The sequence below is a fragment of the Vidua chalybeata genome, chromosome Z (genome assembly GCF_026979565.1).
Source record: "Vidua chalybeata isolate OUT-0048 chromosome Z, bVidCha1 merged haplotype, whole genome shotgun sequence".
NCBI lineage: Eukaryota > Metazoa > Chordata > Aves > Passeriformes > Viduidae > Vidua > Vidua chalybeata.
This window is the reverse complement of record NC_071570.1, coordinates 40,101,062-40,245,240: the sequence shown is the minus strand read 5'-3', so window position 1 is coordinate 40,245,240 and position 144,179 is coordinate 40,101,062. Positions and strand designations below refer to the sequence as shown.

The following is a 144,179-nucleotide window of genomic DNA, read 5'->3' as shown; positions in this document are numbered from 1 at the left end:
TTCCGTATAATCATTGTGTCCAACTGCAATTCCAAGAAGTCCCCTGTGTAATGATGTGAAGGTTTTATTTTCCTTGTGAAAGCTGTGAATGAGGTACAGATTTTGTTATGTCAGATACAATACTCATATCTTGTTTATAACTGTTCAAAAGAACATATTGTGAAGCTTCATTCACAGAATTGACATTTTAAATTTATCAGAACAGGATTTATACTCTAATGTTGGTACAGCTACAAAAGTTATCTCTGATGGATGGAGAAACAAGTTTGTTTTGGGTGGAGTGAATCCATCCAAGTCTCCATAGGGAGCAAAGAAAGGACAAGAAAACCTGGGATAGCCTTTGCAATCATACTGATAACAAACAGTCACCCTGAAAACACTAGGGAAAAATAAATTAAACACTACACATTTTCCTGGTATACATTCTTATCCTTTGCTTACTTGCACTCAGAGATTAATATTATATCAAACAAATGTGCAATCAATATATATATATGTACATATATATATACACTATATATATGTACATATACACTATATATATATAGTGTATATATACATATATATGTACATATATATGTACACTATGTATATATACACTATATATATATATATATAAACATTTTTAAGAGAGTGCAGTTTTCAAATTCCATATATTTTGGTTTTGCATGAAGGAAAGCATGAAAAAAAGAAAATTGCCTGATATGTCAACACTCACTAATCAATATCTAACAGAATTGTACTTGCACCTGTAAATTACTGCTTCCTCTTTAGCAGATGAGCTTCTCTCAAGATTTGGATTACAATTCTCTCTCTCTTTTGCAGTTCTGCTATGAAGGAGTACCTGGTTCTAAGAATTGCCTAAATTGCTCTAATTACTTTTCAACTCTCCTTATTTACATGGTGATACTATATTAATGTACAAGCAGTACCCAAAAATACATTACTAGTTCTTCCAGCCAACCAGACATTGGATGAATTAGCTGGTTCAAATGCAAATCCTGGCTCAGAAAGCCATTTACAGAATGCCAGCAGACAAAGTGTACTATAGAAGAATCTTGTTAACACTTCACATCCTTCAATACTCTTCCCCTTTGTTTCTTGTTACTTGTTACTGTCAGAGATTAACTACTGGATAGTGGGTGCTTTGATCTGAATCACTCCACTGGTACTCATGTCAAACTTTTATGCTTTGGAATGCTACTCTGTTAACATTATCAACCTCCATTTGCACTCCTGGGTTGACAAACCTGGATTTGGCAACAGTATACAAACTCAAATCATCCACTTACAACAATGTCCAAAATTAATAGTTGTGCCATCCTCAAGCATGTCATGGTTGTATAAAGCTCAGAAGTAGTCGTGGCTGTATAAAGCTTAGAAGACACTGTAGCTACTACTCCAAAGAAATTAAACCCAAGGAGTTGAATCCTTCTCCTTTTGGTCATGATAAGTAGAATTTCTTCTCCACTCTAACTGAGGATTTGGGTGCCACTTCACTTGAGTAATCACAGGACCACAGAATCACAGACTCAGGTTTATACAGTGCTGCTGGTAGTGACATGCAGTACCATTTTCTCTAAAATAGTCTTTCAGAGGCCAGGGTGCATCTCTTCCATTATTAGCATAAGCTAACCCCTTTTGTTGGCCCAAATTCATGACCATCATGGTTTTTCAAGCCTTGTTAGAGGTTGTTATTTTTTCACATTCATGGTTACTGTAAATGTGCTGTTTGAGCAGTGTTGAGCAGAGTTAGTGTTAGGCATGTCTAATTAATGTCCTTGAAGAGGTTGTTCTTTCTCTCTGGATGAAAAGATTAAAAGAATTTGAAGGGAAGAAAGCAAATAACAGTGATATTTGAGTAATATTTGAGTAATATTTGAGTAATATTTGAGTAATATTTGAGTAATGGGTAAAAAATTCAAAATTACAATCTCAGCCACCTGAATGAAATATATCACAATAATTGATTAATAGCATCTCTTCATGCAAGGAAGTACTGTGAAAAAAAAAAAAACAAAACCACAAAAAAGGCTCTGAATGTTTCTGGCACAGTTCTGGCAATGTTCAGTCCCTTGTCTAGTATTCAAGAGAATTCACAAAGTACTGTTTGTCTCACTCTTGCCAGCTGTGACTATCAAATGGGCCCCCAATGCCATCAACCAGATGATGAGGTTTTCAAAACTCAGTTTGAATTCTCCCCAGCAGATTATTTCCTGCTGTTGTGTTTGGGCAAGATGGCTTCCAGGGAATTGATTCCTTAAGCTTCAGACAACTTTCATGTCTTTGTTTCCCCCTGTTTATTCCCTCTAGATAAAGAATCAGTTGTGACATTTAAAACTCTTGGGTTTAAGATCCCACCATTTCACATGACAGATGGATCATATGTATAAAACTTGCATGACTTTTCTTACTGTGTATATCTTGAACATTTCTTCTTTCAGTGATGCCAGCATCTTTCTATCCTTAGTGCTACAACAGAAAGAAAGCGGCTTTACCTGCATCCTCTTCTGACATGCAAGTGTTAAGGCAGCTCCATTATCCTCTGTGCTGTTTGGTAGTACACAGGGTGTGTTGGTGGGCCAGCACTAAAAGGCAGTGCTCCCCTGATGCCTATCCTTTTCAAACATGCTGTGTCTTTCCCTTATGAGAATGGGAATTTGGACATGTCTTTGTAAGGAAATTTTCAACAGTGAGTGAAAACAAACATCTATCCTCCTTTCTGAACATCTGACAGATCCTCATTTCCTAGGGGTTGGTCCTCATTTCCATGGGGGCTCTGGTGACAGTGAGCTGACTGAAGGCTCTTCCAGTCTCGCCTCTTCTAGGCCCTCTTAAATTAACACCTCATGTGAAACAGAAAATGCCTAGCTCATCCTGGATTTAATTTCAGGAGCATGCATGTGTGCCCTGCTGGGTCTAGGTTTTCTCCAGACTTGGTGAAGGTCCTGTAGCAGGGGTGTGGACTATACTGACAGGTTTTTGTCATGGCAGATTTACTGGTCCTGGGAAACACTGTAGTGGAAGCTGTTAAAATTTGCTTGTGTGGCTCTGGTTGCATCTCTGGTTGGGTCTTTGCTGGCTTATTTTTCTGTTTTCAGTTGATATGGCATTCCAAACTGAGGCATTCAGACATCAGGTTGAATTTTCCCCAGCAGATAGTTTTACTTTGCAGTCAGCTCAATACACCAGCAAAACTTTGAAGTTTAGATGATACATTAAGTTTACAGTACATTTGTTTTCTTTTAATGTATATCAGAAATATAATACCATCAGTTATTCTTTAAAAACTCTTCCTTTTTTTTATTCATCCACAAGGTCAAATACAATGCAACTTTCACTCAAACTGAAGAAGCCATCAGGAACCTTACTTCTTTGATTTTGTTGTTTTAAAAATCATCCCTTAAAGACTAAACAGCTTTCCATATGCTTGTAGTAGCTAGTAGTAACATTCTATGGAAAATTTTGTAGTATACCAGATAACTTGATGTTGATGGATATGTCATTGACTCACTTTTGGTTAATAAAACAACCTATTTAGCAATTAAATAATTTGACAAAAGTTTTAAGGCAAATCGAGGTCCATACAAAGTCATGACTTCAGGGGAAAAGGTCCTGACTTCACTGAGAATGAGGTCAACCTCTTAGCTCAATAAGCTTTCAGAAAAAAAATATTCTTGCAAATGTTTTATTTTAAAAAGTATTTTATCAATAGTATTTTACAGCATCAACAAATACATAAATCTTAGTATTACCTTTGCATTGTATTGTTTGATCTAGAATCTTATTTTTTGTGTTTGCAAAACTTGACATAAAGGAATCATGACTGAATTTGTGTTGTTAGGCCTTGGTGACAAGGCATGAAGTATTTCTTAAGTCCTGTAGAGTAAGAAAAGAGACAGAGAGAGTATCTAGTATGGCTTTTATTTCAGAGTAGCAGCTCCTGGTATAGTTCTAAAGATCATGGAAAGTACTTCTTTATTAATTTTTAATAGATTGATCAATCTTTTCCACCCATTGCTGCCTCTTAGCCATCAAGTTGTAAGCATGAGCAGGCCTACGACTGATGCTCCTCTTGGTCAGCAGGCTTTCACAGACGAAAGGGAAAAGATTTCCCATCTCTGTTCATCTTTCCTTCACAAAGGGGGTTCAATATGAATATATCAACTTAAATATGGTAGATACACATGACATGGAAAGACTAGGGCAGATTTGTTTTTTAATATGTGAGTGTCCTGTTTGCATTTTGAGGTATAGTTATCTTCCATAAGAGCTGTTTCTGTCTTTTCCTGAACAGGATTAAGCACAAGTATCTGCCTTCTCCTTTTCCAAAGTGGACTATATGCAAATGCCAATGGTTAGCCAGTGTAAATTTCCCACTTTAAATTACAAAAATTACCAACTGTCTTAGAGATTTTCTTCTGCTGTGTGGATGCTAACATGTGCTCTATTCTACTCCCTGATTTCAGTGGCACCGTGTGAGGAAGGACAGATTCTGCATTACAAATGTGGCCAGCCCAGTATTCTGTGACTGAGTTCAGCTGTTGGGGGTGCAACTCAAAGTATCACGGTCAAATTCAGCTCTGGAGCTGATAAAAAAATTTAATCTGCTTTTCCAAGGCATCGTAAACCTGTAAAACAGCCATAAATCTTGTAAGAAAGCTTTTTTTAATCTCCAAGATGTCCAAAAATTGTTCCTAGATGGTTATATTTGTGCATAAAGAACTGCCATATGCTTTCAATTAACATTTTTTAAATTTTAGATTAAAACAACAAAATAAAGAATAAAGTTTCCATGAAAAACCACAATATCTGTATTTCTTTATCTTTAATGAACTCTGCAAGAAAATGGGTGTCTCAGCCTTTTCCTTGTTTAAATTAGAAAAATAGTAGAAAAATCCAAAAACTTAAATATTTGTTTTGACTTTGCAATTTAAATTAGAAGAAATTTCAGGCTACAGATATCCACCTTCCTGAACTCATTCATTCCATCTCACTCAAACTCTATAAGCTCTATAAATCTTAAAAACGGGAAAGAAATTAGTTTTCTGGAAGTTGTGACAGCCATTTCTTTCAACTATTTAAAGATAAAGGAGTCATGTTAGATATGTAAATAGAAATGTTTATACCTTTTTCAGAATGCTAGCAAGAATTTATATCCTTAATTCTGCCTAAATGGGAATGATTACAATTACAATGTTTACCCTTTTTGTCTTTGCCAGGTGTGGATGTCATAGGAAGAAAATTACATGAGACTGGTGTTATTTTATGCCCTGAGTATGCCACTTTACATGACAGATTTTAGAGCTCTCTTTACAGAAAGCAAAACTTTTCTTGTCAGAGAGAAAAAACTGCTACAGGACCCAATGAAAGGATTAAATAGCTTTCTTAAAACATACCAGGCACTTCACAAAGTGCACTAAAACATGATTTTCAGAAGGACATGAAGAGTTGTTACTTGAAATGCCAAATAAACCAACAAAAGCTTCTCATCCTGTTATAACATTCTTTCAAATTGAAGTTCATGATACACTTGGGTATAATCTTCATTATTTTTGAACAGCAAGGTGTAATTAACAGCCACAGTGGTATCCATTTAGGTGGGAAGCTGCTTTGTTTGAATAAATAGGAACTACAAAATAAATACATGTTTTCTTCAAGGGTCTCTATACAATTTTATATCTATTGTGGATACTGCTCTGCTGCCCTACCTTGCATTTTATAAAGAATTGCAGTACTCTCACCTACATAACAAAACAATAGCTTTGAATTTTAACAGCTGATTTTGACAATGCAAATAACATAAAGCCTTTATTAATCAGAACATTTTGCAATATCCCAGAATAATTATCTGATCTAGGAAGAAGATCTGCTTGGATTTTTTTATCTTTCTTTATCCACTATGCTGTGGTGGGTGACAGACCTAAGCCACACTTTTAGATGAAGACAGTATATTTTTTAAGAGTAAATTCTATGAGCAGAAGAAGCATTCAATGCTTTGGGCATGCAGTTCAGATTTGACTGACTACAAGAGTTGTTATGTCCATTAAGGATTTGATCCAAAGTCCAATGAAGTTGAAGGACACTGTTTTAAGCCAAATTAATGATTGAAAACTGGATCAAGCTTGATGTGATCTAAATTAAACTTAGCATTTTGGAAAAAAATATTGTATTTGCTTGCTATATTCCTAGCGGGAGACCACCTGAATTTGTCTTCATAATCTGTTTTACCATCTCAGATTATTTAATAATTTTCCATTTATCACTGGGCTTTTAAACTTCCAGAAAACACAGTAATTTTAGCCAGTAACAGTGTAAGTTACTTGGTTTTTTTAGTTATTTTCGTATGACTCTCCTAACTCTAAGCTCTTTTATAGTTTAAAAGCTACAGTTTATAGCTAAAGTTACAAAGCTTCTTTTATCCACTTACTCAATTACCCTGATATTGGCGTGCCTATTAAAAGCAATAAAACTAGTACTGCAGACCTTGGGACTCCATCTTCACTATGCTCTTGTCTGTATTTTTACTAGTTATGAGCCCATACTTCTCCCAAAAACCCTTTAAAAATTATAGTTTATCATATTCAGTTGCACACACTAAACTTGATAGGACTGAGTCCTCACTGAAATAAGCAGAAGGAGTTTGCACTGTAACTTTTTAAACACACCTAAAAGCTTCTAAACTACCTCAAACCTAATGACTGATCCATGTGCTTAAGAATAGCTGTAGTATAAGATTACATTAATGGATAAACCAGAATGGATTTTTTTCATGTTTGTTGTGAAGGTCTTCTTGTCCATATATGATTCTGCATTATGCAAGTGAAGCTCTGTCTATTTATTTTTTTCTGTGTCTGTGAAAAAAAGGAATAAATTGAGAGCTTATTCCTACACATATACAAAAGGAAGATCATGCCACTTAAGTCATGGCAGACAAGCGACCGACAAGGCATTTTTGAGGTGTTGGTTCATTTCTTCTTTCTTCTACTTTGTGAGTTTGAGAAAGCTATCATATCCCTCTGTACTTCAAGTCTCCTTCCAAAAACTAGGAACTTAGGGAATAGGCATATTTATAGTAATAAGAGCTTAGATACCCATCTTGCACATAAATGCCTGTGTTTAGACATCCAACTACCAACAGATTATTGCAAAGAATTCTTTCTATATTCAAATCCAATCCTATGTAGAAGAAGCAATTTCAGTGGCTGTATTCCATGCAGAAAAAGCAGTGGGGTTGCTGTTATGGAAGATGCAAACACTCTGCAAGTGATCATAAGAGACTGAGCTAACAAAGTTTCTTTAAAGTTTAAGACAGTATGGGTAAGGTAGGTAGGAATGTAGAGGGTTAGTTTGTATTGTTATAAAGGCAGCATCAGAATGTGATTTAAAACAAGTTTTCTACTGAGAATTAAGTGGCCTCCAACTTCCCCAGATAAATAATGGAGCCTAAAAAAAATGCATTTTCTGGCATGGCAAGCAATAACTATAGTACTGGTAGTCATGCTGTGCTGTTTATTCGCCCATGAAGGTGGCAAAATGCTGGCCTGCTTTCTGCTCTGTGTCTGCTGCTTGACATAATTCAGGCTTGCATATTTAAGTCTTACTGGCATCCTTTGAAAATAAAATGACACCTTTTACAACATGAGCTTCTGAATAATTCTGCTGTCATAACTTAGACTGAACATAGCTAGAGCTAAAGAGAAAACAATAATAAGACATTTTCTGATGTCAGAAAATGTGCATCAAAAGTACAAAGAGCTTTGAAAAATATGGCAAAAACTGACTTGGGTGTGATATATTTTGTCAGGAAGGCCTTTGGATTTACATTTTGTATCTTCAAGGTGCTCAGTCACATTGAACAAAGGTATGCTTAATACAGAGTTACTCTCTTTTCAATTGTATATTAATTAATGCATTAGGTTTCTTAGTTCTTCAATAGATTTGAATCACAAATGAACTGATTAAGAATAAAAAGATTAAAAATTTTTTTAAAAAAGGAAAGGAAAGGAAAGAATTAAGCTATATTATCCCTAGGCCAGCTAGGAAATCAGTATATTTTGTTTTCTATAAACAAAAGTATAGAGTTGATCTATCTGTTTATTAGGGTAAATACTGTGAGCAAACAATAATTACAAGCATGAGCAGGGGTGGTGGCAGGGGCAAGATTCTTCTGATTTAGACGAATCTAATCTCTCTGAGTACTGCTGAGCTCATTCCATAGGGACAATTATGTGCTCATTAGCAAGTTAGAATTGTCACTTAGCACAGATTTACTGACTCTCGACAGTTTTAAAACATGAGGAATGCTGGTTTTGATTTTTAGGACACATTATCAGTTCAGCACAGACTTCCTGAAGGATTGCTATATGTAACAGTATAGCCTGATTTTTTCAGTTTTTCTTCCAGGTTGCTGAGAATTTGAAGGAGTGTCAAGATGGAGAATTTCACCTCATGAGACTGAGACACTTCCAGAGCCATGAAGTTGGAGTTGGAGTCAAGCCTGTTCAGCACAAGCATTTTAAAAATTACATTTGATGATGGGCAGTGGACATTATGAGAGCTGGCAGAAAGGCAGAGGCAGATTTAGGAACAGCAGTATCTGAGCACAACTTTTGGCAATGAGCCCATACCCAGAGCCAGGCACTGGAGGATGCTCCAGAAGGGATGATTACATGGAAGAGCTGAGAAGCCATGCAAAGGAAAGTGTGGCATGGATATCCATTAAAAAGACTGGAGCATCCTGTCCTGATATCTCAGGTAGGATATCTGTCCAAACATAAAAACTCTGAGCATTCTACTGAGCAAGGTACACATCAGGCAGTAATCCAGGTTTCCTTGGGAGATGGTGGAGAGAAAAGGGCAGTTTACTGGTGTCCAAGTAAGCTGGACAACCAGCTCTCCTGAGTGCCAGTTTCTGTGTGTTGGATAAGAAGGGAACACAGCCAGCCAGCTCAGATCACAGAGCTTTCACTGGAGACTCCTAAAACTGGACGTGGTGAAATTTTACTTCGCATCTGATAAAGCTGGGCTGGTGTTTCAAAAGGACTGCAAATGATGTCCAGGGTATGTTGTGGTCATAGCGTGGGAGGCAGTGGCAGTGCCCCAGTGTCTGTCCCTGTATGCGAGGGAACAAATGCAGAACAGTCCAGACTGAGGAAATGAGAGAAATTAAATGGCTTTTCTGAAGGAATAATTATATTTAATTCTTCTCAAATGTCTAGTAATGTCTTAAATTTTCTAGAAAGAGAAAATAAAAGACACTGTCACTAAAAAATTTATGAGCACTTCATGTTTCTGTCTTCTCTGACATGCTGGGCTGTCTATGACCTGGTAGTGCAACCCCCCTGAGTTTAGGGAGCTGCACACTTTTGCTCTATACCATTCACCTTTTCTATTAGTTGCTGAAGGATGAAAGGGATGAACTTCTATTACATGTAGTCACTGTTCCTATGGTAATTATCCTAAGCACTCATGTGCATAGCATTTTAGGATATTTTCTTCTCTTTTAGCCTTCTAATTCAGGAGACAGTGCCTGTTGTTGCTAGTGGGATGCTATACAAATGCAGCATGAATGGCTGCAAACTTCTTTAACATTCAATAAAACAGCCTTCTGCTCTGCCTCACAGCTTACTATTTTCTGAAACACATTGGCAGCCTGGGTTTTTTAGTCTATGACTACACTGCAGCTAAGGAGTTTGCATCCTTCTACCTGGATGTTTGTACTCTATCTAGATACACAGTGATCCCACAGAATATATACAGTGTTTTATTTTATCTGTGCTCTCTCTGCCATTAGAAATATTAATATCTTTTTTAAAGACTAAACTCAGGCTACTAAACATTTCACATTGTCCTCATTGCCCTTCCAGTGAGAAGATATGTCACACTGCAGTTACAGATAACAGTAACTGTCAGGTTGAACTAGAAAAAGTAACAAATATATTAATTTGTTTGTTTCGGCCACGTCACTGCTGAAATCTTTCTCTAATCCTCACAGAGTTTTCCCTGACCACAGAAACTCATTGCTTCTGATACACTGAACAATATACATCAACTCCCACTGTTTAGTGCAGAGTTGCATTTGGAAACTATTATTGTTTCAACAGTTTTACTGTCAGATGTACATATACTAGAAATTTTCTATAGGGAGCATTGATAAATAGGCTGGAAATATTGGTTATAAAATTATTTAGACTACACATTCATAAGGCATTTGGGTTAACATTTCTCTTTCTTTTGATCACAAGTCACTCCCAAATAAATCAAAATCTCTACAAATGTATTAGATATTCATAGAATGTCCACAAAAGGGAGGATGAAGAGCTTTTCTGTTCTTGTATCACGGTATAGATTGTAATTCACAAATTAATGATAAATTATAGATAACAAAATGCAGGTTTAATATTAGAGTGTCTTCTAAAAAGGCCTACAATACCAGAATAGCTTTCTTGAAAAACTTGAGAAAAAAATTGTATTTTTAAATATAGAAGACCACTTATTTCACTGATGTGTGATATCACAGCTATACTTCTATAGACTACAGAGATTCCCAAATTGCATTAAAATTAAGCAATCCAGACTGCACAGTCTATATTTCACAATGTAAAATTCCCCAGACTTGGCTCTTCAGAGCTGACAGTTCTCATGAGACGATTAAAAGCATCCTCACAAGGATTATTTTTTCTAACACTGTCACACTGCCGCAATTTGATCCCACTGAACACATACTGACTGCTGGAGAAAGGTTTTACGAACCTTAATCCTTCTTCTTGGGCTCCTGCTGCAGTGTTGGTACCTCCCCAGCTGCACTCAGTATCACAGCTTCCCATACATCTTTTTGTATGGGATGGCAAATATTTTGTCAATTTCTTTAATTCAAAAAATGAAATGGGCAAGTGTCCTTTAATATATGGGCAAAAACTTGTTTACAAAATCTTAATGGATATTTATCCAAATACTGTTATCTGTACATGTCTATGAAGAAAAACCCTGTCTTGGACAAAATTGGACAAAGGAAAAGAGATGATTTACAAATTAATGTAGTATCTCTCATTAGAGTACTTGAGGTAGATAGAAAAAAGTAGCCAAGCTCATGGGCACAGCAGTCATTCTTAAGGTTTTGGGGAGAAAGATAACAGCCTGTACCTGTAATTATTTTAACACTTATTTCTATGACTCAGGATTTTACCTTCCATTTACTTTGTATCTAGTCTGCAAATCCTGTGTTTATGAAGACATAAGCACCATGAAACACTTTGACACTCTCAGTTTCCTTCATCTGAAGCAGCAGCATTATCTAAAATAAACAGGCTGCCTGGCCAAGGAGGGGGACAAAACGAATGCTTTTGCCTGCATTTCTGCCAGGGACTCCAAGGTGAGGGCAAGAAGGGAGGTGAGGCAGGGCCTGCTGTGGATGCTGCTGGAACAGCCAGCGTCCAGCGAGATACAGCTCCATAAATTTGACAAACATAAAGGAGAGACAAAGAGGTGAGGGCAAAACTGTGTTTGTGCCAGCAGAGATTAAAAAATAACTGCTTGGATCAACTTGTGTTGAGGCTGCGGGTTATAGCTTGTATGCCAAAGAAGCATGCGTATTCTCACATGCTTTTTGTACTCTTTTGGGATACAGAGTGACTGCATTTAGAAATAAGTACACAGTGTACCCTGAGCGTTGTCCTTTCCACAATACAAATGTTTCCCCTCTGAGCACCCAGTTTCAGTCCATAGTCACAGATTCCTCCATAACATTAAAGTCTTGATTAATATGTTTACTAGGAGATTTTAATTAAATCTGAATTTGGAAATTCAGTCATCCTTCATTCTTACCAAATTTCTCTTTTTAGAGTCTCCAAATAGTGCATTACTGTGACCACTTATCTACCACTACTCTTGGGAGAAAGAACAGCAATAATGACCCACTACAAAAAAAAAAAGAAACTGAGGCACAGAGCATTGGTTGGACTTGTGTCTTTTCACTTCATCCCCATGCAGCTTTTCCCTTCCTGTAATTAAGATCCCCTACTCCCTAGTAAAGGCAAAACTCTTGCTGTCTTTCTATTACAGAGTCCTACTTAAAGCTTGCTCTGTCTTCCAGTTGGTTTGCCCCATATGAGCTGCAGAAACAGGTTCTGGAGCTCTTACACTACAGTCAGCCTGGAAAACTGAAATGGACAGGTTCTCTATCCTTACTCTCACAGAACCACACAGTTCTTATCTTTTCCTTTTGTTTTCTTCCATTAACACTACTCATTCCCACACACGCACAAGTTAGTATCTTTTTGGCTTTTCTTTGGTAACTTTATTAATGCCCTTCTCAATAAAAATAATTTTTTACTGATTTGCTTCACACAAAGTAAGTTCAGGAACCTCATTTACAGCCCTGACATGTAAAGCCAGCCTTAACAATAGAAAGCACATTATATACATGATTTTCCTGGATTTCTTGCAGAAACATCAGTTCAGGTCAGCGCTTTTTAGCAGTTGCTACTGCAGCAAAAACAACAACAGCCAGAAAGCAAATTAAAAGTAGTCTTACCTCAGTGTGGCACATTGGGAACCTGTTTCCTTGCTCTTCTAGCTGCTGGCCCCATCATTCTCCTCAGGCAGCACTGACTCACTGGACCAGTAAATATCTTCTGGCTTTTCTAGAGCTAAAACATAAATTAAAAAATATTTGTCAGACCTGCGTACAGTGATTCCAATTTTTTCTGCTGTATTCTAAAAATGAATGTCAAGTGATCCAAGTGAAACAGATATCTGATTTGCTTCTCCTCCTGCGCTTCTGTCTATGTGTAAAGCTGGGGCTAAGACACAGAGACACATATTTAGGTCCTTGCATGCACATTGTTATCTTGTAAGAGAGAATCCTCTTTGGTGCTGAATGTTTAGTTTTCCTCACTTGCTTTTAACTTCTTTTAGCAGACTGATTTTCAAGTGTACAAAGAGCAGACTTTTGGGCCAAGCAATATGTAAGCAGTAAATATTTTAATAATCATCTGTGCCCTTTTGAGTATTTGGGCTCCATCAGCTAATATATTTGACTTCTTCAGCTGAGCTGTTTGAACTCACTGATTATAATATTATGGGTTTAATAAAAGAAAATTTCAAAGTAAAAGCACTGAGATTAGCCATCATCCATCAAACAGGTAGCTAAATATTTGCTGAATATGAATATTTGAAATGCAAAACTAAAATTAATACAGCATTGGGGTGCAGTGTAATAACCATACAAGAATATTAAAGCTAGAATTTATGAAAAAGAAAAATTACAAACTATACAACAACACAGGAAAATAAAAAAGGCAAGCACAGTAAATAGTGTAGCAAGTAAGAAACTACAGCTCCCCTTTATCTTCTTTAGGTGTTTCTTTCCTGTTCTACTCCACTAGTGAATCTGTGCTTGGCTTTCTTCCACACAGTGCTTTCAAGTCTGCATTGATTCAGGATAGTCCCTTACAAACTACCACAGAAAATGTATAAGAGTATTACATTCATTCTTAAATCCTCCTCCTCCCTTCCCTGTAGCATTAGGAACTGCAGAAATCAACAGAATGCTGATAACTAAGTAAACACTGATAAAACAAACCATGACTGCTTCAAGTGGATGTTAGGAGAATCAGAAATATCTCGCTGAGCAGCTCATCACTGGCTGGATGTGTGGGTTTGACTGCCGTTCCTCTCCACTCCTATTATTTATTACAGCCCTTTCACATCCTATTTTAATAAACTCTGTAAGTTCTCTTATGGGGCAGGAACATACCTTCTCCTGTACTGGTAATGGTATGTTGTTTCTGTGCCCTGTTTCATCCCTCCCTTTCTAATGGGAACTGAAGGCGTGAAAATATTTCCTGTACCCAGCTCTATGCCAGTGCTAGCTTGACTTTGAATCAGTCATAGTTAGTTATTGGCAAACAAATATCAAAACTAAAGGCTAACCTCAAGCAAGTGAAGCATCTGCATTCCACTGGCACATGTGCACACCTTGGTTCTGCAATACTGCAAATCAGTTCTGCCTCAGGTTACTGGAGGACGAGGTACAGTGATCTCTAGATAAATTAGCTCTGCTGAGCTGTGCTCCCTGCAGCTACAGTGCTGCTGTTATCTCTGCCCTTATTTCTACTGCAAACAAGTAGAAACTTACCCAGAAGCCAGAAAGGGTTATCCAGTCAGATCTCCCAGAAAGCAGAAACCATAGAATAGAGTAATTTCAGCTCTAAGGCTGGAAGAAACCTCAGGAGGTCATCTTGTGCAACCTCCTGTTCAAAGTAGGACCAGTTTAGATTAAGTTGCACAGGTCCTCAAGAATAAATTTCCATGTCAGTGGAAATTAATTGACTTTAACAAATTCTGGGAATTGAGAATCCACTATGAATCTACAAATCTTTCTGTATCCAGCTGCCACCAAAGATGTTTTTGTTGTTGGTTTTAGTTTGGTTTGTTTTTTTTTCCCAAAGACTCATTTTTAGCCTTTATTTATCTAGCTTTATCACCCTCTCTTTTAACTCTGATTTCTTGTTTTGATACTGCCTGGCAGAGGCTGTCATCACATAACCCTTTGAATCAGACTGAGCTTCATGAATTTGTTAGTGTATTATGTTTTTCATGTTCTAATTGCTTGTGCAACCTTGCTCTGAGCTTTCTCTAATTTATCAACACATGGATTACAAAAAGAACTGTCCAGATAACAAGATCAACTGTCCAGTCTTGGGCAAGAGAGCTGGACAGAATTTTCACAGTTGCAGCACCAAATGCAGAGCTAATGTATGCCTTTTCTATCTAGGGTAAATGTTCCCCTTTGTATTTATCCAAGGGTTTCAATAGCAGTTTTGGAAATGGCATCATAATGGTTATTCATATCCAAGTTACCTGCCTGCCATGAACCCAAATTTACTCTTCCCTAGGCAGGCCATCCACATGCTACAAGAACATTTCTAGGCATAAGACTGCCCATTTAGAAATATTGATCCAGTGATTCCATGGATTTGTTTGTGACTTCCTTGTGAAATTATTCAATTATACTAAGCAGTTCATTCATTACATTATTTAAGTATTTTTTGTGGCATCTGCAAAACTGGTCAGCAGAGATTTCATGTTTTTCTCAGACCATCTATAAAATTTGATAATTATCTCAGCATCAGAAAAGGGCTTTTGGAGTATCACTAAACAGCAGACTATTGATGAGTCTCAAATTGCATCTATATTTCAAGAACTAATATTTGCTGTTATTTTATTTAGTATGTGCAATATTGGTATTTTAATTTTTATCTTACCTTAATCAAAATGCCAGCAGGTACTAGATGAAATATTTTAAAAACTCTGAACTGTATTGCACTCATATTAATTTGGTGGCCACATGTAAATGTCAGAGTTGGAGCTATACATGTGACAGAACTGTCTCTCCACAAACTACCAGTGTGAACTTTCCTTTGAAAACCTGATTAGAAGAGAGTTTTGTCCCTGAGAATTTTTCAGTTGCTCAGGATAGAAACCTTTAAAATGACATGTACAATTATTCTCCAGTTATGACTTTCCACATGGACTGCTTTCTTGCACAAATATTAAAAGCTGTACACATTTGAAATACACTGAGGTATTTTAGTGCTTCTAAAGAAGCAAAGAAGTTTTTGTTGTTGTTTTTTTTTTTTTTTTTTTTTTTTTGGTGTTTGCTTGATGTTTTCCTTGAAAGTTTATCTTAAATGAAGGAAGGGAAATATTTACAATTGCAATGGAACAATGGCCTGGAACTAAGGAAGGGAAAGTTTAGACTCCAAAAGAAGTTTTTTGAGACAGCATCATGGAAGATTTCCATTAACTGTGCAGGTGAGACACTCTGTAGAAATACTTTATAAAGAACACAATCTGGTGAAAGTTGAATACTAGACAATCATCACCTTTTAATATAATCTTTCTTTCTTTATGATTCCTTATCTATAATTTTATTAGCAACACAAAGGAGATTTAAATTTGAAGCAAATTTTAAAACCTGACATACTTAAGAGGCATAGCCACTGCAGCACAGATCCTATTGAAAATGACAGCTCAGTGAAAAAATTCCAGATTCAGTTTTTTATTCGTTATGTTTACAATTGAAGAGGAACATTCAGGTGCTGGATTATTGAAAATCTCACCCATGCAGTACAGCCCCTCCAGAGTGCCCTAAGGATACATTGGCCTTTAAAACTGCCAGCACACCAAAGATTAAACAAAAGTATAGAGGGAGATTAAAGTGACACTTTCTGTGATTTTTTGAAAAAGACAAGAGGCAGTACGGGACAAGCCAGGAATTCTCACTTGACTCTTTCTAATTCTCTGCAAAAAACATCTAAGTGAGAAGAAGTTTAATTCACTTTGGTACTTAATTCAATTACCTATTCAATGAAGTAAGGGAAATTTATTTAACAAAATAATCAAGTTTCCTTTTAAACCAGAATTTAAATATGCTCTGTTGCATGAAACTCAATTTTCCTAGTTGTACCATATACAATAAGTTGGGGGCTGGATACCACTTGTTCCGAAGCAAGTCCATTTTATGTGCTGAAAATGCTGCAGATTTATGCTAACAGAAAAGTGTTCATTCTGTTCTGCTTAATAATATCTGAAATTATCAATTGCAGTATTATGAGCATTCATTTCTTCTTTCCTAAATATGAATTAAATTAATATTTAATTTGTTACATTTAAACAATTTCTCTGGCAGTTCTCTGTGAGAGAAACACCTGTCTGAGCTGAAGGGAAAAAATTATACATCAGATAACTTTGAGGTATTAAATTAGTTTCTGATTTTAGAAGACAAAGACTAATGATATTTGGCCTGCTACATACAAGATCCACTACACACAGTGCCAAAAGTACTTATTCCTTGAAGCTGCTTTGTCTTTGACTGTGACACATGTCCAGGATTGAATAAAGAGTAAAACTTGTCCCCCTAGTGTACTGTTGTTGTAAAATATTTAGCTCTCTAACCTGCTGGAGTTTGTCTAAGGGTTGGTTCATTGTGACTTCTTCTGTATCTTCAGTGTGTTTTTACTGACTGAGCACAACTCCTGGTGAAGGACATGTCTCTCAAACAATTTTCTTATGACTCTAGGCTTCTGGGATGGAACAGATTCCACCTGGGAATACAGTTCCTATAGAATGTAAGATAAGAACTGGATAATATTTTGCTTCTGTTTATAAAAGGTTATAAGAACTATCTTGGCATTTATTCATGCTATTAACACCTGCATTTTTGTTACAAAATTTCATTTTAAATGTGTGTATATATAACAATTTTAATTTTGTATTTCTTAATAGCATTTCCATTGCTTTGGAATACTCAGTTTAAAAAAAAAAAGGTCAGATGAGATAGGCAATAATTATTGAACTGATTTATTAATCAATATTTTCTTCTGGGAGGTGGCTCTAAAATAACTTATAGTCAGTATTAATCTGGTATTATTATCATATTGGAGATATATTGTTTAGATTATATTTCCAGTAAATTATTATGTTGTTCCCAAAGTATCAAAGGCAATTTAGCTGTTTTATGCAAATGCATTGAACATAATGCTGAAAAATATTCTTGGCTATTCACTGAAGAGCCTCACTAAACCTTGAAGGGAGGCTGTGAGGAACATGTAAATGAGTGACTACCAAATCAGATGCAAATTTGGAAATTTACAATAGGATATTTAGCAAAAGAAATTTGACTAGAATGGCTACATGCAGCATTAGTATTGCAGAAAATATTTAGCATTTATTTGGAACATGGTCTGTGAGTCTGTGTCTGGGAGTTGTTTGTGTAGGGGACCTTGGAAGAATCTACACTGAGAAACCGATCCTTATGAATCTAAAAGGAGGGTAGAAGGATTTGTTGCCTTTCTGGCTGAGGTGGCTTGGCCTAGGAAGGGAGTGATAAGTGGAAATTGGAGTATGTATGCACAGTGTAATGCAGCATCATGGTGTGACAGCCAGCTCCTCACCCCTTCCTGGCAGCCACCTCAGACCACCCTGCTGCACCCACAGCTGCTACTCTGCACCTCAGCCATAGGAGTCTTCTCCTGCAAAGTATGAAGAAAAAAAGTTTTAGCCTAGGCCATCAGATTAAGGGCTGCCAACAGGTCTCTCATACCCCCAAGCAGTCCATTCACTAAGCTTAGGTATAACTGGGTTGGGAAAACATCACCTTCATGTATATTTAGAAAACATTTAGCTTTTTAGGATAGATTTTGGATGAGGCCAGTCTTGACAGGCTCACCCTCAGAACACCCTCAGACTGGATCTCCAGCAAGGAGATTGAAGAACACCTTGCTGGTAAATCTCAGCAGGTTGAAGTTGTAAGTGAAACAAGAACTTTTCACAACTGCCATGCACAAGAGGACAAAGGTACTTCTAGAAATTTCTTCTGAAAGTCTGAACTTCCTACAGACTTCACAATCTTCCACATGTTGTAGTAAATTGGAATTTTGTGGTTTGACATTTAGGCATCTAATCCTGTCACTTAAAGTCCTGATTAAACCAACTAAATCTTACTATAAATTTAACACAATACTTAAGTAAGTACCCCATGCATGCTGTTGCAGTGAAGAATCTCCACTGCTTTTCACACACTGAGTTACAATCAGTGTATATCCTTCTTTGTATCAGGATCAGGTGATGGAATTTAAGAAGAATAGTATAAAATAAAGAATATGATGGACCAGAGATGTGTGTCTTGCCTAGAAAGAACATCTGCAGGAACAACTTTGAAAACAGGTAAATTGCAGCCCTTCACTTATTATCTGTTAATTGTAGTTTCATAGTAGTGTTTATTCAAGCATATCTTATGACAAATATTAAAATTATCTAAACAAACTGGCCACTTTCAGGATGTTCTCTGTGTATTCAGATCATTAGAATGGGCAAAAATCTATACATGTAGCACTTGATATTATGGCATATAAAGGCTATTTTCTCTGGGTCACAGTTATAGAAAGCTTATTAAATAAACAGCTAGAAAAATCCTAATGTTATTTATGTTTTTTATCTCAATATTAATTTGTTCAGATTAAAGGGGAGTTTATTCCCAGTAATTCACTTGTAGATATAGGATATTAGCTCAGTTTTTTAGAGCATGGTACTAATAATACCAAGGTTGCAGGTTTAATCTGCACATGGGCCATTCACTTAAGAGTTAGGATTCAATGATCCTTTTGGGTCCCTTCCACCTCAGAATATCCTGTCAAATCCTGTGAAAATCCTGTGAAAATGCCATGTTCTCCCTGGAAGATGTAGAAGATTTGGATTTAGATCTCTCAGCAACTCATTCTACCTGCTTGTCTCTGTTAGATTATAAATGGGAATTCCAACCACCTCAAATTGTTCTTAGAAGAATATTTTGCCTCAAAACCCTTTCAAATATGCTTGTACCATGTACCATTTCTACAAGCAGCATTTTTCTTTAAACCACCTGAAATTCCTGTCTTCACACACAGGAAAATGGCACATGAAGGATTTGGCACAGTCACCTTCAGGACAAAGGTGCCTGCCCATTTTGCCCTCTAAGCTCACCCTAGCACAGTTTAGCTCACTGTATGTGTGTACAGAGCTCCATCTTGGATGTGTTTCAGATGAAATTCCATGGAATCCCAAACAATCTTTCTGGCAGATGACTTTTCAGTGAAGAATCAAATCCATCATATGAGGGGAGGACATTTTCAAAGCTGAGGGTGCATTTCAACAAACAAGGCTGTCAGCCTTGCCCTCAAGGTTGAGCCTTAATTTTTCAGCCTGGTGATAGGGATTGTTAGATTTAGAAGAAACTCTGCATGCTAACTCCTTAGAGAAGAATAACAGAAATTTCCTTTCTTCATATGTTACCTAACAATCCTTTGCATGAAATGGTGCTACACTGTCTGATACTGCATCAAATCCTTGGCTATTATAAATCATTCTTGTAAAATTCATCTATTTTTGCCATTTGAGGTTCTGACTTTTCTGACTTATGTTCTCCTCCCATTTAAGGTTAAGAAAATATCTCTCCAAGCTATACAGCCCAAATTTATGTCTTTTGAAAACAAAGGTGATAAACTCCCCCTGTTAGACCAACAAAGCAAAGAACATGGCTGTTCCAACATGGCTGGAAAAGAAATACAAGCATTTTTAATGAATTATTAAACACATCCCAGGGTAGCTGGTTTACAGGTTTTCTCTTAACCAGTTCCACGAGTATCTGAGTAAAAACTTGTTTACACTTCTTAGAGGCAAGGTGGACATATCTAAAGAAACATTCAACCTGAGCATGGTATAGATCATATCAGGAGAGAATGAGCAACAAATTCCTTAGAGAATTATCCTTCTCAGCTGGTGTTTGTGGCTAAACTGAAATTAATGCAATGCAGAAGTGTAATACAAAGAGTAACTGCGTGAAAATAGAGAAGCATGTGTGACAGATTGCACATAACCCTGTAAAAAAACACAGATTGAATTTGCTTTTTAATCATTTCCCTGTGAACCTGCTGAACCCACTAGGGTTGCCTGGGGATAAGTGAAATACAAACCTGATCCATTTGGTTTGCTACAGCCTCTGGCAGCCTAAATGTAATTTCAACTGAATCAGAACAGCAGCAATTCATCCTTAGCCGGCACAGATGCAAGAGATGACTCAAGAAGAAATGAACCAGTCACACATTTTGGAGCAAGAGGATATCTCTGTCTATTTTTGAATTCCAAAACAAAAAGGAATGTAATTTGCTCCCCATTTTGTAGCAGCTGAGGACTGTTTTCCATGTGAAAACAGTAGCTGTAAAAGGGACATCTTGCTACATTATGCATTTCCTTTCTTTGCTACAGCAGTCATTCATCTGACTCTTAATATTGGAAATTCAAGTTCCAGTTTTGCGGCGGTGCGTTGTTTCTCCCTGCTCCGGGCAGCTCCAGCGCCTTTCGGCACTGCCTCCCTCCAGAGCTCAGGCTTGCCGCTTCTCTCCCGTGTGCCGCTGCCATGCCGGGGCTTGCCGGGTTCTGTCACCTGTGCGAGGGCCCAAGGTGAAGAGGGAAGGAAAGTCAAATCACCCATGAGGGAGGCAGGAAGGTTTTAATGGTCATGGAGAGCTGCGGCGGGGGGCTGTGACCTGCGCTTCCAGCGCCCACATGGGGGAAATGGCAGCCGGGACCGGGGGGGAGCGGGATGATATAGGGGGTGTGACAGGGAGGGCAGATGCCCTCCCGCCCAATTGGTGCAGCTGCCGCGGCGATGACGTGGAGACAGCGACCAACCGGAACACGGCAGGGGTGGACACGGGGCTTCGGGGCGAGTGGGATTGCAGGATCGGGGTGACAGACACAGAACTCCTGGGACTGGACAGGGGAGTGGTTACAGGAGTGGCAGGGGGATGCTACAATAGCAGGCAGCCTGGAGCAAGCCACCGCGGGGAGGGAAACACAGGGGGTACACGGGGGTACACAGGACTTGGCTAGCTAACATAGATGAGAACCCCTAATCTAAACCCAAACCTGGGATGCAACACAGTTTCTTGAGATATTCTACTCTTCTGCTGGAGCCAAAGAGCAGCCTTGATACCTATTCACTGGTCATGGAATTCCTTTAACTGGGAAATAGGTTCTGCTCTGAAAGAGCAACTGGGATAAACACTGGACTGCACCCTTGCACACGCTGGACCTCTCCTCTCTGTGGTCCCAAGGCAGAAACACAAAGGAAGAAGCAAAAAGGGCCTGGAGAGGGCCTGAGGAATTCTTTCAGCTAGATCTACCAGCTCCCACACTTCATGTGCTTCTAATCAGCAAATACACTTCCACAAGCTGATGATAGCACATTAGAAATTAAGCAATCTGGAATCAATGGTGGCTTTAAACCAAAATGGTTGCTGTGGATATATCAAGAAAAACTGCTGAACTACTGCCAGCTCATGTGCTCTATGCTGAATTTACCTGGCTGGCAGACAAGTGCAGGGAAAGAAACTTGTTATTGCTTATCAAGGAGGTGAGAGCACTGCCACTGCAGGCATGAAGGCGAGAGGATAGAAACATGACAAGATTTGAAATGCAGCTCTTGAGCTTTAAGAACAGAAATGGTTGCCTGAAAGTAGCTCAATGGACAAGCTGATCTATTGTTTAAAGTGACAGAAAGTACTGTTCAGACAGGATTCAGAAATATTTCTTCCTGTTTTTAGGCAAAGCACAATAATTGCTTTAGTTCTCAGTTTGGAAGAAATGGCTCATTCTTTGGAAGAAGCATATGATGTATGTCATATCTGATTTTTAGTTCAATCCAGTGGAAATAAATAAATTCCAAAATATTGGTATTGGATCTCCTTCCACATATTTTATTAAAATAGAGATTCCTTGAAAGATTTTATTTTTTGAGAAAAACAATTTAATGTTAATGGAAATACCTGTGTTTCACCAGAACTTGAAATACCTTTTAAAAAGAGTGTAAAAATATACTTATGACATTTTTCAGAATTTTTCTCTCGCTTGGCTCTTTCCCAGACCTTTTTTTAATTAGCAGGTATTTGACTAGAAATCAAAGTAGAAGGACAGTGCCTAATATGACTCCCACTTGTTTCATCACAGACTATAATGTAAACTTGCGTATTACAGAGATGAACAAAGGGTTGAGGCTTAAAAAGAGAAGCTGAAAGATTTTTAGAAAGTGGAAATCAACTGAATTTGTGCTTTCTATTGCTTTTGAATCTAGGAAACAGAAAAGCAAATTTCTTCTCCAGGTTTGTAATGACACCCATGCAAGTTGGGTTAATTCCTCTGATTTTGGAGTATCAATAAGGTGCCTAAGCTACCAGCTCATTTGCTCCAGATTCTGTCTACATTTAATAGACAGGTAGATGACTGGGAATTTTCAAAGGTGATTTTGACTTAAAGGTGGCTGACTAATTTACAGTGCCTTTCCCTCCATTGATCAGAAAACAAACAGAGGGAAAAAGGTGTCTTTAGTAATGGGCCACTCATTCAAGCACTTACAGTTAAATGGAATCAATCCAGGCCTACAGGGTTTTGTTTTACCACTGAATCTATCTCCCCCACACTTCTTTTCTGTATACAGCTTCTGTTTTAAACTAAACTTAGTAAAGATACACGTCTTAGGACTGCCAACCTTAAATTTCACTGACAATTTATTCAAGCATAGCTTTTGGTTTTCTCAATGTTCCTTCAGGCAGTGACACTTAAACTGAAAATGCACATTTTCAGCGGGATGCTCAAAATTTGTACACATATTTTATAAACAAAACTTATACATGCAAATCATATTTCCTCATGTAACCAAATTTCCTCATGTAACAATCTATTGAAACTTAGATCTGTCCAAGGTACATATGTAAATCTGAGGTCCCCTTATAAGCCATGTTACTTGTTTAAAAAAATATTTGTTACCAAAAAAAAAGCTGTAAAAGAAATTTTTAAGCAGATTATCTTGTCCACTTGATAGCCCTAGAACTATTTTTTTATGAATGCATGCCTAATTAATGTAACAGGTTCAATAATTCTTCCTGTTTGTCCAGGATGATAAAGCATGTGTTAATGGGTGGAACATAAAATGTAAATCATGATACTCCATCCTGCTCTCTAGTGTCTCATAAAATTTCTATCATCTGAAGCAAATTACTTCAAAATGTGTTAGATTTATAAAGGTGAATTCCATAAATTAAGCTTTTACAATTTTCATAAAAAGGGGCCAAGAAAGAGATGTCATTGCACATTGGTCATTGGAGATCTTGAGCTATAATTCTTCAAACAAACCACCCCATTCTGATGTTCTGAGGACCTAAGCTGCTCTCTCCCCACGAATTTCCACAATTTTAGCTTAATATTTCAGCTGATTTTAAGGTAAAATTTGTCCTTTTCTTCTTCTTGGGCTATGCCTTTTGCACTGAGCACCAGCTACTCATGGTTCTGTAAATCTAATCTGCAGCTCTGGGTGCCTTTGAACAGGACAGTCACCAAGCAGCTCTCTAAACAAAAGGGGATTCTTCTCTACACAGAAAGCTGAAATATGATACTAAGCAAAGTTCTACTTTACCCTAGAACTCTTCTAATGCTTGGAGTGAAGTAGAGCCTGCCTAGTTTAGAAGAGTTTTGTAGGGCAGCCTGACCCATGCCTGGTCATTTGGCTCCCCACATCTTCTGAATCTGAGGTGGGGAGGAAGACAAAGGCAGAAATACACCTTTAAGTGCTTACCAGGTTTGAATGAAGGCAAATTTTTATGCAACCCCAGTCTTTCACCTTGGCTTAATAGATGGAAACCAAACTCTTTTCACCCTTTGGTTCTCCCCTACATAAATATTCAAAAGATTTAATTTTCCAGGAGTCATTTAATCCAAATTTACAGATCTTGACTTTCCTTAATTGAAAAGAGGGGGACATCTGGATGCAAAATCATAAAAAGTTAGTAGTTTTAGTATCATTTCCACTCTTAAATATTAGCTGATATTTGGAGCTCTCCTCCTTGTCTGCACCAGTCCCACACACCTGAGAAACTGACACATTCCACAATGCCAGGAAAATACAGCAACTTGCTGTATTTTGTTATGATATCCATCATAACCCCAGATTCCTGTTTATCATTACTCTACACTAGATCCGTAACAAATAAAAAGGAAAACATCCTGTCTCAAGGAGTTTTGCAACATAAAAACATCAGGAAGAGTCCAAGAGCAGATGGCAGAGGATGTGGAGCACAAAGAAGAAGTCAGAATTCTAGTGCATGCTACAGATGGTAACATTCAGGGTCAGACTGGACAGGGTTTTCAGTAATCTGATCCAGCTAAAGATGCCGCTGCTTGTTGCAGGGGTGCTGGACTAGATGACCCTGTAGGTCCCTTCCAACCCAATCTGTTCTGTGATTCTGTGCCCTTGTGAACCTGCTTGTACCAGCACAGACTGCGACACTAGGAAAGAGAAGCAGAGGAAAAAGGTGAAAGCAAACAGCCTTGCCCTGAGCTCAGCTGAGTAAAGCACATTCCCGGGGCTCACACAGCAGGACTTGCGAAAGGCTCTCTAAAGTTCCATGCATTTTTCAGCTGGGTTTTTTCCTCGTGATGTGACGCACTTTGAAAAGCACCTGTCGTCAATAGGAGCAATTTTTTTTCTTATTGCAAGTATAGGAAACAGAAGATTTCTTTATTACAGAGGGGCTCTGTTGAGAAGAGAAAACAAATCAGAGTCAAGGGATGCAGTCCAAACCAAAGGTTCCCATCTCTTTGCTCACTATCTGTGTAGTCAAAGATAGCAAAGGCTTCCTTGCTGTTGAATAATGCAAACTTGGGGACTTCCTTGATGTAATTGTGAAGGGTGGGTGGTCTGTGGCAGCATGCCAGTGATCAAACACATTAGAAGATCTTCAGTGGTAAAGCATAAAAGTTAGTTAATGAAGAAATTGTGCCAGTCTTTAGGCAAACATGTATAGTCCTTACTTTTTAAAAGAATATTTGACTCAGATTTACTACTATTCTAATAAATGAACTCCCACATGCCTGTAAAGCTGTGCAGAAAATGTTTTAAACACCAAGCAGACATCCAGAGAACAAGATGTAGAACATCATATAGAGAGGTATAAAAAAGATCTGTTTCTGAATTTCTTTGAGCTATCAAAGCTGCTAAAACAATGATGGAAATGCTGGAAGAATTGCAGCTGTCTTCCTGTTCCAATTCTAGGCACAAATTCTGTGAGGAAGAATGATATTTTATAAATAATTTCCTGCCCCTTTGTAGAAACAATGCAAATACTTGGAAGTTCAATATTTCCTAAAGCCTGAAGTGACCTCTGAGAATGAGTTTAGAAAAAATACTACTTTTTTTTTCTAAGCTAGTGAGCACCAAGATGACATTGAATGCAAAATCAACAGTTACTAATTGAGACTCTTTTCAGGGTTATCAAGGTTTTATCTGGCATCTGATTCAGCATTTCTAGAAGTCAGGGTAATGGTTTTCCATAATGTGGGAGTTAAAAGAGATTCTTCCATTATATTCACCCACTGACAGCATCCTCTTTTTTGCTTTGGAGCTGGATAGTCCTAAATCAATCCTCACTCACACCAACAGTTTCAAGAGATATATTTATCCTTTCTTTTCCTTCAATTGCTTTTAGATTTCACCTGGTGAAAGCAAGATTAGGCAAAAATGGACACAGAGGAAAAGCAGAAATGGTAGGGAGGAAAAGAAAATGAGATTCCTGTGGTCTAGCCCTTTCCTTCACAAAAGGAACCCACCAGTTAATGAAATATTGCTTGCAGGGATCCATCATCTTTGGTGTTAACTTGACCAAGGAATCACCCTAAATCTACAGCCTTTTACCAGGGAGGAAGATCAAGACTGTAGGCCAGGTTATTCTTGCAGGTGAAAGCTGGCAAGTCTGCCCTTCACAGCTTGATGATGTGCTCAGAAGTACCACTAGGCACCAGCTGTTCCTTGAAGAAGTTTGTGAAATGGCTCAGAGGCTTTATTGGTAATGACTAAAGAATTCATTAATAAAGGAGAATCAATTTTTACCTCAGCATAGAAAATGCAGATGTCTATTTACAGAGTTTATAAACATACATATATAAGTATGTCCTAAATGTAACAAATTAGGCAGAATGCCTACAAATAAGGTTACCATGTGGTGATTCTGAGTATCTCAAGTGCACGCTAAAGATGATTTCCAAAACCAGAGCAAGTTACTTCCAGTATCAGCCCTGATAACCTCTATGCATTTGCAGCTCTCTTTAGTGTCAGCTTGTAACCTCATCCCTGAACACTTGTAAGCAGTGATATCCTTGTCATCCTTTTTCACTGCTCACCTAAAGATGATCTAAACGTGAATGTCATGGCAAATACAGGACACTTCTGCTGCCTTCACAACCATTTGCAAATCGGCCTTCAGATTGGGGTAGATCAAAGCAGACTTAAGCCATCCACAAGCACTTTGCTGTCATTTGTGACTGCACACAGCCTGTTCCTCAATGCCCTCAAGGCCCAGATTTGAGATGCAGTACAATCATCTTCATCTTCGCTGCTCTTCAGATGATTTGCATCTTTAAGGTCAAGTCTTGAGCAGAAGACATTATTGTCTTACACTGAGTTTTCTGAAATTATAGCAACTCTGGCTAAAATTGTGCAATGAAAAATGTCAGGCATAAGTGGATTTCAGAAGAAAGAAGATGTTAAGATGCATGAAGAAACAGAAAGGAGTCAAATAATATTCCTTAAATACTAATGAATAACTCAGATATCAGCATCTTTACAGGAATGTGACATATTACAATCCAAGTATCATTCTAAATAGTTTGTGGTGTACAGAAATATGTTTAAAACACATCTTAGAAAAATACAGTTCAAAGATGCAGAATGATATGTAAATCCCTTGGCATTTTTTTTATTCGTACCAACCTTACAGCCTCCTGTTTTAGAACTAAAAATCTTACTCTTCATCTTTCAGTGACAATAAGTGTCAACAAAAAAGTCATAATTCACCATGCCCTAGGATTTGTCCTCTGCTTTTGCCAGCCTTAATGGAAAAAAAATTGAGAAAAAGGCATTTACACTCTATCAGACCACAACCTACTTTCCAAGAACTGCTGTGAGACATGCATCTCCCTTGACATCACTCTATATTTATCCTAACAATAAAACAAAATAGCAATGAAGTAATATTTCATACCTCTGTGGTGCCATTTAGATGTTGAGACCAAATGTTTCACAGTTAGACAGTACTTGCAATAGCAGTAGCTTAAAATAATGAAAACCATGGATTTAATATTGGCAGTGCAAAGAGGTCATGTGTTGGGTGCAAATAGTGATTTATTTGCACTTTGAAACATCTGGAATGGCAGAACGTTTATTTTCACTAGAAGTTATCAGATCTTAAAGTGACTCACTGGATAGAACAGCAGAAGATGGTCCTGGAAAAGCTAGCAACCATGTAAAGACGGATTTTACTGTGGAGTCTGTGGAGTAAAAAAAAACCCGAACTTCAAGACCTCAAGCAGTGTTTGGAAAGTCACTTCATTTAGTGTGGGGGGTATGAAATTACACATGCATGTAGTACAAGTGACAGAAAAAAAGAGTATTGTATAAATAACCATCAACAAAAAGAAGATGGGAGAAGGAAAATTACATTATCTCTACTTCACATTTAGAAGATTAGGGAGATTAAGGATCTTACACAACAAACTAAACCCTGGATTCCAGCCAACAGAATTGAATGAACAACATTCTATTCCCTTGTCTTTGTTAATGTTCTTGTCTTTGAAGTGCCACAAGAAACTCAGAAATTGGTGGGGTTTTTCCACATGGAAATTAATAGGTGTGGTATTGCATCTTCTGAGCTCCATGACTGAAGGGTAGAGGATAAAATGTTTTCCTAGATCACATAGAGACCAGTGAATCTGTGGCAATTACTAATGTCCTGCACTAACTATGAGCCCTTAGGACATCACACCTGGCTGCTACATCATGTCATGTCCAGAGCTGCTGCTGGGTCAGGATAGTGAACAGCACAGGTAACTCAGATGGTTACAGAGTGAAATTCATCATCTCATAAAAGAATACACAATATTAAAGGCAAATACTAAAACAAACAGATAAAAAAAATTAGTCTAAAAAAATTAGAGTGAAAACCAACAAATATTACGTATGTAAAAAAAAAAAAAAAAACAGACAAACCTTTCAATTTCTTACTGTAAATGTTTTCTGAAATTCTTAGATAACCAAATCCTGTCAAAAGGATCTGTTTTGCACATGAAAGTGAACACCATTTTGAATGTCAGTATTCCTTTAAATTTTGAGACTTTCTAGTAACCCTCACAACTGCTTTCTGCCTGTTCTTTGTTGTCCTTCACATGGAAGTGAAGTGGCCATGTATTGAGCTAAACCTTGTAAAGATAATGACTGCAGTGCACAGGCCTCCTTCACCAAATCTGTCAGGATGAACTGTGCTTTTCTGTTGAATGAATACTATAACAGTAAAAGACACCAAGAGAACACACAAACACAGCAAAAAAACCAGCAACTCAGTGGAATTGACTACGAACCAAATAAAAAAAAATCCCTCAAGAGAACAATGCCAAATGTAACAAGAAGCTTACAATCAGGTTTGGGGACTTAGACGTGGCTGGCATGGGGCTCACTACAGTAAGAAAATACCATCTCATCTCTCATTCAGGAAAACACTGTTTGCAAATAAAAACACTTGAATCTGTTGTCCAGTTTTCCTTGTAGGTGGAAGAGCTTACAGGACTCTGCTAAATGTTTGAGGCAGAAAGCAGAAAACAAAGCAGAAAGATAAAATTATTTTTGTGCAAATGGGCTGAGGCAGGAGGGGAGGAAAATGAGCCCATGGTTTTAATGTTAATTGTGATGAAGAACTGCAGAGCAGGCACTTTTTTACTCGTGACCTGCCCAGCAGCTCCTCTTCCATGGCTGCTAAGCCTGGTGTTGCACAGACTTGCCCATAGGGCCTAGCCTAGGTAAAATAGTAAAGCATTAACATAACGACTTTAGAAATTCTTCTAGACATTCCTCTAGAAAAGCCACAACAAAAATGGGAATAAGTGCATTTAGATTTCTTGTGAGCTGCCTTTTTTAAAACCAGTTTGCACAGTACAGCTAAATATAGCAGAATCCTCAATGGTTTAGTGCACATTAAGCACGTTTATAATTTTAAATACAATTACATATGCTTGTATTAATTCTTATAGATGGCATAGGTTTTGGCAAGCCCATTAAAATTATGTCATGTATCAAAAGTTATACAATATTAAGGCACACTCAAGAGACATGGAGTCCAGAAGGAAAATGCAAATTCACAGCAAAATTATAAAGACTGACTCAAACTTTGATTTTTTCACTCTGCTAAATCTGAACCTTCTGATTACTCACAAGTCTAATATGTCCCAAATCAAGCTCAGCTTTATACTTGTGTTTTTGGTGGGGTTTTGTTTTTGTTTTTGTTTTTGTTTTTGTTTTTTTTTGTGTTTTTTTTTTTTTTTGTGTGTGTGTGTGTTTAGTTTTGTTGTTGTTGGTGTTGTTGTTGTTGTTGTTTTGGTTTTTGTGGGTTTTTGTTTCTTTTTTTTTGTAATTGAGGAATATTTATCACACAGAACTAAATATTAGAAGCTCTCTAATATGTAAACATTGTTCCACATTTTTGGGAAGAGCTTAAGTCTCCAAATAATTTCTGATTTCTTGGTAATACATGGTCCATGGTTACTCTATCTATTTCTGTCATGAAAAAATGAAGGGGAAGAGAGAAAAAGCAAAAATCAAGCTAATTTTTTTTAAGATTAAACAACCACTTACTTTTTTCTATTGTTATTTTCCTGTGCCTTTCTCAGAAAGGAAGAGTGCCAGATCATGGAACGAATGTCACTAATTTCAGCAAAGTTAATCCTGCATATACCAAGACTGATGTCATAAATCACATGTTCACTAAAGAAAGGGAATGCATTAACAAAAACAGTAGTTTCCATTCCCTGTAAGTGAGGCAGGCAGAGTCTGAGTGTCACTATCCTTTCCCTGAGAAATGACCAGACCTTCTGAATAAGAACAGATCCCTGTGCAAAAGGCCCAACATCGCTAACCATATGTGTGCTACAGAATGCATGCACACAGGCAAACTTCCTGAGGGGGCTGAAAAAATCAGATTATTACACCTGAGGCATGGGGTTTAGGCCAGAAGATTCTCTCTAATGGGTTGCATTCAGTATGGGGGGTATTGGCTCAGCATCCATTCATAGATTATACACTGCATTAGGGAATAATTACCTTTGGGGACAGGATGATTTATGAAGTTCCTGAAATAAAAAATATGTGGTGTACTTGTAAAATGTTTGCCATACTGCTTCTCTCCCCTGTCCACTGTTAAGATGACAGGAGGTTTGGGTAGACCTTGGGCAAGTTGGCTATTCCATACTCTTGGACAGCTGAAAATGAAAGACTGAAAGACCACTCTGAGTTAAGCTACAGTACATCAGCTCTAAACAAATATTAACTGTATGGGTATCTTTGAACAAAATTTCAATATGCTAGCCTTATAAAATTTGGGTTATTTTGTAAACTTAAATGTAAGTACTGCAATTGGAGAAAAATAAAATGTTTGGGTGTATGCAAAGCCCTGATCTCGACCAATTATTCTTGAGGCAAACCCAGCATCTTACAAGAAGAAGTCCTAGCCACTTCTCTGTGAATTCTTCCTTGACAAAGGTTGGGCTGAGAGCTCAGTTCCATTGAAAAATGGCCAAGGTTTGGCCATTCATTTTCTTGAGCCAGGGTGGATCTGGCTTCCACCCTGGTTCTTAATTGGTAATCTTTAAGAGTTGGCATTTAAAAAATCCCACAATGAAGTGTGGCTGTAGCTGAAAAGATGCGGATGTAGCTGAAAAGATATATTTAAATAGAAAAACTGTTCTAAATGCTCATCTTTTACAATATATGTTCTTGAGTAGATGTCATGAGGAAACATGAACACCTACACTTTTCAGAATAAACAAGTAAGAGTGCTTAGTTAACCAGCCTGAGCTGGTTAAACTTGGGTAGCACTCCTTCACAAATGCAGCACTAATTGGCTGATCTTTCATGGCATTTTTGTATCATACAGCAATATTTTTATTGGGAATATGATCACCATTTTTGAAAGAGGTTAGATTTCTCTTTTGCATGCTTAAATTAACTTGTCCAATATGAGGTTCAGCCAGTCATACTCAGGGATGTTATAGTAGAAGCCTAAAGCACTTGAGTATTAAATACAAAGTTCTTTAGTAGATGAAGCTTTAAAACTCCAGTTTGGCTCTTTTTAAAGGATTAACTCTGTTCAGCATGTCTGAAACCCTATGCACGCTATACAGAAAGCTTAACTGAGATACAGGTAAAAGATATGAACTTCTGAAACAATTAGTAGTTGTTTATGTCCTGCTGTGGGCAGAATGGCAGAGACAGCACTCACATTTCTCAAGCCAACTGATAACACAACCTTCCCATGGCAGTTCTAAGGCTGAAGATACGTCAGCATGGAATCGCTGAGGTCACTTCTCTCCTTTGTTATTCCCCTTTTAGGCTCTCTCCTAAATTCAAAATTGTTTTAAAGCTAACAGGATTTACAGTCATGTAAATAAAGGACATTATATTAGCTTGCATATCAGATACGCTTGTTTATTCTGTCCAAGGAAGAGCAAGCAATAGCATTTTCATGACATCAGAGGCGAAGCAAAGGAAGCCATTTCAACTAATTAATCTCAGTATTGTTTATAAAGAAATATAGGCAACTGGTCTGTGTAATTGTTCTAAGGAGTCACAGTTTGCACACTATGTTTAAACAACATATGACCATTAAGGGCAACTTTGAGGATGCACTTTTAATTCATCAGTACAAGGTACTTTTCAGAGTTTATCAGAAGTGTGAGGTCCACAATGGTGGAGATACAGAAAATTTTCAGACTTGTCTGTAATTAAAGCCCAGGTGAGTTTGTGGAAGGAATGACAAACCTTGTCTAACACCAATAATTCGTGAACTACATAGCAGGCACCAGGATGAAAATTATTAAGAAAGTAGATTTCCATTAATATTACAAAATTTTGCGTAGAGACAGTAGAACCTAAATAATAATTCTGAAATATGGTTGTCATTTTCTTCTACCTGATTTTCACCTGAAAATTTACAGCTTCTAAAGGGATTTGTTGAAACTGCAATACACTGTATGTATAGAAACACTGAAAGCATCCCTATGGTTAAAATGTGAGTTAAATATGGGAATTAAATGAGGTAACACTGCTTTATGAACATCAAGTGTTCAAAATCCACTTTTTTTCTCTGTGGGATTGAGTTTTATGGTGATTTGGGAGCAGAGTATTTAAGTTAAAATTAACTAGCCTTATAAGAAATTGCATGTCAAAGTTTTGTTTTTTTATTTAACAAATATGTTTAGTAATCCTTCATACTTCACTTTAAACTTCATTGAGAAGTTTAGGGGAAATTGAGCTATAAATAGAGCAAACTGATACCAGCTAATACCATTACCATTGCAATATTTTCCCCCTCCTGTATTTCATCAAATAATCACTGCATCTTTTCTTTAGCTTGCTTTCTGTCAATACATGCAGATCAGTGATTTTTACATGTGCACTGGGTAATTAGTAGTATCTAGGTCAATTTGAGTTTAACTGTAGTGTTCATGATGCTACTGAATACAGAACTAAAGTCTGTATAGGATGGAGAACTATGGTGTGGGAAGGATATCTGGTTGTTCTCTACTGCCTTGCATGCTGTTTTACAAGCAGAAATCTTTTCCATCTAATAATTAAAAACCAGATGTGTCTTTCACCCTCTGTCCTGTATAAACTTCTCCCTCCATGCCCCACTGCACCCCCTCAGCCTAAGCTACCTGGGAGTGATCCCTTTCCCCCTCATTGCCTACAGATCAGGAGCTGAGCTCACCTCTCCTTAATGCTTCTTTGGGTTTGGTGGGAACACTACTATCATTTGCAGCTTCCCACTTCAGTTGTCTTCAAATCACATTCCACCTCCTTTTACCTGACTTCCCTGCAGCAGCTCCCTGGGTCCTCAGCCTTCTAAATTCCTTCACCAAAACAATTGTCACTGCCCTGTGGGAACAGAGGAAATACGTCTGAGACAGATGATTTCTTCCACCAGAAACTAGGAAAGAACATACCTCTTTTCAATTCCAAAGACGTAATTGAATTTTTTTTCATAATGTTTGAAATACACCAAAAGTAATTCATAAGAGTCACACTTCAGTAGTCAGCAGCTTCCAGCATTTAAAATGGCACCGCTCATTGACCTTAGCCAGACCCCTAACAAACAGAAGCACGCATCAAAAAAATCACTGTTGATATACTAAATTAATTTACTTTTAGGGCTGTTCAGTTGAACTGAAGGGGGATGGTACTTCCAAAGTGCCCACTGGCTCCTAAGGTTAAAATTTAGCCTTGAACACCCACACAGCTCCTGAAGGGGCAGCTTTCCCTCACACACTGCCAGCCCAGCCTCAGCACCCCACTCCCATCCCTAACATCTTTCAGCTCTCACTCTGCTGTCTTCTCCCTTGTTCTCCTGTGCTGCACTCCACTTGCTCTTCTCACATGCTATGGGGGGACAGGGCAGTCATTTTGTTGTCTCCCAAACCACTAGCAGTAAGGGGAGGTGACAGACATTTTGTGCGTAAGATGATTCAGGTGTTGAAAGCTTTCCTCTAGGTCGCCATGAAAATCTAAAAAAATCACAGAGATCTGCAGAGGAACAGTAAATTTTGCTAAGACTGGCTGTGTTGTGACTTTTAAGAGAATTTCTTTCAGCTGCCAGCTGAGCTAGGTCAGAAACCCGCACTCAGTGACCTGTGGCCAAGACAGGGCCGTTGGACCTGTCACCCAGCCAGTCTGTCCTTGCTGAGGATAAGGAGCGGGGATGACAGTGGAATTCCTGTGTTTACATAGGATCTATTTAATAAATAAAGTTTTGCTGTCATACCTTCCTGTTTTCAGAAGTTATCTTCCTAAGCTGTGAGCTTCCTAATCAAAAGAGACGTGGCAGCATGCCATGGAACAGCCTCCCTTCCAGCATGCAGCCCAGAGTATTTCCAAACCCCAGACTATGCCTAGAAACACATGCCTTGAGTAAAAATTTTACTTTTATGCTATGTGCATCAGAATATACATTCATTTAAAAGAAAACAGAGAAATAGCAGGCACTAAGATCCACAGGCCACTTTGTGGAGTGGATCCACAATGTGGAGTGAAGCCAACAAAAAAATCCAAGGGTGCACTTGTTTTTCAACAGATAGGTATCTCCATGAGGGATATATTTCACCAAATTGCACAGTTGAATCTTTATGTATTTAAATTAATATCTAATTTTGCTTTCAGCACACTATAAATTCAAAGGCTTTATACATATAGCATTATAAATCTTTACTTTACTATGTGCAGTAAAAATGAGCTAACAGGTCCTCTGGTCCTTTGGTTGGTGGCACGAGTGATCCCATGCTTCACCTGAGGGCAACAGGAAACAAAATTCCAAGTCCACTGGAAATCTGACTGCCTCGCATTACTTCCAAAATGAATTTTTGTTCCTATAGATTTTAGTTTGGGATTACTAATAAATAATAATACAAGGTCCAGGGTTCCTGTCAGCAATCTAAAGACATACTTTATTAATTTCAAAGATCCTAGAGTAATATTCCTGACTTGGGGTTAAATGCAGGTTTCATAGCAGCATAGCGTTGCTTTTGTCTGCAGAGTGTGGGAGTGACACATTCCTGACTTGGATCAAGCTGCTCACATTGTGGAAGAACAAGGAAGACACAAGGTTTGAGGCTCTTGACATGAAGACGAGAGGGTACAGAGTAGCTGTCGTTGCTTAGAGGTGCAGTGGTTCCCCCAGCCAGAGCTGCTGTCCCATGAGCTATGGTACTCACCTCTGGCAGCAGGGATGCTTAAAGGTTCCTACAGCATGGAAACAAAACCTGTGGGGTTATGGTCATTTGTTCACACCAGCAATCCACTGTCTTGATTAACTGCAGATGACACTAGGGCTGTCCTGGTCCAAATTCAGCAAATGATACTTGAAAATCAAGCTCTCTTCATCAATGAGCATATTTTCTATGAAAATTTTGCTATAAAAAGCAATAAACTTTTTATTGTAGTTGCTAAAATTATATCAGCTCACTGAACTCAGTGGTACTTTTGCTTTAATGTTCCTATAAATCAGATGATCGCAACCTCACTATCCTATGTTATCCAAGTGTAAAAGATGAGGCTCAAAGGAATCATTTCCTTGACACCTATGAATCTACAATTCAGTTCATAATTTGTTATATTTAAATGCAATGCAAGTGTGGATTTGACTTAATCTCAGGTAAAATTTCTAGATACAACAGAGTTTTGATGTGTATGAGAGCTCCATGCCCAGACATACCTAGAAACTGCAGCTGAGCTGAGTCATGTGCACAGCGCTGGGACTGGAAAGTCCTTAATCCCTTCTGTCTTGCATTCAGCATGAGAATTGGATTCCCATGGTGCACCTTCCAAAAGTCTGCTCAGCATGATTCTTAAAGAAATTTCAGGCTGTAAAATTAACACGCATGTCAACTACCTACAAGCCTCAATTCAAAACTCTTCTGTGAAACCCTTCTGCTTTATTTTGTATAATGGAAGAAATGGTCATGTGAAATCTTTTCCCAAATTACCAGGATTTATCTACTCTGAAGTCAAGCATGATCCTTCCCTCAAAAGCCAGCATGACCTTGATATTGAGATCATATCTGGAAATTGTTGCCACCTTATGCATGAAAATGTTTTCCTCATAGCTAAAGAGGAACAGTGCACACTTTTTCACTTTGTTTCCTGATGCACATCTGGACATTTACATTTGCCAGCCTGGGCAGTGCTGTTTTAATAAAAATATAAGTGTGATTTTTGGGGTTTTGTCATACTTTCATTATGTTGTAACAAATCTCCATAATAGAGGTTGTGGGTTATTATTGCAAGAGGCATCAGTAATGTGGAATCTGTGTATGAGCTCATTTATCATTTTATCTCTGTAGTTGTTTTTGCTTATGAAGAAAATGATGTGGACATATTAACCTAAACATGAATGAACTGTTTCTTGAACAATTTTCTTCAAAAATGGACCTCACCTGGACATACCAAAGCTAAGACTACCTACATTTGCTGTCTTTTACATCTTTCCACAGATAACTCACATTGAACATCAACAACACAACAGTTTTCAAAAATTAAAAGCATATTTGTAAATCTAAAAATAGAGAGAAACAGAATCTTAGATGACTAACTAAACCTTAGTTCCTACTCCAGCTGTATCAAGATATAGTCTGTATTATTTATAGGAATCTTTGAAATACAAAGACTAAGAAATATTTCTTCTTTCCATGTTAACGAGGAGTCTGTATCTCCTCTGGGCGCTCAAGTGAAATCAAAGAGAAAGCCTGGCCTAGCCAACTGAAAAATCAATTACTTACACAGGGCTATATGTAAATATCTAGAATTGAATTTTTCACACCTGATTGGTGAGCATAATTGCATGAATTTTCAAAAGCCTATGAACCTGAGCTCCAGTTTGTGCAGTGTTTACACACATAAATTGGACAAGTAACTTCATATTAAATGCTAAGAGAAATTTTTGCTTGGTTCACAGTTTGGCAGTGGGAAATTTCCATCAGTATCCATGGGCATGCCTGCATCAGACAATTTGCCACGTTTACTCTTCCTGCAGTTTTTCTTTGAGAATTTACTTGCCAGTAGGTGTGACTTTTTCTGATCACACTGAGAAAGGTTCCAGTTCCTTGTGTTTTGCTGACTATTATTTGCTGACTAACCTTTGCATGTGTGTATCTGTCTTCCAGAGCTTTTCCATTCTCTGCTGTCTTCCTGGTTGGTACTCTGTGCATCCCAATGATTCTTCTACACTTCTCTGCGTGCTGTTCCATCATCCAGGATTGTGGAGGACAATGATAAAGAGACTAATGAGGTATGGCCTAGTTATTAACGATAAGCAGCTCCTCTTGAAAGCTAGGACATCATCTTGACACAGTGACTCCCCCAAATGTTTAGGACATCTGTGTAGAAATCTGAGAAGGATGAGTATATCTTCAGCCTTCTGAAGGACCAGAGGGATGCTGTCTTTCAGTGCACAAGACAGACAGCATGGCAGAACTGTACAGAAAACATAAAAAACTGTACATAAACAGGCATTTCCCTTTCAGCACAATTTTGGAGGAGTTTACACAGTTCATCCTTCTTGCACATTTCTTCAATCTTCCTTGTATTGTGAAGAGTCTCTTGTACTAACATTAAATCCAAATATTAATACCCAAAATTGTAAGAGCTGGCTGCAGACATGCAGATGTAATTACAGACCTGTTCCCACCCAATACATTCTCCCCTTGCCTCACACTCAAGAATACCTCATGGATTGAAAGTTAAATGTGTCCCACTTCACACTGTAAAGCCAGATGCTGTTACCCATTGGTCCAGACCATTACTTCACACAGCCAGTAACAATATGTGGTTCATGGTAGGAAGATTCATAATTTGGTTGGAGAAAATTCAGCCTAAGCAAGGAAATGTGAACACCCAGAGACAGGGCCTTTCCTTCTTCTAACCATTTTCTACAACCAGTACAAACAAAATGCCAAGACACCCAAGGTGAGCTTAGTAATTATCTGCTACCTACTGGCCTAGTGAGATGGAAAAAAGAACATAGGCCAGAAATCTATCAAAATCACAGCAGAAAGTGAAAACAGAAAATATCTTATTCAGGAGGAAAGAATGAAAGTTAAGAATCTATGTCACGGCTTTGGGCAGCAGAACTCTTACATGAGAAAGCATTTAGCTGCACTACATTAGTGCCCACAGGGCAGAAGCAACCAGAGGAAGCTCTTGAAGGTGATGAAAAGGCAAATGATTTTGCACAAGTGCACTTATTACTGCTGGTTTCTGAGAGACCACGGCAATCTCAGGCAATGAAACTATCCAGCCAGAAACATGAGCTGTTGAGAATGCTGCCTGCTCAGAGGGGACGTTTTCTATGCAGTGCCTTCCTCTGAGTATCTCCAGTTCCCTTAATGGCAGACGGCTTCTAGAGATGGTACATGAGCTGCCTGAAAGTTAAGTTTTCAGTATGCTGCTGAACTCATCAAGAAACTGGTAGAAAGTTGGACCCTCCCCAGATCTTTATTCTTTTTCAGTGGTTATGCCCACTGATGCAATATTTGATTGGTAAGAACGTTGTTAACTTCTGATTTGATTCTTGCAAGGCAGAGCACATGAGGCTGAATGCACAGTCAGTGGCTGATAAAACCATTGATCCTCATACACATCAGTAAAGTATTGTGAATTACAGTGGTCTCCACTGCCAAAGCAATACATTTAACCTTTGTTGTTCTGTGAAAAGTCATTCTGTTTTCCATAAAAGCATAATTCCCATGCATATGATCCATCTGATGAATAAAGTCACTTTATTTTGATGTTCCATGTAGGAACCCAAATGCTCTCTGAATTTGTTGTCATTGCCAGTTGCCATCTGGGAACACCTCTTGTTCTTTGACTCCATGAGATAGATTCTCCTTTTTTCTCATCAATCTGGAGCAAGCAAGTAGGCATTTATGAGGGAGGTAGTGTTCACAATCAGTCACTTAAGCACTCTCTTTTCCTCCTCCAACTCTTAAATACACTGTCTCCACTGTCAATCTATAGTTTCCCAGGAAAAACTAATACATCTTTCTGTGCAGAACCCCTGCTTAAGGGCAAGGGGAATGGTAGGTCTTTTTTTCCAAAACAGTAGCAACAATTTAAACACTGTGAGTATCCCCAGTGAATTTTGGAGCAATGTCTCTTTTCTGTTCATGGGTTTGTGAGAGTGGTGTTGGAGAAGACACCGTACTGACCAAGCAGTCCATCAAAACCTATAGAGAAATTTCTGTTTAACCACATTTCTTTAGAGTGTTTCATATTGGTGCAGCAGGCAAAGTACGGGCACACAGGTGCTATTAAGACATTAAAATCACATGTCACAAGTAGTAATACCACCAGGAATCTCCCATGCCTTTTATGTTTTATGGTCCATGCTGCTGTTCTGTTGCCATTTCTGTAATATTGGTATGGCAGAGATCCGAAGAACAGAAATGATCACAGTTCTTGTAGTGTTATTGTCTCCACTAAGCATTACAGATCTGCAGTACAGTGTAGTGCATGTTCAATCTTTTACCTGTGCTCACAAAATGAATTTATTTCAGAAACTGTTTATTTCTGCTTAGTATTACCATCTTCCGCCTGGTGTCATCACCTCATATGAGCTGCTAAATGACCTGTCAGAATCCTATTGTTTTCCACACACAAATCCATTCAGACTGGAGATCTCAGCTCTTTTGTTTGAGAGGCTCCTAGGGCCATGGCAGAATGAAGAGTTCCCTCATGGCTTTGGTTCACCAAAATAAGATGAATCAGTGCAAATGTGTAGTTTGACCACAAGTCCTGCAGTTCTGGCTGATTCCAGCTGGCTCTGCAGTGCAGTCACAACACGTTGCAAGAGAGGATCCAGAACACAAACAGCTAACTCACCATCTGGAAAACACAGCACAGGATTCCTGCCCAGAATAGGCCCCTGCTGTCTTTATGCCATTGTTATAGAAAGTAAGTAGGAAACAACTGGCCATGTGGACACAGTTATTGGAGAATATCACTTCTGCAATAGGGTAGCAAGAAAGGTTACTGAAAATGTCCATGTGAAATGAGATTTTCATATGCACATGACTTGGTCAGCTTGCCACATCTATTTTAGGGGTGGGGCTTGACTTCTTTTGCTGCTGTCCTTTGCCTTCCTACTAGGTTAAACCTCAGCAGTAATGCCAAGAAAGAATGTTGCACTCATTACAGGGGTAAGAATAGAAGATAATGATAATATGTTAAAGTTTTTGATGATAGTGCATCCAAATACCATTGCAGAGAACTGTTGCTGAGGACAAAGTGCTTCATGTCTGAGAGCCTCAAGACAGAGAAATTAAACAAAGTTAGTTATCTTGTCACAGTAAAGTAAGTAATTTAAAAACCCTCTTTTTCACTAGTGGACATTTCAGAAAAATTTAGGGAAGACCTTGTTTCAACTCTGTGCTTTGAAGGAAAAGTCAAAGTACAGTAGGAAGAAGAACATGCTGAACTCCTTAGAAGAGTAACTTCACCCAAAGGAATGCTTAAGCATGAGGAAACAGAAACAGGCAAATGTATACAGACAGCTTATAGTGTGTCTGGGTTTGGAGATCACTTCTGCTATCAGAAGTAAAGATTAATAGATTTGGATCTTTTTCAAAGCCTGTGTCTGTCTGCTTCCACCATTGTGCATCCGTGAATACATGAAGACTAAGTCAGATTGCCCATGAAATAGAACTCAGTGAAAGGTTATGCTCAGGCACAGGGGAGCCCATGGCTGCTGTACTAATCACAGTGTCTAAAGTCAGGGACCATGGCCTTCCAGCTCTCAGAAATGGGTTATTAAGTACCAAAATAAGAGGGAAGAACAGAATAAGCATTTTACTAGTCTCAGCAACCTCAGGAATGTGCAAAAGTGGTGGCTTGATGATTTTCTTGAGCACAGACACTTTGCAGAAGTCCCCTTTTGATACAGCATAAACCCCTTCAATTTTTCTCTTCAGATCTTTTAATGAAAAAGGGTGCTTGCAAATATGCAAATGTGTTGTCAGGTTTCCATTACCTAAGACATGGAGTTATTGGTTCACAATAGAGTAATAGCTTTTGATCAGTACTCTGTAAATCCCTGCATGAGAAAGAGGTAGGATTTTTTTTTTTAATAATTTGGTTTAGAGTTCATTTAGATCAGTATGCCAATAGACAGACAGGTCTGCTTAATTGCTATAGATTGCACTTTAAGAATTCGTGGATGAATACACAGCAAGTCTGATAAACAGCTATACATTGAAGTCTGTGAACCATAACTGGTGCCTGTATGATTTGTGTATAGTTCCACTAAATATGAAAGCAACTCATATGAACTCTATGCATATGACATATACTTGGGTATTTATCTGTGGAGTTAAACTAGCATTAAACTCAGCATGAGCAGGAATTAAAGAAGATGAGAAAGAGAGGAAATACTGAGGAAAACAAATGAGGTGAGATTAGAATGAATGACAAAATGCTTCAAGGTAAATATGAGACAGCAAAGAGTGATTTTGTGAAAGGGTCAGGGAGTCAGGGTTATTAAAAGGGTAGTATAGCATAATGCACAGGGCAACCAGCATGTGTTAGTTTTTCCATTTATGCAGCTTTTTTTTTTTTTTTTTAAGCTAAAAGCCACACAGACATGTTTGGATTAACTTCTGATTTTCTGCTGATAGCAAATATTCTGTGTTGCATTTATACAAATCTAGCCTTCTAGACAACATAAGGTTTTTCAATTACATCAATATACCAGCTCTCTATTAGTGCTGTGGGAATACATCCAGCAGACAGGAAATAATTTCCATGAGAAATGATTTGCACTTCAGCTTGATTAAGGGCAGCACCATCAGGTCAGCTTCCTGTTGCATGGCTTGCTGTCCTGACTATCGTTTTCCTTCTACTTGCATGAAATTGAGAAATCTTTTAAAACTGTAAAATTATGTGAGAAACAATCACCTCCAAAAGTCCTCCTGGAATGGCTAGACAGGTTTGTTTTTTTTATGACACAAGGCACTGGGAAAAATCAACATGCATTTCCTCATGTCCATGTACTCTTGTGAAAGCTCCAAATCTTGCTGAAGAGCTGCCCTGGGAGCTACTGTTGTGGCTTCTTGCTGTGGTTGTTGCAGTGTTCAAGTGCCTCTCTCAGGAAAGCTGTAAAAGGTTTGCACAGTCTGCAACTTTTTTTTAGTTACTCTTCATGTTAGGTGTGCACTGTACCATGCAACTTTCACCTAGACGCACTGTGATGTTTTAGCACAGAAAAAAATTTCCAGAGAGCCCATAATGGGGTTTAATTTTCTTTTTAAAGATACCCAAGGCACAGGAATATCTGACAGAAATATTCTGGAAACCCATCATAGAAAATGCCGTCTTTTCACAGACAGATAACTGCATGAATTCAAATAGGAATTGTAGCTTATGTTTATGTATGAACCCTTCGCTTCAGGACAAAAAATAATCACTAACTTATACATACTGGGAGAAATTCCTCCTCTGGGAAGGCTTTGCGTGATGAGATGTTCCTCAGCTTTCTTTAAACCATCTAACCATGGCAAAACATAGGGTAAATGCAATGAAATTAAAGTTCCCTTAGAAAAGCTGAGTTCTTTCTCATTATTATTATTCTCCTGAGTAATTAATATATTTCTCACTATCAAAAAAGTCATAATGTCCCTCATCAGGAAGAATCAGCCTCCCTGGTTTCTTTTTCCAGTTACAGCAATAGAACTTATTTTATATTAACCCAATATCCACATCCAGGCACAAAAATGAAATCTTGTTGTTACAAGTCAATTGGGACCTTAATTATTCTACAGTATTTTAAAAGGGAATAAGTGAAACCCCAAACAAATTCATATTCCTTAGTTTTGTGTTTAATGCTGACTATGAGTGGTCAGAAGTTTTTCTGGCATGTTCTCTTTACCTTTAAAAATGCTAAATATCACCCTCTTTAAAAGTTTTCCTCCTGCCTCCATCTCAAGATTTCTTCAAACTGCTAGAATGAATTCTCTTATCATTGCAAAGAAGAAAACAACCAAACCAGGGTCTTTCTGTCCAATGGTCAGTAATTATTCAACAGAGAAATCCCATAAGAGACCAGATTCAGTAACTGTCCAGGACAGCTGCAGAAAACTGAGGAAGCAACTGAATTTTGCAGGCCAGGTTACATTCTCCACATCAGCAATATAAATCCTAAAAGCTGTTTCCACTGGTAATACTTAGAGGTTTCAAAAGCTCTATCCCTTCTAGAAGTACTGAGTTCTTTTAGCATGCACTCTTAGGACAGGAAAGCCCATGGAGCACTTGTTTCTCCTGTGACTGCAGTAGTACTATTTCTAATACTAAAGATTTGTTATCAAAATCTCTCAAATCTGCAAGTTCCTAGATGTGCCTTGGTAAGTAAATCAAATTAAAGTGATGATTCCTCTCACATGCCATGTTACTCCCACTTAGCTCCGTCAATTTCATGGAGAGAATGTGGATAAAAATAACATCCAGCACTGTGCAAAAATCAGTTCATAATATGTGTAAGGGTTTCCCACCTAATTGAAGAAGTTAATTTAGTTAACAATATCCCAAACATTTTGCACCATTAAATTACTTATTTCAATTCAATTTCAAAAATCTCTATTAGAAACATCAGCTAGTATTTCTCAAGAAGAGAAGGCTCTAACATAACAACTTGGCTAGGTGTTACTAACTTCCCTTGTGCATATGTACTCCAGAGTGTAGTCCTATGAGAAAATTCCCTGTTGGGTACTTTTCAAATCTTCTCTTGCATCACTGTATCAGCCCAACTACAATGCAAATGAAGGATTTTATTTGTGAGTTCCATAGAGGTGCTTCTCTCCTTCTCCTTTACTTTAACATAGGTTTTGAAACTTTTCAGACCAGAAAAGAAGATCAAAAAATAACTCTTGTAAACAAGAAGTGGTGAAGTATTTTGCCTGGAGACAGAGTTCCTACGTCTTTGGGAACAATGTTCCTTGAAACATTTGTTATCATTTCCTCTTTTAAACACTTAAATAAAGAGATCTTAAACCAAGGGTTCACAGCGATACTAGCAAAATGTTAAGATAATATTTATAGATTTTTTTTTTCATCGATGATTTCAAAGGGGAAAAGCAGCATAATTTAATTTTAATTGCCACCCCCATTTCCACAGAATGGTGCGTATTGATAAAACAGATGTAATCACACTGTCTCTGGACATTCTTACTCACCGTGGATGTGGACATAGTAAATTAACCAGAACTGAATAGGAGGAAGTATGGGTTACATGAAAACATTTTAAACTAGTATGTAAATACTTTATCAGAAATGTGCTTTGTACAATGCTGTTTGAATCATTTGGCAGCCAGTCCTCCAAAGGCAGATTCCACAGTTGCTTGTGGTCCCAGTGAGAGAGCTCCAGGTGTGCTGGAGTTCTGCAGGGCAGCAGAAGGATCAGCTGCATCAGTAAATCACCATCTCCTCTCATCTTGGGCAGGGACAGAGGTGCACTGCAGGGATTTGCCTTCTCATTGCAATAGCCCAAGGGGTTGTTAGAGTACAGAAAACCTGTACACTAACCATGTCTCTAAACTTTTCCAAAGGGTCTTCTTTCTGCCATGAAATACATGTTACACTGAATGCAAGCCCCATCTCTGTGCTGAAGGAACCTGCTGGAATGGTGGGGGAAATAATTTGCAATTTACTCTTGGTGTTCAGGAATCAATCGAGACTTGATGAGTCTTTCAGAAAAACAATTTGTATCTGTGGCTTTAGTAGTGCAAAGAAAAGGTAACACAGGATGGAGAGAAGAAAACATGAAAGAGTAAGAGAGGAAGATTGGAAGCCACTGATGTGAAGAACAGATACAAGATCCAGCAAAGCAACCCAAGCTTATAAAGAAGCTATAATCCTGGGGAAAAGTGTAAAGTAATTTACTGAGCTAAGTTTTCATACTACTGGGGCTCCATGAACAATCTCTAGTCAAAAAAGAAGCAGATTCTTTTTCCTCTGAAAAATTCAGAATATGTTAACATTTAATGAAAGAGCAGGATTAAATGATCTCGTAATATACAGCCCAGTTAATGTATTTTCTTCATTAGTGATTAATTAAGTGACCTGAAAATATCTGAAGACAGAGAGACAGATTCAGACCAAAATTAAATGAAACCAGGTTGTTTTCCCAGCTGAGAGCAAATAAAACCACCAGAATATTTCAGGTTACCTGAAGTCTGCTGCTAAACATAAAATAAAGTTTTTTTCTGATGATTACTTGGTTCAGTTCTTTTGTCCTTTACAGCTAGAAGTGTTTTGTCCAGCTGCACAGCTGATACAGGCATTTGACCTAGAGGGCAAGAAGTGCACTTAGAAATAAATCCAAGTAAAAAGCCAAGAACAAATGCTGCAATATTTTTTGTCCTGTCTGTTTTTCTGCATCTCAGATAACAACCCCAAACTTTAAGGAATTCCACCTTGATATCCAGATCTGGTTCAGAAATCTAATCTGACATCTTTTTCCATGTTTCAAACTGCAAGAATGACAAAGAAAAACAATTATTTGAAAATCCCTATTAAAAATCTTATAATAAAACTAGTCTCATAAGTTAATGAATTAGGTTTAGAACTGGCCTGAAAAATTCCTTATGGGTTTACAAGTTGCAGCAATTCTCCAGGGAGCTAGATTCTGAGCTATAAACCTGCCAAAGTACACAGATATATGCAATGTAGACAATGTTTGGGAGCTGACAACTTTCCATGTCTCCTGTGTTAAATCACACTTTGCACAGACTTAAACATAAGGTAAAAATGATAAAGCTAGGAAGAAGGAAAATTCCAGATAACAGCAGAAAAACAAAAATAAGAGTAGTTGTTCCCAATCTAACAAACTTAGGAGGGTTTCTTCCTTGTTTCCTTTGATTTGCAAACTCCTGTAGTAATGATTTCATGTTCATTAGTGTTTTAGATGTGTTTTGCAAAAATGTTTATCCTTCCCCTTCCTTGTCTTTTTCCTCTGTTTATTTCAATGCCAAATGAAAAATAATTAGTCCAACTTACACTACCATTCAAAACTGTTATTGTGAAATGAGCCTGGGATGGCTGCTTGACCACCAGCTCAGTGCTTGGATTTGGCTTGGCTAGCAGCAGCACAAGAGAGATAATAAATGCTGAACAAAGCTTTGATTCCCTCCATTAATAGAGGCCTTTAGCTGTTTCTTTCTGCCTCTCACTCTTATCACCTCCCTGTACTTAGCATTTACATGAAATCTCTGAACCCAAAGGACCTTTAAGACGCATCCACCCCTCCATCAAACACAGTTGAAAGTAAAGAACTGTTTCAAAATTTCCCACTGATGGACAAACTACTGGAGGGCATAAACCCATTCCTTCAGTAAACCAGGTAGGCACAGGGGAAAGCATAATGATGCCCTTAAATAACAGAAAAGCTTTGCTATAAAACTCTTGCTTCAATCTCTGATTCTTTTTTAGCAAATAATGTTGAAGGTAACATTTACCTTACCTTTTAACTCCTATATGTTCCATGCTTGAAAACAGCTGTTTAAAGGAAAAAGTAAAAGGACTCTTTCTCTTGCAGAAAATACTGATTTTTTTTTTTCAATGGGCTAGCAGAATTTTATTTTTTTTTAGTTCAAGAAGTAAAAGCCTTTCCAAGATTTTGAAGGAAAGAGCATTAAGAACAGGGCTCAGTAGTGTTTCCTTTTTTCACTGAGTGTATTCACATTTTTCATGCAAGCTCACATATAAAGCTTTTTAGATGTGATCACCAAATCATTAGTAAGAATGGCAATAAATAGAAAATAAAACAAGAAGTCTCATAAGTTGAAATAGGCATTGAAAACCTTTTTATTGTATTTCACTTTGATAGAATTACATACAAGTATTTGTGAGAGATCCTGCACACATGTTTTAAGGGTGGGACAGTGGAAATAATTCTATCAGAATTTATGTTTTTTGGTAGATCATGCCTTGAACAATTTCTAAAGCTTGTCTTTTATTTTTAAAAGCTGTGTTTTCCTTTTCTGAACACTTTGAACTCTGAAGAGACTTGTGCAAAGAAGGATGTTTCAGGAAGAGAAAAAAGCCCTCATTTCCATATAAAAACTGTTGTTTCTCAACTATTAGTTTTCTCCCCAACTATTGGAGAAAAATCTATGTATATATGGAGGAGGAAGGATTTTTCTGGCACATGAAGCATTTAGGCTTGATATTTTGAAAAAACCACATAGCTACACAACCTGGCTCTGTTTCCACTATGTACTTAATGTGTGCTTGTAGTGTTTCCAATATTTATGTGGCACAGTCAGACAGAAGACAATGTGTTGTGCATGAGAATGCATCAATATAATTTGCCTACATTTAATAAGTTGCAGTTAAAAACATTAGGTTTTAACTAACAGTGTAGTATAACATGGCCACCTTGATTTTTAAACTGGAACTACAATAGGAAACAATTTTTTTGCAACGCTGCCCAGCTTCCTTCCTCCTACCTAGGATACTAACATTCTTGAAAATCATGAAGTAATCCAGTTACCCTTGCAGCCACAAGGGAGCCTAAGCAACACACGAAACACAGAGCACTGGAGCAGTGTAAATGTAATGTAAATATGTGGGCATTTAAAGCAAACAGCTGCAGACCTGAAAGGTGATGGTTTTGATCAAAAACCCTGCTTCAGATTGCATTTCTAATGCAGGTGTTAGTCAAGGAATGACTCAGGGTTTGTTACATCCACATGACTGGTAGTTCCTCTTTATTTTCCAATGTTTTGAATTTTCCTACACACTTTTCTTGCTATTTCAGTGTTTTCTCCAATATGTGCATTTGTGAAACTACTATGGAGAAGAAGCATGTCACCAAAAAAGGCCATAATAATTTTTTTATGTAGTAACTAAGGATTTGGGGGTTTAAGAAGATGTGAGAACTGATTTTTTTTTTTTTTAATACTTTCCAAGTGATTAGGTGATTTTGAATACATTGTTTATACATGGGCCTGCTTGAGTCATCTAAAGTAGATGTGATTTTCTCAGGCTTTGAGAAAGTCAAGTTACATCAAAGTATCTCAAAGTAAGCATGCTCTGCACTGAGAGATTTAAAACCACCAGCTCTTTTTCAAAGCCTTGGCTGCTACATTTGGAAGCATTTTAACCCAACCACCCTATTCTGATGCAAGTAAATTGTGGCATTTGCCCCATAGTTAGTTTCAATATTTAGCCAAATCAACAACAGAAATGCAAGGGCTGCATCAGATGCCTGATCTGTCACGGAGCGGATTAACTTATGCAGAGTTTCAGCTGAATAACTTATTCCACAAGGAAAACCACTTCTGGCATTCAGCCAGAAGTTTAAAACATTCTTTGGGAGGCAGCATTGCTGATTGTCAAGGCCATGTGGTGTGTGCTGGTTGGTTTCCATAGGATTTTCCTAACCTTGTAAAGCCTTGTGTAAGAAATGTTGCTACCTGGGTCTGAGGAGCTTCTCCTGCAGTGCAGTTATCCTTGCTGCCCAAACACAGGGCTGCAGATCTACAGATAACAAACTCAGCTTCAAATTTTACAGGCCTTGAGGGATAGGAAGGATTGTGCTGGCACCATGGGCTGTGTAGGGGTGTGTCTTTGCCTCCTCCCTCTGTGATGGCACTATCCTGTTAACATTAGTCTGCCAAGTTAGGTACATCATGTTCTAGCAGGGCACAGCCTCCTAATGATGTTTGTTTGACAAACAACAAACTTTATTTCCAACAGGTGGTCTGTATGGGATTGAAGGCTGCTATATTGCAATTGGATTTTGGTCATTCTTATAGCCTGAGAAATCAGAGCAAAGCCACTTATTTCTAGTTAAAAGGAGTTAAAAATCAAAATATTCTACAGAAAGTTGTGTTGTTTTTTATAGGAGAAAGAAAAAACTCATGACACTATCTGGTATCCATGAATGGATCCTGAAGGAATGGAGTTCTTTGTAGTTAGTTTTACTTCTGCTGTGGGCCAGAAATAAAATCAAAGTCCCATAGAAGTAGAGTCCCTCAGTATCAGCCCCTGCTGCAGTTACGGGGGTGGAGCAACACTCAGAGCAAGCCAGTGAGAAAGGAGCAGGATGTAGCACCCCTCAGCACAGCTTGGGGGACACAGTGGAAAGACCCCTGTGACTGAGATTTGTTGTGTCAGGCTTCCAGCTTGGCTAGTACTTTTCTTCCAGGAGTATACAATCCAGGGGGGCTCTTTAAAGTAAGTTGACAAAACTTTTTAAAATGGCATTAAAGGAAGAGAAAGAAAGCACTTAGGAAAACTGGCAGGCAGAAGGAAGGACATAGGTTAGGTGTGGAGTAGAGGGATTGCAGAGGATGATGGAGGAAACAAAGGGAAAAAATAACAAAGTGAAAACAAGTAATGAAAGGAGTGACTATAGAAACAACTGACAATGTAAAGGAGCGAAATAAAATACAATCTCTTATGCAGACATTCACGATTAGGAAAAGTTATTTCTCTTTCATTTTTATTTTCTTGGCAGAGAAGAGGGAGCTGTAGGGAGGAGGAAATTAAGTGTTTGGTACTGGTGCCGATGGAAAATTTTGTTTCAGCTTCAGCTGAGACAGAGAAAGAATTTTTCCTGGTCAGACCCAGGTGAGGGGTTACAGAGCAGTGGTATCTGTGTCCAAAGCAGAAATCGTTAATATCTGTATTAATTTGTCAGGCCTTGACTAAGGAAAGCAATATCAATGAGACTTTAACATACTTACCACTGGCATGTGACATGTGTCTATAAATATTTAAGGAATGATGGGATCACTTAACAATTCTTTCTTCATTTCAGCCTCAGTTCCCATCCCAAACTGAACTGGAAAATTTTTTATGCACTTTGGCTTGTCTCAGTTAAATTAACACCCCCACCCCTCTTTCTATACCTCCTTTCCTGTCTAGTTCTTCTGAATCACTCTCTCGAGCTATGTCCAGGCTGCTTTCAGCTCTGATGTTCAACTGCAGCTTGTCACTACATGCACCTTGGCATGTACATAAAAGGGTTTTGAAGGTGGAAATGACCGCCCATTAAATCACCTCATCCCTCCAGTCAGTGTGGGATTGTTCCTGCAGCACACTCCCCAGGGCCTGGGGTTTTAATGCTTTGAGCAACAGAAATTCTACCTCCACCCCCTTTGGGAGGAGTGCATGAGGGCTAATAGATCACACTCTTATGCAATTTTTCCTGATACATAGCCTGCATTTTCCTTTGTTCAATGTCTTCACTCCGTTACTCATATTTATAACTGGTGCTGGGTGAATCCCAGGTGGTTCTAAGGTTTATTTCTGTTTAAGAAGGCATGCAAAAAGCCAGAGACTACTCCACATTCTTTAAACCTTCTGGTGCCTTCCTGACAGGCTCTGTAATTTCTTCCCTGAAACTGCCCAGGATCGAGTAGAAAGCCCCATTTCTGTCTATCCCAGAAGGGCAGAAGGTTGGATACTGGCCAGTCCCCTGCTCTGGTAGATCTATCCTTAAGAACAGAGATTAAAGCCCTCATCTTCTCAATCTACAATATGCCTTTTGCTCATCATTACCAAGTAGCCTAAGTCCTCCAGTTTAATTTCCTGTACTGACTGTTGCTGTGCTTTTTGTACTCCCTTACCTAATTGAGGGGTTTATCAATCTGTTTTTATTGCACTGCTTCTTTTGATGTCTGAGCACAAGAGATACTTCTTCAAGTATTTTTTCTTAAGAAAGAAAGGTATTTCTTAAGCTGCTATTTCAGTTGATACCCCATGAAACTCTGCACTAATCAAACAAGAGCAAGCAGGATCCTTCATTTGTTCTGAGGAAACCTTGCACAGCAGGATTTAGTCAGGGTCTGTGAATTCTTCCTCTGGACCCTCCATCCTGCACGTGGAGCCAAATACTGCAGAAGAGTTTCAGGGTGTTCCATGCTTTAAGCATGCCCAAGCAAAAGTCTGACTTAGTGGTTCCTGGCAATCCAGTTTAGCAGGGGCACATTATACATGTGTGCAAGGCAATGACAGACAGTGCTGCCAGGACGTTCTCACTATCTGAAATTCTGCATTATGGGAGTAGGCTCCTCCATCTTCAGATCGTCCTCCCTCCCTTCAGTCAGGGACTGCTCCTAATACTGTCATTTTAACAAATACCAGTTACCAGGGCTGTAGCAAGTGCCAGATCATGTCTTTCTTCTGTAAGAGTTGAAGAGAGATTCAAATCCATGTTGCTGTCAAAATGGCCCCTGTACTACAGTGAATTCTGTCTGCTCACTCTTCCCCTGTGAAGGTTAAATAACAATAAAAAATTGTTCTGCAGCAAGAGAAATAAAAAGTGAGAAATGCCTGCTGTAGTCTGGTAGTCTAGGCATTCAGAATATGGGAAAATTATTTTTAGATGCCTTAACCTGAGCACTCTCATTTTTTATGCAACAGTAAATTGAGTACACACTGTTCTACAAATAGCATGTTTTTGTCTCTTACGACACAGGAAGACTGCAGTTCTACACCTCATCCAAATGCAGGATGCTGGATTTCTTCCAGTCACGCCACTACTGCTCTAACACCAGGCAGGACAGGAGGAAGAGGCACAAGCACCACTTCTCCTATGTGCTTCATATGGTGTAAGTGTGCTTTTAGCCTGCTAGACCCCAAAAGGAGAAGCTTGCTGGCTTACAGGCAGCACAGTGGTGGTTGTTGGCCTTTGGAGGTGCTCATGCAGTGAGCAGCTGGGAACCTGGTCTGTTTTCATACCACAGAAATAGAGGTGGGAGGAAACCAGACATCAGCTTCCTATGTCCTGTGTTCTTATGTCCCTGTCCTGGACAATTATAAATACATTTTTACAATTTTTGCCATCAGCTCGTTTTTGAACTATATACACAGGTATCAAAAACCTGAAAGCAGGGATTTATTGTCTAAATTAAATAGCAGTATCAAGAAGTCACTGACACTGATAATGAACTGCCACGCTGCCAGAACAATTAACTGTGAAGAGTACTTATTTAGAGAAAGGGGAATACAATTCTTTTTTTTCTGAGGCAGAGGACTAAAGGCCATCAAACCAACCCTAAAATGACACAGGAACACTTACCGAGAGTAGCATATGTACACAGGGAGACCCTTTTTGGCTCATACAGGCTTTACAGACTGTAAATTATAGTTATTCCTAGGAGGAAAGAAAAGAGGTTCTGTCAGTTGTACAATTACTTTTTATTGGCAGTGCTCTTTCAACTCAAGAAAACACTGGCTGAAGTTCAAGACCAAGATTTGGCTCAAATGCCACCACAATTTTTCAGAAATGTGATGAATGTTCCTCAAGAAATAGTTTCCTAAGGAAGCCACAAAAATGTGTCCAGCTAGGTTTCAGGATATCTAAAATGATATCCAGAAGTCGCTACCACTGAAGATCAATTGCCTTAAGTAATTTCACCAAATTACATTTTTACCTGTCAGACTCGCTGGTGCTCTCTGACAAAGGGATCTCTGGCACATTTGGATGAACAGTTTCATAAACTTTGATGTATGTATATCTCTACACAATTCATCACACCCACCTCAAGCATTTATTTTGATGGGTAAGCTATTAAAAAGTTACCAATCTAGTAACAGTGGAAGACAGTCCTGTCACTGTGACATGTTGGCCTGAGGGTCATATACTGAACATAAATTCAGTCAGTCATCGCTCATGCCTAAGTGAAAATATTCCCAAGCCTGAGTGAAAACTTCATTTTAGAAAAGCTGATGAGACTTATTTCAACTGCTGTCAATGAAGGCAAGATGTCAAAAGTCTGTCTTCCTGCTGTCTTCCCTGAAGATGTGTCCAGATGATATAGCAGGGTTAAAGCATTAACCATTACTACTCTCAGTTCTAGAAAATTTCGAAAATTAGCAAATATTAGTAAACTAATCTTTAGCTTACCTGACCTGAATTGCTAAATTGCTAGAAGAGACTGGAGATGTGTCATGTAAAATATCCACTTTTGTTCCCCAAACACCTATAATGGTTACTGCAGTTATCTAGAACACAAAAGGCTATTTGTACTAATTTTCTATGATGCTTTATACAGAAATACTGGAAAACTTCTAGGTACTTCAAGAGAATTCCTGTCTGTAATGGGATGAAAATATAAAAACATAACCATCAAGCAAAAGCAGAAGAAATAATAATTTTTATTTGTAAAACATGCATATAGGTGTTATCTATAAGGAGGCAGATTTAAAATAAGCTAGATTCTAACAAATATTGGGAATATCTTCTACAATTTCAGAAGATTAGTATCATTAGACTTTTAATCAGCTATACAAACTGGCATATTTTTTACAGTATTGAGTTAATTAAATGTAGTGACATATTTAGAGATTTACCAGTGAAAGGCACTGCTGCTAGGATATTAGTTCAAGCCTCTCCTAACTGAATGGGCCTCTCCAAATCTGTATTTTTAATCTTTTTTTTTTTTTTTTCTGCACTGTAGAAAGGTCCATAGTTAACCTAGAGGATGTTTTTATCACTCCATCAACTCTCCAGTGAATTCTTAATATTTGAAGTTTTGACACAAGTGTGACCAGATACTTCTTCCTCACACTCATTTCCAGTTATTTCAGATTATAAAGGCCTGGCATACTCTCAAGCACAGATCTTAAATCTGGCAACACTGGTCCAACAGACACATGCATACAGAAAGCAGAAGGCTAGACAAAACAGGATAATACAAAGACTGTATTTAATAACACAGGAAATCAAAATTCCCCAAATTTGATGATTGCTGCTAAGAAATGACCTTGTAGCTTAATGAAATATCTTAGTTTTGCCCCTCTGCAGGCTATAAAAATTAATGATTGCTAGTTAAGGTTTTCAATGAATTTCAATAGTTCAGTTCATAATTACTTGCATTTCTAGACAATTAAGAATAAATGCAAAAATACTCAAAGTTCATTTGGAGTTCACTGACTAAAACTTTTCCCAGATCTTAAAATGCAATGGGGGAGATTTTTTCCTGAGGAAAGGTTAGATTGATACCTGATTTAATCAGTTGCTAAGCATTATTAAAATCAGTGGTTTATACCATTTCTTAGACCAAGAATAACCCTCCTGTTATTAACTCTGTACCATCTGACAGTACCCTCTTATGTGGAACAGACCAAGGATGTAGTAAATAGATGACAAGAGACACCATAGAAATAGGTGATAACATATTCCTATGTCTTTAATGGCAACATTTTGTTATAATTTAGGTTATGTGATATTCTTGCATTTTTAAAAAGTGTGAAAGAAAATGCACAGAATAAAAAGTCAAAGGACACCAGTGAATGCATATATTTTAAATAACCAAGTCATAGAAGAAATAAAATACATTACACAAAAACAAAGGTTATATCGACAGTCATGAATACACACTCTTCTCTACACAAAAACAATAAATAAAATCACATTATATGCAGATAGTTCTACTTATATCAGTACAATACACTGTGCAGCTTTCCATTTGTTTTCTGCTCAGTTGGCACTAGGTTTCTCTTTTGTCCAGTATTTTTCCATTAATAAGGAACAGCGTAAAAAAGGAGACAAAGTTCCTGTCCACAGTGTCTATCCTGAGTCCTGTTAGTTTTTGATTGTTACACCCTATGCACAAGAAACACAGCAAATTCTACCCACTGCCTTCATCCTGCCTCTCCAAGTGTTCTCAGCACTTTCAGACCTGCCTGGTAAAGACTCCCTTTTCTGAGAGAAGGAGAAGTCCAGACCATCTCCAAGCAGAAGGCAATGCAGCCGTGCACCTTGTGCCTGCTGCTAATGCACAACACCAGCAAAACCTCTGTTTGCTGCCCCAGATAGGGCACAGGAGGCACAATCGTGTGTTCCCTGTGCGTACCAGTTGACATTACAAAAGAAATCCCTAAAATAAGATTTTTTTTTTTAAATACTGATTTTGGTACATTTGCTCAAGTGTTCTCTAGAAACATTCACGTCACAGAAACACCAAGGAACAGTTCACACAGAGTGGATTTTAACCTTTCAAAGATTTTTTATTTAATGAATGCACTTAAAATTTCTGAATATAGCTTAACATACAACTGTAACAGCGTCAGATTATTCAGAGTAATTCATCTTTGATGCAGAATATTTATTTTAGTGGCTAGTGAGAGATTTTGAGGGAACTGTTAGACTCTCCTTTTTGCTCGTTTTTTATGCTGTAAATTTGTTGTCAGTTCTAAAAGGTAAATTATGGGAGAAGTAGTGGCATAATAGAAGTCTCTATAGTGATACACTGGACAGAGTTAAACATTAACCCAAGAAAGCCTCAAAACTGTGGCAGCCTTATGTTCTTGATCAAAACCAGCAGTAACTCAATAAAAAGTCCAATATTAACCTTTTTCCTTTCTTCCTCTATGTGTGAGACAAAGGGGGAACTGCATTTATGACAGACTTCAAGCTTCATTGGGGCAAACCACAGTGCTCAGGCTGTTGTTGTTCTTTAGAAGAGAACAGACACTATTAATGTCTGCTGCACAGCTTGCTAACCCTGCAGACAGCCAGGTCTGATGTCTCTCACAAACAGCTATTTGTTTTAATTTCAACAATCATTTTTCATCAGTCTCAGAGATCAGATGTTAAAAGGTATCTGAGAATGGAAAACAATTCAGCTCTCAAGCCATCTGAATTAATTTCTGCCTCTAAGCAGGGATATGCACAGTGCAAACTCTTCCATTTCTTCCACTTGAAAGTTTTCACACACACACAAATCTTTTTCGCTTTCAACAGCGAGAAGGAAAGGGGGGGAGGAGAGGTGACACATACACAACATATCTGAAAACAGAACTTTTCCCAGCATGTCCTTAAAAATATATTCCAAGAGCAATGCCTGTGTTTGCTTCTAAAAAGGGCTAAAATTGACTCCTAGAAAACATGCACTTTGAAATTTGTCCCTTTACAGCTCACTGTTGTGAGATGAGTTATTAGGGCATGTTGCTAACCACCAGAAAAGGTAATGTACCATTAGCAACTGATATTTCTGTTCCCATGTGCCCTGCTGTGGGGAAGGTGGTTGCTAGATATCATTTTATAACAGTAACAATAAGGATGAAAAAACCCAACAGGTAATTCTAGGTCTATAACTCTGATAGTAGCTGGCTTGGCCATGGTGTGTTGACGCCACAAGGTGTGTTGACGCCACAAGGTGTGTTGACAGCTGAGCAGTGCTCAGCAATGAACCATGTCTGAAATTACATGAAGGCCAACACTTTCACTGAAGAAGGCGCATTTCTGACTAAATGGTAGAAAATGGCTCTTCTAACTTTTATAAGTACTTCTGAACCTAGACAAAAGACCATGAGAAAAGACTGTTCACTTGACTCTTGGAGAAAATGAGGAAAAATAACCTTAACTGGTTTACTGAAAGAACCAGAATGCCCGCATGGCTATACACGGAAGCACAGAGGAGGGCAGTGAAGGATGTGGAACTGTCTTGAGCTCCGGAAAAGGTGGACTGAATTGCCAAAGAAATTTACGACCAGGACTATTAGCTTCCTGTCTTTGATGTCTATTCTTGGCTTTCCAGGAGCATTATGGCATTCATGAGGTGAAAACATCACTGGAGCCAAGGTCAGCTAAGGCTGATGCAGCCTGTTCTACTGCAAAGCTGAGAAACGGAACCGCTTCAAGCCTGCAGACACTAATTGAGGGCCCAAATTTACTTCCACTCAATCAGTAAGAGGGGTCTTTTCTCAGTTTAATGTGTGATTGCATTTCTAAGCCAAAAAATGAATCAGAGATCAACCTCCCAGTGAAACATGTTGTCAGGGAGAACTCTCTTTATTTTGTCCAGCACAAATGTTTTCAAAGCATTAACTACACCTTAATAACTCTCCACTGAAAAACCCCAACAAAATACTTCAAATAATGCAATGGCACATTGCTTAAGAACAAATTGAAAATAGATCAACATGGTTTATTTTCAGAAATTAATTAATATAACTCTTTAATAAACTGAATTCTGGTCACAATCTTCCGAAGTGCTCAAAGTCACAAGTTTTAGCGAAGACTGAATGTTTTCAGAGCTCATCTAGGTGTGGTCTTCAATGAAGCACACTAGAGCAGGAACTGGTAATTAAATGGTGATGGTGGTAGTCACAGACAACTCAGAACACACAAACTGTCCATAAACAAAAGTTTCAGAACTACCAGTGGCCCAGGACAAAGCACCTAGACATCTGACTCTGAAGCTGTGGGTTTCAGGAAACTAATTAACAGATACTTTTGAAAGTTCTGCTTCATCTTTGCCACTTGCAGTAGAAGCCTGGGTGTTGAAGTTATGAGGGTAAAAAAGCAGGAAAACTGTCCACAGAACCCTCAGGAAGAGGATTCTAAGGTGAATCAGATATTAAGCTGACCACTGTTTAGTAATTTTAATAAATACTGAATTAGCAGAATTTGTCAAACTTTGACAGAGTATGAAGCCACTATTTCAATTTCAATTTAACAGGCCAACTGAAACAACTAGCAATAAATATGGCCTACACAGCCAGCCTTTCTTAAATTCAAGCACATGGCAAATCTCCCTTTGGTTCAGCCATGGCCAGGATCATACCCTTTGGTCCCAAGTGAGCAAAGCACTTAGAAGCTGAAGTTGTGCATATTTTAAGTGTGTTCTGAAGTGCTGAGCTGAGTCAAGGGTCTCCTTGTGCATCTCTGCAATACAGATGTATGTTTGTAATACAGGCAATTTGTTAAAGCCAAAAACATAGGTTTTGAAACCTCTTTTGAGGATCAATTATTATTATTTTGATTAGACATTCTCTTACAGAGTTTGGAGCCTAAACATTGTGGCATTGAGCTAACACAGATGAACCAGGAAGGAAAAGTGCATTAGCCAATAAAGAATCTCTCTGCTGAATAATCTAAACTCAAGGCAGCTTCTGATCTATGCTCCATGGAAGACTTGTGAACTATTAGCAAGAGGCCTGTGAAAGGCAGCTAAGAAGAGCAAGTTTATTTATGCTACGAAGGAATCTACTTACATTCTTAATGTCTTAAATGATCTCCACACTTCCATGGGAAAAACGCATACGTCTGTGTGCATCAACTTGCAGACATTAAAGCCCATTGATCTAAACTGCTTTAAGTTGCAAAGAAGGTTCACCTTTCTTGGAAGTGCTGGGATGCACAGTTTTGGCTAAGCCTAGGTCAGCACCCCACCAATAGACTTCTCATAGAAACACTTCCTGAGGTCATGATTTAAAACCCTACATAAAGATTTTAAAGCATTAGAATTAATATTCTTTTTAAAAGTGACCTTTCACTATACTTTTTTATAGGTATCATAAAATGACATAATAAACTGTCATGAGAATTCCCAGCCAGATCTCCTGACTTCTGGAGTGACTCAGGTGTGCATGGCATAGGAAAAATGCACATCTACACAATTGTCTTGATTCCAACCTAGTCCAACTTTTTGAGTCTGAGTACTAGTTCATACTGCAAAGCAATTCACAACAGAAATAATTTCCAAAAGAGCTTATGCTTCAAGTTATACCCTCTTCTCTACACATTTAAAATTTTTTCTTGCCTTTTTTTCTGTGGCAGAGTAGTCAAATGGGTAAAAGAAAGTCAAAATACTGAAAGGCCTATTTGCAAAACCAGAAGTAGATCAAAACCGCTTTGGAAATTATCTAAAAAAAAAAATCTATCCAAACTTCAAGCATGCCCAGGGGCTAGACAAACTCAACTGCTTAGGAAAAAAAAAATATCCAGAAATTAATCAGGAAGTCGTTTTCCTCCCCAAGTCCATAGCAGTATGAATGCTACTCTAGCCTGCTTCTGGTGCCCATGATATAAAGAAAATACCATTCTTCTCTGGTGCCCATGAAATAAGGAGAATACTTCAGAAAACTGTCTACTGATCCATGCTTTGGCTAAAGCACCTTTCTAGAGGTCACACAGGTCCAGACTGGGAAATGGGATGCTGGAAATCAATTTCCTGTACTGGAGCTGCCCTGAGAGTCAGGAAGCTTCGCCCTCTGGCTGCCTAGGACATAGGACACCATATAACAAGGGCAGCTGATGAACCCTCCACATGCTAAGAATAAACTGAAATATAAGGAAAAAAAAAAACATGCCCAACAACAAATAAGAGGCGTCAGAAAGCAGACACAGCGAGCTTTTCCTCTTCACTGCCAGGTATCCCAAAGTGTTTTCTCAGAGCTGGTAGTCTGGCCAACTGACTTTCAGGACCTAGAAGTATTGCAGAAATCAGGCTTCAGAGCCAGTTTTGAGATTAACTTTCAAGTCTGACTAGAACTGCTGAGACCAGAAAGCTCTGCTTATGGAATCAGAATAAAATAAAGCAAAATATTTAATGGACTCTCAGAATCATAGTCATAGCTCTGTTTCCCCACTGACAATACTTTTATGGATCTTCTTCACCACATTTGCAGTAAGTACAGTTCATTTCAATTCGTTGACGAGAAAGTGCAAAGCTCGCCTTTGTCTAGTATAAAATAACCTGTCAGTAGCTAATTCAACACAGATTCATTTTTGGTAAAATAAATGGTATTAGTATTTACCAGATTCATTCTGGTAAAATAAATGGCAAAATTTCCAAGGATACTGATGGCAGCAGGATTAAAGTCAGTCTCAAATAGTGTTTTAACACATGATTCCTGAAGGTAGTTCCTTGGGTGCTTAATTGTACACACATGGATAGTTAAATCCCACTGACTTCTATAGGACTCTTTAACATGTGAAAAATGCATTATTTACAGCATGAGGGTAATCATCACATAGACAATTCAATAACTGTATTTGTTTTGTTTAGGTAACTATTTGAATGTTGCACATGCCTGGAGAAAAAAGTTGGGCAAATAATCTATTACCATCTACAAAGTCATTTCTCCTCCCCTAAATACTGGTTCTAAAACGTATTTACAGCTGTTGACTTTCCCTGCATATTACTCCTATCATACAAAATATGTCTTCAAAACATCCTCTTTCTTAATTTTTAATCCTACCAAAGCAAAAATAGATACTTTAATAGAAAAATACAAGATTAAAAATATCCCAAAAAATAAAATGGTAGCATGGAATGTCATTTTTATACACACAAAAAAAATCCCCTTTTGAATTGCATCAGCTATACAAACACTTTCATATTTACAGTTATGGATGCAGTCCTGGTGCTCACTGAAGTTAATGGGATTTCACCATTGACTTCACTGGGAACAGGAGCAGGCTTGACATGGACTACATCTGCCCCTCTGAAAAGTCATGGTAGTGGACAGAAAAGAGTGTGGCAAAGCACATATAAGACTGAGCAATTAATCAGTCCTTTCCAGAGACATGATTGTCTTCTCTGTCACTTTTACACATGTGTGAAACTCCTCATCCTTCCCTGGAGTTTTTCCTAAATCCCACCAGCTAAGAGGGAGAAAAAGTGTTTTTGACTGTGATGCCACACAAATAAGGAAAGAATGGTTCGTGTGTTTCCACCTGCCTGGCTTTCTCAGAGGAATTAATTAGAACCAAGTGCCAGTTCTCTCCCAGAACTAAGGCCCGTACACCCAACTTTCATATCCCCTGTTATCAATGTCAGTGACTCAGTGATGCAGAATCATACCCCAAAAAAATCCCTTTCTTCCTTTTGACAGCAACCAGCACCTGTGCCTCTGAAACCATATTTGATACCCACAGGTGAGATGCAAATATGGAAGGAGGTGGTAGAAGCTAAAAAAAAAAAAAAAAAAAAAAAAAAGGAGCAAAATGAGGCATTACCCATCAACCCATCAACTAAACCAAGATCTGCCAGCCTTAATATATGCCTTAGGAAATACTGTCTTTACATATTAAGTACATCATATAACATCAAACTGCATAATTTTCTTTTCTCATGAGATGAAAGGCCATGCGGCATAATATGATTAGTAAATCATTCCTGAGCTTCTGAAAGAAATTAAGACAAAATTACTGCTTAAAGAGTTCTTCAAGAGCCTCTTCTTTTTACACTGATGTCTTTGGTTGTGTCCTTTTTTCTAATTCTTTCTTTTCCTAGGAAGAATGGGATTCTTTTTCATCTTCTTCTTTATGCAGCAGAAAAATGAGATCTAATGGAATCTTCACGTAACTGCCGATGTTTCCCCATGTTACAGTCCTCCTGTTGAGTTCGTCTCTCAATAGTTATTCTGTATTTCTTTCTGTATGAAAGGAGAGGAACAGAATGAGAAATCCTTTTCCAGCTATAGGCTAACAGACTTCCCTTATGAAGAATGCCTGTAGGGGACAGCTGGGTGCCATGTGAAAAATGAAATGTGGCAGAATGTGAAACCCTGGTCAAAGATTAAAGTAGTTTGCCTCAGAACATTTTACCCAGGCTCAAGGACGCCTGCTAATTTCTACATGGCAGTCTCAAAGCACTAAGGCACGGACATTTGCTTCTTTGAAAATTTCTGATCTAAGTGATTAGGAGTTTTTGTGAAGTGTCATGTGAACTGTGTTACTTCACTGCTTTATATTGATCAAAGCCAATTTTCTTTTCAGTATGCTGGGTGTGGGGGAACTTTCTGCAGAGTTCAAACAACAGATCTGACTATTCAGCTGCATTTCTCACTGAAACACGGTATTAACTAACTAATCATCCCATTTCCCTCTGAGAAATCTATGATGTTTGTAATGTCACAAGAGGTAACATGATGAATTAAGAAGAGGGATGTAGAAGACAAGAAATAAACACAAAAATGCTCATGTATCAGACACAGCTCTTCCTGTGTGTCTTCCTCTTTGCGCTTTTGAAGAATTCTGCTATGCTTTCTACATCAAAGAAACCCTCTGACTGCCTTTTAGCTTCCCTTTTAGTACCCACATCTCCCCTCAAAAATCATCAGCTGATTCACATTTACATTTTATGCGTTTAGGCTTCTACTCAGTTTCAGGACAAATTTTTCAGAAGGGCATTAGTCCAGCCCCATGTGCTTGTACTGCTGGAGGAGATGCATGGTAAAAATCTTGTATGCCAAGGAAAGCCCTGTTCCACCAGCACAGGTAGCAGGAGTCACAGCTAGGTATGCAGCAGTGGAAGAAAGATTTCCACAACACCAAGGTTTTGATTCAAGCAACACAGCTGAATAGAAAGTGGCAACCTAAAAGTTCTGAAAATATTCCCTCAATATTTGTGTCTGTATCAGTAAGCTCCAAAATAACTTGAAAAATCTGTGTTGTTAAATTTCTTTATATATTTTCAAGTCAGACCCTTACATGGGTCAGAGCATGCACAGTAGTAGCTCTTGCATAAGGACAGGTCCAGATTTTAGATATACAGGTGTTTAAGTTAAAATCTGGTCAAAGTTACATGTTAGAACTACTCCCCAGACCTGTTTGCATGCACACTCAAAACTGTATTTGTATACTCGTCTGTGACAATTACAGATCTAAATGAAAGGTAATCAGAAGGCTATATTTACAGTTTAAAAGCTACAGAAGCTGCAAGTACAAATTTCTTCAGGCACACAAATGCTAAACCTACATTTTCTGAAAATCTGGCCCACGTACCCTGATCTGTTAGATTTCAAATATTTATTCTAATGGTGGAATAAGGAGGTTGTCTGTGCTCCTGCTTTGAGCAATTGCATTCAGATCTCCAGAATGAAATTCACCCACAGGTCTTTAGACATCTCCAACATATAGATCCATCTGGCAGCACCCACAGCTTTCTTCAGTAACCAGAGAAAGAGGCACTTCTAAGAGACCTGGTTTAGCTTTTACATGAAGATGACATGAACTGCATACAGAAGAAAAGTGCTCATTTCTCCCCTCTGACCATACATAAAAAGACTGGGTGTTGAGCTCAAGTGTATTACATCTACTTTTACAGACACAAACCTTTGCTCACATGGATTTCCAATCCAAATCTTTATCTCAAATGACTAGAAGTTTAAGGTCTGTTCTTACAATGATACTTTGCATAGCTTTATACCAGACCATTCTTGTCCTTACATACCAATTCCCTCCCAATATCAGCAATGCTACAACCCACACCTAACAGCTGTCATCTTTGGTTGAGAATCTATGTAAGATGCAAGAACTTCTGATGACATAAAATATAAAGACAGATTTTTATTTTCTTTTTATTTTAAAGATAGTCTTTAATCAGTCCAAGCCAACTTAATTGTATCTCAAACCCAAAAAACATACTATACAAGCACTGAACATATGCAAGAATAAAATCACCCAGCAGAATTTCAGTTTTAAGTACCTGATGAATAAGCTTGGTTCTTCGAAACCCTGAAAGTGTCCTGGTGAATTGAAGCAGGCTTTGCTTGTTTTATTTTGTTAACATTTTTTATAAACAGTTGTTTTTTAATGGATAGAATTATTTGATTCTTGTATGCAGAGGTTAATTCTATTCTTGTATCTAGCTTTTCCATAGCAGGAGGATAAATTACTGCATACATAAGGTGCTGAACATGTATAACTAATTTATTCCATCAGTACAGGATCAATTATCAAAACTTTACACTTGCTGACTAGCAGTGTAAGAATTATTTAACTTAAACATGAATAAAACACTGATCACCCTGCACTCACCTCAGCTTATTAAGTTAAATGCACAGCTTTGGAATCCAAATACTCTCTTACACCAAAACAGAAATCTCTTTCTGTTCTGCAGTAGAATCCTATTCAATACCAGGCAAATGAATAAAGCTCTTGCAGATCACAGCCTGCACAACTGTGCTGGCAAGGAGTAGCAAACAAAGGCAGCTTTTCAAGGCCAGGGCAGTTTACTAAAGAACTGTGAATGTCTGGAACTCACTGGAATTACATCCATGAGTAACTTTACTTAGGGATATAAGTAGTTACAGGATTAAGACCCAAGTCAATCAAATTATTTGGATAAACACAAAAGAACAGTCAAATTGTGTTCATTGTCTCTGGTGAAAATGTTACCACACACTATTATGGTGCCTCTCTGTCTCCCATTAAGGATGTTCTGCCAGGAGCTGAGAAGTTTGGATGACAAATAAAAAGTTTAAAGAACTTTCAATGAATTGGACTAACCTGAAGAAGTAAAAAGCCATTAGCAGTCCTGCTCCAAGCAAGGCGCCCACAACTATTCCTGTAACTGCTGATTCTCCTAGACCACCTGCTTGAAAAGGGGGAAAATAAACAATCAGGGTTTATATTGAGAACAATCTGCATTCATGTATTGGAAAGTACACACAATTAGGAAATTAATGACCTACATTAGATCATAACTAAAGCCTTTCAGAGCTTGGGACTCCATTGGAACCTGTTCCAGTGTCTGCGTGTTTACTTTTTGTCCTTGCTTTCCCTGGGGCTGAAAAAGCCCCCAAATCCAGTGTCTGCATGTTTACTTTTTGTCCTTGCTTTCCTTGGGCTGAAAAAGCCCCCAGATCAGTGTCAGATGAAGGGACAATTCTGCAGATGTGATACAAGGGAATGTTGTTAGGTAACTGGCCTGGACAGCTTGGTCTGAATCATAACACTGACTATGGTTACAGTGATGCACATAATGGAAATCAGCACTGAATATGCCTTGAGTCACTGTAACAGAAAGAAAGAGTCACTGTAACAGAAAGAAACTCATCTTACCTGGATCAGAATCGTAACCCTCTATCACCTAGGTTTATTAAAATGACTATGATTATCCAACAGTTCCTCAATTTTTTCTAATTTCCTGAAGATATGTTGTTTCAAGTTAAAGCCATATGACTTTCAGCTTGCTTCAAATCTCAACAGAGACAGAACAGGGATACTGTGGCTGAAGGGGGAGCCCGAACAGGGACTGTCTCTGGAAAGTGCAGGGCTCCTGAAGAACAATGGCATTTTATGTGCACGTAGTCTACTCCCACTTCCACTCCCACCTGTGTTTGTGGAAAGGAACAGAGAAGGAAATCAAACTGTTCCCTCCTTGTCCTTCATCCTTGACCCTTCGAGGGGATTCTATCTGTATAAAAGGAAGTAGGCGCATAGCTACACCACACTGAAGCAGATGGTCTGTGTTCACACCAGTTTTTCAAGGGCTCAGGAATTATCAGGCTAGAGTTACCTTTTCACTGCAGACTAGCAATTTGTCTCCTGTGAAAAGCTAAGACCACCTTTTGTCACTGAGGCATCAGCATCCTCCTACCCCAATCTCCCTGCAACGTCCTACTCACTACAACATGGTCTGTGATGTCAAGTGTGCTGGAAAGAATAGACACTTGCCCTATGGAGGGTAGTCACAGCCTTCTGAATTCACAGATATCATCCCGTTCAACTGTCTTCACTCCTCCTCAGCCTACTGAGCCCCTCACAGTGCCTTCTCATAACACTGAAAATCATTCTGCACTGGGAGAACACTGCTCCCACCGGCACAGCTGCTAATTATCAGTATGATTATTCTCTGCTGGGGTTTCAGTTACATCCCTCTTTCTGGCTGAAAGGCTCCTGCAAAGACCTAAAGCTCCAGGGCTCTGTCCTGTGCATGATTACTGTTAAGTTTAAATTCAGGGAAGTGATTCAGACCGCGTACTACCCACAGCTGTCAGACCTTAACCTCCCAAGCAGTCAGGAGAGAAAGAGCCAGTTGTCATGTCTCAGTTGGACAATTGTGCTGAACAATTTAATATGGCCCATAATGTTGCAGAAACTCATGGATTCTCCTCTTTGGAGCTGGTGCAGAAGCATTAAGTCACTAAACTTACATGATTTACACGGTGTATTGTTCGTGTGCTCTGAAACGTGGCCTTCATCTAGGCGCAGCCTGCCGTGGTTCCACGGGTATTTCACATTCGATCGAATTTCAAACCGCCCCTGCTTTCCATAGTAGTCCCCGACCACCTATGCAAAACAAGAAAGGGATGAAAAGATTTTACTATCAACTTAGAGAAGTGAAGCAAACAAGAGAGAAGCATCACTCACTCGACTGCTGTGGCAGGATGTTGAATGTCAGAGAAGAGGGCTGAAGGGGTCTGTGGGAGGTTATGCAGTGCATGCCCTGCCCTAGGGCAGAATCAGCTGAACAAAAGCATTCCTGACAGATGTTTATCTAATCTATTCATGAAAGTCTTCAAAGATGGAGACTTGACAATTTCTGCACCAATTATTCTGGAACTTAGCTAGCCTTACTGTCAGTTGTTTTCCCTAGCATGTAACATAAAATTCCTTTTTTGTAAATTATCCATCACATGTTACTAAATTGTCAGTGGTCATAGAAACCCTTCCTTTCTGAAACACTGCTTTACATATTCACAGTCTCTTATCTGATTCTGCCCTCAGGCTTCTCTTCTATATAAATCCAGTTTACACAAGCTTTTTACCCTTCTGAATATTTCTCCTACTCTCCCTGGGCTTTTATTAATTTGCTCCATAGTGAGTTGAACGCTCAGGATTGTCACCCAGCTTAAGCTAGACAAGAGTCCAGACTGGGCATGGACAGATCCAGAGCTGCTCTGCCCAGAAGCACTTGGGGTGCTGGCAGGTGAGAGGCTGGAGTTTTTCATACCAATTCATAAAGGCACGTCAGGATTTCAGTCCTGTCTTCAGCAGTTTCAGGTTTTATTCAAGATAACCTATGCTGAATCTACTGCAGCAATATGTCCAAAAACATCTACATACAGCAGCAGAACCATATACTGTAACACTGAAGTGGTCAGAAGCAATAGCAGAAACACATCAATGGATCTATTTGTGCTCCCACAGATAAAACCCAGATATTAATACACTGGATTTAGAATTAATGGACAGCCTCTTCAAATCTTTCCTGAATTTCATTTTGAAGCCAATGACTTTAAAGAATGTTTGCTCTGGTTAAATACACAAAGGTATATTTTATACTAAATAAAGACACTAATTTCTCTCGCAGTTGAAATTGGGATATAAATCCTTTGAAAAATGAATGTGTTCAACATTTGTCCAAAAATTAAGGCAAATCCAGTAAACTGGAAAAAATAGAGACCATTCACAGGCATCAGATTATTTATTAAGAGACTGATCAATTTATGAAGCAGGAGTGGGTGAATCCTCTAATAGCACAACTTAATAAATAAGAAAATATGCAGAATGGTTTCAGAACAAAAAGCTATAAGCAGGAGCCACATGGATTCAGATCAGAAGTAGGATATAGATTTTTGAAGAGCAGGAGTGGTTCACTTGTGGAACAAACATTGAGGGCACCAGCAAGGCAGTCCCTGTCCTTTCAGTGTCTCCAAACCAAAAATAAATGCCTGTTACAGTATGAGCTTTAGTCATGTGTAAACCACAGGGCTCCATAAAGGTTAAGAAACCTGCCTTTGTCTAATATAGCAGAGGTCAAACTACAAAATCCAGGTTTTCTTCTAGCTTTAAACTCTGTGATTAGACTTGGGAAAACAGCTCTTCACAAACTCCCATCCATCTGGCACAGTTCAGCTGAGAAACATTCTCATACACAGAAAAACATCATCCAGATGAATAGAACAACTTATCAAAGAAACAATGTTTTTAGAGTGAGAAATGAAGGTAGAAATTATGTGGCAGACAAAAGTAGTAAGTAATCATGTGTAAAATGTTAATTGCATGTATATTTATGTACCTAATAAAGCAGAGGGAAATTCCACAATAAGTTAAAAGAATAAATGTAACATTAAAAAAAAAAGGTAGTTTAAATTGCAAGTAAAATTGAAGGAATGGTAAGAGAGGGAAATTAAATTGATAAACGGGATAAAAAGCTACTAGGCTGAACAAACAGAAGAAACACAGATTGCTCACACTAAAGTTATCCCAATCATTTTGTACTCCTACTGCCCTGGGAGTGTCTGCAGTTTACTGGTGTAGTTTTTTTATCACTTTTACGCATTACAACACACAAGACATCCTCACACTTTTAAAAGGGCTCCTTGAATTTTTCACTGCTTCAGTACCAACAATGTAACTTCACTGGACTCAAAACCACACACTGAAATGTCCCGCTCAGATATTGCTACTTTTTGTTTGAGCTTGTTGAAATCGGGGAGACCAGCAAAGCTGAAGCTGATGCTGATTTTGCAACTAACAAAAGCATCCACTGCAGCTGGACTTAGGGCACTGCATATATTAATAAACTCAGCCCAGACATGCTATTCTCTGTGTGCAGCTTGTACTGTTTCTCACAGATCTTTTCACAGTCCATCTCTTCCAATCCTTCCGCGTCCAGTGGAGTAACTTATCTGGTATACATGGAGCCATCTGATAAAAATGTTCCTTAAACGCTGAAGAGAAGGCACTCAGGAATGTCTGCCTGACAAACAAAGCCAGGCAAGGTCTGCGCTCCTGCCTGTGGCTGAGCACAGCGTAAGATTTAAATACCTGCACTTGTTGTGTTAATACATCAGGACAACTTGTGCATCACTGTTGCTGTAAGATTAATCTTTCTTCCCAACAATAAATAAAAAGTCTTGCTCATTTTTAAACAATAATTTCTCATATTCAAAATGAGCGGTGCTTAGCCAGCTTGTGAGAATTCACTCTTTAGTTAAAGGCTAGCATAATGTGAAGTTGTATTGCTAAAGAAAAGGAAGTTTTAAAAACTTAAAATAACTACTTCAAGAGAGGTATTTTACAGAAAGGATTTGGTCTTTAAGTTGCTAAGATTAAGCCACCAAGTAAAGAGATGATATCATGTTACTTTACACTGAATTACTAATTCATCAGTGGCCAATTGCAATCATGTTTGCTTCCTTACCTCCTGTGTGCCTGCCTCCGGGTCTGTCATTCCAATCACAGAGAAATCCCCATATCTGTCTCCATTGGCATCAATGGACACCTGCCCTGCAATGCCTAAAGAATGGCATGTGAGGAATCAGAAGATTAATTAGTTAAAATACTGAGCCTTTCCAAGCAAAACATGAAAACAGTGGACAGGTTTTTACAGACTGATATGACAGGAAATCTCATCAGTCTCCCTGCATTTTTGTTGGCATTCCAGAAGAAATTGTAATTTCATCTTGGTGTCTGCATTCCTGAATTCTTAACATTTCTCCTTTTTAAATATTAAACATGTGAGACTGGAGAAAACGTGAGAAAAGTGTAATCCAAAAATGAGCATGTAAGACTAAAACACAAATATACTTAACGTGAATTGTTTATAGAGACCCTAATCCTGAAATATCTGATGATGCCTCGATAAAGAGAGTCCAGCCCATATGCTGCAGAGGACATAGGGGCAAAGACATAGATCCCACAGGCTGAAGGGGCTGCTGCACCCATATAACCAGTGCAATGGTGAGTCCACCTAATGGGATACTGGAGATGGCATGGACAAGGGGTACCATGTGCACTACATATGCATTAAGCCCTGCATTCATCTACTTAAGGTTAACTACATAATACATTTAGTTTGGTTTATATTCTTAGAGCCCCATTCCACTTCCCTGTTTTACAATTTCTGGAAGATTTTGGGGGAACTGGGACTCACTGATTCACAGGATATGTCAAGTTTGAAGGAGCTTTGGAGATCTTGAGCCAAACCTCCAGCTCAGAGCAGTCACCCAGGAGAATGGTCAAGGTTTTATCTACTCTCCAAAATCTCCAAGGATGGAAACTGCACAGCCTCATTGAGGCAACTTGTTTGATCTGTCACGGGAAATGAACACATCCTTGTATTCAATCTAAACCTCTTTTAAAATGTATGTCCTTGTGTACAAAAAGCTTGGCTTCAAATTCTCAATGTCTAAGTCAAACAGGTTCTTAAAATCCATCAAATAATACCAACTAACTATGGTGAAGACATCTTAAGATTGCTGATACACTTTTTCACCTCAGAAATTCTCAAATGTGATCCTCCACTGCCTGACACCAAACACAGCCATTTACACCCGTGCAAGGCAAACAGGCGTCATTGCACATCCGTGTTACACCAACTACATGCCTAGACCAGGCACAAAGCCATGGAGAGTCAGGCTCTCAGTGACAGTCAATCAGAAAAGAGAGGTCAGATATTCAGAGTATAAATTTCCCCCAACATGCCTAGTGATAGTGAGTGTGCAACAGACTTAACACAGTTCCGTTTATCCTGTATCTGTTCAGATTTAGTGATGTCAGGAATATTTCACCTTGCTGTAGTTTTCAAAATATGTAGTGGTAATCAAAGATTATTGTCAAGCACCTATTTCATTACAACAACACCATAACCAAGCTGTTGTCAATTCAATTACTGCAGGGAAATCGAATGGGTGTAACAAGCACTTGGCTATAAGACACTGAAAGAAGAGGCCACTCTGAAGGACTGTGATGTCCCTGTTTACACATCAATTTGGATTCTGGATCTGACAGGAGGTACTAATTGGAAAAGATAGGTTTGTGACCTAAGAAAACCATAACTCCATTTTTGAGAAGAGGTACTAAAACTGAAACTTGGAGTTCCTATGGAATTTTTTTTCAGTCAGAAAAGATTAATTTTTCAAATTTTTATCTGAATCAGAAATATGAATTTTAGAAGTTGCGATTCCCTTAAAAAACAGAGGTATGAAATTTTGAAACAACCTTAATGAAGAATTGCATTTGCATGAAGGTGGAATGATTTTATCTCAACTTTCTGGTTTTTTTATGTGAGATACCTACATACAAAAAATTTTGCTACTTTTTCAGAGGAAATGCCAATGAGTAGCAAATACTCTCCACCAGATGTGCCCTGAAGTAATACCATGCTGTCTTTAACAACCCAATCACTAAGAAATCCTTTGATCACCTCAGCCTTATCCTTTCCTATGCCCATAATATCTGTGCAGCTGTGGCAGGCAGATGGAATTCTGCAGGAAGCCGCATCTACATTCTGTTGGGAGTCCTGATAAGTCAGAGCAGACTGTAAAATGAGGTGCCAAGACAATCAGATATCTACATGTCAGAAGTTAAATGAATGTCATCAGTGAAACTGGAGTTCTCATTATCAAGGCCTGCAAAAGTCAAAGGGAATTACAAAGCTTCAGTCCTGCAGCAGAACCTGATGGGTGTGCATGAACCATACTCTGTGACGCTGCATCCACTGCAAAGAGGGACTCACAGGCAGAATAAACTGACATGATCTTTCTTAAGGGACTGCAAGACATTGAGTTAAAGGCCTCTTTCAACATCAATTTTATGTCCAGCGAAGTTCTGCCACGCAGAGGAAAAGGTATATGACTTACAAGAATTTTGATCAACTGCACCCTCACAGCCCAACTCAGCTAAATTTTCAGAATAGGTGGAACAGGTCAGCCACCAGCAACAATCTGGTTTTCACAAATGGTGAAAGAGAACATTATTTCCTCCTGCCAGGTTTTACAAGCAAGGTGTGAGAATCAACCATGTAGCCCACATGGAGCACATGGTACTATAAAGGATGCATGGGCACACCAGTTGGTGGCTTCCTGGAGCACAGGAACAGGAACAAACACAGGCTGAGCTGGGGCACCTGCTCATGCACAGCACAAACAAACAGAGAAGGAAATCCTTAAGACACCAGATTACCTCCCTTTTAAAACAGTGTTTTGGGGAGCCACAGATATGAAGAGATATAGTGGGATGCCAAGCACAACCTACAGATGGTACAGGGCTGCTTATGGGATGACTGCAACCAGGATAATTTAAAGCAATCCCTTGCTTTAAAGTGCTTAAGTGCTCCCTTAACTGCTCTTTTGCCTTGTGTTCACACCACAATTTGAGAACAGAAGAATGGTTTGCAGCTGCTGCCCTTCTTGCCTTCCTACATTATGTCCAATGTGTTCTTAGAGCTGAGAACCTGGCCACTGGGGTTTTTCTTACATATTCAGATGAATCATTCACTTTTTATCTAAGGGAAATGTTTCCTTCTCTGAGGCATTTCCACAGGAAATCTTGCCAATCCTACATCAAATGACTGGACTACCATATGAGACGGATGGAAATATTTTAAGAGATTAAACCAATAATCTTCAATTTCTTTATTACAACTCCTACGTGACAAAAGCGTCTGCATTGCTTTGCATCAGCAAGGTGACACACAAGTGCCAGTTACACTGCAGAATTGCAGCCTTGAGGATTAAGCACAGAAAGGCCCAGTGCTGTTCAGCTGCTGTCTCTGAGACAACACACACAGCTCCTGAAAGGAGGCTGGGGGAAATCTTTCTAGGGCCCAAAGGAATCCCATTGAGAAACACAAAATAACCCCAATCCTGGCACCTGCTTGCTTCTATCCATTCCCAGGCTTTCAAGATAAAAAAGTGAAATGGAAAAAATGAGGCAATCTGACAGCTAATAACTGAACATGAGCAAAGCGAGCAGCTGTAATCTTTTCAAAAACAAAAAAAAGGAGCCTGAGAAAATTATTGGTATTCCTTTACAACATCAGTGAGGGTGACTAAATTGTTAAAGAGTTTTTTGAACTGAGTCAAGACCTTGATGCAAAAAAAAAAGACATTCTGGTGAGATTATGTAAGCCAGCCTTAAAGATGCACATGGTTTCATTATGTTTGCTTTCCTCTCTCAGGAGTGTAATAGGCACGGGTCCTTACTTTGCACAGAGCAAAGGCCTGAAGTTTCTTGACTCTGAAAGCTGGAATTCCATATTAACTCTTACCTTCGTATGTTCTGTTCCGTGTTTGTTGAACAATTTTTTCCCCATCTTTCTTACTTAAACCAATCTTCAGGACTTCCTGTAAAGCTAGAGCATAAAGAAGAATAGCATCATGGAATCCTTCCACAAACATGTTCACCTAAAAGAAAGAAGAAAAAAACCAATGGCAATGGACACATAAAATTTTTCTTTCCTAGGTAATTGATTGACTAGAGAGAATCTACAAACTAACCAAAGTGACTAATTTGGAGAGTTACTTTCTCAGCTGCTGGAATAGAAAGGAATATATCTCAAAAAAAAACCCAAAAAACTCAGGGGAACAACGGGAACTTCTGACTCATTTTTAAAAACAGTTAACCACTATCTGCTATTCTGGACATTCATAATGTTGTGTCAGCTCTGCAGATAGGGGCGAAATTTGCAGATCCCAGTTCCCATGCCCAGAAGCACAAATTCTGCACTTGACCATGTGAGATTCTGTCAGGTGCTGAGCACCCTCATCCCACAGCAGTGAGTACAACCCCAGCCCTCTGCACAGGGGACTTAGCACCTCTCAGGACTGGGAAGTATGTTCTCTCATGATTTTTTTTTGGAGAGCAAAATTGGTGGATTTGCTTGTTTAATGATTACCACTTTCACTTCTGGCCCTTGTTCAGTCAAGCATCTCTGCACTAGCAAATGAGCAATGGAGAAAACAACTTACCATCTCCAGTAATGTGTTCTCTAGAATTGCCAGGAGAACCTTTTCCTGTCCTTTATAGTTTTCTCAGTAAGTTACATGCAACAAATGAAATAACCCTTATAACCCTAACCCTGCTTTATAACCCTAACACAAAAGAAGATTGCTGCCAATGAACCTTTGTAGGCAACCCACAGTTTTTGGTCTGTGAGTTACACAAACAGTTAACACCTGACTGCTGCAGAAACACTACAAGTTTGCTCTCAGGAGCCTGGAGTGCTTCAGTGGTAAAGCAATAATTATTTCAGGAGTGGAGTTCAGATGGAGACCCATCAGCAGAAGCTAATGCAGAGCAGCACAGGTATTCCTCTTCTGTAGGCTGCAACTCACATTTCAGCAGTGCAATGTACTCACTCAATGCAGAGTAATTCAGAATGAATTATCTTTTCAGCTGCAAGAAAGATGTTCCCAAACACTCAGAGTAACACTACAATAAAAAAACTCCTCACATCCCAGCAAAAGTGTAACCACATTATGGGTCTCTTACTACCACTTCCAGGGAACAACTCACCTCTACAAATACTCCCCTGGACAGAAGTAACATTTAGCTTATCTTCCACTTCAGTGTATCTAAACAATTTAAAATGCCAATAAATGAAGTGCTAACTCTAACTCTCACAGGTTTAGCTGGACATTTAAAAAGTTATAAGACAAAACATGTGTCCAGTTAACTAAATAACTGTTCCACAGATAAGAAGTATTACATAGTTGATTGGCTTAGCTGAACTAATCAAAGGCTGATAGTGTAATTACATCCAAGACATTCCTTCACTCTTAAAGCAGCTACCAACAGTAAGCAGAATTTTGGAATTATTTACTGATAATACAAAAGTTAACATTGCTCTGACATTTAAAAGTGGACTTTCAGTAACTCCACCCTATGCTGCAGTTGAATGCATCACATTCATCACAAGGAAGAGCCCATGGTGCTACAGGAGGGGCAGAACACCTCAGCTCACTTTGACAGCCACTGACTAAAGGGCAGCTGCAGTTATTCTGAACTAAAGAGAAAACCTGAAAGAAGAGGTGAAAGTCGGGCTTTTGGCAGAATAAAAGAGCTAATGGACAGAGTGCATACTAGGACAGGCTTTGCCAGCAGGGGCTTTAACTTTTCAGAATTGAAAAAAACCAACCAAACCAAGAAACCACAAAGGTCGACAGCTGCTTTGTGTGCCAACGTTGGAGTCCAAGTGGCCCGTGGAAGATCAAACTTCAGCTTTTTTAATGTGACATTCTTTCTCTCAGGAGAGAAATTAGACTCTCCAGTAGCTATACCTCCCTGCTGGCTGATTTACAGTTTATGGATGGCATTTTCAAGGAAAGCTATTTGTCACTTCTTATGTCCATGACAGAGACCTCTCAGTGTAACACAGCAACCTTCAAAATCCATTTTGTCAGCTAATTTGCTCAACCTGAAATCTACTCATGCCACCAGCCTGAAAACCCTTCTGTAGACACTGAAGATTTGCCAGGTAAGTCAAAACTCACTTGGCAGTTTGGGAGGTTACTGCCAGAGCATCTTGCCAAAGCTCCACTTGGCCAAAACCCCTTGCATTACATGTGAAAAATTACATTAAAGATCGTCAGAAAGTCATTTATGCCACTGCTCAGCTGCTCACACACAAACCCCAGCATTTTATCTCATGTTGTCAAGGAAGCTGAAACTATGGGTAATTTATGCCATTTAAAAACTTCTGAAAGAGTTGTAACTACTTTTTGCAGATGGGATTGCACTTGCACTCCCCAGCCAAACCACATGCTGGCCACACCTGAGACTTTTCACATTAATCCAGGAACGTGTTTAAGCAGAAGTTCTTGAAAGGTGATACAGGATCCCATGAAAGAAATAAAGTTTTCCTGCATATCATATTGTTCAATCATTTGTAAGTTGCCACAATTCCATACAGACCACAGGTTGCATTATGCATAGGACAGAGGAATATTAAAATGTGAAGTAACGGCTGCAAAAACTGTTGAAGGGTTTGCTCTTTGCTGCAGGAAATGCATTAAAAAGGGCTAGACTATAAAATTTATATTCCAGGAATGCTTCAAATAGGAATGAGAGTAACCGTGAAGATGTCTTCACAGTCTGCTTGAAGGTGTCCATGGTAATTAATAATGTGTTAGATCAACCTTAGACACCCACAGGATAAAAACTGAACAGAGTATAAAATCTATTAAAGGCCCACTAATCTTATAGGTAATTAAAAGTTATTTTACTTGAGCTCTAATACAAAGCAGTGCCTTTTATGTAATGTTTTCCATTTTCATTTAAGCTGCCTTTTAATTACACGTGTGAGCAGAGCTCCAAATGCTGTGATCACACTTTGCATGTCAGAGCTACTGAAATGTTGCTGTCCAGGGCCACCCCCTCAACGTGGCAGCAAAGAAGCTGCCAGGTTTGCTGACCATCTTTGGAGGCTGCAGTACAAATATGTGAAAACCTCTTTCTCAGCTATCTTCTGTATTACTTTCACATCCTATTCTAGTACCATGCACCTAAAAAGCAAGCATGCCAAATGCATAGGTGAATAAGACATACACCTCTTTTATCTTCCTGCCTTTCTACTCTAATTAATCATCTCCTATCAGAAAAAAGAAAACAACCAAAACCCAACAACCCCTCTCAGTGGAAATCACATGCATAAATTTTGTCCAGTTCGAAGTTATAGTTCCCCAAGCAGCTATATTGTGACCACACTGTTCATATATACCAAGGTGTTAACAGCATACACAGCAATGCAAAATACTACTGATGTGGAAGACAGCCAAGATACAGCTACGCAGGGCCCATAATTTTCCATATCCTGCCTACTGAGTGTAAAATAAGATTATTCTCCTTCATCTGGAACTGCCCAGCTCTGAATCACTGCAATTACAGCAATTTGTACCATTTCCATGCTTAGTGGGGAGCATCATCATCACTTTTTTTCTATTGAAAAGGCAAACAACATCTCCCACACTTGGTCGCTGCATCTACTTTCCACAACGTCCATAGTTCAGCCCCAAACAGTGAGGACCCTAGGGAACTGCAGAGGGCTGCACCAAGACATTTTGCAAAAATCTTAACAATTTATGTATCTGATATAATGCTCCTACTTCTCACACTGTTACAATCAAATGTAATGTATCTCAACGTATCTTCATCAAAGTATTTTTCTAAGCAGTGGCAATTTAACTGTCAGTTCTCCCCTTTTAATCCTCCTTCACCAAGCCAATTATAATTATGGTCCCTTCTTTATGAGCTTTTCTAAGAAGCCCTGACATAACAAACTTCTCTCACATGCATTCTTGACACATATCTTCACTGTCTTCTGCTGACTCACTATCCAGCACTATTCACTTAACTCTACAGCAGGGATTTCTTTCTTTAATACTATTTGTTGATGCTGCATATTCCCATTCAGGACACTGCCACAGCCCATGCTGTTTTAAATACTTATTTACGGTCCTGAGATGGTTAGAGACCTTCAGCAGTTCTTTGATGAGTGCTACGATGTCGCTCTGAGCAGCACAAATCTAGAACAAGGTCTCATGATTCCCATATAGAAATGATTAATGTTTAATTTTTTTAAGATAAAATATCATTATTGCTAATTGATTTTGTGTTAAACTTCTAGTTTACGTAATCCCAGTGAGAAACTCTGGGTGGAACTGACATGTAGATTGAGAACGTGAAGCTGTGGGAAGAATATTCTTACACTTGATCATTACCTGAGAAAAGGCGAAATGCCACAAACCATGCGTAGCTCCAGCTCAGGTGTAGCTCCATCTTTGCAGTAATATGTTAGTCCTATTGCCATAACACTACCAAGTATCATTCTGCGTGCTACCACCCTAACAGGATTACCAAAGTTTTCACTAACCCACCATCCATCTCCTCAGATCCTCACAGGATTTCTTCATTTGATTATGCAACAGAAACTCATGGAGATCCTGAATATCATCTATGGCTAATAGTTGGGTAATGCTAACATGCACTGGGACTGGGATTTCAAGGACTCCCAAGCACACAAAATGCAAAGCCACAGGATACACCCATAGCCAGCTGTCATAAACAACATGTCTTGGGGTGCCTATAGACAGGGATGCATCACTGTGGAAACAAAGCAGAAACTGGAAAGGAGAATAAAGCTAAAAGACAGTTAATCAAATCTGTATGTTTAGATGCCTAAGACTAAAAATACAGACTGTTTGCTTGGGCAACCATACTGCTCCCCTACTGGACCATAGTGCTTCAAACAAACTGTAAGACAAAGGAAAACATAATAGAAACACATGCTTTCTTCTGAGAAGGCAATTTCCACAATATTTAATTAAAAACTAAAAAAGAATATATGGCATTACACCAAATTCTGGGTAACAGAGCCATAGCCAAGGAGAGCCTCACACTCTATTCACTGATATCTAATCTGTATAAATATATAAATGGGCACCTGCTTGAGAAAACGAGGACTTTGTTTTCTAAAGATATATCCAAGCTCACTTTATCATTTGGGGCTTGAACTCACATCTCTCCCTAGGAAAAGAGGAAAAGCGTAACAGTAAAACCTTGTGCATATCTAAGAGAGATTTATTCAAGTACTGTTGCATCAATTTCATGTTTCACAGGGAGACAGTGTTAATGTGGAAGCCCATAAGAAATTTTTCTTATAGGGTTTTCTTATATGTGACTTCATTAGTGGAATTCTGCAGACTGAGGCTTACACTTCACTCTAAAATTTATAGCTTAAAAATTCAGCACCACATTCGAACAAGACCTCACTTTCCTTTAAGGAGGCTTCTTCCAGCAAGGCTGCCTGCTTGTGTTCATCTCCTTGACAGCATTCGCTGGAACAGCAGTGATGGTGAGAGCAGAGGAGATGAGGTGTGTGCTCCACCCAAGCACTCTGCGCACCAAGCAATGTGTCCCTGGTATGAGAAATTTGCAATTGAAGCCCACATTTAGAGAGTTTTGTGCACAAGCATTGCTTGCAGCTCGGCAGCCACCACCTCCAGCATGAAAGAGCCTGCATGCACCATTTGAGAGATAAGATGTGTAGTGAGATCCCTGCTTTTTTCTGCACTTCCTGTTTGATTTGGACACAAAAATGCTGTGCTGCAATTAAATTCATTTCTTTGAGGGTGGGACCATGCCTCCGCCTGCCTGCACTGTTCAGCTGATACACGAGGTGATGTGCACTCCAGGCATGCCAAACCACTGCTACCTTTGTTCCACTCAGAAAAGAGGATGCTTATTCCAGCAGGACTGAAGTACCACTAGCGACAAACTCCAATCCATTTTAAAGCCAATTGTGGACCAGACGCCAGTCCTTTGTTCCAAGAAAAGGTTTGCTGAAATAAAATAAATTAACGAGAAGAAAACAAAAGTAAATTAAAAAATTAAAGCAGTACCCGTGATTTACTTAAAAAGGCAGCCAAATTCAGGGAGTTAAGGGTATTTGTCAGTGAAGGTTATTTCCTTGCTATGGAAAGAAAACTAACCACAAAGCCAGCTTCTTTGCTATTGTACCTCATCTCATTCTTCAAGCCTTCTTCCTTGTTTTTCTTAATATCCCATTCTTGAACAACAAGTAGATTTACTCACAATCATCTGGTTGTGCAGCCACAAGTTGCTCCATTGTGTCAATGGTGAACTGAAGCAAAAATCTACTCAGTCCCAGACTACAGGGCAGCTGCACTGTGAAATATCAGCTAAAATATGTCAGGCTACAGTGGCAACTGAGATACAAAGGTGTGGAGAAAACCTTCCACCCCACTGCCTGCAAAAGCTGCCCATTCTTTGTTTATTGCTTGCAACACTCTCCTTGGTTATCTTAAAAAATGGCTGTAAACCCCCAGTGCCTGCTGCTAACAGGCTGGGCAGAAATTTCCAGCTACAGTCAAAATGAGCTCCTTCCATTAAACATAAAAAGAGGAACTGTCACCGAGCAGAGTTAGAACCTTACCCACAGTCAGTTCATATCAAGGGGCTCTAACTGCTGCACTACACCCACAGCCTTACATCACTGGGCTCTCAGACTCTCCCCAGATTTCCACTGGCATGGCCAAAGCAGGGACAGGCTGAACTGAGAACTGCCCTGCTCCAGGAAAAGGAAGCTCTTCTAGACCAGATTTTCCCCCTGAAAACCTGTGTGGTATTTATTTCTGGCTCTCTCCATTGTGTTCCCCGATTTCTTTTGCAAACTGCTACTGGCCACTTCACCCCTCTGTGGTTTTGGTTCCTGCATTACCTTGTAATGTTGCCCTTAAAGGGGTGCAACTAAGGAGCACTAAGGAGATGTATCTAAGGAGCAGAACTGTTTTGTACCAGAACTCAACTACCTACAGAACAATAATTTTGGAGAAATTTCTCCTTTATGTATGATTTACACATATACTATTCACCTTAATTTCGCTCTAAAGGGCTCCAGGTGACCTATAAAGGTAAAGGATAGAATGAGAGAATACAGTATTGTGCTCCTACAGTTAAGGTAAAATATCCCATGTTTATATTACATCTCTAACATCAGATAAACAGCTATTGCAAAGGATCTCTGGCACATAGCACTGTACTGTGACTGCCTGAATACTGATCTTAACCATAGAAGGTACAGCTGTCATTTATAAAATTAACCTTCCTACTTTTTTAGGATTCCCTGCCTTCCAACAAATTATGTGGCTATTCACATGATGAGTTCCAAAACTATGTCCAGAAATTATACATCTCATCATAGTGGTGAAACACAAGAGATACTAAAGAAATTATTCTTTTCATCTGAAAACACACAGACATACAGAAACTAAAATATGCTTGTTTTAAATAGATTTTTCTAAGATTTCCCATTGGTAGTCTGATAATTTGTTACACAGTTGTAATGAATGCTAACATTTTACCCTGGCATTTAAATGGGAACATTTTAATTGCAGATAAACACTTAGCAGCAAAAAAAAAAAAAAAAACACCACACCTATCCTTTCATTAGATATTAAGTTTTTGATGTCAGCAGGCAAGAATGTTTTACAAGCAGGAACATCTCAGTTTTCAGGATGACAGTTGCTCATCTGAAAAAATCAGTTGCACTTGTTAAAATAAGTTAAATTGGTTTAAATTAATGCTGAGATAGGACAAACAGGAAGGACATTTTTTTGTTAAATGTTTATCCTTGTACAATGTACAATTGCTTTGGGTTCTGGATTACCAACATTATCACCAAACCACAAAAATCACAGACATATTTTCTTTTTTGTATTAAAAATTTTCAAGGTCATATCAGTCCTCATGCAAAACTCAGAAAAATCACTGTATCACTTTGGAGACAGCTCGTGTTCAAACTGAATTTACCCATGCTAGAGTAGCTGGTGGGCTGGTAAAATCTTAGATGGGGTAAAAAACACATCTGATGAAAAGGACCATTTGATTTCTGCTTTGCAGAAGATTAGCAAAGATTACCCAGCAGAGCACTTGCTTTACAATCTTAAGGGCTGGATAAACACAAATGATTTAGACACAGCCAGAAGTGGCGTGTAGCTCAAAAGTATGCTTGGAGCTGGGATTAGTAATCTAAGATCTTTATTCAGTACCAGGCAAAAATTAGGCACACAAAACCAGGATTCATAAGAACAGCATCCCACCTCACCCTTGTCAGCAGAGGAGGTAGAGAATGCAGGATGAAGTGACCCTCTTATTCTCACACAGGCAGGTAACAACTCCCCACTGCATGAACTTGCAGTAAAGCCCTTACAAAACCCTACAGGGCACCAGTTCTTTTAATCCCTCCCCATTTCATCTAAAAGCCCTGGGCCTCCTATTATTGATTTAGCATGAGAGAACTTCAGGGTCCAATCTGCTTTTAGAGAATCTGAATTCCACCTTTCCCCTGCCCTGTCTGCAGGGCATCCTGAGATGGAGGTACTCCTGGAACTGAAATCCAGGTGCTGGGGGAAAGGTATGACCTGCTAAGACCTGGGGGACCTCTGGGCTGGGAGTAAATAATTTGCTAAGAGAGCCCACCTAAGGCTGTAGTTGCCATGACAAATGATCCTTTTATTAAATACCAGGGTAAATGGGCATATGAACTTGTAAATTTTAATGACATGGAACTAATGCAAACCCTCAGGCTGCTATTAGTCATGCTTCCATTCCAAATAATTTCAGAATTAACTATTTGGTTTTGTTATTTTCTTTCAGATAATGGCTATCTAATGAAAGGTGTTCAGCTGGCTGATTAACCAGCCTTTTGCTGGCATCCCTGTGAGGATCCCATTAGCACAGGAGAGGCACAGCAGCTATCTCAGCAGATATTGGTGTGTATCTGTCAGCAGGCAGTAAAGTTCCAGCTGCACACCTGAAACACATCCTCCCACTCTTCAGCAGCAGCATGGTAGTTAATACCTCAAAATCTGAGGATTTGCAGCCACTCCAAGAAACTAAAGACTCACTCTCGTAGCTCCTTGCATCTGAGATCCTCCTTGTGCTCTAAGGTATTTTGTAGTCTGACGGGTATCTTGCAGGCTGACGGGCCAAATGGATGCATTGTACACATGCATTTACATTCATCAAATGCAAATGTCCTGCTCAGTGAATGTCACCTTGTTCTGAGCCACGGAGCAAAGGATGTCCTCACCTACCCTCCTCCCATTGTCCCATGCTCCTTTCTCATGCCCCTCTTATTCATTTGCTCTGGGACAGAGACACTCCTTGTCTTTTCAATACGCTTTGATATATTTGTTCTTCTTAGAATGGGCTAGACCTTCTCCTTTTTGTCCCAGACTACTCTTCCTAATGAAAAAAACTATCTGCTAAAGAGGGAAGGAAAGTTTTGAGTACCCTCCTGCAGGTCCCTATGCCTCCTTGCATGCACAAGAACACCATTGCCTCTATTCACACAGCCCATTCTCACAGGATGACTATATTACCCCCTCTGCATTAGCAAAATTGCTAAATATCCCCTGAAAGAAGAATAAAAAAATCAGAGCTGGCACATTCTACACTGACCTTTTCTTACAGCCCAACAGAATGGAGCACACCCAAGCCCTGCTGCTTGTCTTGGCTCTGCCAACATTCATACACCAGGGTGACCGGACTCATCCACTGGACTGGCCTGCCCTTCTGTTAAAAGATTTTTTCCCCTCTGGAGAATGAGCCTTTCCCAGAGCTAGGTTCATCTTAGCCTCCGAGCACTCAGCCACAAGAAATGAATGTGCTGACACAAGAGGAGATCTCAGACTTGAGGTGTTAATGATTGGCACTTATACTGTTTTTTTCAGAAGACTTGTCACTTGCGAATATCACAAAGTTAGACCCTGCCCCGCTGTTGTTCAGAATCACCTACACCATACCAATACCCCAAATGAGTGCAAGAAAGCTTTCCTGGACCACTTCAGTGTGGAGACAACAACTCTTCCACCCTGGTGCTCTCAAACACGGAATTCACATTTCTGGCCTTGAAAACCTGTTCTTCCTTTACATCCCTAAAGAAAACAAAGCATGGCTCCTTCTCCACTCCTCCTGCCACCCTCATAATCAAACCTTCTGATTAAACTGCTTGGCTTAGACAGAATTCAAACACTGGATGGACTCTTAACCCAGTCTGTGTGACCACAGTGTGAAGGTACCAGCACAGATAAGATGAACCCTCCACAGCACCCAAGGTGCTGAGGCTGAAGCATCACATCAGCCATCTAGCAAGTACAAAACAGTTTCCAACTGCCTGCCCAGGACCCTGCTGCTGGCTGCAACACCATCCTGAAATAGAACAGACACACCTAAACCTCCTCTTCAGGCCTTATTGAGCTGAATATTCTTTCAGTAAATAAGGAAACTTCCAATTCAGTGATATTTTCATGAGATACTCAGAGAATAAGACTCACAGAAAAAGAAGGTGACTGCTAAAAAGTCTGTTAAGCAAAGGTATTTCATTTTTCAAGTGACATTTTATACAAAATGAGATAGTCTACCTTTTCCTTCATTCAAACATCTCAGAGCCCAGCCTGAAGACCATTCTATACCAATGTCAAAAATCCTACGAATTTATATTGAAACAATACCTCAATGGGACAAATTAGCTTTTGGTTTACTTGCAATGCAAACAGCATGGAGAAGCACTAAAACCAGAAAAAGGCTATGAATTTTGCAGGAGGACATATTGTGGAAATTAGTGGAAAAAAAGGTATATTTCTAGCAAGTACTTCAAAAAGTGCCTTACCCATAGATTTCTGAATGCCTGTTTAGAAAAGTGGAATGTGAATATCTGTGAAATCCAAGTTTAAAACATAGGACTATGGAAAATATACAACATAACCATGAAGATCAACTCCAAACTTTTACATTCCCAAAAAGTTCAGATGTTACTATTTCCAGATATACACACAATTTTACACTATCCCCTCCATGGTTTAAGACAGCTTCAAAAATATGCTTAGATAGGCTAGAAAAACGAAACAAATCTACTGGAAGAGAGAAGAATAATTTCTTTCTTTTATGACATCTGTTACTGGCAAATAACTTTCTATTACACTGTAGTTTTGCCTAAGACCCTGCCATCGATGACACCAGTCTTTCATACACTGAGAAAGCATTAACTTCGTGGGGGAAAAAAAAGTGTCTGCTCTATTCACCAAATTTAGCAGTACACAGGTCAATACTCCTCTTAGAGAAAATAAAGGCACTCTCATTAACTCCAAGGGGTGAAGGGTTGGTCGTGAAAATCCTAAATATGTTTTACTAATAGAATTCGTCTTGTTAATAAGCTGGCACATGAAACCATTTTTTCCGGCTGCTGAAAGCAGCTTGTGGTTTGCTTTTATTCTTTCGAACACAATTAGCAAAGCACTCCAGCAGCTGAATAGAACCATTCATTTGAACAAATTATTCCCTGGCAGGGCTTGGGGGTTCTTTTTTTTTTTTTTTCGCCCCTTAAATCTCCTTGAAACTCTCTCCCATCCTTAGCCAGTCAGAAGACACAAAGGACTGTCTGACATTAATCTCACCTGCCTGTGCCTGAAAAAAGACAAGTGAGAAGGACATTGCTGAGTAAGTTACATTTTCAGCATCATAGCTACAAGACTGAATTGCTCACTTTCCCAGCCTTAGCTGATGTCCAATCCTAATTAAAAGGCTGATGTAAGGAATACACACAGGGAAGAGTCTGGCACAGATGTTATGGATGAGATGATAAAGTTTACGAGCACAGCTACCTCCCATGAAGCTTTTGTAGTTAACTGTTGGAGCTAAAAAGGTTGCTCTTTAGTGCACTGTTTCTCCTTTCAGAGGGCTGAAAATGTTAAATAAAACACAGTTCCCCTTTCTAATAGGGAGTAGCAACTTGCAGATCTAATTAATCTACACAGCTCATTCTTTTACTGAGATGACTTTACTGGCAAATCAGGCTTCAGTCCCCTTCTCCAGATGCTCATTTTCAGGGTGAAAAAGGTTGTGGGTAGGAAAAAAACCCATGCATCCACCTTGTGAACAATGCTGTCATGTACTTAACACAGCAGAAATATTTGTTTAATTAGTTACCTTTTCAGCTTTTAAACGAGAAGAAAAAACAAGCCATGGGTGGTCTGTAACCTCAGAAGAGCAAATATTCCTGGCTGTAAAATCATCTGAGCTCAGAATACTGGGTTGGACATAAAAAAAGCATTTATTGAATCCTAGGCCTGAGACAGGAACAGAAGGTGCATTAAGAACTTCCAAATTTCACCCTACCACAAATTCATTAAGTGTTCAGCATTATTTAATAAAAATGGCTTATGCATATACTTCAACTGAAACACTGTTTATTCATAAACATTTTTAACTACACTATGTGTTGGGAATTATTCATACACCCCTTTAGAGACAGTTTTAAATTCTTCCTTCAAGTAATTGCATGCAATTCCCACTGCTGTCTGCCTCAACTAGGCTATAGGTCTACAAGCAGAGCTTGCCCTGTGTTTTGCAATTAAACCAAGGATGTTAGTTGGTTTACAGAGAACAGGATTCCCTGCTGTTAATATCTTGCTAATGCATTAACATTACAGAAGTAAGAAAACTGCCACCATTTGTATAAAAGCATTAAAACAATTCTCCTGCATGCCTAAACCCCAAATTTTATTAGATTTTTGAAAACATTCCTCCTCTTTTTCTTATTTTATTAATGAAGTTGATCTTCAGGTAGGCACAGAATAAAATGGTCAGACTTTCTACAAAACTACAGGATGTTTCTTGAAAAATACCATGAGACACTTGAATGCTGAAATGATGGTTGAACAGATTTATTGCTTCAGCCCACAGTTCTTTGGGTTACATTAACATGACAGTAAGTGCTTTCACACTCAGACTGGTGAACAAACAAACTAATATTTTGACATTGCAGTCAGGGAACACCACCATTGCCCCATGCTGTGCAACCCAAAGATTTCCAAGATGCTTTCTCAGAACCGCTCTGCCACTCTTATTTTCAATGCTGTCTAATTAAAAGGTGCTTAAGGAAGCTTCTTACTTCACAAGAGAGATTCCTGAAGAAATTGTCTTTTCCACACTTTCCTGCTCCCTCATAGGGAGGAAGGTTCTTTCACCTTCCCCATTTCCAAAGCATAACACCCACGCAGAAAAAACAGAAACTTCTGAGCTGGGAAAGACATACCCAAAACACGTTTTTCTCTTTTCTGTGTGATCTCACAGCTGGAGATAAATACAGCCAACACTCTTTGACCTTACTCCTCCAAGGGTCGTATGTGTTCTGCATCTGGCAGTGGGACAGCTGCTGCTTCAGGACTTTGCCCTTTCTGTCACTCTTATCTTTCCTTCTGTCATCTGCTTATTTTCCATTTTTATTATATTCTTTTTTGGTAGATAATAATGCCTTTAGGATTAGCGCTGGCAAGAAGCCAGGACAAAATGGCAGCACTAATGACTTTTGTTTGAGTTAGGATCACTGTGAGATAATTTAGACCATGGGCCTGGGGCCCCATTTTCCCATGACATTGGAAAAATCCACACAGAAAAGCAGACACACTGAATGCTTCAAATCCAAACCTCCCTAAGTGTCTCCTCTAGGGACACAGCTTGCAGAATAGAATGAGGACTATATTTCAACACCCGTGGATATGACTTGAGATGGGCTGTACTATTGATTATCTTTCTACATAGTTTTTGTTTTCAGGAGCAGAGCAAAATCCATCTCTGTCGCGTTCCCACCCACTCAGCTCACGGACTTTTCCTTCCCCATCTTCCCTGGGAGGACACAGCTTTGTCTAATATGTACCCAGGACACTTTTTTCCCATGTTGCCAAAGAAAGCACACTTAATGTGTGCCCACTACCCAGAAATTTTTCAGAGGGGAAGGAATTGGCCTTCAGTCTGCCTTTTTATTTTTCCCCACTAGTTTTCAGAATGGTTTTTTTTTCCCTTAATCCTGAAGGCTGCCCCAAAATGTTTCTCCTCTGAACAGGGCAGCAGGGCAATCAGTTAAGGGAATATGATGCATCTCTTTTCCACTGTCCAAAGTGGGGAAATATATAATTCATTATAAACCACGCAAAGCAAACCAGAAAGTTAAAGTTCACACATTGTTAATGAAGGAACACAGCTATGGCTTTATGGCTTTTTTTTTTTTTTTTTTTTTTTTTTTTTGCTATACGCAACCAGAAACTAACTCTCTTAGAGATATTTTATTTTACCGTTGTTAGAAGGCTGTGAAAAAGCAGGTAGGGAAGGCTCTGCTGAGGTCTACTTTAGTTAAGCATCCATCTAATACCAGGATACTCTGCATTTGAAACCAAATCTCCTTCCCCCATAGCCATGACCTGTATTTCCTCTACAGAGAGCTCCAGATCCTGATGATCTCCACCACTGGAGGCTGCCTGTGAGCTCAGGGCTGATGTTTCAGATGGCAGGAATCTGTGGTAGGTGTACACAGATCACAAGATGTTCTCTGTGTCCCAGCAAGAAAGATCGTAAAGCAAGACAAAAGCCCAGTAGGAAAGGAAGAACAGGAAGACGAGTAGGAGAAGCAGCAGCAGAAGGAGGCCTATGCAACTGGGCCTAGCAAAGGCTCAAGGTGTTGTGTGAAGGAATATTTGGAACAAGGTGAAGGACCTTGGATCACAGGTAGAAATGGGACACAGGGAGAGGCAGCCCTCAGAAGCAGGCAGAAGGTGGTCAAGGATGAGATACATAGTAGGGAGCCAGCCCCCATTGCTGGTCCAGGACAGCCAGGAGCACCTACAGCATACACAGCAGCCATGAGGTGAGGAATGACAACAGAGGACCTCTGGCAGTGGGTGTGCAGCTGTGAGGGAGTCTCCCCAGCAAACATATTAGCCTGCAAAATCTCCCCCATGCTGGCACAGGGGAATTTGCTCTCCCCTAGATCCAATTCTGGTTGACAAGAACAGGGCTACGCAGCCCCAGTCAGCACTGCCCAGGGTTTGCAGTGGGTCCCCACCCTAAAGAAGAGAAATGCATCCTCTTGCTTGCCTCCAAACTGCCCACAGACAGGAGCCTGAGCTCTCAGCTTTTCTTATCTGGGGAGATGTCACACTGCCCAGACTAAAAGAAAGCCACAATACTGCAGATGAGTGGATCTTAAGTATTTAAAATCACATTTCTCACCAACCACAACCAAAGGCACATAGCAAGTTTTCAAAGGACATAGCTTGCTAAGTGAAATCTGCAAAAGGACACATGCAGAGAAAAGGGAGTACCAGTACAAATTAAAGTCCCATGACCTTCTTCAGAACTCATTTAGCAGATTCTTCAGAGAGCAGCACCTTGAAACTGTGAGGTGGGTTTTCTCCACTAACCCAAGACAAAACATGCCAAAAAAAGGCAAAGGCTAGATTTTGAAAGTATCACAGGAATAATATAAACCACTGTTGTGATTCAAATGTAACACTTTAGGAAAAATATTTAAATTAAATACATTCAACTTCTAAGAAGCACAGATTTTCTAAAGGTAGCCGAAGATACACAATAAACTGCCAGGAAAGGTTATTCATTCTTTAGCATAGCATTCAAGCACAAGCTGATGAATTAAAGATGGACACAATGCTTAAAGCAAAGGGATGAGGTGGAAGCCTAAGTGAAAGCTGGAAAATGAAGGGTTTGGGTTGCTTTCTTGAGTTTTGGGCTCTCATTTCCTGCAGCTAAGGACTGACCAAACTTTCTTCAAGCCTATTTTCTTTATATTTGGAAAGTTGACACTGGACCATGGAGAAGGCTGTCTGGGAAGTACTTGTATCAGCATGCAGAAATCCCTGCAGGTACGTACTATACATTTTTGCTTCCACTGATTTTTCTACAAAAATGCCTAATGAACTAGCTTAGCAACAGCTCAGCACTAGCCCAAAAGCAATTTTCAAAGGCATTTTCCCCCTACATTTTGAGAGGTTAAAAAAAGGCATAGTTTCCCATGCCCACTTCTGGAAGACAATGGAGTTCCCCAAGGCTTAAAGAAACTTGCAAGGACTATTGATATTCCTGACAGTTCAAAATAAAAACAGCAACTACTTAAATATTCTTTTTTGAGAAATAATACCACTTTTGTCACTCACATCAGGGATTACTTCATAGTATGCAATACAGATAGTGTAACTTTCTGAGATTGGATTCTAAAAAAACCATTTAATTATTGGGAGAAAACAAAAAAGGAGGTTGTATTTCTTTGCCTGTTAAGAAGATTTATCACTGGTACATTGAGAGACACTTGCCTTTGCCCAAACCTTCTGCTGATGAACTAGGAGATGAATCATCCATGATGAATTGGTCATAGATGGTGGTGCACAGATATAGTGCACCAAGCCTATCCTTGTAATTTGCATTATCCACAAAAAAAAAAAAATTATATGTGCAGCAGCATACTTTTGCAACTGAGCCCAGGTGATTATGTCCTGATAAGGTCTCACTGCCACTTCTGCTTTAATTAGGAGCATGCTTTTGAAGATGCTATGATCTGAAGACTGCCATCAAGTACTTACATAGTCATCTTCATGAAGACCTTGCTTCTGAACAGAACTTTTCACCTCCATGGAAAACTTCTCAAACTCAGGCTTCACAGTCCTCAGCAGAGTGACAGTTTGGAGGTATGAGTATGCTTTCTTGGCTTCAAGGTCATGTTTGTCTCCTCTTCGCCAAGAGCCATTTCCTAAAGAGAGAAACAAGCATATTTCCAAACTAGGTATCATTATGGGATTCCTTTTTCCATCCAGAAGTCCCCTTTTCTGATCAATGGAGAGATGGCCTTCTTCAAGGTGTGCAGGAAACCAGGCAGCGAGGAATAACTAAGAAGTAAACGTGCAAACCAAAGGACAATTTTACTTCCACACTGTGTTTGCTTATTTTAAAAGGGTGGAATAAATCCTAAGTGTGAGATGGTATCTTGGAGCCAAACATATGTGCCATATCTCAAATGCAGAGATATTTAAGTTAGAAGAAATGAGGGAGGATTCATGCGCAAAGTTTTTGTTACATGTCACTCCTCTTGGACAGTCAGAAAGGCACCAGTAAAGTCAAGAGCATGATCATCACCCTGAATGGGAGGCAGATGGTGCAGCTTTCCCACTGTGGTTAAGGAAAAACCATGTGTGCCATAGCTGCCAGACCAGCACTGCTTTTAATGGGAAAGGAATATATAAAAATAAAATGGAATCCTGCGCCTACACTGTATTTACATGTGTTTTGTGTCACAGCAAGGGAACAGTTTAACTAAGACCACCAGTAAAGAAACCACATTTTTAAAAAGCAGGATAGCTGATTGGTTGTTTATTAGGAAAGAAGTTCTTCTTACAAACATACCCTGGCCTTAGCAGGCCCTGAGATCCTGAACGAAAGCTTCAGGAGGTCAGTGAAAAGGTTCATGTTGTCCTGGAGCAGGTTTTGTGCTATCTGATGTAAATGATAACTAAAAAAGGCTAGAGGGAACAGTGGTAGCCCTAAGCAGTGAGCCTTTAAATGTTTACAATTAATTAAATGCTAGACAGACTTTATTTTTTGAACGACAACAACAAACCACATTATGGTTAAATGAGCCAAGACAAAATTAATGCTAAATTCCCAAGGTAACCTGGAGGCACACAGAAACCTGAAATCAGAGAGGATGTCGTTATTTTGCTTGGGTTGAGAACCACAATGTAATTTGACAAAGAGAAGCAAGTTACAGAGATGTTAAGGGAGATGGAGTACAGGTAAAAAATCCATGGGGCTTTTTTTCCCTGCACAGTGTTCCCCAGCTGCATCACACAGCTGCAAGAACAAATTCTTGGACCTGAAGCAGGTAAACAGAGCTTGCTTTTTGTCCTCCCAGTACTGCTGCTGGGACTTAACTGGCTAGATTTGCTCTGCTTCCTCAGAGAGCACAAGGGAAGGAGTAAAGGTCCTGCACTTCTCTGGGGGATAAGCCCTTTCTCCTGCAGTTTTTGGATCCAGGGCAGCTCCTGTCAGTCCCCACACAAGGCAGGAGACACCTTTTCCACATCTCTTGTCCACCCTAGGAAAGCCTTATTTACCACAGCCCAGACCACCTAGGACTATAATCTTTACACACAGCAGGAACTTTGCTATTTTTTAAAAGTGATTTTTTTTTTTAGGAGGGAGCTCTAGATATATGTGCCTTGGTTGAGGGATTTATTTCCCAATACAAGGTCAAAATCACTTACACAGAACCTTATTCATCACACCCAATGGAGACACTGGATAGCAGCTAACATCCCACTGTCTGGTTTGGCCATTCTTCCCTGCAGTGCCTGCAGCTGACCTCTATCTGCTTTCAAAGAGAAGGAAATGTACATCTGGCAGCTGTAAGCAAGCACATCTTGCTACCTTCCCCAAAAGAGAGTATAAGCCTTGCAGAAGCCTCAAAGCTGAACAGCTTCTGCCCCAGCTGGGCACCTGTATTTTGGAAGAGCTGGATTCAAGGAGTACAGCAGAGACTACAGCATGGAGGGCTTTGCTATAGTTTTGCATTTGCAAATGAAAATAGCTAAAAAGATTGAGATTATATACATTTAAAAAGAATTTAAAAAAAATATGGTAGTGCTAGTAGTAACTTTCTGTCCTGGACACCATACATTCCTTCTTTAAATCCCAACACTGGGGCTGGGAAAGGTTAACTTGCATAACAGCGTTCCTAGGATAATTTACATATTTAAATTCCTTCATGGATCATTCTGTGGGAGGTCATCTTGTTACAATACTTGTGTACAATTATTGCAGTCTTGGCATTTAATAAGTCTGGTCTTCTGAAAAATCAGAAATATTCAGAACAGAGGGCAACAAAAAACTGCAATAAAGTCATCTGAACACAAAGACAGTGCCAACTGCCCTATCACACCCACTCTTAGATTTTATGAAATACAAAACTTAGTATCTGCAGGCACAAGGAACAAGGATTTTTTGGGGGAATTCCTCTACACTTGTGTTTGCTTTTCACAAGCAATGATCATCTGCACAAAAGTCAATTTCTGATGCACAGTCATTTCACACTACATGGGAAACACATCCACAAGCAGAAAAATTGGTTTAAAACAAATGTCAGGAAAAGTCACATTCTAACTACACTGCATCAAAAGCCAGACATTTTTCATTAATCCTTCAGAAAAACTGCAAGAAGACTGAACTACCTGTGACACAAAGGAGGGTGGTAATGAGGCTCCCACATTGGCTTTGACCTTGATCTACAACTTCATGTTTTAGATATTTGAGTGATTTCCTTCTTACCTGCCAAAATGTGGCATTCTTTAGCTAATCTTGATATATGTAGCAGTATCTGTACTACTGTACATATCTAGATCTCTGAATTTATAGAGTTACATACCTTCATTATACAGTGTGACACACAGCGCCGTTTACTGTGAAATAATTTCAGCGGTAGTAGATGAGTAACAGAAAGCTTATGCAAAAGTACTTCCAGTTAACAGATTAATTTTTAAAAAATTAACCTTTTTAAAAGGTTGGTCAGCTGTTTCTGTTGGTCAGCCTTTGCAGCTTTAAGAAAGTAAACCCCCACACTTTGCCTTTTTTCTCAACTTCTACTTGGTTTTTAACTTGAAATTAATTTGTTATTGTAGTGGATTAGTTAAAGCAGTCTGCATGGAGAAAATTATTTTCTCTACATCTGCAAAAGAATCTGCTCCTTTTAAGAGCCACATTATACTTCAACAAAACCTGCCCTGGCTTCAGCCATCTGATGTATGATCTCAGCAAACACATAGCTCCAATATTACTTTGAATTTAGGTGAGGCAGCTGCACCAGCTGACAACAGGTATAGTCCCTGCCATGCACTGATGTAACATGCAGTTACAATTATATTTTGGCATACTGGTATATTAGGTATATTTCAAAAAGAAAATACATTTCATTTACATTTTGAAGTTATGCTTTAATTTGACAAAAATTACTCATTTTACTTATGGGTGTAAACAGCCACTTTTATTCATTCTGCTCTAGAAAATTTGGACTGCCTGTGTCCCATCCAGTGCTTTCCCTTTAACATAGCATGGCTGAATATTTTTGCAGACAGAGTCTGTGATCAAAAGATAAATAAATTAGATGTGTAGATGTCCCAGCACAGAGGTGATTTCTGAAGAACCAATCCTTGCAGCTGCCCACAATGGTTGCTAATTACCCCTTCCAGCCATCTGCTCAGCCCACAGGTCACCAGGCTGCCAGGAATGCCCCCACCCTGAGAGCTGGCAGTCACAAGGCTGGGGATGGAGCAAATCACCTACACCTGAGCACACACACTGCAGAATGGGGCACCCACACCATAACCAATGTCTCTGTCTGGAGCTACTTCCCCAAAAAGTAATCGCTGTAGCATATTTGGCATCTTGTTACCCAGTAGCAACTATAGCCACAAGGTCTGTTTTATTTCCTACAACACCATAGCCCAAGTGGAAGATAACTGCAACAGCAGGGAGAGACAGTGGTGTTTTCTGGGACTCAGTGCTGCGTGTTTTGAGGCTAACAAATCTAAAAATACTACCAAGCTTACAAAAGACTTTGCAACACACTTGGGCAAGAAAAACATTACCATATGATGAGCTGTTGAAGAGTTCAATATTGAAGAAAGCATAGTCCCCATTGGTCATTCCTTGCCGATGAGCAGCCAACATGATGTTCCTGATAGTGTCACCACGGGCACACATGATTACAACTGGAAGAAAATGAGAAATATAGATAAGAAGATAGCTCAAGATCTTCAGAGAACAGGCTGTGAAGCAAGAATACTGCCAGAGCCAATGATCCCAGCTGTCCTCACTGTTTTGCAACAAACATGAGAACACAGATTGCAAACAAAGCTGATTTCCCAAAGAGCTGACAAGACAGGTAATGAACACAGAAAGGCTTCCTCTTTTCTTGTCTCCTCTGAAGATAATTAAATAGAGCCTCTGTGTAATCTGGGTTTTTACCCCTGCAGAAAGGGGTAAAAGTTCTGGCTCCAGATTTCTTTAGCTACATGTATTTGTAGACTAGACCACAATCACAAGCTTCTGCTGTTATTTCTAAGCAGACATAAGACAAAGATGGAGATACCATGACCTTACCATTTCAATTTCCATTCTATTAAACAGTTTGATGTAGACTGTACTTGCCTACACCTCAGCTACCTAATATTTAGGTGCCTGTCCTAGATTTTGCTGCCTCTCTGCACTTACAGGAGAGTAACCCTTATGCAGCAGGGACAGTGGTATGAATCTTTCCAGAACATGATTTCCTCTCCAGAGACCATGCAATAAGCCTAGGCAACAATGCCTATTATTAACAATGCCTAATGTTAATAAATGGGAAAACCAAGGACCACTTCATAAGCATGAAGATTAAAGGTGGGTACAAACACCACAGAGCCCCATTCATCATGGGCCAATAGCTAAGCAGAGGCTCTGCTGCTATGATGAGACCTACAGGTGTGCCCTGTGTGGGCACCATGGGCCCCACTGTGATGATTGTGGTTGCTAGGTCTCTTCCCAAATATGATGGGCAGGAGGACTACTGCCCTTGCTATTCCTTCCTTCTGCAAAAGGAAAGGAGAATCCCAACATGTGAGGTCTTCAACAACGCGGAAAAAACTCCCACACAGAGCAAGTTACACTGTAAGCTTTTACATCAGTTTTCAAGGCTACAGGTATGAAGATCCTGATATCAGAGGGAGGAGCAAAGTATTTTATCAGTGTGTGCTTCAGGACTGTATCCTACAGCAGATGCGTAAGAGATCCTGTCAGAACAGTGATTCAAAACTAACTGCACGCACATTTCCAAGAATGCCACCACACATGGCACGACTCAAAAGCTACAATAATATACACAAATATTTTCAACTCAACAATAAAAATAATCAAAACCACATTTGGCTCTTCTGGGTGAAAGTGTTTTCTATTTTAAGAAATGAAAACACCAAACAGGCCAAATCTTTTCGCACACAATGAAACTTCTCCCATAGCCTTTCTGGTTGGATGCCATCACAGGCTTAAACCTCCATATGTGCTGCTGGGGTGAGTCATATTCAGTACAACCCCATGCTTCAGGAGAATTATACCATGCATAACTCTGTCCTACTGATTATGGCAGAGTAATACAATAATTTCCAGCGCAACAGAGCAAGACATATTTCATGACCATTGTTAAGTATATTAGCATGAAGGAAAATGAACAAGAAAAAATTTTCTTACAATAAAATTTGGACCAAATATTTTCCAGATGCACGTCAGGAATGAATTTGTCTCACTGTTCTTAATTTCAGTATAGGTGAGAGATTTCCTTTTGAAATGTTTCCTTGCTGCCCTCCCAATCTTCCTTGACTCTGCCTTTGTAAGTCACTTCTATCATAAAACTGTAATCTGCAGATGGAATCAAAGGGATTCCCACCATACTAATAAAAGACATTGAGCAAAAGGAATAAAAGAGAGTGTGTGGCGAACTACTTTAACATACATTAAATCATATTTTGTAAGCCTCTAAAGGAATGTAAGGGAAGTAATATTAACTGTTTGGAAGGGGTTTCTAACCCAGCAGGAAAGTAAAGATTACATATTTGAAGATTCTGAAGCGAATAAGCTATAGATATGTTTCTCACCATCTTCCAAAACTGTAAATTATATATTTAATCTGCATCTGTACCTTACCATCGTGTACGTACAAATGTGTATGTGCAAACCCATACAAAATGTTCTCCCTCTACCATAATACACACAGACCACAGTAATTCTAATGCTAATATACTGAATTTATTGACTAGGATTATTGACTCATCCTGAAAATACTTTAGAGTTTAATTCCAGTTTAAAGGAATAAGCGTTCCCTTTGCTACACACATCCCCTGGACTACATGCTTATACATTAAGCACAGGCCTGCATTTGTGAACCTGAGCCTTCAACATGAACTCTGCAGCAGGCTTACCTGAGCCTATAAGGAAGCCTGAACTACTAATCAAACTAATTGTAGACAAATACATAACTTTAATTATCAATTTTCATCATTATTTTTTGTGGCTCCAAGACTTCAGATATTTCGCATGGCTACAGGGACTGAACATGCAGTCCCTGGTGCACAGGGGTGAACGGCTGAGTGTGCCTCTTCCTCCCAGGCATCTGAGAGGTCAGTGCAAACCCCCAGTCAACAGCAACCTAACCCCTGAAGCCAGCCTCTGTTCTGCTAGCAGGACAGGACAGCTGTCCCCACAGGACAGCTAGCGGGGCAGTTTTTGTCCCAGGTCTGGGAGAGTTTCAAGCAAGAATCCTGTATCTGCTCGAAAGTCCACTCCCAGTCAGTGAGCTCAGTGAAGGCTGACCAGTCAGGTGGGAACCAAACAGCAGCAGTCTTTGAAAGCTAGAGAAGGTGAGGATTTAGATCCAAGGACAGCGTCACAGCACGTGTGACACAGGAGTCATTAAAAAACAGAAACCAACCAAGCAAAAATATTTCTAGAAAGTGCTCTGGACAGTGTGCTGCTGCCCACAAGTCCTGCTGGGGGATCTCCAGTGAGTCCCCAGAACATATAAAGACTTTTACTGATCTTCAGACCTCATCTGGTGCACCCTCCACGTAGTGTAGAACTCTTAAAATATTGTGGTAACCTGAAACATGCCATGAGCAGCAGGGCCAAAGAATCTGCCAGGTGAGTCCTGCAGTCAGTCTTTAAGGACGGAAAGGCACAAGTGGAAGCTGGAGGGCCCCACTTGAGTGGCAGGAGTCAGAGAACTAATAAAGAGGTGAAATGGAAGGAGGGACCCCACAGGGTACAATGGGGAGAAAGAAGAGGACTGCTTCTGTTCAGTCATTTGCAAGTTGTAAGAATTGTGAAAGATCAAATGTTGCAGCTCAGCAAAGCATTTCAGACCAGGCTGAAAGCAAGCTCTCTTCCTGGACTGTCAGCATGGTGTGAAGAGTGGGGCTGGGGTGAACACTTGTCTTTTCCTGCTGTAAGCATGCTGCAATGCTCTCAGCATCAGGAAAGCCACACACACACACATTTGACAAGCATCTTTCCCCACACTGTGGTTTCCTCCAGCACTGACACATTTATTTCTCTCCATTCATTATATTTCCCCAAATGATACTTAAAAGGAAAGCTCTATTTAAAGCACCTGCCTCAATGAATAGGGAATTAAAAGCCCTATGCTGTCAGACCTCAGTTATCTCACACAGTCCGGCATGTTAATGATTTCACAGCAGCTTAACATCAGCAGTGCAAGGCTGCAAGCCTATAGCACCATAATACCAGTTCTGCCTGTCACACACAGCATGATCTTTATCTGTCCAATTCTGGTGTTATTTTAACACTCTACAACAAGATATGTAAGAATTGTACAAAGGGCTTTGTACATCCATGGCTTTCTTGGAAAATACCTAAGGACTTTAACTTCACCCTACAGTTCACTTCTGGATTACATATTTTCTTTTTGCATTTGCATGACTTACTGGGGAAGCCTGTGGCTTCCCCAGTAAGTCATGCAAAACCCTCTAATAGAAAAGGTGTTTCTGATAAGCTCATACAGCCACACATTGCTAGATCGCACTTTAAAGCAATCTAACTACAAATCTGCACGTTCTAAAGCACTTTGCTTTGCTGCTCCATGATGCACAGTCAGTTCAACCAGCCCAGACATGACTGTCCCAGATGTTTTACAAGCCATTTATCTCCACTGTGTCTTGCTATCTGTTGGTGACAATATCATGGCATGCATGCAGGTGTTTCACATGTACACATCCCCTGAAATTGCCATTTCCCCTAAAAGCATCTGTTATTTATGAGGTAGTCGACGGAGCTCCCAATGGCAGAAGTCTCTCGCTGAAAGGCACAGTGGGGTGAGAGGAAAACATCTTTGTTTAGTCCCTGAACAGTGTCTCTGCAAAAATCTCAGAGAGTAAGCAACAGATTTGCTGCCCTGCAGACGTGGATAATTTTGAGTAAACCAGACCGCCAGCAGAAAGCTGATTTCTTACCATGCCACAAAGCCCTCCTAAGGTGGTCCCAGAGGGCAAACCGCGCTCTACGCCGTCGGGAGGCAAAACTCAAGCTCTGTGGGCAGAGCTTTCACCCCGGCCTGCCGTTCCCATCCGTTGGAGTATGCCTGGCCCGGGGCTGCCGTGGCAGCACCGCAGTGGGTTTCCCCACGGGCGGGGACGAGCCGTGACTTTTCCCCTCCCGCAGGTCCTTCCCTCCGCGGGATTCCCGCCGCCTCAGCCGCCACCGAACGCCATGGAGGAGCCCTGCCCGGCACTCCGCCGCCACTCACCCCTCTCTCCTGTCTGAAGGGCGCGGACGACGTCGTCGATGTCGAGGTGCCGGCTGGTCTCGTCGAAGCTGTGCACGGCCATGTGGAAAGCCTCCTCCTGGAAGACCACATGGACGCCCTCCATGGCGAAGTAGCAGCTGCGCTCGGGGTTGCTGTCGCTGTAAAGCAGCGTGGCGCGGTTCCACTGGTGGTGGCGGAAAAGGGCCAGCAGCATCTCTCCCATCTTGGCGTAGGCGGGCGCGACGCGGGTGAGGTGCGAGTACTCGCCGCCCTTGGCGCCGAAGCCGGCGGCCAGCGCGCCCGCCGACAGCATCGGCACGTTCCAGTGCGCGGCCAGCCGCGCCACCGGCGCCGCCGCGTACTCGCACACCGGCCCCAGCAGCAGGTCGGGGCGGCGGCGCTGCAGGGCCACCATGTCCACCAGGCTGAACAGGGCGCGGTTGCCGCACGCCGAGTCCTCGTAAGTGAGCTGGAAGGCGTAGCCGGGCGGCAGACCCGCGCCGCTCTCCCGCAGGCTCCGCACCGCGTACTCGATGGCTGGCCGCACCCGCCTCAGCGAGAAGAGGTAGGCGTCGTCCTGCGGCAGCAGCACCAGCACTCGGATCAGCTTCTCCTCCTCCTCCTCGCCCAGCGCCGCCCGCGCCGCCAGCACGCAGCAGAGACTGCCGAGCAGCCAGGGCGGCATCGCGCCCGCCCCCCCGGAGGCGCCCGAGCTCCGGCAAACTTTTCGCCCCCCACTTCCCCGCCCGCCTCGAAATTGTTCGGTCGTGCTTTATTTCTCAGGTGTTTGGCGGATTCACAACCTGCCCCTCCCCACCCCGCTGGCGGGTCACGGACGGAGCATCTCGGCTCTGCTTTTCTCGTTCTCTTATAGATGGACGACTACTACTGTGCTCACTTCCCCCCCCCCCCCCCCACGCCGGATCCCCGCGGGGCTGCCAGGCTGCGCCCTCCCCGCTTAAGTAACGCGGGAACGGCGGCGTCGCCTCCGCACGCCCGGCGCGCCGCGGCCGGGTTTGTGCGCAGGGAGGAGCCGGCTCGGGCGCTCCCTCCCGCCCACCTCCTCCCTGCGGCCCTCTCGCCCGCCCTCTCCCTGCGGCCCTCCCGCCCCGCACACCTCCGCGGGCGAGCGGGGGTTGTCCTTATCGCATACATCGAACATTGATGTGTGTGTTTCGCCTACCTTCCTACTCGGCTGCTGCCCTCCCTTGCCAAGCGAGTCTCCGCACAAGGGCCCGGGGAGTAAAGGATCCCATTGCACTTCCATTTTTTTCTTAAATACTTTTTGGGGGTTGTTCCAGCCTGCTTAAGCTGTCTTTTACTGCATAAGGAAGCCTTTTGAAGCACCCTGAGGGCTCAGGGATTCGGCGCTCGGCAAGGCTGTGGGATTTCGGGAAGGAGGGCTTGCAGCACCAGCGCCAGGGGATGCAGACGGCAGCCTGGCGGGCGCTGCGGCAGGGCACAAGCAGGGCTGCCCTGCTCCCATCTCCTCACCGGGAAAGGTGCCCATGCACAGCATAAGCCTGCGGCGAAGTTGACAGTGGATCTGTGGCCCCTACCTGTGTCCCCTACATGTGTCCCTTTGGAATCTTTCTGAGCCCCCCGTGCAAAGAAGGTCTGCCTGCCGGGCTTTGTCATTTCCCACTGAGTTGAGAGACAGAGTTTCATGCCCCAAGCAACAAAGTTTAACCCCAGTGAAGGAGAGGTCTGAGATAATTTTACTGGGAAAAAAAAGAACTTTTGGAATTACTGGGACAACACTGCCTAGACATAAGAGCATCCCTGTTCAGTTCTACTCACTGGCCTAAAACTACTTGCTTCAGATTTTGTTAGCCTTTTCTGGAATAAAGTGATGTGAAATGTGCAAGATGTTTTGTGAAAGAGGCTTTGGAACACCTGATGCTTTCTGACTGCAACATCCTAAAGGATGGCGCTCTATGGAGCTTTGTGTGCCCTGCAGCAGCACGCATTCTGAAAGCCAGGGCAGGGCTGCACAGTTTGATGTTTTATGGTTGCTAGAGAGTGCTAGGTTTGTGTTCAAAAGGGGAGAGAACTGCTCCTGGCTTTACAGAAGGGGTTTGTTTAGTTCAGCACAGAGGTCGTTGTCAGGGCAGTATGTGTAAACTGAACTTTTGTTGCTGCCTTCGCTATGCAGGCTGTGAATGGGAAACCTGCACTCCTGTGGTGACCATCTGCTCACCTTTAAGATGCCTTAATTAAAAAAAGAAAGCTCAAAGTGCTTGTGCAATTACAACTGAGAAGTGGAATGAAAACAGCAGATAACATGATGTACAAAAATAATCGTCAACATTTATCTAACAAGGCTCGGTAAAATAAAGAAGCTCAGAAATTCAAAGATGGGTAGTGTCTCTGAGAAATGTGCCTCTCGTAGTTTTATTTGATTACTGAATCAAACTTCAGAGTAATCTTGAAGATTACATAAACATCCACCCTGGTGAAGCTGGTTTTGTGTGTTCTTGTGCTGTAAGTTATGTCAGGCATTTTTTGTTGTAAATGACTCCGTGTAACATAGAGGAGATTAAACAGAATGGTACAATATACAACGCGCCAGCCATCTTTACCACAAAGCTTGCAAAAACATTTTCTTAAGACACATTTTGAAATGCTAATCTTTGTAGTCTTTGCTTTATGGTGACCCAACAGATGTGTTTACAGCACTAAAATCTGGTTGGTTCTCTCTTGATTTCCTACTTCCCCCAGCAGAGTATCTTTTTCATTTTACATGTGAGCTCCATACCCTCCTAGCTGTCTTATTTCAGCGTAAGCTGTGTAAACACAACAGAAGAGATAGTAACCCCATAAATCACAGGACTGCTGTCCCTTTACATGGGCTGCTCCTTGTGAGGTAAAGTACTGCTGAGAAGGAATAAGAGTGGGAGAAGCAGGGCCAGCATGAGGCAAAACAAGAAACAAAAGGCATCGAGCCAGTACTGTGTAACAGTAGTAGTGTCAGAGTCCAATTTCAGTGTTTTCATAAAAACATTTGGCCCACAGAATGTGGTTCTTGCTCACCTGAGAAACTGCATTCAGTGTTATGGGAATCAGTGTCTCTGTGGGCCTAGAGTGCTATAAACATTTCTGTTCCCCTTTACCCTAAGTGTTTTTGTAAAGAAGAATCCCAGCCTGTGATGGACTTATTTTTTCTGAGCCAAGAAGTTAAGTATGAGAATTTACTTGTTAATCCCAATTCAAAATGTCACTACACCATCATCAGTTCACTTACAGCATTTTCCATAGCTATAAATTCAACATTTCTCCACAGACATTATTTTTTTAAGCTACATAAATGCTTTTTAATAGGAACAAATCTGCAGTTGCAGATTTGTAGCAGGCAGAATGCCCACAGACTGCAGTGAGAACAGAGATTTCAGAATAGCCCATTAAGAACTAAAGTAATTTCGGACACAGGCTATTTTCTCCCCAGAAATAACTCAAATACAAGTCAAGAATCACTTGACTCGCTCCAGCTAGCATTAGCAGCAGCCTGAGCTGCCTGATGCCAATTCAGAATTTTTTTCACAGATGGGTTCGCTGAAAACACAGTCCCACCTACAGGCTGAAAAGATGAAACGCCTGTACTGCAAATATATCCTGCCACTCAGACTTGCAAACTCTTTCCCTGTTTTCCAAGAAATCTTGAATTATCTTCTTATTTTAAGGAATCTGTACTCTTTTGGAACACATCTGAAGGATTTCTGAATGTATAATGATCTATCTTGTGTCTCTTTTTGTGTTCTGTGAACTTACCTTCATATACTTCTGTTATGTAAAAAATCAACATGGTTTTGAGGTGAAAATACTGCAGCATGAATACCCAAGTTGAGCCAATCTGATGCTAAAAAAACAGATGGAAATGTGAATTTTTTTTTTCTTGTAAGTGACACCAACTTTTGTGGAGATACAAGAACTACAAGGTCACAAAAGTGCACACAAAACATAGATGTGTGTATATATCACATATATACATACAGATATATATATATACACACATGCATAGTAATAACACATTGCTGCTGTTGCTATCTCAACAGCTTCCACTTACAGCAGAAAGTAAAGGCAGGCGGGTAGATGTCATTTTCATTTTATGAATGAGATGCTAGGATGAAAAACACTGGCCCCCATTCTTTTCTGTTCCATAAATAATAAACTTCTTGTCATGAATGTTTAAGGAGGAACAATACTTCTTTTCTGCAGCCTGACACTCCTGACAACATGCAACGTGGGAAAAATGCAGCTTTATACACAGCAAAGACTAGTTGCATTAATGTTTTACAGAAGACTTGTGTTTCCACTGAAGCGTATGAAAGAACATAATGGTGAGAAGTTGACATCACAACCTTCCAGATAACTTTTATTTTTAAGAAAGATGTTTTTGCAATTATTTTCAGTTAAAAAAAGTATACCTACACTACCTATTTTGCAAGTACTTGTAGTAAGGATAGAAATATTAAAAATGCAACTATTGCATTCTTTTTAACAGGGTAACCTTATACATTACCTTGAGTCATGCTGGGTCTCTGCTAAACTCACTTTCCTTTTCTGACGGGACTATGTTAGAAAATACTCACTTTGTTTAGGCAACCAATTTCTGTATTTAGAGACAATATCTGGGTATAATAATGCTTGGGTATAGAACAGATATTTTTTGCTAACTAAACTAAATTAGGAGGGTCTAACTAAAATAAATTGGTTTGGATCCAAGTTGTTCCTGTGATTTTCACTTTTGTTTTCATTTCCATGTCTTAAGTCAGCACTGGATGGTCACTGGAGTGCACAGGATAGTGGCCACCTTTTTCCTCATGTGCATCTGCCTCCATCAAACAGTTGTATCATAGTTTGACATAAAGAATGAGTGGCGAAACAAACACCAGCTGTACCTTACCAATATAATGGCATTTCTGTCCAGAGGATTTTAAAGGTTTTGGAGAGCAAAGATCTTTTCTGCTTAAGATCTAGTAACCCTACAATATGTACCCATATTGCTTGTAAAAAATAGTTAGGAATACTATCAGAGTGTCCCTCAAAAAAAGAGTTGGGATCAGACATCCCAGACCACGGACAACCAAGTAGCTGCATTGCTGTTATGTGTAATCTCAAGACAGGAACTATTCCAAAGTCCACTTTCACATGTATTCCCATAAAAGAGGAACAGAAGTCTCACAGCATAAAGAAACCAGACATCTATGTTTTGTCTGGATATTCAGCCCTGCAGGATGTGTCAGTTTACACAATAATATCATCCCAGGAACTGATTGATCTTTAGAAATATTCTAAGGCAAAATGTGGATTATTTTTCTAACTAAATCAGCTCATTGATATGGTTTGTGGTTGTGTCGGCACAGCAGAGCAAGAGATCTGAAACAACAGCAGCAAGATGCCAGAGATGAGACAGGAACTCCTTAGTGGAAATTAGTACTGAGATCTCCGTATGTCTTTTCTCTTGCATGTTAGTTAATGATTAAATTACAGGGAATGCATGGAAAAAACATGTTTAATGCTATTGGCAGATGTTATTCCACTGAGCTGATACAAAAATATTTTAAATATTTAATTAAATAAAAATAAATTATATTAAATAAACTTGTGCTTCATTAGTTCTGCAATTTCCAGTTTATTAAAGCACTAATGTGGTTAAAAAAAATTAATGTATGGACTTGGTGGAATACACAGTTGTCATATGTCATCACACAGGAATGGGAACAAATGAGATTACTGAGTGAGGACAAAAGCTCCAGGAACAGATGAGTTGATGGAGGAAGACAAAGTACAGAGCAGAGTGGGATGCCAACAGTCAATAAAGAGATACAACAAAGCAAATAAAAAAAGGAGACCTTACAATTAATGGCAAACTGGCCATTTTACACATCAAGTAATATAATTTATTATACCAAGATGGATAAGGGCTCAAAAAATAAAACGAACAGTGCTTCACAAGTTCTAGCTCCTGCTAAAAGGCAGGAACTCAGCAGCGCATACTTCTGTCACAAGAAGAGCAGGAGGAAATTGAGGTGTCCTCATGCTCTATGCAGAGAGAGAAAGACCTTTTGGAAGTGTGGCTTCTATTTGCACACTGATAACAGAGACCTCTGGAAAGTGATATATTCTTTATGTGCAGTTTGTCATGTATTTCTTAAGAACCTGCTTGTTCTTTCCATTGGTTTTATATTTTGCTCTTTCTGACAGCGTAAGTGCTTTTATCACACACACACAGACAAAAAAAAACCTCCTTGAAAATATTTAACTCATTCTCCTGTATGTACACTTGTAGACTAAGGTCAAAAGGACATAAACATTCCTTGTAAAAAAAAAAATTCCTTATGTCTTTTGCTGCCAAAGCAGACAGAAAGAGCAAACACATGCAGTGGTGGAAATGTTAGCAGGAATTAGACATCTTTCTGAAGAAGTAAGCAATTCTTCACTTTCCTTTTCCTCTTAAATTTTTCCAACAGTTTTCACATTTAAAAAGGACAGAAAATATTGCGGTTTAATTATTTTTGTCTTCAACCTTGTTATACTGTTCTTCTTTTAACACCAGACAGATCTTTTTAGGCACATGTGTTTGGCCAATTTAATTTTCTCAAAGGCAGCTGGGAGCAGGTCCAACACAGGACAGAGAAGTGCAAGACCCCAAAGTAATTTGTAGCAGAAGCAGGACTATTGGGTTATTGTGTACAACTGCCAAAATCAATAGGACTGCCATGAGTAAAAAAAAAAGGCAAAAAAGAAAAAAGACTTAAGGTCATGCCCATTCTGGCAATAGCTGATGTGACAAATGGGGCTTTCTGGCTGGTTTTGGCTGCCAGACTTTACTGCCCTTCCAAATATGTCAGGACAAGTGCTTGTGTAATTGCTATTTACTCTCATTCTGTCAGCCTGATTTCAGTGTAAAAGGTGTTTCTGCTAAACTAGGTCACTAAAACTGGCCTAAGGAGCGGATCCACATGAAGAAATGCCAAGAAGCTGGAGGGGGTGATAATCTCTGGTGGAGAAAACAGCTCCAGGTGAACTGCAATAACAAATTTCTTATCCCAAGGCAGCTGCGCTTGAGATGGCATATTAAGCTCAGGTGATACAGATGATAAAATACACAAATAAATGTAGAAAATTTGTATGTTTTACTATATTTCCTTCTCTTGTGGTTAACCCTTGGTGTCAATATTAACTGTGCCATTGTTTAAAGGAGTGATTGAACCTATGATGTTTGTGAAAGGAAAGCTTTAAGTAGCAGCATGGGCTGTGTACAATGAATGATGCAGTGCTTTCCTTGTGAGGGAGAATCACAAGAAGACTGAGCCAGAATCATGCCAAACTAATGGAGACACATAAGGGAGACACATCAGGGAGACACATCAAATGAGAGCAATGAGAAGTGCTAGTTGAATTTATTAAAACAAAAAGCTCTGAATTAATACAGGCTGCATTAATTACTGACCACTTCCATGATTAAATGAAACTGTGTTAAACTAAAAGGATATTTCAAGCTGGTTCTACCCCAATTTTACCCTGTGTTTGGTTCTTGCCCAAAAAGTCATTAGCTGTTAATGAGGGAGGAAAGAGTACATGTTAAAACCTATGACCAATGAACTGAAGAGGTAGTTTGAAATTAAAGGAACAATTTGCTACTGCCCAGTGCTTTTGTGTTCAGGTAAATGTACAGAAAAACAAGACACAGTATAGAATGGAGCTGCTCTTCCTAAAAAGCCACCAGCTGAAGGCAACTGAGCAATACTGTGCTGTAATATCAAATGAAGTGCTCTGTGTCAGGTCTGAGCAATAATCCTCTCTGCTCTACAGGAATATGTGCTTGTTTTGAGCGCCATTGCTTTGAGAAAATCACAGACTGGAGAGCTGAGAAGGGAAGAACCATCTGGAAGCATGTTTCATAGGACAGATTAAAATATTAGGATTGCTTAGGAAAGAAAATACTGAAAAGATATGTTGTGGTCCTTCCATATGGAGCAAATGTTTCAAAGACACTGATGAGTTGGTTTTTCTGTCCCATGCTATTAAAGACATCCCATCCCATTCTTCTAGGTGAATTGTGAATAATTTAAACTTTGTATGTCCCCTTGGAATATCTTTTTCCTCTGACCAGCACCTAAGAATGGAGTCCCTTCTGTCCTCTATCCCTGTAGTTATAAAACTTTGAAATAATTTTCCAGTTTAGTATTATTTTTAGTAATGTTCCAAATACTTCCAAGTGAAAAGGACACAAAGAAAAAAGCTTTTATATAACTTGCCACAAGAAGTGTGACAAAATTCATAGTTATAATGTACCTCTTTTCATCAGCTTTCATGTGTTCTTTTATTGAAGCAAAATTACTGGATTGTGTTCATGAAACATCACTAAAAAGGGATGTTAATGAGAACATCACCAGAACATTTGAGTCATGACTAAAAAGAGAAATCAAGAACACACTTCTCAAATAAAATAAGTTTCACTGGAAATGTGTAAAATTAGGTCATTACTGCAATGAAAAATACAGTCGAAGAGAAAAAAAAATCCTAGAATGCAATATCTGTCTTCCCTGTGTTGTCTGCAATTTCCTCCCAAAATTGTCAGATGGAGCATTAGGAGAAGATAATGCAAGCATTTTTCATCTTGGTATCTGGAGATAATTTCTAGTGCTATGGATTATGACAGATATTGCCTGGAATAAGAAATTGAGTCTGGAAATTCAAAGGTTATGGACTGTACCTGGGAAATTACTGGATAAAGCATTTCCTGCTTCTAATGGCATTATGTAGAAAATTATTCCATGTCCCATGTCATGCCATGGTGTGGAGGACTGCACCCACAAAGATGGAGGAACACTTTGATCTCAATCATATGAAAATCAGTCCATTTTCCGGTAAGAGTACCAGAAAGGGGTTTTTTTTGGTGTTTTTGGTTGGTTGGTTGGTTTGGTTTGGGTTTTTCTTTGTGCTAGTTATTTCTTAAATTTTAGAAATTATAAAATGTATCTTCTAATTGTATAGGTATTACATAAATATATCCATGATCTGCCATTACAGAAAAAGAACATGTTATTCTGAAGGAAAAATTATGAGTGATAGCTATAAGAAAAAAGGGAATTCCATTATTACAAACATATCTGTAAACCCCCACATTCTCAGACTTTGAATTCTGAAATGCACACTAAAATGAATAATATTATTATAATATAATAATATAATATATATTATATATATACACTATATACTATATACTAGATACTAGATACTATATACTATCTTATATATTATATATGTTTATGTTATATGTTATATATAATATTATGTATTATATATTATATAATAATTCAGGGGGTAAGAGCAAAAGGTTAACAATAAAGTAGTTTGTATTCTGGAAAATTACATATATTACAAAAAAAGTTTTATGTAGTGCAATAATTTGTTGATGCTCAGTTAAAGTAAAATCTAGTTTTAATTTGGTTACAAAAACCAAGGATGCATCCAAGATCCAGAAGTTTGGCAAAAAAAAATATACCCATGTGATTTTTAATATGGTATTTAAGGACAGTCAAGGACACAGGATTTTAACTTTTTTCAAAATTTATCATCCCTCCTCCTCACTACACAAAATAGCTAGCATTTTATTTTCCTTGTAAAATGACTGATGCCTCACTGTTTGATAACCTACAAACAGGAAATGGAAGGCAGGGGCTTGGGATCCACATCTCACAGCCGAATCGTAAGACAGAATGGAGACCAGAATGGGAGTCACATCTGCAGACAGCACATCTTTTTCTGTGATCAGTATCCAAAATAAAAGCTTTAAACGAAAAACAACAAGAGTTTTAAGTGCAAATCCTACTGGAAAATAGGATCATAGAATAATCTGCTATTATACTGTGAAGCAGGGGCAGTTCATCCTAAAGGTAGGAGTTTGGAAAAGTATCTTAATCCTAGATACATCAATTAATAATGGATTAACAAATGGCATGTCTGAGCTCTACAAAAAGAACACAGGAAAGAGCTGAGTTTGTTTGGATGCATGCACATCTACTACTTTTTTTGATGTGAGACAAAATATTGCTGGCTCAGCTACACATGCTAAATGCTAAAACATTTAACCAAGTGAACTAGGGGTAAAATTGAGATGCAGGGGAAATGAGACATGAGTTATAATTGGTATGTTTGTTATGAAGAAGCAGAAAGCCAAATCTTGTTTTATTGAAGGGAGAAAAAGCCAGGGAGGAGGGGAAGGGAAAATCACCCAGCATCTCCCTCCTTTAAAAGGCTTAAGGATTCCTAGTAGAAGTCTGATGCTCATCTGATGTCATGGAGTGAACCCTAGTTTGAAGTTTCACCTGGCATGTGTAACCTCTGATCTCAGCACCTGTAACTATGAGCAGTGAAACTGGTTGTCTCCTACATTTTACGAAATACACCCTTATTTTTCTTTACTCAAAAAACCTGCCTGGCCATAGAGAACAAACTGACCGTGAGTAATTTGAATGCATTATCTGCACTGCTGCAGGTATGAAGTGGGTAAGAGGGGAAAGTGGAGAGGACCTGCATCCTGGGGGACAGAGGTGGGATGAGGCTGTCTCTGTGATGTGTGTTTTCAGTTTGCAAAAGGTCTGGTTTTCTGCTGTTAGCGAGGATTTTCTCCCTAGCATGCACAAGCGTGTATCTCTCCTGGAAAAAGCAGAAACAAGCCCAGTATTTGGGCAAAACTTTAGGTGCATGAAGACCACCAGACTACAAATGATAGTGGCTGTACACAAAGCTATCAAGGATATAGTACCAAACCAAAATTGTCTCTTTTTTTGTGTGAAATACCAGTTATTTTTCTTGACCTCCTGAAAAGATAAGTATTTTAATAATAAGTCACCAGAAACTGAAGTAATATCAAAAGTCAAGGCTTAGATTTAACTTTCTTCACATGTTCCAGTTTTAATCAGGGCTTCAGTTATTTTCAAAATATCTACATTTAATATCAAATTTATTTTTTTATTCATCTTCACACATTTTTCAATTTCTAACTATACATTTCTAAGACTGTTATACTAGACTTCTAAAAAGTTTACTCCTTTGTTGCATTAGCCCAGGGGAAATTAATACAAGAGAAAACTGCACAAAAGTATTTCAGTTCTTAAACATGAGATTGTCATATTTGTATGTTTTCTTAATTTTGAGATAATAACTCTTTGCTTGAAGTGGGCTTATGGAAATCCACTGGACCTGGAATTCAAATGATATATTTTAAACCCTCAACATAAATGGGTGGCATTCATAAAATTTTATTTTCAAATTAATTCAGAGTTTGTGAAATTAGCAAATACTCTACAGTGAATAGGGTTGATTTAATGTACACAAATATAAACAAATGCAGACATTTTACAGAAAGCCTAGTGCTGTATTACAAGTCAGATAGTTTCCCTCGAGCAGCTGGTGCAAGTAAATGGTGTAAATGTGTTACATTCATTGCTCTAAATTTTTATTTGCACTTTGACTTCATTGTGATCTTTAGTTTTCCTAAATAAAATATAAGCCAAGTAACCCTGCAATTCCACTAGAAATTTCTGACCACATTTTTCCCAACAAACTTCTCATGAACCAGAAACATCTATTCATTGCAGATAATCATTAAAGCACACTGAAATCAATTTACACTCTTAGACCATGGCTGAATTTATCCGCACATCATTAATTACACTGCTTAAGAGCGAAGTCAGTAAAACGTTCATTTAGTTTTGTGCTTTTTGCCATAAAACCTACTTCCTAAAGCCAAGAGCTGAGCAGAATTTGTGTCTCAGCAGATCAGCGTGTTTCTCTGCTGCCATCTTCTGGAACAAGAGACAGTTCTACAGTTTCCCAATTGCTTTAGAATAGCTTTTTCTCTTGAACACCATCAGTATACATTTTTGTTCCATTTTGGCCTAACATAATTTAGCTATAAGTTTTCCAATGTTCTGTCTCTTAGGCACTTGTAATTTTTCCACCCGAAAAAGATTTTAGGAGATTTGCAAATATAAAGATTAGTATTATAAAACAGATGCCCTTTGTATTACTTAACATTGTATTTCTACAAAAGATCCTACATATATTATTAAATTTAACTGTTTAATAAATGTTTTTGCCAATATTTATGCTGTTCATACTTTACTTTCAGACAACAAATGAACTATCCAGATCTAGTCCTGATTCTTTCTTTAAGTTCTTATTTACTACACCTTCCCATTTTCATGTTTTAACAAATAGATTAAAATATTTGCATTATTTTATTTGCATTATTTTTTATATTATTTTAAATATTTGCATTATTTTAAATGTCTCCTACATTTGTGGAGAAATAGCCCAGTGATGTTCTCTCAACCATCCTTCACCATTACATAACCACATATTTGAAAGCTACATAAAACATCCTTTTTTTTCCTGACATTTTGGCTTATAACGCTTAAGTCCGTGGAGGATGAGGTGCCCCGATATCCATCTGGGCACATTTTAGACACTCTGAACTCCCCAATCACTGCTGCAGATGAAGAGAAGGCAGCTATTCCAGGAGGCAGAAGGGGTGTTGGGTCCCCTGCAGGCCTGCAGGCAGCAGATGTCCATGGCAAGACCTGACCCGTGATTTACTCTCTTCTAAGTAAGGATGTTATGCCAGGATTTCCTGAAAACACGAAATCTGACAATGAACATCTTGCTTAAACTGAATGAGTTCACTGGTAGTATGCCTAAGGTTACCAAACACACATAAGGCCTTGAGACTGGCCACTCTGGAAGTACAGAGCCACCATGAGATTGTGCTGCAAGATAGTAACCTTCCTAAATGAAAATATAATAATAATTATTATTATTATTATTAGCTGAGAACAGCAGGAGAGAAGAGAAAGATGATTGCAGAGCAAAAACCATGCCTGAATATCACATCTTTTCCTTAGAGGCATATGTAGCTTCCATGCCACTGAGTTGAGGCTTCCCCTGGGACAGCTGCAGGTGCTCCTGCAGTTGAAGTCTGCCACAACCATCTCAAAATCTCTTCTACATCTTTTTTTTTCTCCTCCCATGGAAAATCAGACAGTGGTCAACCCGATTTTTATTTTATTTTAGTCTATTTCACAAAGAGTACTCCCAATCACTGATCCATCCTTGATTGAACATCTGTGTCAGGGGGAATTGTAGCGAGGTATCCCTGGGTTCTGGAGTGAGTCCAGAGAAGGGCAATGGAGCTCGGGAAGGGTCTGGAGCACAAGTGTGATGAGGAGCAGCTGAGGGAACTGGGGGTGTTTAGAGAAAAGGAGGCTCAGGGGGGACCTTATCCCTCTGTACAACTTCCTGACTGGAGGGTGTTTCCAGGTGGGAATTCACCTCTTGACCCAGGCAACAACTGTCAGAAGAGGACCGTCTTCAGCTGCGTCATGGGAGGTTTAGCCTGGACATTAGGAGGAATTTCTCCACAGAAAGGGTGATTCGACACTGGAACAGGCTGCACAGCGGGGTGGTGGAGTCACCATCCCTGGAGGTGTTCAAGCAAAGACTGGACACGGCACTTAGCGCCGTGGTCTAATGAAATCTGACAACGCGGCGTTCGGTCACAGGTCTGACTCGCTGATCTCTCCCAACTTAATTGATTCTGTGATTCTTCCCGCGACAGCGAGAAGAGCGCGGTTGTGCGAGCGCCGGACCGTGCTCGCCGCCCTCACGGGAGCGGACAGAGCATGGGCCACATCCAGCCGCCGCACCCCGTCACGGGCCGCCTTCCTTCGCACCACCGCAGGGCGGCCTCAGAGAGCCCCGCCGCCTCGCTGGGCTCCACTGACCAGCTCTGGCTGGGGCTGGGCCGGAGCGGCCGCCCCCAGTTGCATCAGCCGCGGGCCGAGCGGCGCCTGCGTCGGGCCGCGCCCGCCCCTTCCCGGGCGGCTCCGCGGCCATGGCGGGCGCTGACAGCCAGGTGGGCTCCGCGCCTCGGCTCGGCAGGACGGGCAGGCGCCAGGGGGCCGGCGATGGGAGCTGGGCCTCTTCCCCAGCACTTCTCCATCTCCTGGGGGCGGTGGGGTGTGCCCCAAGGAAAAGGAGCAGGGAGCTGGGGGGACGAGGAGGTCGGGTCTTTTCCGCAGTGTGTGGGGCAGGGGGGAGTTAAAGCGCCTTAGGTGTGAGGGACTGCCGGGGCATGACTAAAGGCTGCTCGCCTTCCGCAGGTGGACGCTGGGGAAGAGAAGAAAGCTGACTGCGGGAAGAAGAAGATGAAGGAAGGGGCTGGCGATGGAGGGCGGTCGGAGGTGAGCAGCCCCTGGGCCGCGGCAGTGGGAGGATGCGGAGTCCTCGTTGCTGCCCTGTGCGCTGCTGGCATTGCTACAGTTTGTCCTTCTGAAGTATTGTATCGGGCGTTACGGTTACACCTCCGACAGCGTGCTTTGTAGTGCCATTGCTGGTTTTCTACATTAATTTGCGTTGGTGTAATAGGAGAACAGCTCAGATTCCTATAGCTGGGTTAGGTTATGCTTTTCCCTGTGCCTCTCTGCATCGGAAAGCAGGCAACATATCGCCGAGGTGAAGAAAGCCTTCTTAAGGTGCTCTCGTCTTTTTCGTCTTCGCGGTGGGTAAACACAGATCCCTCTGAGTCCACGGAGGGCCAGCTGCTAGTCAGCAGCGGTCCTGAGCCAAGTGCATGGCTGTGCCCGGGCGGATAGTCCTGACGTCATTACACGTGTTTAAACTGGAGTCAGTTCCTCTCTGAGTGGCTCAGACTAGAATGTTCCCTCAGCTTTTTGGCTTAATAAAAAAAGTCTTGTTTTACATTGAACTGACACAATTTTTTCTAGTTGACTTTTGTCCATGTGTAGTTTATTAGATGGTGTAGTTGTTTGGTAACATGTGGTTTATTGAACAGGTGTATGGTGGTACAGATTTCATTAAGTTGAAGCTGTGTGGTATTATGACATAATTAATACTATATAATCTGAAATAATGGTGATTATTTGTTGCATATAGTACACAGATATCATCACATAGTTGCTTATGAAAAGTATATCTGTTGTGTTGGCATTCTTGATATGAAGCACTGTCAGATTAATAATCAGATTAATAATTTTCCTTTGTCTTTATTATATACAGCTAAATCCCTGGCCTGCATTTATCAATGAACGCTTGGAGATGTACAATAAACTAAAGGCTGAACACGATGCACTCCTTGCAGAAAGAGCTGCAAATGACAGTAAACTCATTAAAGTTACATTACCCAATGGCAAGCAGGTTGATGCCGAATCTTGGAAGACTACTCCTTATCAAATTGCATGTGGAATTAGGTATGTTTCCGTTATGTGATGCTACACAATCATTTTCAGACAGTTGAGTTTAAGGGGCTGGGTAATGTATAGTTTCTTTGTTATTTATCTCAAGTCTTCTCAAAGCATCTGGGATGCAATGAACTCAAGCTAACCAGCAGGGTTTTAGTTTTGGAGTGCAGTTTTCTTTTGCCTTATGCAGTTTCTAACATTAAATAAGAATAAAACATTCTAATAGCATATTTTTCCATCCAAGTACTGCTGTTGCATTGAGAACTGATTTGCTAATAAATTACCAGATGAAATGTTAGCACTGCAAACCAGTTTGTATTGACCTGAGGAAGATGACTGCTGGGTCATGTTTCAATTGATTACAGAGAGGTTTAACAATATGAGTATTCTTCACTTTAATTTGCATGGGAGGTATTTTTGAACCATACACAGTGAACACCCTGACAGTTAACATTACAAAGATTGCGTGATTCCTAAAGGTGAAATGCCTCCCTCTTTTTTTTTTTTTTTTTTTTTTTTTCTTTTCCTTTCCCTGTCCATAATAAGGTGCCATGTCCTTGGAACTTCCTTTGCTTCTGTGATTTGGGATCATGAAAAGAGTATTTTGCCTAGTGGATATAAACAGTAAATCTACTATGTCAAAAATGGTATTTGATAGCTTTTAAGAGAGTGGTTCTCTCTTATATTGCAATAGGATTGGGAAGTTAGGTTTGTACTTGGAGGATGCAGCCTCTGAGTCAAATATGTGTGACAGTTAAGTAAATAGCAGTTTTCTTCCTATATCCCTAAAATACAAGTAGGATTTTTCATGAATGTTCAGGACTGGCTAAACTGGTCATTTATTTAGAATTTGTTATATCCACTCTGAGCGCTCTAAAGTCTCATTCAAACTGGAGGGCAAATTTGGGGAACTTTTGCTTGCTGATTTCAAAATACAAATACTTTCTTATATTTGTACTTCTGTGTTTGTTCTGTAGTCAGGGATTAGCTGACAACACGATTGTTGCCAAAGTGAACAAGGTGGTTTGGGATCTAGACCGTGCTTTGGAGGAGGATTGTTCCTTGGAGCTACTGAAGTTTGAAGATGAAGAGGCTCAAGCAGTGAGTATCTTTTGCCAAAACATCTTTTGTTTCAAGTTTACATTTGACTCAGCCTCTTGCAGTTATTTAAATATTTACTATGTTCAGAAGATGAAGAAAACAGGTTTGTGGTTTAGGTACTTCTGCATTTCCTCACAGCTCCTTACTGGAAGAGTTGTGGTACTACAGATAATGTACATTCTGCTGTGTACTTGTAGCCAAGTCTGCTTGCAGTTGCTGTAGTTCTTGTTAAAAATTTGTATTTTCAGCCTTCATGTTAATGTAAAGTAGGTATTTTTAACTGACGTCTTCAGCGCTGATTTTGGGAACAAAACTGAGTACAAAAATACTTTCTACGTAGAATCATAAAAGTATTGAGTAGACTGCTCTTTTTCTTTGTGTATGCAAAAGTATCTACTTTTTTATTTTGGCTACTCAATCAGATAAATGCCCAGCCAGTAAATTTGGGATTAGGTTCTTTAGAAAAAAAATCAGTTGCTAAAAGAAACTGTCAGTCAGACTCCTCACAGAAGTCTGACATTCAAACCCAGGGATTTCATAGTGGCTAAATGACAGCTCCCAGTTCATGATTTCAGTTTGTGCTGACCAAGGCAAACTGACTCTTAAAAGATTCGGTTCTGTCAAAACCTCAGGTGTTCTACAAGATGGAGGGTGCAGGATTTCCTATGCATAAGATTGCTGGATTAGAACCACAGCCTTATGTTAAAAGCACATCTTTTGGTCATTATGCAGATGTGGTTGATTAAAGTTCATAGAAAAAAAGGTTTCTGAATTTGTATCTTGACTTCTTGAGAGTAATTAAATCATGTCAGCAACAGTTTGCTACCAGAATGTAAGTTTTTCCCATTTCCACAGTTTTCTGGTGGAAATGCTGCTTTTTGGAAATATTGATGCTGAGGATGTGAGTGCTGCTGGGCAGGTCACTTCTGTTCTGCACACTGCTCTGATGTGGGATGTGCCTCAAGTATCCTTGAAAGCAGGCATTTCAGAAAAGGTTTTAAATGAAACAATTGGAAGTGCATCATGTGTATTCATACTGATTCCTTCTTTTTTTGCTTCTGTTAGGTCTACTGGCACTCAAGTGCTCACATAATGGGTGAAGCTATGGAACGAATCTATGGTGGCTGTTTGTGCTATGGTCCGCCAATAGAAAATGGATTTTATTATGACATGTTTCTTGAGGAAGGGTAGGTTTTGTATTTTTCTTTATTTAGGAGCTGGGGGTGGGTGGCAGTCACCCAGCAAAATTTCTGCTGTGTGCTTGTTCCTAGAACAAAGTCATGTGTACTGCTGCAGATGGCTTTGGTTTTTTGCAGGACGTCCAACCATAGGTTGGTGCATTGCACCAGGATCACAAATTGCATATGAAAGCAAAAATTGCTCACTTCTCTGTATGTGTTTATTTTAGGGGTGTATCAAGTAATGACTTCTCTGCTTTGGAAACATTATGCAAAAAGATAATGAAGGAAAAACAAGCCTTTGAAAGACTGGAAGTTAAGAAGGAAACACTGCTTGAAATGTTTAAGGTGGGCTGTTATAGAAGGTTGTTTCCAGCTTTGTGCAACTGTTTGTAACTTCAGGGTATGTGTTATTAGTGGTAGAAGAAAAGTGATATCACTCATTTGTGATACTTAACCAAAAAAAAAAAAAAAAAAAAAGAAAAAGGAACTAATTTTTAGGTTCTTGGAAACAGGCATTCTGATTTTCTGAAACTGAAAATTCTCATTCTTCCCCAGGGGGATCTAACTAAATCCTGTGAAGCCACATTCTTTATTTACTTTCCAGAAATGCAATTTTACGACATACTATGTATGCAGTTATGTTGTGTTATCTTGTCTGTGGTGATACTCTGACTGCATATGTTGCTGCTGCATTCAGAAAACTTCATAAAACATTTTTTTAGAATAAGGACTTCTAAAAAGAGTGCAAGCAACACTAAAACCTGACCATTTCTCTCTAGTGTCTAGCTGCAAATAGACATTAATGAGTTTTCACTGTTAGGACATCAGGAGAATTACAGCGTTTTTCAGGTTGGTGTCCAGTCTCATGCACAGGACATGTGGTCAGACATGAGGACACTGAGGTCAGGTTTCCTGGGCATGTCCAATTGGGCCTTCAAAACCTCCAAGGACAGAGATTGCACAGCCTATTCTCTGAGCGCCTTGCTCCACTACTGTCTGTCCTCCTGTCTGTCTCTTTTACAGGCCTGTTCTGATGCAACATAGCTTCAGGTTTGCAAATAATTTAAACTGTCGGCCACTTATCTTTTTTTAACAAGGAATTAACAAGTATGTGTGCTGCTTTTCTTCTCAGTATAATAAATTCAAGTGTCGCATCCTGAATGAGAAGGTCAATACCCCAACTACTACAGTATACAGGTAATTAATTATACATGGATCATAATATTATTGGATTTATGGTTCTAGGATTAAATATACTAAATAAATGCTTTCCTTTTCTTAGGTGTGGTCCCCTGATAGATTTATGCAGAGGGCCTCATGTCAGACATACTGGCAAGATAAAGACCATAAAAATTCATAAGGTAAGTGCTGGAACTGCCTTAGATGTTTCCACTGCATCACTTCAGATGTGTTGCTGCCTTTAGGCTTAGCCAGGAATGTACTGTGAAATGAGTAATCTGGCCAAAAACTTGGTGTTACGGATTGTGAAAGGGTTGTGTGCTAGAATGATATTCACGTAGTATGAAGCCCAACAACATGTCCAGGACTTGACACTTCCAGCACAGGAGTGTTGAGTTTGGTTTAAGGTTTGGCTGAACTATTTCAATTAGAATTTACAGTTTTTGCTTAGCTGATGATTATAGCTGTTTGTGAATAAACAGTTGGAATAGGATAACTGCAAAGCAGATAGGCTTTTAAAAACGACAAGAGCCTGAAACCATTTTTATTTACTGCATTTACATTTAAGGATTTTTCTGATCAGTGCTCTGAATTTCACATTAAAAATCTCCTTATGATTTAGTTGTTCCACAGTAATGCTTTATTAATAATTGTATGCCTTTTCATAGCAGGCAGAAGTAGTAAAATGTGGAGGCTTGTCCTTTTCGTCAGTGTTTCATTTCTTTTGCATTCAGAATTCTTCTACCTATTGGGAAGGCAAGGCCGATATGGAATCCCTCCAGAGGATCTACGGAATTTCATTCCCAGATACAAAAATGCTGAAGGAGTGGGAGAAATTCCAGGAGGAGGCTAAAAGCAGAGATCACAGAAAAATTGGGCGGGTGAGACAGCTTTTCTAGTAGTGTATTCCAAAAGCACTATGTGGATATAAGCCCTTAGTTGAAAGCATCTTGAAGATAGCCTATACTTGCTGCCATAACCAAAGTGTGACACAATTTTATTTTCAGTTGGGTTGTGAAGTCAGCTGCTTTTCTCAGGAGCATCAAAATCCTAAAATAAATAACTTTTTTATGCTTTCAACACAATGACATCCTTATTGCACACATTGATCAGAGCAGAATATAAAGACTTCAGTCTGCAACCCATGAATGCTCCAGTCCGCAGCCAATGCTCATTCCTACACAGTTTGCTGCTGCCTGTTCATGCACTTCTTTCCTTCTGCATGATTTCAAAATCTGCAGTATACAGCCGTGTTTTGGGTTCATTTTTTCAGATGGAAACCCCTGTCAGTTAACTGATAGTTCTGAACAGGGTTAAAATGTCTGCTGCTAGTACATTATGACAAAATTCTGAAGGATTCCCCATATGCAGACCTAAGGTGTGTGCCCAGTTTGTAAGAACATTAACTAGCTGTAGTTCACACATTTAGTTTATATGCAGGTAATTAGAGAGCTGCAGAAGCAGAACTAAACATTGACAAGTAAATGTGCAGAGGGAACTGTGAGGGCACAGTTGGGAGTTAAGTGTAAAGTTTTGGCACATCAGTAATGAGTGAAACAGGAAACTAAAATTTTTCCTTCCCCTGTAACTGCTGACAGACATAAAAATACTAGTGAAAATGCATCTGGTGTATTTGATATTTTTTTTTCCCCATGTTTTTCTTCTTGAAATTCTTGTTAGTGATGACCAATCAGCAGCAATTCATTTGTTAATGTTAAGTGGAAAAGGTAGGGTGCAAATACTAAGTTCTTAAGGTATTATTTTCCTGCAGGACCAAGAACTGTTTTTCTTCCATGAGCTCAGCCCTGGTAGCTGTTTTTTCTTGCCAAAAGGAGCTTACATTTATAACACATTAATTGAATTTATACGGGTAAGTAATATCTTCTGGAAATCTTGTAGAAGAAATTGCATTATTTAAAAAAAAATACATAACAGCATGCTATGTTTAAGAGTATTAATAGCCTTTCATTTCAAGTTATCTTTTAGTTGTGTAAGCCATGGGACTAAAGTAACCTTGTTTCTTTGAACTGGTCTTGTCACGATCTCTGTGAAGTTGTGTTTTATCAGTACTTTATACCTGCAGTTAAAGCTGTGATAAAGGTGCTTTGTCATAGGAATTCTTAGACATCTAATAGTAGAGCTAAGCTCACACTACTGCTGTTCCATTGATGCATATTGATTTGTTTTAATAAACATACTTAATTTGGTCTTGTAGACCTATTTGTTTTGAAAATATATGTAGCAAAAGAATGCTGATCTTCCTGCTTTAAGATTTGAAGTCTGTTTTATTCCTGTATATTTGGGCTGCAGTGTAATATATCAAGGGTTATTGAGTAATTAGAGACTGCTGCATTGCTTGCAGGCAGGAAACTTGTTCTTCTTGCCTAACCCTAACCCTAACCCTACTAGAGAATTTCTACTAGAGAATTTGTTTGGGGCAAGAGTGGTGCTAGAGATGTATCCTGGCATGTCCAGTTTCCTTCCTCCCTTCCCTTCCTAAGTCATGGGATTTTCGTATGGCATCACTTTTATATTTTTTGGCTGCAGATTGAAGCCTGTACTTACCTTTATTGTCTTTATTACTTATGTTATATACTGTGCCTGTTCTAGAGTGAGTATCGAAAACGTGGATTCCAGGAGGTTGTCACTCCAAATGTTTTCAACAGCAAACTGTGGATGACTTCAGGGCACTGGCAGCATTACAGTGACAATATGTTTTCCTTTGAAGTGGAGAAAGAAATCTTTGCTCTGAAGCCTATGAACTGTCCAGGCCACTGGTAAGTACATAGCAAAATCAGTTTACCAGAGATTGTGCTGATTGAAAAAAAACCTAAAAAAGCCCAGTCTCCTTCCTTTGCCTGTGTAATTATAAAGATGGCTACCTTCAGTTATTTATTCTGTCAGGAATGATGTAATTATATGTCTTGCTGTGTACATGCTCCCTTCACTTGAGACACTGAGAAATGTCATGCCATTTACCATTATTAGAGTGGCCCTATCATTACCAGGGGATTGTCAGTTTTGTGGCAGTTCAGGCATTCAGCTTTTTATGCTCAGTTTTAGGAGCTGTTTTATCTCCTTTCTTTGAAGAGGGGAAGCTGTTGAAGGAGATTGTTTCCCTGACAAATCTAGATAAGACTGATAGCTGTATCCACATTACACCAATGGCTTTATGGGCATGTGCATCACTGGCTGCTTCTCCCTGACTGTCCCTTGCAGAATTTTGGTTCTGAATGAGCTTCAAGTAATAAACTTTTCCTTCAGCCTTATGTTTGACCATCGCCCGAGGTCGTGGCGTGAGCTGCCATTGCGGTTGGCAGATTTTGGTGTCCTACATCGCAATGAGCTGTCAGGAGCTCTCACAGGACTAACCCGAGTACGCCGGTTCCAGCAGGATGATGCTCACATCTTCTGTACTATGGAGCAGGTGGGAGCTCCTGCTAAATTAAACTGGGTAATAAAATCAGGTAAACTGAAATTTCCGTATTTGATACATGTTTTCTATTATCCTCAGATTGAAGAGGAGATAAAGAGCTGTCTGGAGTTCTTGCGTACCGTGTATGATGTCTTTGGATTTTCATTTAAACTGAATCTCTCCACTCGTCCTGAAAAGTACCTGGGAGATATTGAAGTGTGGAATCAAGCTGAAAAGGTGAAACAGTAGTCTTACTCTTTTCTATGATGTAAAGCTGCATTGTCTGTAAGAGCTTACTGCCTTCTGGGAGGTACAGTGAAGCTGGGCTGGGCATGAGCAATATAACTTCGATAATTGCCTTCAGTTCAGTCTGCCTGCTGTTTGCTCTCAGTACAGAGGCAGTCTCCATGCAAGCATCAAATGAATGTAAGCATCTCCTTGTCTTTTTTTGAGAATTAAAAGGGAGGAAGAGAATCAGTTCTGGCAGCCCCTGTAATAAGACTTAAAGCCATCTCCCAAAAGTGAGGCTGAAAGGGATGGGGTTGGCTACTGCAGGTGCAGTACTGGGGAGAAGATACTGCAGGAATAGATATTTGGTGTAGCAGGGCAGATTTCATCTCAAATTAACTACAAACTTTGAATTTAGTATAAAAAGTTCTTATATCTTAGCTAATGCTTGTTTGGCCTCTTCCAAAATGACTGCATTAATTTTGTCTTTAAATTCGGAATTTTTTTTTTTTTTTTTTTTTTTTTTTTAGCTGGTGCTCTTCCAAAACTTCCCTTTTTCAGAAAATAAATGTGTTTCAGCTGTTACTGAGAAGTAGTAAGAGTTTGATAGGGTCACCTATTTGTAGGAGCAGGCTGACCTGAAACTGTGATGTGTAAAGAAACACTGAGTGTGTGTGCTTTATCTCCAGCAACTTGAAAACAGCCTCAATGCCTTTGGTGAGAAATGGGAGTTAAACCCTGGTGATGGAGCTTTTTATGGACCTAAGGTTAGTGTGTTGCTAACCCCTATTTGGGGATTTGGTTTTTAGTTCTGTTTGGGTAAGGCAAAAAGCTGGGATGAGGAGGAAGGGAGTTTTTTTTATGTTATCCCATTTTAAGATGCTGTCTGATAGAAATTTGCTGTTTTTCCAGATAAATAAACTCTTAACATACTTGAGAGAGAAATAGTCTTCTGTGATCCTGGTTTTCGCATAGTTTTAACTGCTTTAACACTCAATTAATTAATCTAATGTGAATAAAATATTTGTCTCCTGCTTAAACAGCTGACTGGTGGGTGACACAAACACAAGGTGGCACTGTATGATCTGTTTTAGCAGAGCAACTTCTGCACTGGAAATAATCCTCTCAGCAGTAACTGAATCCTAAGTCAGGAGAAAATCAAAAGTAAACTTACTGGTTAAATTTTTTTTTCCTTTAACTTCACAGTTTTGAAGTTGCGTTGAGTTACTGGTGGGTTTTGTTAGTTTAAAAATCCCCATGCATGATCATGTGAATTTGTTTGGTTTCTTAAGAACAGTCTCCTCAGCTTAGACAGATTAAATAGGGCTTTTTAGAAACTTCCTTATTATCCTTGCACATAAGGACACAGAGTATTATGAAATGGCTTTTAAATCTTTCCCTAATATGCCTACACTACATTTATATTTGTGTTCTCACCTAGTAAGCTGGTTCTGATTTTTGTATTTGTATGCCAGTTGAATCAGTTTTGGTTCATGTCTTTTTTTTAGGTAAAATGCGTTATAGCAGCTCATATTCAGTAATTTCTGTATTTGAAGGAAGACAAATATACAGGAACCTTTGTTAACAATAATTAATCTTACACTTGCTCTTCGTACAGTCTGGATTTGAAATTAAATTAGGTTGTAAATAATTTATTTTGATTAGAAGCTCTCTGGTGATTAGCTGAATTCTGATAAACTGAATTCTAGATGTAAAATTGAAAGACATTTAGATCTTGAGTTGTTAAAATACTGATGTGTTCGTTTATTACACAAATTAAAAAAAGGCATACTGCCTTAATATATAGTCTGATATATACTGGTAAAATTATGACTAAGTGAGCAATGTAATAAATAAATAAGGTCAGGACACTATAAGCCTACTCTTTTCTGTAAATCTTCTCTGTCTAAGTTGTATCATAAGTGTACTCAGAATTTAAGTGTTAGATACAAAAGAAAGAACAGGCTTGACTTGTAGGTCAGAACAAGTGTTACTGATTGATAGGACCTCCTGCTGGTAAGTGGCCTATTTAACAAATTCTTGTCCCTTGTTCATGCCCTGAATTTGTAACACAAGCTACAAAGTCTTCAAGTACTGTATTATAAAGAAGTGCAAATTTGCCACTTAAAGGCTGAAGAAATCTCATTTTTAGGGAGATATGTTCAGTTCTGCATTTATGTTCTGCTGTGCTCACTCAGTGAAAAGGCCCATGAAAGTTCCAGACTGAAACTCATAAAATGTCCAAGACATTAAATATAGTTTCCACCTGATACATTATCTCTCTAATTACTCACCCTGTTTTTTAGCTCTTAACAATTTTTGCATCAGAACCTGCAAATCACTTAAAGCCTAATGAAGGCTGAAGTAAAACTATCTGTTTAAAACTGCATAGAATTTCTCTGCATTGAGTGAAATTTTCCATCTCAAAACAATGGATTTGCTTTCAGAGGGGAATGCTTGTCTCTTAACTGTAAAAGTTTATTTCTTTTTGTTCTTCAGATCGACATTCAGATTAAGGATGCCATTGGCCGCTACCACCAATGTGCTACAATTCAGCTTGACTTCCAGTTGCCAGTCAGATTTAACCTCACCTTTGTCAGGTAAACACAGGGGCAGGTGGTTTTAGTTTCTGTGTAATCTAACTTCAGTGACACTTACAGACATAAGGTTGCATCAAGGAAAAAAACCTTACAAAAGCATTTCTTTACAGCCATGATGGCAATGACAAGACAAGACCAGTTATCATTCACCGGGCTATCTTGGGATCAGTGGAGAGAATGATTGCCATTCTAACTGAGAACTATGGAGGCAAATGGTAACGTTGAAAAAAATATTATTCCAGTTCAAGCAAACTCTTCATGTAGGAGAGAAATTAGCCCCAAGTATTGGAGATTCAAGAGGGTCTGTTTGTTCCACTTACTTGATAGGGCAACATTCCTAGGAATACCACAGGGCAATTTCTTCTGAACCACCTTCCTTAGACATGAAATTATTCAAGATATGGTAGATTTTACATGATACTGACAATGCAGGTTTAGCATAGAGCTAGTCTGCCCACAGCATTTGCATTCCAGCTGCTTTTGCAGCAGGACCAATTTGTAAAGAGTCATTTATGTAGGTGATCTGCTTTACCTGTGTTAATACCCAGTAGGAGTGACCCCTCTGATTATGACAAGACTTAAAAGTAAAGGCTTTCCTTTGCTTAGTTAGTAATGAGCTCAATCAGTCAGGCTTTATTATCTGCCATAAAACACAATAGCAACTTCCAATCAGCAAGTGCTCGTGCCCACACTGCAATCCTTTTAGACACTCAATTCTCTTGGGGAAATAATTGTAATGAATATAGGGCTCTCATCACCTCTGAACCCAATCTGTGCAGCTGGCTTTAAAAGTCTCTTGTGAAGATTTTATTCCTCTCTGTAAATAGTATTTTTTGTACTGAAAAAAACAATGAAAGCTATATAAACTTGTTTTGTTTGTTTATTGAAGGCCACTCTGGCTGTCCCCACAGCAAGTAATGGTGGTACCAGTGGGACCAGCATGTGATGAGTACGCTCAAAAGGTGACGTATATGGTTTCAGGGCTTTGATTTCAGTATATCATATTGATCTGAAATACTCAGTTATTAATGATTAATAGTACTTATTTCAGAGATGCATTCCAAGTCTTTGCATATTACATTGCCGTGATTTTGTATATCACAGTGACAATTAGCTGCTGAAGTTGTAGATCTCTTAAAAATAACGTGAGTTAGAGTTTGGGTATATGAATAACAAATGTTGATCTTTGTGAGACTTTTATTTTTGGAAAACTTCGTTTTTCTCTTGCTCAAATCTGTCTTACCCTTCAGGTTCTAGTCCCCCATGGCCATGTGCCTCTTGCAGAGCAGTAAGAAAGATAAAAATGAGTCTTTGCCTATTTAGCATCCAGCACACCTTTGCCTGTAGTTCTTTTAATCACATTATATGTAAATACAGTAGCTCGCAAAATTAAAAAAAAAAAATCCTCTAATCAGTAAGCTCCATTATCCTGTTGCCTTTTACAATATCAAACTCAAATTAACACAACACAAACATTTACTCAGTGGAGTACTCAGCACAAACATTAGAGGTTCACATCACTGCTTACTTATTTATTGTGTATATAGATGCATGATAGCTGGTGTATTTTAATTTCTTGAACTGGGCTTATCTCCGAAGCCTTCACACATGACAGTGCCTTTTTTTTAGGATTCAGATAATCTGAAACGGTTTAAATCTACAAGTCATTAATAGTTCATGGCCATGAATATCCAGTAGTGACAATTCTGATATTTTTTCTTTAGGTTAGGCAGCACTTTCATGATGCTGGATTTATGGCAGATGTTGATGTAGATCCTGGGTGCACACTGAACAAGAAGATCAGAAATGCTCAGCTTGCGCAGTATAACTTCATTCTGGGTAATGTATTAGTTACCTTGTACTGGCTGACCCTTTTGTTACAGGATTTGGTTGTTCTGTGAGCAGGGCAGAGAGTTGTAATCAGTATTTTAGGTCAATTTGTTCTTGAGAGTCTCCCCTACAGAGAACCTCTCCTGCTGACATCATAAGCATTCCTGGACTGGATAGCTGTCCCTGAAGGGAGATCACTGTGACCCAAGGAATTATTGATACTTTTTGCTGTCTTCTGGTCAGCAGTGTGGGGATAGATATATGAAGTCTCTTGTCCTTTATCAGTCAGATTTTAAGTGATTTTCCATCCTCCCAAAAATTCATGCTCGTGCTTCTACTTCAGCAAAAGAAGTATGTTTCCATTGCATACATCTGTGGTACACTTCTGAACTAGGCATGCATGCATAAGAGGAGCCTCTTTCAGAGAGAGTGATGCAGGGAATACCAGAAACTCATCCTAAAGTACAAGATTTGAAGGAGCCTGTTAGTCCTGTTACGTGAATTTGGGATCTAGCATTGGCCTTAAAACTATCTGGGATCCATTAAGATTAGAAGGAGCCTTTGACAGAGAAACTCTACCCTCCAAGTAACTGACAGAATTGTGAAGAAGCAGTTGATTCCTTTACCTCTTGGTTCTTTCTAGTTGTTGGTGAAAAGGAGAAGGCAAGTGGAACAGTGAACATCCGCACCCGAGACAACAAGGTCCATGGGGAGAAAACCATTGCAGACACTGTGGAGAGGCTGCTGCAGCTGAAATGCTCTCGTTCCAGACAAGCTGAAGAAGAATTTTGACAACACCTGCTCTACCTGTTATATAAAGTATTTGTAGTTTTCCTAATTTAGTTAACCAGAGTTTTTGTTCTGAGCCAGATTTGAAGTATATTTCACATTTGGACTTCTTGCTCATTTTTACGGGGATCTTTCTTTAGTCAAAAATGCCTCTTTTTGTATAAAAAAAAAATCAGGTTTTTCAAAAAATGTTGAAGTTTCCTGGCTTTTAACCAGTGACATACGAAGCAAGATGAAATGACTTTCTGTGACTGCAAGGGAAAATTGAAACGTTAATCAGGGGTATCTGGCATTCTACCTGCCCTATTAAGAATAACATACATTTTGATAACATATTTTTCATGCCAGTTTAACAATAGACCTCAGGCTTAAGAACCCACATAGTAACCATGTGCTGCAGCATCAGCTTCTGGAGTGTCTCCATGAGTAAAGAAGGTGATACCTTGCCATCCCATCTCATGGTCTCTTACCAACTGTCAGTTTCTCTCCAGAACTCCCAGTCACACAAACAGGGATCTGAACAGAGGCCTCCTGCTTCCATAGTGGTTGTTACCTCTGGCAGTGTCTCAGCACCCAAAGTGAGGCATTCCTGACTCCACAGTGGGGCCCTGTGCCACAGAGCACAGGGCTGCTAACCAAAGCCTACTGCGCCCCTTTCCAAAGGCAGCTCTGAAATGTGCTGGCTCTGCAGATAAGGTCCTCAGAGCTGTAGAAAGGGGATAACACTAGCTGGAAAAAGCAGGGCAAAGTAGGGCCAAAGTTTACTGAGGAAACCAGTAGTATTAGGAGCAAAGGTGCTAAATACAGTTTCTGTTCATGTCTGTGAGCTGTCATTACAGTAAGGGCATCTGTCACACAGAAAAAAGAATGTACTAAGGTAGTGATTATTTCTTTAAGACAAATGCTACTTTTCACTTTAATAGGTACAGTCCCATCCAGGCTTCCTTCCCAACCCTCTAGTCCAAGGTATCACTTAATTAGCAGCCCTTCCTATCTTACTGCTGAGGGCTCTCATCTATTGATTCTGGGTTTGGTTTGGGGTTTTTCTCTACATCTGGCTAACAAGAGGCAAATGTCTGTCACTAACAAAAAATAAAATCTTGGTATGAGGTTTTTTTGCAGCTTTTTTATTTCATTAATCTTAACTAACTTGAACAGTTTCAAAAGGTGGTTGATAACAGTTCATTCAAAAAGGAAAAAAAAAGCTATTGCCACAGCCTAAGCTAAGATCAGACAAGTCTGAGGACAGGTTTGAGCTCGCTCACCTTTTGAAAGCCTCCATGTCTTGCTATTTCCATCATTGTCTGGGCAGAAGTATTTCATCCTGCCTTTTCTCACCTGTTTCACTCAGGGGTGATGGTCACATCTAATCAGCATTTGAACCCTTAGTGAATTCAGACTCAGCAGACTCTAACCCCAGCAATTTTCTGCAAAATCTATTTCATCCTGCTTTCATTCATGGAGATTAAAGGTTCCATCTAACTGCTGTAGAGAGAAGAGCGGGAAATTTATTTTTCCCTGTCTTGCTGCTTTCAGAGTTACTTTTGCGAGGGTTGTTATTTTCTGTATTTAGCACCTGCTCTTCTTTGCTGAGAAGTGACTGTTGCCCATGCAGTCACTGTGGTGGAAGCAGACATCAGCTGCCCCTGGGGCAGCAAGACTTGACCAACTGGTGAAGCAAACCCAGTGTAGATACCAGTGGCCCAGGGTAATGGAGCCACTAGCTCTGTTTCTCTCTAGAAATTATGCTTCATATTGCCTTTCCACTGGTATATTTGTTGATTTGCAGAGAGCTCTCCTTTCCTTTTGTGGGGATCCCTGGACACACCAGCATTAAACTGCCCAGAAACTGACCAGGTGGTGTAATGAAAAGCTGGTACTGTAAAGCAGCTTTTTATGGCACAGCTGGTGCCAGTTTTGGAGAGGCTGTCCCTCTACAGCAACCTCATTGGCTGAGATTGTGCTCTTAAATACCAGTAGAACAATGGATACGTACTGTGTGCCTACATTTCTAGAAACACTGGCCAAGCTACGGCTTAGCACAGCACAGAGCCCCTGCAGGGTGGTGACAGGACTGAGGTGTCTGCCTCCAAATCAGGTCAGTGCAATTCAGCTGTGGATGTGCACAGAAATAAAGCTGGCTCTGAGGTTGTGCTCCCCCAGCCCTTTCCCTGCTGGAGCAGCAGCCTTCAGTAGTGCTCTTGATGGCTGCAGGTGGCTTACAGACAGCACCACAGGAGTTAAGGGCTGTAAATCTTCCTCAGCAGCTAAGGGCTAGTTGAGCATGTACCAACCCGAGATACATCTAGTATACAAATATTACTGTGAGTCAATTGTCTTACTCCATAAATAGTTGAGAGCTGAGGGCCTGATGGGCTCTCCTTTATAGCAGTGGGCTGCGTGCCAGCATGTTCCCTTGAGTAAGGACTCTGCTCAAGGTTAATCCTTGAGGCTGGGAGAATCCTTGCCACAACTGATTATCAGCAAGTGATTAACAGCATGCTAAACTTTGAAATATTGGCTACATGGTAAAAAAGATGGATTGTGCACATGTAATCCTTCAGGCAGAAGCTGTTGACTGAGTCTGGCACTAAGCCTGAATCCAGCTGCCTAGACTCCCCTCAGAAAGGAATGTTGAATGCCTGGGACTCCTCCCTGAACTTCATGACTCAATGGCAATAGGGTTTCCCGACAACAACTTTGCCTGATCCTATTCTCTATGCAGTGAAAATCAAATGTACATTGTCCCTGAATCTTGTTAAAACACTGTTGCATTTATGATAAACTTCATTAAATCACTGTTTTACATTGATAAACATATTGCTGTTTCTTGGTTACAAGTGAAGTGCAGTACTTTATCTATAGCACTAGCACTGTGCTGCATAAGTAGCACATTCTCTCCCTTGGTTCAACAAGAATTCCTCTGAACAGTGGCTTTGGTCATTGCTTACCATCCTTCATAGCATAAGCTCCCAGCAAAGTAGTGTGTGTCTCCTAAGGCAGGACGATGCAGCCTGGCTGTCATAGGTTTACGGTGGGACCACTTGTCAAGCAGGAAAGAAGCTCTTGCATAATTCATTTTGGGGATGGAGAAGGCTGAAACCCATCTCTCCAGTTTGGCAGAGCCTGCTCTGTTTACTAGCATTAGGTAAGAGAAATTCAAGTAGTTTGCAATTTGCTTTTCACTCTGTGTATCCCTAGGAAAGTTTTCATGGGGATTTCCTGTGGAGTATTTGGTAAGGTATGTCTCCAACTTAGCTTTACTTCACAGCAATTTTAGTTTCACAAAATCACTGAATATGCTGAATTGAAAGGGACCCACAAAAATCCAAGAAGTCCCAACTCCTGGCCCTGCACAGGACCATTCCCTAAAAGCACACCTGAGAGCATTGCTAAATGCTTCTTGACCTCTGTCAGGCATGCTGCTGTGACCATTTCTCTGGGGAGCCTGTTGCAGTGCCCAGCCACCCTTTGGATGAAGACCCTAATACCCAGCCTAAACCTCCCCTGACACAACTTCAGGCCATTCCCTTGGATCCTGTCACTGTCACCACAGAGCAGAGGTCAGTGCCTGCCCCTCTTTCCCTCATGAGGGAATTGTAACTGCAGTGAGGTCTCCCCTCTGTCTCCTCTTGTCCAGGCTGAACAAAGCAAGTGACCTTGACCGCTTCTTGTGTGGCTTTCTATCCAGACCCTTCACCATCCTCGTTGCCTTCCTTTGGACACTCTCTAATGGCTTCATGTCTTTCTTACATTGTGCCACCCAAAACTGGCCCCAGCATTCGAGATGAGATCGCCCCAGTGCAGAGCAGAGCAGGACAATCCCCTCCCTTGCCTGGCTGTTGATGCTGTGCCTGATGCCCCCAGGACAGGGTTGGCCCTCCTGGCTGCCAGGGCACTGCTGACTCGTGTTCAACTCACCATTGACCAGGAGCCCTAGGTCCCTTTCCATGGCACTGCTTTCCCAGCATTTCCTTCCCCAGTCTGTATTTTCATCCAGAGTTGTCCTGGCTCAGCTGCAGGGTCCAGCACTTCCCCTTGTTGAGCTTCATGCAGTTGGTGATTGCCCAGTCGTCTCATTTGTCCAGGGCCTCCCTGCCCTCAAGGGAGCCAACAGCTCCTCCCAGTTTTGTATCATCTGTGAACTTGCTTAGTGTGGCTGCAGAGAGCAGCAGGCACAACCAACTTTCCCAGGCATTGTCCTGGAGAAGGCTGTGAGAAGATCAGAGAAAAGAATGAGAAACAATTCTTACCTTCACTTGCTGCACCTGTTGTTGTGCACATGTGGAATGTGTTATGGAGATTTGTTTACCAAAGGGTGATTTCTTAATTGGCCAGTGGTGATGGTGTTTGGATTCAATTGACCAATCTGGTAAAAGCTGTATGGGACTGTTGGCAAGGGTGATGGGTTTTTCTTTATAGTATAGTATAGTATAGTATAGTATAGTATAGTATAGTATAGTATAGTATAGTATAGTATAGTATAGTATAGTATAGTATAGTATAGTATAGTATATAGTATAGTATAGTATATAGTATAGTATATAGTATAGTATATAGTATAATAAAGCAATTGATCAGCCTTCTGGAATCATGGAGTCAATGCTAATTATTACTGCCACAGGAACGCCCTGCTATGATAGCTTAGCATCCGTTCCAGTCCTGCATTCAAGTTTGTGAAGATGTTGAAAAACACAGGGCCAAGGATGGAGCCCTGTGGAACCCCACTAGTGACAAGTCACCAGCCTGATGTCACCCCAGTCACCGTAACCCTTTGTGCCCCACCCATGAGCCAGCTGCTCACACCTCACAGGATGTGTTTATCCAGCTGTGGGCTGGACATTTTGTCCAGATGGATCCTGTGAGAGACAGTATCAAAAGCTGTTCTGAAATGCAAAATGTGAGAAGGCACATGGAATGACAGGGAAGGAAGATACCTTATTGATAGATCATCCAACTATATACAAATAATGTACGGCAGTAATTTCTGTATCTGTCAGGAATCACTGTGCCAGGATTCAGTGTTCTGTGTAGCTCCTCAGTACTGCAGACTTCCCTGAAAAAGTTTCTTCTGGAGCAGGATGCTCCATTTCCCTGGATGCTGCTACTATGAAGGGTAATTCCCCTAAGGTGCTCCCTGTCATATCTTGGGATGATAACACTTACTCCATTGCACCACTGGGTCAGTCTGATGCAGTTGCAGTATTTAGATTCAGTTACGTGTCAATTCCTCTAGAAGCAGTGCAACATCACCTTTGGGGAGAACCCAGCTGTGAGATAAACTGTTAGTTGCTGTAGGCACCTTTACTCAGTCAGTTTTGCCTGACTACATTTTTTCCCACTGCATCCAAACCCAGTCCATACATGCTCCTTGGTAAAAGGGAATTGTTTCACTAAGTCTGACTTTTCCCTTGTAAGACTAGACCAAGATTAAGTGTCTTTGAAAACTCATTTGAGGCCTTCAGCTCCTGTCCTGTGTAATTTCATTACTGCCTTCTCCATCATTTCTGAATTGCAGTCATCTCTGGCAAAAATCTAAGCAACTGGCCCTCAAATCTGACAATGATGAAGTGATGTGATGAAATTAAGAATTGCTAAAGGCTACACTTATTTTTAAAAAAGACAGAATTTACTGATTGGTGCTTAAAGAGAATTTAAAAAATCATTCAGCCTTTCTACACACTAGCGTTTTCTGTCTGTCTTGGACAGGAATATTCTTTCATAGTTGTCTGGATGTGGCTGATGCCTTGTTAGCCATTGTGATTGAGCATGCTCATACAGAGTGAGACACTTTTGGACTTCCACCAAAAGTTTTTTGTTTAATTTTTTTTTCATGTAGCCTCTGGAGCAAGGCATGCATTAACAGCTTCTGATAAATCACTACAAGAACATGTGCTCAGATAAACTGGGGCAGCCAGGGACATTTTGTAGTGTTCTTAGACATTGAGAGTAAATCATCTGGACTACATGTTTAGTTTCAATACATCAGGTATCTGTATACCTCGAAAACTACAGCCTTCAAACTGGATCACAAAGCTCTTCCACAAACAAAAAAATGCTCTGAGTTGCACAAAGGGTAGCTGTGAAAACTGGGAAAAATACCACCAACCAAACCCAAAATTTTCAGCATCCCAAAAGGAAAAAATAATTTAAAAAACAAACACCCCCCAAAAAAACCCAAGGCAGAAACAAACAAACACCAATAAAACTATCTATCTGTCTGTCTGTCTGTCTGTCTATCTATCTCTATATGCCAGTTAATCATGACAGAGATGTGTCATGAGACAGCCTTGTTTTCCCCAGAGCCTTTAGAACTGCCTCTCTGAGATCCCCACAGAGACAAGGAGAAACTGGAAAGAGGCAGAGATGAGACAAGAAAGTATGGAACAAAGACATTCCGTGCTCTCCCTGTTGACATGCAGATGCAAAGTATAATTAAGCTACTTGGAGTCAGAACATCCCACTCTGTGAAAGGTTTATATCACTAAATTAGAAGAAAGTATGTTCACTGCATGCCAGTTTGGGGCTGACACTTAGAACACCTTTTGCTATCCATCACAAGAAGAAGGCGGCTTTTAAACCAGACTTTGATTGATTTTATTGCATTTTTGAAGCATGACTCTTCATTTTTTAAACACTCAGAACTTACCCTTCTACACTGAGTGTGTATGGCCACATCAGCACAGGTTAACTTAATACTCTGCAGGAGCTTAGATGCAGAATGACAATCTAATCATGTTTGATGTGTGATTTTCCAATTGTATGCTTCAGGGACAGACTGTAACCTGTCTAAAGCACATTGGCAATAAAAGGAAAATTTCTGTGTTTTTCCTTTACTGGGATACAGGCACATAAGGATGTGAAATCTCTGTCCCTCAGTATCTGCAAGGATGTCAGCCTGCACACTGGAACAGCTTTGAATGAATATGATTTTTTTGGAAAGACACCTTTTGTTGGTGCACTCACTGAAATGTCAAAATGGGTTGAATTGCTAAGCATACCTTTCCAATAAGCCATTGCCAACTGAGATTTAATAATCATACTATAACATTTCTTCATAAACACTCCATTCAGCTATGGGAAATGAGATCACACGTAAGTATTCTGAGTTCTGCTCCTCACATGAGGACAGGTGGTGTCAGAAGAGGGATCAGGTGGAGTCTAAACATCTTCAGATCATATTAACAGCACAAAGAGATCAAACACAGAGTTTATTTAGGAGAAATATTTATTTATTTAGGATTTTAAAACCATTTTATATCTTTGAACAGAGAATCCCTGAACTGATTGTACATCCACTTAATCAAGTTTCTCCTTTCTGCCTACCTTCTCAGCATCAGCAGGTCAAGCTATTTGTATCTTTTTCTGCCAAAGATTTTTCTGAAATTGTTCACAGGGTGGAAATAAGAATTATTTCAGAATGTTTGGGCTTTACGTTCCAATGACAAGTTAGTTTTGGTTGTTTTAAGTATCAGACTTTTTCCACAGAACAAGACTTTCAAGCTCTGACTGGAAACTACCATCAAACAACAAATCTCCATTTCCTCATAAGATACATTAACTTGTATCATCCTGGATTTACAGGTGGGAATTCTGCAACCAGCTGCAGCCTGGCCCTGAAGTACCTAAACTGTAGGGGTACTGTCTTACTCCTCTTGAAACTTGCTTGAAACTTGTCACACACTGAGTCCCTATCCCAGATGTGCCATTCCTTCATTCAGCTCTCTCCTCTGCCTGAAGGGGTTCAAACCCAAATCCTCAACATCCAAAGAAGAGCATATTGAGAGTTTAGGGTATCTCCTATATAGAAAAAGACACAAGAAAAATGAAGACAGTAAGGAAACAGACAGAACAGGGCCTGTGCCCTAAAACAGGTCTGGGACAGATCTGGAACTCTTATTGGGGATTTCAAACACATTTACACTTTTTTAGGAAGGAGATGCTTTCTTCTCACCACCAGCATATAAAACTAGAATTTTTCTGTTTCTGTTTTAATGAATCTTGAACTCTCAGCAGCTAACTCCTGTGTTTTCAAGATGCTTGCTCCATGCAGATCTGGCAAAGCACAGAGTGCAATACTTTGGTGCCTGGGTTTTTGTTCCCAACAATATGCTTTGCAAAGCAGTGCTCTGTTTACAGGATAGTCTGTTATCCTGTCATTAACAAACTCATCAGAACCAGTATCATAAATCACTGATAAAATAATTTCAATCATCTTTATGTATGGGAGATAATGCAGGGGGACTATACGGCAAGCTGTCACTCTGATTATCAGTGTTTCCAATTGAAGGGAAGAAAGCTGCAGCTCTAGTTTGTGACATCAGTCTGCACATGAATTAAGATACACCAAATAATGCTATTTTGCTTTCTGGTCATTGAAGAAAAGCAATTATTGTTTTGCTAAGAAACAGTGCTACCCATAAAACTTTGAATGGAGAGAGGTATCAGTATGTATTTCATATTTCATTTTCAGCATGTCTCATTACAGTAAGTGAAGAAGCTGTCAGTGTTTTGCTGGAGGTCAAAACACTGACAGCATTCTTGTCCAGCTTTGCTATAACCAGGATAAAGCACTGCCGCTACTGGGAAACTGAAACGAAGCACATTTCAGATTTCTTGAACAGCAAACATGAGGCTTGAGCTGAAATGTGAGAAGGAAAAGGATGCAGGAATTGTGTGAGAGAAGGACAAGAAAAGGAGGAGACAGCTGGGTACAGCAAAAAAGAGAGTGCTTTCAAACTCAAATCTGGAAAGGAAAAGCTGAGTTGTTACCTGCCTGTTCACATTTCTGTGCCACTTTGCAGCCAGCACAAGGCAAGACTCCAGGCAGAGGCAAAGCCAAGCTCTCAGAAGCCATCTATTTGCATGGCTTTCCTCTTCACTTTCCCTTTCACAAATGGGCTTTTTCAAACTGCTGCAGGAATTATACCTGAAGCAAACAAGGTGCAAGTGAGGATGACCCAGGAAGGTTCTTCCAATACCCCAACTCAGAGCTGAGTAAGTAACTTCTGAAAATCAATTTTCCTTTTCAGCTTTTACCCAGAGTCCTTGGCTAATGGAGAATCTCCTCCACAACAGCATCACCTCTACTACCAAAAAGGATGTGTCAGGAATTATATCTCCAAGGCCAAAACTCTCCTTCCCCCTCCCTCTGAAGAATATGCTTGCCTCCAGATACTGCAGAGTTACAGACCAGAACCTCAGCCAACAGGCTGAGCCTGCTGCAAGTACCACACACCCACAGTTAATCTATCTTGCTTGTTCAGACTAGTGTTTATGGGCTTGCTATACTGGGGGCTGCTAGGAAAGCACAGACACCTGTGCCAGGACTCACAGGGTGGTGGGTGTTTGCTCTCCCTGCTCTCCTAGCACAGGTGCCATTGTAGATAACAGAGGAAGTGACAGTACAAAGCTGAGCTGCATGTGTCAACCCAAAACTGCAGGGGCAGTGACACCTCTGCTCTCATGTGTCACAAGCTGCCAGATGGGTCCTGTCTGCAACTCCTTCCTCTTCCCCAGCACAGCCAGACAGCCAGTTCATTCTTAGCTTCAAGCCCTTGTGACAATACCATTTGGTTATGGACTGTCATCTACATTCCCTTTGTTATGGAGCCACCTTTTGAACCTGATAATATGAATTTAATTCAATTATCTCTCTCACAGAGACAAAATACATCACAATAGTACCAGAGCAATCTCAAGAGAATTTCTGAAAATCTTTGTTCACTGGCAGTTGACCTGTGCGAGCCAGGGGTTTATGCCAGCTGAAGGAATAAATGTCCAACTCAAAATTATAACAGAAAACCAGGTTAAGGTTCAATTTCCCATCCTCAGCTCTGTCCCTTCATCACAGGGATGATGTGATGATGTGATCACAGTTCTTTCTTAAGAACTGTCCTGCTGATGTGGTAGTAAATCTTATGTTTAATAAAATAGTATTAATGTGGTGCCAAGGAACCCCAACAAGATCAAAACCTCATTGTTCAAAGCTGTACAGAAGCAGACTCTGCTCTGAAGTGATGGTGATCTAATTATGTGGGGGCACCAGGAGTGCACAGCACTGCACTGACTTAATCCCTGTCGCTCTGCCCAGCCCTGGAAGAACTGGACCTTCAGGCTTGACAAACAGAGCTCTGCTCACCACACTGTACCGCCTCTTCTGTCTGCTCTGCCAAGCCAAGCAGCATTTTTAATTAGATACTTTTTGTTAGAACAAGCAGCCATGCTTGTGTGTGTAAGCAGAGGTGCAGTCTGTCTGCAGTACTGCAAACAGCCACAGCACACTGGGTTTGTGGTTTCTTGCACCACACACTCTCACCAGCTGCCAGTATGCCCTGACCCAGTTTCTCACATCAGAGTGGCAAGTGGATCCCACTGTCAGACACAGAAAGAGAAGAGAGACATGGTCAAAACTTCTTTTTCATTTTGAAAATGATGGAGCTTCTCTGCTGTTTAAATTGCAATCATGAACAGCCCTTCTCCAAGTCTCTGTATGGTTTTATTTGTGTCTTGAGACAGTGACTCCCCCTTTTCAATGGCACCACTGACACCTCAACTCTTTGACACCTATTTTTCCCCATACTTCAAGTGCTGGTTTGGCCCAACAGTTGCCCACCATTTGTAGAGAGAAGCCCTGGGAGCCCAGAGGGGTGCTGCTTCAAAAGTTGCAGAAGGAAAAAAATCAGTCAATCAATCTGTCCTTCTTTGGTCTGCCCTCACTTACGGTATGTCAGGCTCATTACTGATTCAGTCCTCAAAATACCAACAGTGCCCTTAAACTGTTTAGATCAATGGAAGGTGTCCAGTTCTTCAGGAGACAGCTATCTTCAGAAACTCTAATGGATAATAAAGGCTGGAAAAAATAGATTCTAACTATTCTAAGATTATTTTTGCCCCACTGTTCATCAGTAGGGCCTTCAGCCCTGGCACACCCACCAAGCAGGCAGTTTTCATCACACTTTATGACCAAGCACAATTCTAGAGGGAAATGAATGTGTGCTGAGGGTTTGCAGCCTTTTTGGTGTTATTACTGTACATAACCTTCTGCATTGTTTAGGCACCAATTTTGTTGGTTGGAAGATCTGTCTGAGCCATTCACAAGGGCTCGATCCCTTTCCCCAGTAACTTATCATAGAATTATAGAATGGCTTGGGCTGGAAGGGACTTTAAAGGTCACCTTGCAGGGACACTTTTCACCAGAGTAGGTTGCTCAGAGCAACATCCAACCTGGCATTGAACATCTCCAGGGTTGGGAAATCCACAGTTTCTCTGAGCAACTGGTTCCAGTGCCTTACCACCCTCCTAGTAAAGATTTTTTTCCTAATACCTAATCTAAATCTACCTTCTATCAATTTGAAGCCATTCTTTGTCCTGTTGCTCCAGACTCTTGTAAAAGTCTCTCTCCATTGATCTTGTAGGTTTCCTTTAACTACTGTAATGACACAACTGGGTCACCCCAGAGCCTTTTCTTTTCCATTCCCAAATCACTCAACATGCTGTGCATGGTGCTTTCAATGAACCATCACTTTTTCTTTCTTATTTTTTCTTTTTTCCCCTTTCCTTTCCTTTCCTTTCCTTTCCTTTCCTTTCCTTTCCTTTCCTTTCCTTTCCTTTCCTTTCCTTTCCTTTCCTTTCCTTTCCTTTCCTTTCCTTTCCTTTCCTTTCCTTTCCTTTCCTTTCCTTTCCTTTCCTTTCCTTTCCTTTCCTTTCCTTTCCTTTCCTTTCCTTTCCTTTCCTTTCCTTTCCTTTCCTTTCCTTTCCTTTCCTTTCCTTTCCTTTCCTTTCCTTTCCTTTCCTTTCCTTTCCTTTCCTTTCCTTTCCTTTCCTTTCCTTTCCCTTCCCTGAACTTCCCTGAACTTCCCTTCCCTGAACTTCCCTTCCCTTCCCTGAACTTCCCTTCCCTGAACTTCCCTGAACTTCCCTTCCCTGAACTGCCCTTCCCTGAACTTCCCTTCCCTTCCCATTCCATTCCATTTCTCTTCTCTTCAGGGGTCAGGTGAGCAATGAAGATGCTTCTACACAGCTCTGGAGTGTGCAGAAAGATCCACATAATCCTCTTGAAAAGTTAAAAAATAGCAATTTACTTTTTCCTTTCTTCCTTCAAATGGTTTTCAGTCTTCATGGTGGAGATATTTTTCTCTCCACAGCTCTTTATTATTGTTTGACTTCTGCAGCACTATAAAAAGAGGCATTTATACTTGACAAGAAGCATTGCTTCTCAAGAGAAGGGAAGAGCTGGTGGAGGGGAGGTGCTGGGCAGGAAGAGCAGCATAACCACCCTCAGCAAGGATTATAGGGTGTAATAGCAGCACACAGGAATTTAATAAAAATTAATCTCATTAAAGAACAGCAACCCAATAGTTTTCATCCTCAGATGTGCCTCAGTGCAAGACAGACTGGTTTTCTTTTCTCCATCCCAGTTGCAAAAAACATTTGGCTCTCAGTTACCCTTCAGTAAATGCAGAATGAGAAGACTGAGGACTGAATTATGACATGAAATTATTTGTTTCACACTCTGAAAAGGGCTGAACTTGCTGGGTATATTCCTAGTCCATTCTTGCTTTTGACACCTTTTGCTTTTGAGTTGCAGCTGTGGGGGCTGTCAGGAAAGAGATTTTTGTGAATGCATCTTTAACTACACTAGGCTGTCTGAGGAGCTACCATCAGTCAAGCAAATCAATGTTTTGAATTCACCCACCTGAATACCTACCTGCTGTCTGTCTCAGCTTTGGCAGGGCTTTTGCTACTGTCTTCTGTAGCACTATTGACAAATTGATGAAGCATGGACAAGGCAAGTGGGTATGAGAGGTGTCTGAACTAAAAGGGCTAAAAGGGCAAAGGGCAGTGGCTGGTGATGTGCCCTGAGGTTAATACCAGGGCCAGTTCTGTTCAGCGTCTTCATCAGTGATGTGGATGATGGGACAGCACGTTCACCCTGTGAGGAGTGGCTCAATACCAGGGGGTTGTGCCACTCTTCAAAGGGTCCTCAATGAGCTCAAGAAATGGGCTGACAGGAACCCCAGGCAGCTGGGCAAAGGGAAATGCAAATTCCTGCACTCCCTGCACAGCATGGGCTGGAGTCCAGTCAACTGGAAAGCAGAGAAGGAGCTGGGGACAAAGTGGACATGAGCCAGCAACGGGCCCGTGCAGCACAGCCCAGCAGCATGTGTTAATAAATAACATCCAGTGCCATGTAACACCTAGCATACAGAAGCTATTCAACAGCAAAGAGGAATAGTGAATGATAGCACAGCCCATCAGTTACCACGCAGTACCACTCCAGTATTTATGGCAGGGAAATGTAGGCACAGAAAGGAAATTAGACAGGACATTGGAGTTAACACCATAATTTCAGAAACATGTTGTTATTTCTCAGTAGTTGCTAGGGCTGCACACAGGGTCAAACAAATAGACAAGGTCAAGGTTTTAATTGCTTACCAATATTTCAGTAAGAATTACAAGTTTGCCACATTTTTTTTCTGTGAAAGGAAAATGATAGCTATGATACTATTTTTTTAATCTAATAAGATGTCACTCATTCTATAAAACACGTTTTTAAAATTAATTCTGATCTTCTCATAGTTGAACAAAATATCTTTAGTGAAGTATCTCTTTACTCATTAAAAAGCTCCTGAACAGCTAGTTTTGAACTGCCTAGACATTCTGAGTTTAGCTGTTATTTTACAAGCTAGGTACCATTGACATTTGAAATAATATATTATTTTGTATAGAAAGAGGTATTTTTAGTCATAAAATGGCTCAGAGCCTAGATGATCAAAGATAAGTGCTCTCAAAGTAGTCAATTCAGAGGCAAAATATTCCTTATTCATAAGCTCATACAGTGGTGGCACAAAGAGAAAGTGGCAAGTCCTTCACCGAGACAATGAAATTCCTTCTCTTACAAAAACTGTGCATGTTTTGACTTCATTTTATCAGTCACCAGTGACAACCAGTGCCTGGGAGCTTTCCATGGGCATTTTGCCTGACCATAAACCTATGGCTGGGCTTTTGGGATCTACCTGGAGGGATCACCACTTAGCACAACACAGGCAAGCAGATCCAAAAAGCACCTAGATTCATAACAAGAACTGTGTCACCTGGAACCTCTCACTATTTTCCAGAAACCCAAGTTGCTTTCAATTTGCACTAAACTAGCTGCAAATAAAACAAAATACTTTCCCTTCTAAACTGTTTCTGAGCTAGAATAGTGTCCCTAGATCAAAAGCAGCTCTGTTCCTGGCTTCAGCTACACAGGTATTTGGCATTATTTGCTCAGTTACTGCAGTGGTAAGGACAGCCAGCTCCCTCGCCAGTTTCCCTTCCTTCCTCAATTTGGTTTTACGCTGTAGGAGCCATGGCTAACTAATGGTCACTGGGGAAGATCAGGGAGGCTCTGGATTAATACTTGCACCAAGGTAGCACGGTGGGGTTGGGATGCATCTTTTCCAACATGAGCCTGGAGCACCCCATCTTCTATTGCAGTTTTCTCTGCTGATCAAATCTCCAGGCACACTGAAATATTGGTTCAGGAAGACCATCAAACCCAGGATCCAGCACATCATAAGCCCCTGTTTTCATAGCCAGGCCTCATCCAGCTGTAAACATTGGATCTGCAAGTTCCTGTCAGACAGGTTAGGGGATGAGCTAAAAACGTTTATAGGCTGAAACTTTACAGTCAGCATATCAGCCATTACTGTGAAGGGAAGTCAGATATTTTCTCTGCTGTTGCAAATTCCAGGAATCTTGCTGTTCTGATCCACTTTGTAGCTGGATGGAGCAGCAGCTGCTTAAGTTTTCAAAATTCCTATGATTTCAAACACATGGTTAAAGGTGTCAAAAGGCAACAGAGAAGCATGTCCTGCAACAGATCTCGAGGAATCTTTTATCTTATTTCCTTCCCATTTTGAATATTTAAGATGGCAACCATCCATCTGACCCAAAGATGTCTCAGTGGTTATGCTAACAGAATTCTGACATCAAAGACATTTCAAAGCTGTTGTTGAGCATGTTTTGAGTGTGCCCTGAGGCTGAAATTTCAGTAAGACAAAGGCTAGGGCTGTGGCTTATGCTAGCTTGATTCTCCAGCCTAGTACAACCACAGTCCTCATACAGCTTCCCTCCAGCAGACAAGCTGGGTTAGATAAGGCAAAAGACATATGAAAAATTTTAATTTGTCCCATGAGATATTTTGATTGCAAAAACTACTACTATGTCAAACACAAACACATTCAGAATTCATCATAAAAATAAAGGGGAAATGTCAACCAAAACCTTTTACTCCTGTAGAAAGATATTTCTGCCATTAAATAGCTTTACTGGTGATCTGGAAGAAAACAGAAAATCAATGCAGAGAATATTTTCAGATGAGACAAAAATTGGCAAGACAGCAAATGAGCAAGATTGGTTAGACAGGGTGAACCGGGTCACTTGCTAAAGTCAGTGGAATTTAAAAATCTGCTTTCATAAAGAAAGGAAAAGGAAAAGCAAAGCTGAGAGGTCATATATGAGGGGGGCAGTATGCTGAAGTTTGTGACACTGCAAAATACCATCATAGTAATCACAAACTACCATCTGACTTTGTGTTTATAATGTAATGGAAAAGGTGTAATAACTAAAATCTGAGGCTGAAAAAGTAACAGAACACCAATGTTGTGTGCAGTCACAAATTCAGATTTGCAAGTTTGTGCATCTGCACTTCGAAATTACATTTTTAAGCATTCAATGAGAGCAGAAAAATTTAAGTGCATGGAATACGAAACACAGTGTATTTATCTCATTTAACAGAAGACAGAGGTGACTTGACCGAAGTTTGCAGGCACCCCTCTGTGAGACAGATTTCTAATGAAAGCTGCACCTATTCCTAGCCTGAAAAGAAAGAAGTTTGGAAGAAGAAGGTACAAAAATGGCAGCGAGCAAAAGGCAGAAAGGTTGAAAAATCAGTCATGGAATGGACAGAGTCAGTCACAGAACTGTTTGGGTTGGAAGAAAGTTAAACATCTTGTTTCAACCCCCTGTTACGGGCAGGGACACCTTCCACTAGACCAGGTTACTCAGAGTCCCATCCAATCTGGCTTTGATAGGTTCTCCAGCCCTCTGATAATCTTGATGGCCTCCTCTGGGCTCACTCCAACAGGTCCCTGTCCCTCAGCCCAGGGCTGGATGCAGTGCTACAGGTCTCAGCAGAGCAGAGCAGAGGAGCAGAATGCCCTCCCTGCCCTGCTGCCCACGGGGCTCTGGATGCAGCCCAGGACACGTTTGGCTCTCTGGGCTGTGAGTGCCATGGCCGGGCCATGTGCAGCCTCTCACCCACAGCACCCCCAAGCCCTCCTGGGCAGGGCTGCTCTGGGTCTGTTCATTCCACAGCCTGTGCTGGTACCAGGGCCTGTCCCAGCCCAGGTGCAGCACCAGCACTTGGCCTTGTTAAACCTCATGATGTTCCTATGGGCCACTCCTTGAGCTTGTCTGGGTATCTCTGGATGGCATCCTGTCCTTCAGGTGTGTCAAACCACCTCAGCATGACGTAATCTGCAAACTTGGTGAGGGTGCACTCAATCTTTTTGTCAATATCATTACAAAGCTATAACACTGGTCCCAGTAAGGACCTCTGGGTGTCTCACTTGTCACTGATGTCCTTTGGGGCTCAAAGGTGTTGACCTCTACCCTCTGGACGTTACTATCCAACCCCTTTCATATCCATCTAACAGACCACTTGTCAAATCCATCTCACTCCTTAAATGAAACACGTCATCTGAACAGCCCAGCTCATGAGCATGCAAAATGCGCTGCTTTCCCCAGGAAAGCAACCTCCACATGGTTCAAACTAAGAACATAGTTTTCCTTTGATAAGAGCAAGTACTGCTAAGGACACAACAGTCCTCTTACCAGCAACCTTAATTCACTAATCTAGGGCTAAATATTTACAGTCATTCTCTAAATAAATAAAGATAATGAAAGAGAAGAAAGAAACCTGTTGCCCTTGTAGCTCTAATTTACAATGGGTTTGGCATGCCATATCCTGCATATCTTCATCTCAGCAGGCAGCTCTCATTCAAGAGGGACAGGTGTCATGGGCTGTTACAGAGGACACACAGTGTTCTTCCTTCAGGGATTTAATTTATTGCTTTCACTATGAAAGGTCTTCAGGCTCAAGCACCTAAGAGCCTCGTGTGCGTGCACAAACATTGGGAGTCAGTCAGACTCTTTAAATCTGTTTGGTGACTCTTGTGAAGCCAATTCAGCACCAGCTTCTCACTGCTGTTGGCCACTAAAATACATCTAGGGAAACCAACAGCCTTCAGCTCTGAGCTCAGCAGACTTCCTGTATGAAACCAGCATAACACATCTGACCACCAGAAAATAAATAGCTTTTCTGGTTAACACATTCTTCCTCAGTGGATTGATTATATATTTAAACAAAAATCCCAAACAGATCATCTGTGGTCGAGACATGCTATTTGTGTTGTCATAATTGTCACTATATGCTGGAAAACTCTGTCAAGAGGAAAGACAGGAGAGGGTCCTCTCCAGCATCCTGCACAAAACTGCAGTGAAGGCACTCACTCATCCAAATGTGAACTCCAAGGATGTGCCAGCTGGTAGACAAACTACCCAACAGAGTTTCTGTCCTATGAAGAGCACTGACCAACACATATCAAAAGGAACATTTAATTTCAGAAATACTGGAACTATCAATTTTGACATTGTTCATGATTGCTCACAAAACCTGAATTAATGCAAAAAATGGTTTCAAACACTACAATACTCTACTTTTCAGAAACTAAACTTCCTAGCATAGTTTGTTCCCACTGCTACTTCTCATTTACACAGACACATTCTTTACCAAGGGTAAGGGGGACTGTATTGGATGGGAAATTTCAACTCCAGTTTTGGTTAACTTTCTGCAGTTTCAGACCCAATAAAGGTCATGGCCATGTCAATCACAGCACCAGAATAACAGCTCCCTGAACAACGTTTCAAATGTATTAGTTTTTTACCTCCTCCCATGATTATTACAACAGCAGTCAGTGAACCCTGATGGGTTGCTCAAATAATTTGTTGAGCTTGGCAGAGAATGTTTTTGTGTTCCCCATCTCGCTACTCTTTGGGATACCATGAGTCCAACAAGGCATTAAACACACATTTCCCATTTGGAGGGTGATGGCAGGTCAGGCGGACTGATGCTGAGTCTGAGTGGGTGTTGGAAAGGCAGAGGAGCAGCAGATCCAAAGCCCCAGCACCCTTGCAGAAGCCAGTGCTGCCTGCTCCCAGCAGGATCCTCATGTAAACAGGGCTACCCTGGTCAGTCAGACCACCTTTGTGGGAGGGCAGAGGGTGCCAGCAGGAAGCTTCAGCCAAAATTTGAAGTTTGCTGATCATGTAACAGTAATAACTACCACGACACATTCTTGCTCCCATTAACTACAGCAGGGTCTGGCAGCTGCAACATCCCCTC

General features: G+C 39.9%; 2 protein-coding genes across 2 annotated transcripts; one reads left to right on the top strand and one right to left on the bottom strand.

Annotated features, from left to right (window-relative positions):
- Positions 1 to 60,971: 60,971 nt before the first annotated feature.
- On the bottom strand, positions 60,972 to 98,821 carry NPR3 (natriuretic peptide receptor 3). Its single transcript, XM_053968779.1, has 8 exons — positions 98,137 to 98,821; positions 93,434 to 93,556; positions 89,381 to 89,547; positions 72,700 to 72,835; positions 68,851 to 68,945; positions 65,855 to 65,990; positions 64,206 to 64,293; positions 60,972 to 61,348 (listed from the first exon to the last, which is right to left on the bottom strand). The coding sequence occupies exons 1-8, from the start codon at positions 98,819 to 98,821 to the stop codon at positions 61,237 to 61,239; spliced, it is 1,542 nt and encodes a 513-aa protein (XP_053824754.1). The 3' UTR covers positions 60,972 to 61,236.
- Positions 98,822 to 111,974: 13,153 nt separating this feature from the next.
- On the top strand, positions 111,975 to 126,841 carry TARS1 (threonyl-tRNA synthetase 1). The gene is made up of 19 exons (XM_053968778.1): positions 111,975 to 112,060; positions 112,308 to 112,388; positions 113,224 to 113,414; positions 114,383 to 114,506; positions 115,572 to 115,693; positions 115,915 to 116,032; positions 116,820 to 116,884; positions 116,970 to 117,048; positions 117,601 to 117,747; positions 118,638 to 118,736; positions 119,477 to 119,643; positions 120,131 to 120,293; positions 120,381 to 120,518; positions 121,199 to 121,276; positions 123,009 to 123,109; positions 123,220 to 123,324; positions 123,999 to 124,071; positions 124,834 to 124,948; positions 125,583 to 126,841. The coding sequence occupies exons 1-19, from the start codon at positions 112,040 to 112,042 to the stop codon at positions 125,729 to 125,731; spliced, it is 2,136 nt and encodes a 711-aa protein (XP_053824753.1). The 5' UTR covers positions 111,975 to 112,039; the 3' UTR covers positions 125,732 to 126,841.
- Positions 126,842 to 144,179: the final 17,338 nt, after the last annotated feature.

What these genes read in the sequence shown, in the direction of transcription:
- NPR3 (XM_053968779.1), bottom strand. Translation starts at nt 98,821, where the DNA reads ATGCCGCCCTGGCTGCTCGGCAGTCTCTGCTGCGTGCTGGCGGCGCGG. An exon ending in CTTCAACAGCTCATCATATG is followed by an intron (nt 89,548 to 93,433) that starts GTAATGTTTTTC and finishes TTCTCTCTTTAG; the next exon opens with GAAATGGCTCTTGGCGAAGA. An exon ending in GTCTTCATGAAGATGACTAT is followed by an intron (nt 72,836 to 89,380) that starts GTAAGTACTTGA and finishes TCTTTCTTTTAG; the next exon opens with GTGAACATGTTTGTGGAAGG.
- TARS1 (XM_053968778.1), top strand. Translation starts at nt 112,040, where the DNA reads ATGGCGGGCGCTGACAGCCAG. An exon ending in ATCACAGAAAAATTGGGCGG is followed by an intron (nt 117,748 to 118,637) that starts GTGAGACAGCTT and finishes ATTTTCCTGCAG; the next exon opens with GACCAAGAACTGTTTTTCTT. An exon ending in GAGAACTATGGAGGCAAATG is followed by an intron (nt 123,325 to 123,998) that starts GTAACGTTGAAA and finishes TGTTTATTGAAG; the next exon opens with GCCACTCTGGCTGTCCCCAC.